Here is a 144,179-nt window from a genome sequence, read left to right as displayed (position 1 = left end):
CACGTCAGCGAGTCCTCCTCCAGTTCTCCCTTCCATGTCGTTTACGGACTTCAGCCTTCCGTTCCTTTACCTGTATCCCCTGCCTCAGATGTCCCTGCTGCTGATACCGTAGTCCGTGACTTCTCAACAATTTGGAACTCTGTCAAGACGTCCCTTGGACGCGCTTCCCTGCAGATGAAGAGACACGCGGACAAGAGGCGTCTGGATCCTCCGTGTTTCTCTCCAGGAGATCTTGTCTGGCTTGCTTCCAAATATGTCCGATTGAAGCTACCATCGTACAAGCTGGGTCCTCGCTACATCGGGCCGTTTAAAGTCATCGGCAAGATCAATGAGGTCGCCTACAAGCTGCAGCTCCCGGCCACGATGAGGATACCCAACTCCTTCCACGTCTCCCTGCTCAAGCCGGTTGTCCTTGGTCCCTTCTCCGCTGATGCCAGTTCTGCTCCTCCTCCTATTGCTGATGATGACATCTACGTGGTAAGGGATATCGTGGCCATGAAGACTGTGCGGGGCCGGCAGTTCTTCCTGGTGGACTGGGCAGGGTATGGTCCTGAGGATAGGTCCTGGGAACCCCAGGAGAATGTGGGTACTCCTCTGATACGTGCCTTCCTGTCCCGGTTGCGGGGAGGGGGGTGTGGGGGAGGGGGTTCCAAGTGGGCGGGGCCTGTTCTTCGCGTTTAGCAAGCTAGGAGTCAGGTCCCCCTGTGCCTTGTTCTGTATTGACTGTTCCTGTCTTGTAGAGCCGCCCTTGCCTCGCCAACTGGTCCTGACCACGACGGTTCTGGAATTCGCTTGGTGACTGCCCGCCATCTCTTCAGAGCCTCTAGTCCCCGATCCGTGTGGTGACCGATCCCCTCGCTCAGCCAGTTCCGGATTCTACCTAACATCATCCCGGCCTCCGAACCTGAGCCTCGCCACCCGGACTACCTTCAGAGACTCTGTGGTCCCAGTGGACTTCTTCCTTCCGAACGGACTGTCTTGCTACCCGTAGTGCTTCGGCTGCCGTTCATCAAGGCCCTCTGGCGGGGTGACCAGCCTGGTTGCCTCACTAGGAAGGTCCGGTGTACGGTTCAGTGCTTCCACCACCAGGACCCACAGTAACAGATGCCTGCTCCTCATCTGAAAAAAAATAGCAGCATATGCAGAGAGCAGCTCTCAAGCTGGCTTCCTCCACTGGGTGATACTGAAGTTACTGAAGGCACAGACTAGAAGTGATTGCGAACAGAAGGGATCCTGCTGGATGATTCATGGATCAATGAGGACCAGAATAGTGGGGTATGTATGATGACAGACGGACACGGCAGATCAAGAAACACCAGATAAACCAGGGGCAGGTGTGAGGATACATCTGGGAACAGTAGATTTTATAGGAATATGATATATTTCAAAGGGTTATGCAGTTAATCACAGGAAGAAATGAAAAGTATATGCAGTCTGGTATCTTCCAGCAGGGATGAAGTTAATAATAGCAATAATCGAGAAGCATATGAAGTCTAGTACAAATTGATATATGCAGTCTGACCATAAAGTCCATATAATATATACAAAAATGGTACACATTATTATAGTGCGAGATAGTATAAAAAAGCAAAAAAGAGGAATAAATATCATTACTTACAGCAAAGATGGAACTGCAGCTGTATATTGCCCAGGCCAAAAGACTACTACTCCAGCAGGATACAGCTAAATTCCCACTAAATGGAGGCATCACAGTTGCAAGAAGAGCAAATCACACACTTCCAAACATGGAGGAGGCGATTGCTGGATGGTAAAAAGTTTAGTGGGGGTTTAGCTGTATCCTGTTGGAGTAGTAGTCTTTTGACCTGGGCAATATACAGCTGCAGTTCCATCTTTGCTGTAAGTAGTGTAAGATAGAGATAAAAATGGATCAAAAAAGGAAAATAAATAGCAGAGTTGTCCAGTGTGTGGACTGGTAAAGACAATACCATGGGAGCTCATAAGATGGAGAGGATCACCTGGGAGAGTTACGCTTGTCAGGCACAACTATGAGGAACATTTTTTTTTAGTGGGTCTTGGCTGCTGCACCAATCACACGTCCCATGTTGAGGACTTGGGAAAATTCACAGAAGAGCTCACTGACGCGATTTGTCGGGCACCATCACAAGAACAGGAACGATGGTGATGATTTGAAATTTTAATAACAATTAAAACAAATGCAACGCGTTTCTCGGATGATCAGTCCTCTTCATCAGCCATAATAAAACAGGAAGATACATACAATTTAAGGCCAGATTAAAGCCAGCTTTACACCTTACAATTAGGTGTGCGATCTCGTATGCGATGTGACACGCCCAGGTCGCATATGCGATTGAATGAGATTGCACGTAGGTCGTTCATTTGCTGTCACACGTGCGTTAGTAATCTATGTTAAATTGATCAATTTTGTGTGCGATCCTTTAGATCATGTGTTCCGTGACGTATGCATTGGGCACCCTTTTTTTTTTTTTTTATTTATTGACTTGACAATCGTGTGTAATGTGTAGGGATGCGTTTTTACTATGTCATCTGCCATTCAGCTCTGCTACATGGCCGCTAACAGCAGACACAGACGGCCATGTAGCAGAGCTGAATGGCAGATGACAGCAGACACAGACAGAGCCGCACGATCAGAATGAACTCGGGTTAACTTCACCCGACTTCATTGTCATGCTGCGGCTCTGTCTGTGCCGCGTCCTGATTAGCGGTCACCTGTGAAGGACTCACCGGTGACCGCTAAACTCCTGAGTAACTGAATTGAGCAGCCCTCTCTCATATGCTTACCGATCCCCGATCCCCTGCGCGGCGCTGCACGGCATTCACACTGCTCCGGCGGCTTTTACTATTTTGAAAAAGCCGGCCGCTCATTAAACAATCTCGTATTCCCTGCTTTCCCCGCCCACCGGCGCCTATGATTGGTTGCAGTGAGACACGCCCCCACGCTGAGTGACAGGTGTCTCACTGCACCCAATCACAGCAGCCGGTGGGCGTGTCTATAAGGCATATTTAAATACCATTCACTGCTAGACAAACACCTATTCACATAGGAATTCAAGAATACATAATGAATGTGGTACCAGGATCAAATTAACCTATTCAAAAATTATAAAATTGCCACTCAAGTAGAAATTCAAACACACATAATAGATGTGATAAATGGGTGAAAGTAACTCTATAGGGGCATATAAAAAATATCGTTCATTACTGGACGCCTATTCACATAGGGCGTTAAATATATATAATGGGTGTGTTACAGGGATCAAATTAACCAATTCAGGGCATATGTAAACACCATTCATTACTAGACATCTGTTCAGATATGAATTCAAGCATACTAAAGGTTTTCTTTTTTACCCTAAAAATAAAAATTGCAATGGTTAAAATTTCTCACTAGATATTTTTATGATTCAATTGTTTTTATTGATATTACAAATAAAAATGGGGAGGTATGAGTTGGAATAGCATGGGGTAACAGTAAGGGCTGTGGAGTCGGTAAGCCAAACCTGCGACTCCGACTCTGACTCCGACTCCTCAATTTCCTTTGCACCGACTCCGACTCCACAACTCAGACTCCCACATATATTGCTTATATTTAAGTGCAAAATGTATTGTAGTACAATGTGAACATCAGACATTTAATCATTTTTATGATACAATAATTAAGATATTTAGATAGACCATAAAATATATTTATTGGAATGCAACCTTAGAACACAAAAAAACTGTAATAAATTGTAAATATGCAATACACTATGTAATATATATATATATATATATATATATACATATACATATATATATATATATACTTTATGTATATATATACTGTATGTATATATGTGTGTGTATATATACATATATATATATGTATACTGTATATATATATATATATATATATATATATATGTACAAGTAAAATATATCTTTGTACCGTGTTAGCCAGTAAGTAGAGATAAAAAAAAAATTGTTTAAAAGAGCTGAAGTCCTCAGTGGTTGATACCTTTTAATGGCTAACTGAAAAGATGGTAATAATTGCAAGCTTTCGAGACTACTCAGGTCTCTTCATCAGGCATGGTATAACACAAAATCTGAAGAGTCACATATTTATACACAACAGGACTTAGAAGAGTGCAGTAAAAAAAAACAACAAAAACAAGTTATATAAAACAGAACTATCTATGGCAGGGGGGCAAACTGTTGTGGCCATAAATTTTGCTGCAGTTCAGGGTCTGGTCCAGGGCTGTGATGCGCTCGGATGGTCAGAGGAGCACATCTTTTAACTGATGTAAAAGGACATGAATCCATGAGACACATTCATTCCTACTCTGAATGTGTCAAAGGTCAACATAAGTTTGTACTCCCAGACTCTCCTATCTCTCTGGGACTTGAAATTTCCTTTCAATACCAGCAATTTCATGTCCATGATGCTGTGGTCTGAGTTACAAAAATGTTTGGCCACAGGTAGATCCATCCTTTTTTCTCTAATTGTGTGGCGGTGAGAATTCATCCTTGTCCTGAGCTGTTGTCCGGTCTCTCCTACATACAGATCCCCAGTTGGACATTTGGTACATATAATTAAGTACACCACATTGGTTGTGGTGCAGCTGAAGGTACCTGGGATCTTGTAGTCCTGATGTGATCTGGGAATCTTTATCTTGTCCGTTGTCAATATTAATGGACAGGTCTTACATTTTTTCTGGTTGCAGGGAAATGTTCCTGTTGGTGTTGGAGAGGACAGGGAGCTTCTGACAATGATGGTTCTTAGATTCGGGGGCTGCCTAAAACACAGAAGTGGGGGGTCTGGAAAAATAGATTTTAACCGGGCATCTTTTTGCAGTAATGGTTGTAGTTTCCGTGCAGCTCCTCTAAACACCTCCAGATGTGGATTGTAGGTGACTACAAGAGGGACCCGGTTGTTTTCTTCTTTAGTTTTATAATGTAGGAGATGGTTTCTTGATATTCTGGTGGCTCTTGTAATCTGGTTTTCAATTGTTCTTGGGTGGTAGCCTTGATTCAGAAAGGTCTTTCTGAGGCCCTCAATGTGATTGTCTCTATCTGTACTGTTGGAACATATCCGATTGTACCTGATAGCCTGGCTGTATACAATAGAGTTTTTTATGTGTTTTGGATGAAAACTGTCCCATTTCAGGTATGTTGGACGGTCAACTGGCTTCTTGTACAGGGATGTCTCTATTTCATTGTTCCGTAGTTTAATGATGGTGTCCAAGAAGTTGATTTCCGTGCAGGAGTAGTTGAGTTTTAGGTTGATGGTGGGATGAAACTGATTAAAGTGTTCATGGAAGGTTTTCAGCTGCTGCTCAGACTCTGTCCAGATGATTAAAATATCGTCAATGTAACGGTAGTAGGCTAGAGGCCTGATAGGACAAGAGGATAAAAAGTCACTCTCAAGCTTGGCCATGAAAAGATTTGCATATTGTGGTGCCATTTTGCTTCCCATTGCAGTCCCAGTCTCCTGTAGATATATGTCATTGTCAAATGCAAAGTAATTATGGGTGAGGATGAATTTTGGAAGCTTCACCACAGAATTGGCATCAGTTCCTGTATTTTCCAGGAAAATTTTGCAAGCATTTAATCCATCCTGGTGTGGAATATTCGAGTACAAGGATTCCACATCCATGGTAGCAAGGATGGTTCCCTCTGGAAGAGGACCTATTGCTGATAGTTTTTTCAATAGGTCAGTAGTGTCCTGGATGTAGCTGGTTGTATCCCTTACCAAGGGTTTAAGGATACCCTCTACTCATCCAGAGACTTGTTCAGTGAGGGTGCCCACACATGAAATGATGGGTCTTCCTGGGTTTCCAGATTTGTGAATTTTGGGAAGCATGTAGAATGTGCCTATTCTTGGACTCACCGGTATCAGTTCATCACTTCTTATGGATATGTCAGGCAGACAAGAGGCCAACTTGTTAAGTTCCTTGTAATAGTCCTCTGTAGGGTCAGACTCCAATTTCTTATAGTAGCGTGTGTCCATCAGTTGTCTGTGTGCTTCCTTCATGTAGTCTGATTTGTTCATCATGACTATTGCACCCCCATATATCAACCACTGAGGACTTCAGTTCTTTTAAACAATTTTTTTTATTTATATATATATATATATATATATATATATATATATATATATATATATATGTAGTAATTCTGACCAACATCTTGTAGTAATGTCTACATCTTGCAGTTAAAGAGAAAAAGGAAGTCCAGGGAGCAGGCAAAAAATAAAAAAAAGTATTGAAAAATATAAAAAAAATTGAGAACACAGCAGTAGTTGAATAATAAACTGACAGTGTCAAAAATTATTAATTAAGACACAATCTTGTAGTTATGTCCCCCATTTTGGTCCCCATCTTGTATTAATGTCACCCATGCTGGTCCCCATCTGGTAGTTCTGCCCCTCATCCTGGTCTCCTTGTAGTAATGTCCTCATACTGGTACCCTTGTAGTGATGTGGCCACCCTGGTGCCAATTGTGACGACTCAGCATCTGACCACTTGTGTAGGGGGTAAACTGTTCTTAATTAGACCAGATGTATTGTTCCTTTGTTTAGTAAATCAAAAGAAGTTAGCAATTGTTTCATGTCAGACTGACCAAAGCCCTATTGTCTGTTAAATGGGGATTGACTCAGCCCCCTTTTTACTACATAGTTCAGGGAACTAGCAACCAATGAAAGAACAGCCAACTCCCACCAATCCTGTAAGACACAATAACCTAAAATAAGAACTGAGGGATAAAAAAGGGCCTTGGTCCTGTCACCAGATTCATTTTATAGGACTTCAGCCTAGCATCCACAGTTCCAGCTGAAGGATCACAGAACTGCTTCACTGCTCAACGCTGAGCTCACAAATTCACTTGGAAAACACAGGTTGGCACAATTCTGATGCCTGGCTACATATCTTGCTGTACTTGGTCAACTTCCTAAGCTTGCCACTGTCTCCTCTGAGTGGGTACCTGCCAAAAGCGGGGTGCTGCTGACAGTGATAGTTGGCCCTGGAAGTTCCAAAGATTCTAATCCCTGGCGAGCCGGCGGAGGGGTGAGACTCTCTCTTGTACCATCTTGTGTTCTTGCTGGGAATGTAGGATAGATTTTTTCCTGTTGGTAAACCAATAAAGTCTGACCAATGTGTGATTCCCTGACCCTGTGTTGTCTGAGGAGTAGTGTTCTGTTCATGGGGAAGGAGTGAGAGTGTTCAGTGGGATGAGCCCTAGTCCATGCAGTTTTTCTGAAGGCAGCCAGGCCAGAGGACAAGAGCACCCACTAACTCTCGTGTCTCTACACCTATTTTGTAAAAATGTCTTCCCAACCTAGTCAGTATCTTATAGAATTGTCCCCCATAATTGTTTCCATCTTGTAGCAATGTCCCCCATCTTGGTTCCCATTTTGTAGTATTGTCCTCATCCTGATCACTATGTTGCAGTAATGTCCCCATCCTAGTCCCCATTTTGTAGTAATGCATCCTTCCTGGTCCCCTTCTTGTAGTAATGCCCCCATCCTGGGCCCCAACTTGTATTAATGCCCTATCCAAGTGGTCATTTGTGTAGTAATGCTCCATGCTGGACCCATATTGAAGTAATGCCCCATCCTGGTCCTCATCTTGTAGTAATGTCCCCATACTGGTCCCCATCTTGTTGTAATGCCCTGTCCTGATCCCCATCTTGTAGTAAAGCACCATCCTGGTGACCATCGTGTAGTAATCCTCAATCCTGGTCCCCATATTGAAGTAATGCCCCATCCTGGTCCCCATCTTGTAGTAATGTCCCCATACTGGTCCCCATCTTGTTGTAATGTCCCATCCTAGTCCCCATCTTGTAGTAATGCCCAATCCTGGTGGCCATCGTGTAGTGATGCTCCATCCTGGTCCCCATCGTGAACTAATGTCCCCATCCTGGTCCCTTATCTTGTTATAATGCCCCCATCCTGATCCCCATACTGTAGTAATGTCCACAATTGTGCCATTCTTCACATACACATAAAAAAAAGAGTCTACTCACAAGTTCTCCATTCCCTTGGCGTCTTCTTTTATGTACAAGTGGCCTGGAGTCACCTCAGACCCCTTGACAATCGCTATCTAGTCCAGGACAGCCGCTGGCCAGTCAGATATCAGCAGCAAACGCCGGTGTAGAGTATGAAGTGACTGCCATGCACCACCATACCACCAAGGTGAGTTCAGTTTCTGGACTTTGATTGGCCGGCAGCTGGCATTAAGGTGCACATTAAGGTGCAGAAAGCTTGCCTATGAGCGGCAATACATATAAATTGAATGTGCATCTAAGGATGCAAATTTAACTGAAATAAAGGAGTGTCGTCAGTGGTCCTCTGGACAGGGCTGCGATCGTCAAGAAGTCTATGGTGCCTGGGGGCCGCATGAAGCAGCCCATAAAAGTCTATGCTTGAGTGCAAAACATTGGACTGCACTCGGATGACATCAGAGTGCAGTCCAATATACGCTGTCACAGATTTTGGAGAATATAGAGAAATTAAGTTCTCTGTCTTCTCCTCACTTGTGCTCCAATTCTCGTATGCAAAAATTACACTTGGCACAAGCCTGAATCAGAGTTTAACTCCTTCAACCCCCCAGTCTGTTTCCACCTTCATGACTCGGCCAATTTTTTCAATTCTGACCAGTGCCACTTTATGCGGTAATAACTCTTTAACGCTTCAATGAATCCTTATGATTCTGAGGTATTTTTTTCATGACATATTGTACTTCATGTTAGTGGTAAATTTAGGATGATATATGTTTTGAGATTATTTGTAAAATAATTGTAAATTTGACAAAAAATGTAGAACATTTTGCAATTTTCAAAATTTGAATTTTTATGCCCTTAAGCCAGAGAGTTATGTCAAATAAAATAGTTAATAAATAACTTTTCTCACATGTCTACTTTACACAATCACAATTTTTGAAACATCATTTTCTTTTGTTACGAAGTTAGAACAGTTAAAAGTTTATCAGCAATTTCTAAATTTTCCACTATTTTTTTAGGAACCACATCATATTTGAAGTGGCTTTGAGAGGCCTAGGTGACAGAAAACACAGACGCTTTTCACTGATGTGTTAACAATGCATGTCATTCCGTGTGCCATGATTCACGGCACACTTGTGTTCTCCATGTGCTATCCATGATCCGTGATAGCACATGAAGGTAAACTCACCTGTCCCTGCTCCTGCTGTCCATGGTGCTGAAGTCTCCCGCAATGCTGTGTCCGGCCTCAGTGTCTCTCACCGCTGCAGCTACTTCTGGGTCGGCTGTGCAGTGCATAACTGCATATTCATGAGAATAATTAGCTGGGCTGGAAGCAACAGGCAGCAGCAGCCGGAGACAGCGTCACTGGACACGGAGTGAGTTTAAAAAGCTTTTTATTTTTAATGTACGTATTTTTCTGGTACATGTTTCATGGATCACACCATAGCTTGGTCTGTGGGACATCAGTGATGCCAAAAAAACCAGACATGTTTCCGTGCGTGTACACCGCACAGAGACACAGTCACAGTCAGTGAAAAATCACTAATGTGTCCACAGACCCATTGATTTTAATGGGTCTGCCTATGTCCGTGACTCTGCTAAGTATAAAAACTGTCACATACAGAAATGCCTCATCATCCACTGCATTTAAACAAATGTGCCTTTATGATCCTTTTGCCAGAGAGAGTATCTCACTACTATATTCCATATTGAATCTTCCACCCGCTGGGGAGAAATGAAGGTATATGGAACAATGGGAAAATGATCTTGGATTCACTATATCCATTGACAAACAGAATAGATGCTGTGATATTTTATCTAAAGATAGTAATCAGACATCACTCACTTTGTGAAGATTAAACTTTGCGAAGGATGTATGAATCAAGCCGCATACAAGGATATCCTGGAAAAACAGTTGTTTCCTTCTGCTCAAGCAATGTTCCCCAACTTTGAGGACTGGTTTTTCCACCACCACAATGTACCATGCCACACAGCTAGGTCAATCAATGTGTGGATGAAGGACCACCTAATCAAAACCCTGTCATGGCCAGCCCAATCTCCAGACCTGAACCCCATTGACAACCTCTGGAATGTAATCAAGAGGAAGATGGATATTCACAAGCCATCAAACAAATAAGAACTGCTTACATTTTTGCACCAGAAGTGGCATAAGGTCACCCAAAAGCAGTGTGAAAGACTGGTCGAAAGCATGCTAAGATGCATGAAAGCTGTGATTAAAAATCATGGTTATTCTACGAAATATTGATTTCTGAACTCTTCCTGAGTTAAAACATTAGTATTGTTGTTTCTAAATGATTATGAACTTGTTTCTTTGCATTATTTGAGGTCTGAAAGCAATGTATTGTTTATTATTTTGACGATCTCATTTTCAGAAAATAAATACAAAATGTATTGCTTGGAAATTCTGAGACATGTTGTCAGTAGTTTATAGAATAAAAATACAATTTAGATTTTACTCAAAAATGTATGTCCGCTAAAGGAATCCGCACCGTCACATTTACAATCACAAAATTTTGCACAGACACCCCATGTGACTCAGGGTATGTCATAGGCTGAACAAAAGAGAAAGACACTGCACATAACATCAGATGCACACCCAGATGGAATAGTAATAACAAACACCTTTATTGTGTACCAGACAGAAAATATTGTAAAAACAATTAAAATTCATACAAAAGACAAAAAGATCAGGTCACCCTGAGCAAGCAAAACCCCTATAATATATGTATAATAATACAGAATCGAGATGCAATAAATATATGGATATACAAACTTATGCCAATGTACAATATTAAATTTAAAGTGCTGGAAGAATCAAGCTTGATTCAGGGTGATTACCAAGTAATCACCCTTCATTATGAAAGTTCCGGCATGTAAAGGTGATTCCACCCATCAATGAATTTAAACAGGCATTTTGAACACAATGACATGAATACGCATATGTATAAGTATAATACATTATGTCAAAACCTGGAGGCACAGATCTTAATACATGTATGAACCTCAGAGTGCGAAAAAAATTAGGCAGTTAATCGGTCAGATGTAATGATCTATATAGATAAATACAAAACTGTATATAGGAGATACTCCAATGAGTGAAGGGGTTTACCCATGATCAGACCAGTCAGAGGAAAATTGTCTGTTTAAAAGACACGCTGAAGGTTGTAACGTCCTGGATGTGGATTCACTGGGCCGTGCACTGGACTCCCCCAGAGAGGCAACCCGGAGCTAACCCCTATACAGGGACTGTCCGGTCACCCCGCCACAGGGCCTAGATACACGGTAGCCGGAACACGAGAGGTACGGAGTCCAAGTCCTTCTGAAGTCTGCTAGAGTCCAAAGGGAGCCGTAGGCAGGACGGATGACTGGAACCGGGTTCAGGTGCCGAGAAGGAACAGCAGACAGGATCCGGATCCAGACAAGACGTGCAGAGCGAGGTTACCAGGAACCGGTGACAGGATCAGACTGACTGATGATGGCGGGATCCACAGCAGACAGTCACGGGACACTTCCTGGGGGCTCCGCAATCGGGACAATGTCAGGGCGGTAGTCAGGCTCTGAGGAAGAGACAGAGTTAATCTGGAGACAAAGTACAAAGGGACCTAAACACCTAGCTATGGGAACACGTTGAACAGGCAACGCCCACCTGGAAGGGGAAGGCTTAAATACCCTGTACCTGTATCAGCCATATCCTGATCCTGGGACGCTGGCCCTTTAAGAGGAGATGAGCGAGCGTGCCCTAATGCGCATGCGCGAGGCCCGAGTACAGGAGGCCAGAGCAGGAAGCGGCGGGGAAGGTGAAGGAGATGCAGGGGAGCCAGGCACAAGATACGGAGACGCAGGGGGACGCCGAGACCGACAGACGGCACAGGAGACGCACAGGAGAGGGAGTGAGAGGGACCGCCGCAGGCAGGAGAACCGAAGACTGGAGCGGTGAGTCACAGGCAGCGACGGGAACCGGGGAGCGTGACAAAGGTGAATGATATTATAAGCACACTCATACCGCATAAATGTATATTGCTCAAATGCAAGCTATATAATTAAACCAGATGTGCTCTCCCAACAAGAGAATAAATGTGATCATATTAAAGAGATGCCACTGAAGAAAAAGAACAGTGGCACATGAATCACAATAACCAGCATAATACAATAATGGCCCCCATGCAGCTAATGCCACACACAGTACCCAGAGCTGTATGCACAGACCAAAAATCAAGATTATCAACGGGTAAATTCCCTGAGGAAGCCGCTTAGGCGGTGATACGTGTCGGTCTGCTCACCCTGAGCAGTTCTCTCTATACCCCACTTGTGCCTGGCTTTCAACCCCCGGGTTGTGCTCCGCTGACCCATTGATACTGCACCACTTGATTTCAATTCAGAGTAATGTGTTTACTGGTGGATGCCCACGGTTTGGTCGGCTCTGCTTCCACCTAGGCTGCAGGCTCTGCACGTTGTGTGGGGTTTCCTGCTCTCCAGCCTGGACGCTGGACGCGCACACTTCCTTATCTTTTTTAGGGAGATGTGCACACCTTGCTAAGGTGACCCCAGCCTATTGCTGGGAAGAACCAGTTATTTAAGGCTCCTCCCCCTGATAGGGGGGAGAGCATTTCGTATCATTTTGTTTGTGTTTTTGTATGTGTTCCTCCTGAAGGGCTGGTGTCTTCTGGTCCTGAGTCCAGTATGCTGGCAATCCCCCTGGACTCCAGCCTAGTCCTGTTTACTGTATTCCTGAAGGGCTGGGGTCTTTTGTTCCTGAGTCCAGTTAACTCCCTGAGTCTGGTCACCTGTCTGAAGCTGGTAGCCTGTTTGCAGTCTGGTTAACCATTGTCCCAGCGTGCTCAGGTATCTGCATATTCAGGGACTGGCGTATCTGGTTACTGACATTCCCCCTGGACTCCAGCCTAGTCCTGTGTCCTGTATTTGTGTTCCTGCCGTGTGATGTATCCTGATATCCTGCCGTGTGATGTATGCTGATATCCTGCCATGTGATGTACGCTGATATCCTGCCGTGTGATGTATCCTGATATCCTGCCGTGTGATGTACCCTGATATCCTGCTGTGTTTCTTGTCATCCTGCCGTGTGATGTATCCGAAGTCCTTCCGTGTCCTGTGAATAAAGTCGTGTTTTATATAACCTGAAGTCTGGATCTACCTGCTGCGCCGACATCACTCTGCTGTGGTCCATGGCTGTGCCTGCACTGCCCTGTTGCGGTCCATGCTTGGTGTACCTGATGTCCAGTGTCTGATGACCTCTGCTCAATGTCTGGAACCTTACCCGATGTCCGGTGTTTGATGATTTCTGCCCGATGTCTGCAGCCTGACCCGATGTCCAAGACCTATGCTTGTGGACCCATGCCTGACGTCCTACTCCTGGTGTCTCGTGCCTGATGTCTACTGGTGCTGACCTTGCTCGCTCCTATTCAGGTTCCTATTCTGTGTTCTGCTTCCCTAGTCCGGCTGTCACCCTGAACCGCTCAGCTGCCACAGTCCCAGTCTCTTGCCCTGGGAGTGGTGTAGCGCCCCTGAACCTCTCAGGGCACTACTAGGTAGTGCATCCTGACAAAGATGCAGGGCCTACCCCCAGGGACTTGGAAACCCAGTGTCAGTACCAACAAAACACATAACATCCCCAGTTTTCCACTCCCCATTAGGGATGACTGACTAGTCCCTATTGCTTATTTTAAATTTTTGTAAAAAATAAAAAAACGAAAATTGTGGCGTGCAATATTATTCGTCCCCTTTACTCTCAGTGCACCAAACTCACTCCAGAACTTCATTGAGGATCTCTGAATGATCCAATGTTGTCTTAAAGGACTGATGATAAATATATGCCACTGTGTGTAATCAAGTCTCCGTATAAATGCACCTGCTCTGTGATAGTCTCAGTGTTCTGTTTAAAGCACAGAGAGCATCATGAAGGCCAAGGAACACAACAGGCAGGTCCGTGATACTGTTGTGGAGAGGTTTAAAGCCGGATTTAGTTACAAAAAGATTTTCAAAACTTTAAACATTCCAAGAAGCACTGTGCAAGCAACCATATTGAAATGGAAAGAGTATCATACCACTACAAATCTACCAAGACCCGGCCGTCCCTCAAAATGTCATCTCAAACAAGGAGAAGACTGATCAGAGATGCAGCCAAGAGGCACATGATCACTCTGGATGAACTGCAGAGATCTAGAGCTGAGGTGGGAGAGTCTGTCCATAGGACAACAATCAGTCATACACTGCACAAATCTGGTCTTTATGGAAGAGTGGCAAGAAGAAAGCCATTTCTCAAAGATATCCATAAAAAGTGTTGTTTAAAGTTTGCCACAACACACCTGGGAGACCCACTAAACATGTGGAAGAAGGTGCTCTGGTCAGATGAAACCAAAATCGAACTTTTTGGGCACAATGCCAAACGATATGTTTGGCATAAAAGCAGCACAGCTTATCACCCTGGACAAATCATCCCCACTGTCAAACATGGTGGTCTCAATTTCAGTCTCTCGATGTGCAACACTGATAGAGACATACCCCAAGTGACTTGCAGCTGTAATCGCAGCAACGGGTGGTGATACAAAGTATTAACTTAAAGGGGATGAATAATATTGCATGCCCCAATTTTCAGTTTTTTATTTTTTACAAAAATTGAAAATAAGCAATAAATATCATTCACCTTCACAATTGTGTCCCACTTGTTGTTGATTCTTCACCATAACATTTAAAAATTTTATCTTTATGTTTGAAGCCTGAAATGTGGGAAAAGGTTGAAAAATTCAAAGGGGCTGAATACTTTTGCAAGGCACTGTATATATATATATATATATATATATATATATATATATAGATAGACAGACAGACAGACAGACAGACAGACAGACAGATAGATAGATAGACAGACAGACAGACAGACAGACAGACAGATAGACAGACAGACAGACAGACAGACAGATAGATAGATAGATAGATAGATAGATAGATAGATAGATAGATAGATAGATAGATAGATAGATAGATAGATAGATAGATATCCAGCTCTGGTAAAAATTAACAGACCACTGCAAAATTTTCAGTTTTTCTGATTTTTCTCTTAAAAGGTATATTTTTGAGTAAAATGTAAATTGTTCTTTTATTCTATGAACTACTGACAACATGTCTCCAAATTTCCAAGCAATACATTATGTATTTATTTTTTGAAAATGAGAAATGGTCAGAATAACAAAAAAATGCATTCCTGTCAAGGAGAGGGTGGAGGGGATCAAGAAAGATCAAGAGTGTTTCAGAGCTGCAAGTTCACAGGGAAATCCTCACCTTTCACGCCACTAGACTGGAAGAGCTAGAATACGGACTAGAGGATCAAGAAAACCGAAACTGGTGGAAGAACGTCCGCATACGTGGCCTGCCGGAGTCGGTTCCCTCAACTGCATTAAACATCACGGCACACAAAAATCTTCTGACAGTAACTGGGCGGGAACTCTCCAGGGACCGTCTAACTGGATCGTATACATCGGGCCCTGGGCCCCAAGCCAGGCCCTGGAACCCGCCGCACAGCTGTGGTCTGCAGGGTGCACTACTACAGGATCAAAGTGGAAATCATGGCAGCAGCCAGACAACAGGGCCCTCTCACTAAAGAGGGGGCACAGGTTTTCGTTCTCCTGGATCTGGCCCGATGCACCCTCCAGCTCTGTAGAGCCCTCCAGCCCTTGCTGTCTCACCTCAGGGACAGGAGTATCCAGTATCGGTGGGGCTTCCCATTTAGCTTGGTTGGCTTCAAAGAGGCATTTTGAAGGCTGGGAGACCTCCCCAAGTTCCTTGGAACTTTCAAACTGCCCATGACTGACTTACAGGACTGGCCGTCAGGGCCTCAGTTTCCACCAACACCCCTGAGATTGCAGGTGGTCGAGAAAGCCAGGAGGCTACAGAGGTCACCATCTGCTTTGGAGAGCCTCCATGAGGCCTGGTGACTGATGTGCCTTTTACCCCATTGGGAGTTGGGGTCTCCAGGTGGCCTGTGACCCTTGATTAGCAGCTGTCTGCTGGTTAGCTATATGGACTGCTTTGTTCATGGGCTAATTTAGGCCCTTTTGTTTCTTAGGTGAGCCGGGCCCTGGGGACAGAACACCGCAGACTGGTGTCTACTGGGTGTGGCGGGAGCCTTTCCCCGGGAAGTCCAGGCTCCGGAATGAGAAGAAATTGACCCCAATGTTTGATGCTTAATGTCCAATTATAGCCTTTACCTATGTTTTTAGGTGGAATTTCACAAAGGATACTCCCCCTGTACCAATGTTATATGGTATATAGCTTCTTCCTCACATGTTCTATATTTACATGGTCGGGGGCGGGGGGCTATGACTCGCTCTCAGCTCCCTCTCCCATGCTGCGATCACCCCAGAAGGCCTAAATGCGCAGCAGCCGGGACACGAAAGGGCAACAGGTTATAGTCCAAAAATGTCCGTACGGGATGTGGAACGCGGGTCCTAGGGTGGATATGTACTGGAAGGGACCGGGCACAAACACCAACCAGAGACAGCAGACAGAGTCCGGGACCAGCGAGGGCACAGCTCGATGAGACCAGGTGGAGTCCAGGGCCGGTGTCAGGTGATTCACCAGGATCCCAAATAACAACCAGGAAATGAGAGCAGCGGGGCAGGAGTAGACAGGAAGCAGTATACTCAAGCAACTAGACTAAGCTTAGGGGCGGGCATTTAAACAGATGAACAGGAAGTAGGGCAACAGAACAGAAAACTCCATGTTAACAAAGGGCAAGATCCTTCAGAAGCAAACTGGAAATCCCGGAACACTGACACTGTCTATATCCGGGGTCTGTGACGCGGCTCGCTTTGGGTAAGCTCAAATCTTCTCTCAATATTAAGGGGCTCAATATCCCGGAAAAAGGAGCCAAATTAGTTTCGATAATCACTAACTGCTTATCTCAATATTATCAAACATGGTACCATAGCATGAATCCTGACTCCAAGTCGAGGGGAGTGTCAGTGGCCTTCCACAAAACTTTTGTCCCGGAGGTCATAGACTCTGTCATCGATACTACGGGCAGATACATCTTTCTGAAAGTCTCCTGGGTCTCCTGTAAATTTATTATTGCTAACGTTTATTTCCCCAACAAGGACAAGCGACAGTTTGGTGCAGAGTGCAAGAGAATACTGGAGGATTTTGCTGTCCCCCTTACTGTGATACTAGGCGGCAACTTCAACCTACCAATGAGCCCATCTATGGACGTCTCGTCAGGTAGGTCCTCATACTCCCTTTTGTCCACCCAGTGGGTCAGGAGGCAGCTGAATGGGCTGAAACTAATGGATGTATGGCGTGTTCTCCACCCAGAAACCAGATATTATAGTTTCTATTCTGCAGTCCACTCTGTGTATACAGAATAGACTATTTCTTTGTTTCACACACCCTTTTGGACTCCCACATTTCTGCAGACATAGGCTCTATCCTCTGGTCAAATCAGGCACCCGTCTATTTCTCAATTCAGCTGGACAGTAATACACGACCATGGTTCACATGGCGGTTTAATGAAAACCTGTTACAAGACCCCATCTGTCTTGACGACTTGTCCCAAACAATTTGTAACTTCCTTTAGGATCATAAGCCGGATCAGTCCTCTCCCGCCATAAAATGGGAAACCCTTAAATGCATGCTGACAGGTACTCTTATCAAACATGGCTCACGACTCAAAAAAGAGAGGGCAGAAGAGATTAAAACATTTGCTAACCAAATCCACACCCTGGAACAGCGACATAAGGCCTCTTGGGACCCATCGGTCTTTACCTAGCTCTCAACAGTCAGGCAGAAACTGTTATCCATCCTAGATCAAAAATCCAGAAGTGCTAGGGAAAAAATGAGGAGTCGGTTCTACCATCTGGGAAATAGGAGAGGTAGGTTGCTGGCCAGGGCCTTACATCCACGACCACCAGTGTGCTACATCCCCTTCATCACAGATGCGAGTGGAATGAAAATACATAGCACCGGAGGCATCCTCCAGGGATTTAGGGCGTTCTACCAGTCACTGTACAATATCAAGGGACATTTCCACGATCTCCCCCGACGTTTGTTCCAAGAAAAGACAGGGCAATATTTAAACTCCAGAAAACTCCCTCGGCTAGACTCAGAGATCCTTGCAGACTTCACATTAGAGAAGATGACTGCCATCTTGAAGGAACTCCCAATGGGGAAGAGTCCAGGGCCAGACAGCTACACGGCAAGCTTTTTTAAAACGTTCACAGATCAGCTGAGCCCGATGCTCCTGGGAGTGTGCAATTTCATGTCCAGGAAAGGGTCTTTCCCTAAGCAAACATTGGCGGCACACATTACGGTGCTACCGAAGGCTGGAAAGGACCCTTCTGTCTGCGGCAGCTACCGCCCGATTTCACTCATTATAGACATTAATTTGTACGCCAAATTATTATCTAACAGGCTGCGGTCACTCCTTTCTCAGTTGATAAACCAGGACCAAGTGGGGTTTGTGGTGGGGCGCGAAGCCAGGGATAATACTATCCGGTCCGTCTCCTTGATAGACAGAGCAAGATGGGAGGGGATACACCTGTGCATCTGTGACGCCCTGGACTATCAGGTCGTCACAGGGTATTGTGCAATCTGCCCTTCTGTGCAATATCCACCTGCTCCTTGGTTATGAGTCCCCAACTACATGGTGTTGCCGACATCAGCTAATTAAAGTCCTAGGTACACTCTGCACCACACCCACCAGACACACCAGTGGACGGCCTGAGTGGAATAGGGTCGCCCACTTGGGGGGTTAGTAAGGGGAGGTCAGGAGTGTCAGAAGTAGGTCAGTGAAGTGTAGGAAGTGAAGTAGAGAGGAGGTCAGGAGCCGGGCTCCTTGGAAGCAACCAGGTAGCAGACGGTGGTCTGGGCCTAGTAGGAGCTGGACCCCCGGTCGCAGGGGATCATGACAAGCGGCACGGAACTGTCGAGGAGGACAGCCAGCGGCCTTGTACCATCACCGGGCTGGGACCAGGGCACGACGGGGTACGTGGACCCTAGGTCAGGGAGTAACTTCAGGCAACCTGACAATTTACCCGACAAGAACGGAGCCTTCAAGATCCGCTTCCACCCGCTCCAAAATCGGGGTACTAGCGCAACGAGGGGGATAGGACTTTCCACAAAAATTGTCCAGAAAATCCCAAGCGTGAACCCTGAGAGCAAGCTCCCACAGTTAGCCATACTGGGGAGCGGGATCCGACTAGTTCTATACTCCTGGGACCAACAAAGAAGTGAACTAAGTGCCAGGAGGAAGGTCACAGATCACCAGGCATCACCATCGGGGACGGGACCCAAACTAGCTCCCCTCAGCGGCAGTAGCGTCCAGAACTTTGGTTTATCCAGTTGTCGGTGTCAGCTTTTTGGACTGAGTGAGTATGCAAGTGACCCCTTCTCTCCCCACGGCACTCCCCGAACACCATCACCGAGTCCCGGGGCATTTCCCCTTCCCATGGAGGGTTCTAACATCCGGCTTCCCCACTCCATCGCCCCCGGGTACTCCCAACTGCAGCGGTGGTACTCCACATTACCACACACCACGGGTGGCGTCACAAACTCTAAACAGAATCCCCTGTAAATACCTCCTTTATTTGAGTGGGCTCACGACCCCCGGGTCCAGACACCCCTCGAGCAATCACGGACCCGGATCCAAGCAGCTCGGCTGCTGGCACGGGGGCGGCACACTTCCTGTCGATCGACGCCGAAAAAGCATTTGACAGGGTGCATTGGGAGTTTATGTTCCAGGCCCTTAGGGCATTGGGACTGGGGGAGACTATGCTCCACAGAATAGTAGCTCTTTCCTCATCCCCAACAGCACAGGTCAGGATGAATGGGAGCCTCTCGCAGCCGTTCGAGATAAATAATGGAACACGCCAAGGATGCCCCTTGTCGCTGTTGCTGTATGTTCTGTTTATGGAGCATCTGGCGATGGCGCTAAGGAAAAATTGTTCCATTAAAGAGGTTCCGACGGAGGGTGGAGAGAACAAACCGGCCATTTTTGCAGACGACTTGCTTCTATATGTAACGTCACCACTGATTAGTTTACCTAATATTATCCAGGAACTCCACAAATTCGGGACTCTGAGTAATTTTAAAATTAATTCCCATAAGTCAGAGGCCCTCAATATCATGCTCCCGCCAACCCTAGTCGACTAATTGCGTGGATCCCTCCCCTTCCACTGGTGCAGGAAGTGTACCGCCCCCGTGCCAGCGGCCGAGCCGCTCGGATCCGGAGCCGTGGTGGCTCGAGGGGTCTCCGGATCCGGGGGGTCCGTGCGATCACCTGAATTAAAAGAAGAGGGGGGGCTATGTACAAAGGGGGTTAGGAAGTTTGTGACGCCACACACAGTGTGTGGTAATGTGAGGGACCACCACTGCTGTTGGGGAGCCCGGTGACGGTGGTGTAGCAGCTGGATGTTTAACCCCTCCGTGGGTAGGGGGTTTGTGTCCCAGGGCCCGTTGGATGGTTAGTGCTTGGGGTGCCATTGGGGATAGGAAAAGGGTTTTTCAGTGTACTCACTCAGTCCAGGAATAACAACACCGACAGCTTGTAAACCAGAGTTCTGAGCACCACTGCAGCTTGGGGGGAGCACGCTTGGGTCCATGCCCTTGTTGTTGCTGTTAGCCTGTGGCCCTTTCCTTGGCACATTTGTCTCTATTTGGACCCTGAGGTATAAAACTCTTCAGGTCCCGCTCACCCGTATGGCTAACGGAGTGAGCTTGCTCTCAGGGTTCACGCGTAGGATTTCTTTGGACTGTATTGGGAAAGTCCTATCCGATTGGTGTGCTAGTACCCTGATTTTGGAGCGGGTTGGGGATGAATCTTGAAGTCTTCACCCCGGTCAGGTAAATTACTGGAACGCGTGAAGCTACTTTCCGGCCTAGGGTCCACATACCCCGTCGTGCCCTGGCCAATGCCCGGTGAAAGCTCAAGGCCGCCGGCTGCGCTCCTCAGCAGTTCGTGCCCCTTGACACAATCCCCTGCGACCGGGGTTCCAGCTCCTACCAGGCCCAGACCAACGTCTGCCACCTAGTAACTACAGGAGTCCTGCTCCAGGACAGTGACCTCGCCCTCTCAGAGAGTCACCACAGCCTCCTTTCTCTCCTAGTTCACTTCACTCTCCCTCTGCTCCACTGTCACTTTCTCACTTTCCCCTTACCAACCTACCATATGGGTGTCCCTATTCCCTTCAGGCCCCCCAATGGTGTGTCTGCTGGGTACAGTGTGAAGTGTTCCTAGGATTTTGATTGGCTAAGCTGTTAGCAACACCAAAGGACCAGGATCCGTAACCAAGGAGGAGTGGATACTGTGCAGAAGGGCAGATTGCACAATAAGCTGTGACGACCTGATAGGCCAGGGTGTCACAGAAGTCCATATTGTACCTGGGCATCTGATTAACAGACGACCCTGCAGACCTTTTCACCTTAAACTTCCTCCCAGCTCTACAGGCTGTGGAGGCTGATTTGGAAAAGGGAATTCCTTGCACCTCTCCTGATTTGGGCAGATCAACACAATCAAAATGAACATTCTTCTCAGCCTCTATTTCTTACAGACGATCCCAATTCTACTGCCGGCATCATACCTCTCCAGATTAAAATCGGCAATCACAAGGTTCGTCTGGTCACACAAACATCCCCGCCTGGCCTATAAATTGTTGAGTAGAAGCAGGAGGAGAGGAGGGGTGGGCCTCCCGGACTTTCAGCTCTACATTATGCATCCCTGGGAACCTGCCTCTTGGATCACTACCATCATAGGGGGACCAAGAAGTGGGTCACTATAGACATGTCACAAACAGATCTCAACCCTCTGATACGGATCTGGCACATGTCCCTTTCTGGTTGCAAACTTTATTTTGCACAGGTCTACGCGTTTCAGGAGGCCCAGCTCCCTTCCTCAGGACCGTCAGGCACAAGAAAACATCAAATCAGAGGAGATTTGATGTTTTCTTGTGCCTGACAGTCCTGAGGAAGGGATCTGGGCCTCCTGAAACGCGTAGACCTGTGCAAAATAAAGATACATTAATCATGTCAATTGAACAGTGATCATTGGCGCGGCATATGAAAACCCTTCTCTACCTCTCTCTGTTATCTGCCGCTTGGGTTGCTGCTGCCATGGTCAAGTTTTCCATGCGTTTACAGTAGTTGTGACTTTCACAACTCCATCTGGTGAGTATTATTGCTCCCTGACGTCACCCCCCATATATTGAGGTAAGACCCTATTTGTGCTTTCTTTCCACAGCTCTTCACATTTTGGTTGCAAACTTGAGAACCTGCCGTTTCTGACCAGGCATCTAGACTTGTTCGTCGGGAGGGTCAATCCTCGCCTGTCTCTGTCCACTTTCCTTGGCCCGCTTGTACGGCTGATCGATAACCCAGCCTTTGCAGCGAGGGTATCCAGACTCAACCTTCTTCACAAAAGACTATGCCCCGGTTATTCATGACTATATAGCTGGGTCGTCCATTAGGCCTCTACATTCTCTCTTCCCTGAGAAAAACGCCTCACCCGCCGCTTGTTTCCTATATGAACAGATAAAAAGTTTCATCAAATCTTTATCCCCTCAGGCAAACATCTTCAGACCACTAACCCTGTTCGAGAGCCTATGTCTGCAGAAAGAAGTCCCGCTAAACACAGTCTCACTACTATATAGCTTGTTTCAAGACCCCTCACTGTCTGGCCAGCTTTACCCTCCTTTCCTCTTGGCGTGGGAGAGGGACCTGGGTAGGACCTTCTCAGATATAGAACAAGAAAGAATTTCCTCCTCACTCAGAAGTCATAGCTGAATGCTCTGTCACAGGAGAGGAGTTACAAGATCGTCTCCAGGTGGTACAGGTGCCCCTCAAAAATTCATGCCATGTTCCCCACCGCTCCCGACACTTGCTGGAAGTGTGAGCGGGAAACTGAGTCGTACCTCCATGTTCTGTGGGAGTGTCCGATGCTGAAGAGCTTCTGGGACTTCAATTGTTTCAATTGATAAACTTTCCCCTGCGGAACTCTGACTCACACCGGAGCTGGCACTCCTTTCACTTGGGGGGGTTCACTTTCAAGATTTAAAAAGGGAATGGCATGACATGTTCTAATAGCGGCGAGAAGCCTAATCCATAGGTATTGGAAACGGAAGGGGATCCCCTTGCGAGCAAAGCTCGTATCAGAACTTAACATGATTTATAGAATGCAGGAGTTGATTGGTCATCATATTGGTACACGGGAGAGGGTTGTTGAGACCTGGGTGTAGTGGATTATGCTCAGGGAGACCCCAGAATTCCTTGCATGGCTCTGGGAATTGGGCTGATTGACCTGAGTTGCTGCGGAACACATTTTAGACACAATTTACTATCACCTAGCTGTGGCGAAATCCAGATGGGAATCTTCTGTTCCTACCCTCACTACCCCACCCCCCTGCATTTCTCCCTCCCCAGCCTTGTCTGTCATGTCTAGTATTATTGCCCCATAGTGATATTGTTACATGCTGAGCTTGACTGCCTTTGTGAGGCACCCCATCTTTCGTCGGCTGGTATGGACAAGGTAGAGGTCTCCCCCGGGAAAACATCAGGTTTTCGGGGCATATTGTAAACTGTATGCTTCAAGATTTTAACTTGAAAAACCAATAAAAATTTGCTTTACAAAAGGAGTGCTTCTGTAGTGCCTCTGAAACCATCAGGGTGCTACAAGGTTCTACATCCCCACATGGATGCAGGGCCTACCACCTAAGGGACCCAGAACCCCAGTGTCGGTAACACCAAAAACCCAGGTAATCCCAGCTTTCCCCAACAATCCCCCATACAATGGTACCCAGCTAGGGTGGGACCAATGGATGGCCGCCTAGAGGTGGAGCCACTCCAGTCCACTAGTTGACCAGGTGGAGGGGGCAGACTGTTGAGAGTAGTCGGGAAGACAGTAGTCAGAACTGCGGTGACTGTTAAAAGTATCAGACAGCAGGAGTGTGAAGGTGGAAGCGAAGTGACACCCTGACTCGGGTTAATGGTGACCTGGTACCCAGGAGAAGTGGTTGCCGGTGGAATACAGTGGAGTACTCCCGGAACTATGCACCGACAGGGTACAGGACCCTAGGACAGGAAAGAGCTACAAGCCGACCTGTTAACACCTGCACAGCAAAGGGGACCATCAAGGACCTTGTTGACCCTAAAGAATCTGAAGACTCAGTAGCAAAGGGAGAACCAGGGACAGGACCAGAGACTCCAACCTCACAGGGTTCACGCTACCGTCAGGCGGACAGAGGTGGACAAACCACAGAACGGGGACCCCCAGTGTTCTATACCACGGGGACCCACTTACCAGAGACAGGTGCAGGGGAAGAAGGTACCAGAGAAACCAGACTGGCACTGGGACGAAGGGAGCCTGGAGGCGAAACCAGCCGGCCTCGGGCAACCAGTTACCATCTCAAGAAAATGAGTACGAGGCCTCGTAAACCAGTTGCACTGAATACCTGTGTGGACTCCCTTCTTCCGATGACCACCGCACCATACACCCGCTGGGGCAAAACCCTACTTGCGGAGGGACTACCATATTAGCTGCCAATACCACTATCCCCAGTAGATCACTGAAAAAGGAAGAGGTAGCGCATATGAGAAGCACCCGTGGGCTGAAATTTTATTAATAGAAATATGGGTTTGCTCACCTGATGAGGTTGTGCGCCGTCGCACAACCCCGGTGGTAGATAGATAATTTCTCCGGAGTAAGGGGCTGTCTCCGCTGACGTTACCGTTGTTATGCTGAATGAATCCGGATTTGGTATCGCTGCTGGCTCCTGAGATTCACCGGCACCTTGGTTCCTGCAGCACCTGTGCGATTTTTTTTTTTCTCCAGATATACCTGAGGAAAGCAACATGACTAAAACCGTGTAATACGGTCGAAACGCGTCGCTAGTCATTTTTCCCCTGCTCAGGGGCCGTCTGTACCTACCTTCATACGTGTGCACATGGAATAAACCATATGGAAATTTATATTGAAGAGTGCCTTCCTTCCTGCGCTGGATCTCATCTCACATGCTTGCAGCTGCCCGGCCGATTGTCCGTGCTGCAGTGAGAGGGCCTGGAGACTTGGCGTGGGTGAGCTGAATTCCTTTGTCATTCATTAGTGACGTATGTGCTCCCAAATCTAAATGCCCCCTTCTTCTGAGCCCCCTGTGTGCGTCCACAATCTACGGGTGCGTGTCTCCAGAAGGACAGCTGGGCACTATGTATGGGCACTAAGCTGACATATCTGGACTTTTCATCCCCTTCATGTGTGGGGCAAAAATAGTCACTGCAGCCATAGAGGAGTTCATCAAGGGGTGTATTTTCAAAAAGTCATATGACACTCCTTTCTGCACCCCGCCACGTACCTGTCCAACGATATGGGTATCACTACGATGGAGAGAAATTACGTCACATACTGAGACTCACAGTCTCACCTATAGCCTCTTCCCAAATAGCACTTTAGCATGATTTGAGGGGTGTAGTATTATTTCTGGGGGTCTCCAGACATACAGGCCCAGCACTTCAGGGGGTCTCCAGACATACAGGCCCAGCACTTCTGGGGGTCTCCAGACATACAGGCCCAGCACTTTTGGGGGTCTCTAGACATACAGGCCCAGCACTTTTGGGGGTCTCCAGACATACAGGCCCAGCACTTCTGGGGACTCCAGACATACAGGCCCAGCACTTTTAGGGGTCACCAGACATACAGGCCCAGCACTTCTGGGGGTCTCCAGACATACAGACTCAGCACTTTTGGGGCTCTCCAGACATACAGGCCCAGCACTTCTGGGGGTCTCCAGACATAGACTCAGCACTTCTGGGAGCCTCCAGACATATAGGTCCAGTACTTTTGGGGGTCTCCAGACATACAGGCCCAGCACTTTTGGGGGTCTCCAGACATACAGGCCCAGCACTTCTGGGGGTCTCCAGACATACAGGCCCAGCACTTTTGGGGGTCTCCAAACATACAGGCCCAGAACTTCTGGGGTTTCCAGACATATAGGTCCAGCACTTCTGGGGGTCTCCATACAGGCCCAGCACTTCTGGGGGTCTCCAGACATACAGGCCCAGCACTTCTGGGGGTCTCCAGACATACAGGTCCAGCACTTCTGGGGTATCCACACATACAGGCCAAGCACTTCTGGGGTCTCCACACATACAGGTCCAGCACTTCTGGGGGTCTCCAGACATACAGGCCCAGCACTTTTGGGGTCTCCACACATACAGGCCCAGCACATTTGGGAGTCTCCAGACATACAGGCCCAGCACTTCTGGGGTCTCCAGACATACAGGCCCAGCACTTCTGGGGGTCTCCAGACATACAGGCCCAGCACTTCTGGGGGTCTCCAGACATACAGGCCCAGCACTTCTGGGGGTCTCCAGACATACAGACTCAGCACTTTTGGGGTCTCCAGACATACAGGTCCAGCACTTCTGGTGTCTCCACACATACAGGCCCAGCACTTCTGGGGGTCTCCAGACATACAGGCCCAGCACTTCTGGGGTCTCCACACATACAGGCCCAGCACATTTGGGAGTCTCCAGACATACAGGCCCAGCACTTCTGGGGGTTTCCAGACATACAAGCCCAGCACTTTTGGGGGTCTCCAAACATACAGGCCCAGAACCTCTGGGGTTTCCAGACATATAGGTCCAGCACTTCTGGGGGTCTCCATATAGGCCCACCACTTCTGGGGTCTCCAGACATACAGGACCAGCACTTCTGGGGGTCTCCAGACATACAGGCCCAGCACTTCTGGGGGTCTCCAGACATACAGGCCCAGCACTTCTGGGGGTCTCCAGACATACAGACTCAGCACTTTTGGGGTCTCCAGACATACAGGTCCAGCACTTCTGGTGTCTCCACACATACAGGCCCAGCACTTCTGGGGGTCTCCAGACATTACAGGCCCAGCACTTCTGGGGACTCCAGACATACAGGCCCAGCACTTCTGGGGTCTCCACACATACAGGCCAAGCACTTCTGGGGTCTCCACACATACAGGTCCAGCACTTCTGGGGGTCTCCAGACATACAGGCCCAGCACTTTTGGGGGTCTCCAGACATATAGGCCCACCACTTCTGGGGTCTCCAGACATACAGGCCCAGCACTTCTGGGGGTCTCCAGACATACAGGCCCAGCACTTCTGGGGGTCTCCAGACATACAGACTCAGCACTTTTGGGATCTCCAGACATACAGGTCCAGCACTTCTGGTGTCTCCACACATACAGGCCCAGCACTTCTGGGGGTCTCCAGACATACAGGCCCAGCACTTCTGGGGTCTCCACACATACAAGCCCAGCACATTTGGGAGTCTCCAGACATACAGGCCCAGAACTTCTGGGGTTTCCAGACATATAGGTCCAGCACTTCTGGGGGTCTCCATACAGGCCCACCACTTCTGGGGTCTCCAGACATACAGGACCAGCACTTCTGGGGGTCTCCAGACATACAGGCCCAGCACTTCTGGGGGTCTCCAGACATACAGGCCCAGCACTTCTGGGGGTCTCCAGACATACAGACTCAGCACTTTTGGGGTCTCCAGACATACAGGTCCAGCACTTCTGGTGTCTCCACACATACAGGCCCAGCACTTCTGGGGGTCTCCAGACATTACAGGCCCAGCACTTCTGGGGACTCCAGACATACAGGCCCAGCACTTTTGGGGGTCTCCAGACATACAGGCCCAGCACTTCTGGGGGTCTCCAGACATACAGACTCAGCACTTCTGGGGGCCTCCAGACATATAGGTCCAGTACTTTTGGGGGTCTCCAGACATACAGGCCCAGCACTTTTGGGGGTCTCCAGACATACAGGCCCAGCACTTCTGGGGGTCTCCAGAAATACAGGCCCAGCACTTTTGGGGGTCTCCAAACATACAGGCCCAGAACTTCCGGGGTTTCCAGACATATAGGTCCAGCATTTCTGGGGGTCTCCATACAGGCCCAGCACTTCTGGGGGTCTCCAGACATACAGGCCCAGCACTTCTGGGGGTCTCCAGACATACAGACTCAGCACTTTTGGGGGTCTCCACACATACAGGCGCAGCACTTCTGGGGTCTCCAGACATACAGGCCCAGAAAAGGGTCTTCAAAATTGATTATGGTTGTAAAAAACTGGATTGGTAAATTGCTTCTAACCCCCTCCCCCCAAAAAAATGGCTGCTAAATTTTAACCCTTCAAATGACAAAATAAATGAATGATAGGAAATCCATGCTGACAGGAAGAAGACATGTGGGTAATGTTATTATTGTGTCACTGAGGGGCTGAGCCTTCAGCATTGACTTTCCCAGCGCTCCCACTAAGCACTTATACTGGTCACCCTTTAATTGCCGGCCAGGTGACACAGGGCCATTGGTGAGGACAAGGTTTATTAGGCAGATTACAGGCGATTTCCGACTTTTCTCTCGTAAAAGCGGCGCCTCTGCAACACGTGACACGCCGCGCACATGCGCACTCTTGCACATTGAATTTGTGGCATGCGCAGTGAATGAAGCTAGGTGTTGAGCCGAACGAGGCGGTTTCTTTGCCTGCTTCCAGCTCCCGCCCAGCTCTGTCCGCCCCCTGACTGTGAAAGCGGCCGCTGGGCATTGTGGGAGCGGCTCAGGCGGTAAAATGGAGGATTTGGCAAACGAAGGTAAGTGTTGATAAACCCGGGCGTGTGATATCGGGGGGCGGGCAGTGCTGTGCGGCTGCTCGCCTTCTCAGAGGTGGCTGCGACACCGGCTCGCTGCTGGACGCATGCTGGGGCGCGGCTCAGGAGAGACCCAGGCTGTGTGCGGCCTACATTACCCCGAGCTCGGACTGCGCCGACCCTGTATGTACGTGCCCGGCAGGAGGCCACTGGTCCGCGGCTGTGGACGGAGGCCGGCCCGGGGATTCTTCATGGAGGACCATGTGTAGCGGCAGAGCGAGAGGATATGGAGCGGGGAGTGCGGGAATATTACACATGCTCTATGACCGGCCCGCCATTCATTGTACAGCCCACCAGGGGACGGGATTGTGTGGTGAGGGCACTGCCACCAGGGCTCCAGTGCCACCTCCTCCTGCATGTGTGGTGAGGACACTGCCACCAGGGCTCCAGTGCCACCTCCTCCTCCATGTGTGGTGAGGGCACTGCCACCAGGGCTCCAGTGCCACCTCCTCCTCCATGTGTGGTGAGGGCCCTGCCACCAGGGCTCCAGTGCCACCTCCTCCTGCATGTGTGGTGAGGACACTGCCACCAGGGCTCCAGTGCCACCTCCTCCTGCATGTGTGGTGAGGGCACTGCCACCAGGGCTCCAGTGCCACCTCCTCCTGCATGTGTGGTGAGGACACTGCCACCAGGGCTCCAGTGCTGCCTTCTCCTCCATGTGTGGTGAGGGCCCTGCCACCAGGGCTCCAGTGCCACCTCCTCCTCCATGTGTGGTGAGGGCCCTGCCACCAGGGCTCCAGTGCCACCTCCTCCTGCATGTGTGGTGAGGACACTGCCACCAGGGCTCCAGTGCCACCTCCTCCTGCATGTGTGGTGAGGGCACTGCCACCAGGGCTCCAGTGCCACCTCCTCCTGCATGTGTGGTGAGGACACTGCCACCAGGGCTCCAGTGCCGCCTCCTCCTCCATGTGTGGTGAGGGCACTGCCACCAGGGCTCCAGTGCCACCTCCTCCTGCATGTGTGGTGAGGACACTGCCACCAGGGCTCCAGTGCCACCTCCTCCTGCATGTGTGGTGAGGGCACTGCCACCAGGGCTCCAGTGCCACCTCCTCCTGCATGTGTGGTGAGGACACTGCCACCAGGGCTCCAGTGCCGCCTCCTCCTCCATGTGTGGTGAGGGCACTGCCACCAGGGCTCCAGTGCCGCCTCCTGCTGCATGTGTGGTGAGGGCACTGCCACCAGGGCTCCAGTGCCACCTCCTCCTGCATGTGTGGTGAGGGCCCTGCCACCAGGGCTCCAGTGCCACCTCCTCCTGCATGTGTGGTGAGGGCCCTGACACCAGGGCTCCAGTGCCACCTCCTCCTGCATGTGTGGTGAGGGCCCTGCCACCAGGGCTCCAGTGCCACCTCCTCCTCCATGTGTGGTGAGGGCCCTGCCACCAGGGCTCCAGTGCCACCTCCTCCTCCATGTGTGGTGAGGACACTGTCACCAGGGCTCCAGTGCCACCTCCTCCTCCATGTGTGGTGAGGGCACTGCCACCAGGGCTCCAGTGCCACCTCCTCCTCCATGTGTGGTGAGGGCACTGCCACCAGGGCTCCAGTGCCACCTCCTCCTGCATGTGTGGTGAGGACACTGCCACCAGGGCTCCAGTGCCACCTCCTCCTGCATGTGTGGTGAGGGCCCTGCCACCAGGGCTCCAGTGCTGCCTTCTGCATGTGTGGTGAGGACACTGCCACCAGGGCTCCAGTGCCACCTCCTCCTGCATGTGTGGTGAGGGCACTGCCACCAGGGCTCCAGTGCTGCCTTCTGCATGTGTGGTGAGGACACTGCCACCAGGGCTCCAGTGCCACCTCCTCCTGCATGTGTGGTGAGGGCACTGCCACCAGGGCTCCAGTGCCGCTGCCTCCTCCTGCATGTGTGGTGAGGGCACTGCCACCAGGGCTCCAGTGCCGCTGCCTCCTCCTGCATGTGTGGTGAGGGCACTGCCACCAGGGCTCCAGTGCCGCTGCCTCCTCCTGCATGTGTGGTGAGGGCACTGCCACCAGGGCTCCAGTGCCGCTGCCTCCTCCTGCATGTGTGGTGAGGGCACTGCCACCAGGGCTCCAGTGCCGCTGCCTCCTCCTGCATGTGTGGTGAGGGCACTGCCACCAGGGCTCCAGTGCCGCTGCCTCCTGCATGTGTGGTGAGGGCACTGCCACCAGGGCTCCAGTGCCGCTGCCTCCTGCATGTGTGGTGAGGGCACTGCCACCAGGGCTCCAGTGCCGCTGCCTCCTGCATGTGTGGTGAGGTCCCTGCCACCAGGGCTCCAGTGCCACCTCCTCCTGCATGTGTGGTGAGGACACTGCCACCAGGGCTCCAGTGCCACCTCCTCCTGCATGTGTGGTGAGGACACTGCCACCAGGGCTCCAGTGCCACCTCCTCCTGCATGTGTGGTGAGGGCCCTGCCACCAGGGCTCCAGTGCCGCTGCCTCCTGCATGTGTGGTGAGGTCCCTGCCACCAGGGCTCCAGTGCCACCTCCTCCTGCATGTGTGGTGAGGGCACTGCCACCAGGGCTCCAGTGCCACCTCCTCCTGCATGTGTGGTGAGGGCCCTCCTGTGCCATCTTTCACATGTGCTGTGCAGGAGAATGTTGTCCTCCATACAGCCTGTAGTGAGGTTCCTGAGGAGACTCATGATCTTGTGCTTACTTACTATAGCTTCACTTCTTCCTTCCCTTTTATATTTAGTAGGTAATCCAAGTTATAGGGCTTTTAAAGGGATTGTCCACTAATGGACTTAGTGGAGGGAAAAACCCTGCTCCCCACTGTGCCCTGTGTCCCCCACTGGTGTTATTTCATTCAGCTGCAGTGTTGGTTACCGAAGAGCACACTGCATATGCTACATTTGGTTAGTGGCTTTTGATTGCTGCGTTCACGTGATATTGTTCATCACAAGACAGGTGAGGTTCCAGGACTAGTGATGGGCAAGCGTGCGCGTTACTCAACCGAGCATCGGAGTGCTGGGGCACGACTCGAGTACCAGTATAATGCAAGTCAATGGGGAAACTGGAGCATCTTCAAACTGATGCTCCATGGAGTAGTGAGCTGTGGCACACACTCGCCCATCACTACATGGAATCCAAGGAAAGGTGCAAATCTGGGAGATGAGGTGAAGTTCCTTTAAATTTTTTTTTTTTTTTTGCAACTTACTCCAGCATCTTGTACCATTCATATGTGGGCTTTGTCCAGACGTGAACAACCCCTTTAACTTTTAATCAATCAACTAGGTATCTGGGACGTTCGGTTTCAGGTGACATAAGCCGTACTGGGCAAGCGCAGATAAATGAGGTGCTTGCTTCATGCAGGAAGACCGAGTCTTGTGCTTTACTCTTGGACTTGGAAACACCAGTGCTGTAATAAAACATCTTCTTTATTTATGATATCCATAAAAAGTAAACACAAGGCTCAGGAACAACAATGTATGGTTAGCAGGAGATATCGCAGATGGGACTATGCATTTCGGCGGCCTTGTCCGCCTTCCTCGCGGTCCTAACCGCACACTCCTGTCCATGTCCGTGCAAGGCTTTGTTTACTGGGTGCGCCTGAACACAGATGGCTTGTAAGCTGGAGCTGGACTTTCACTTACTTGTATGAATATATTCGTGTAAATTAGGCTACAGGTTCATTTTAAAGGGCCTGGAGTTGTTCTGCAGTACCTGGAAGCGGCTGCTACAGATTGAGTGGAACTGTGGCTCAGTGGTTAGCACTACAGTCTTGCAGCGCTGGGGTCCTGGGTTCAAATCCCACCAAGGGCAACATCTGCAAGGAGTTTGTATGTTCTCCCCGTGCTTGTGTGGGTTTCCTTTGGGTTCTTTGGTTTCCTCCCGCATTCCAAAAACATAGGATAGGGAATTTAGATTGTGAGCCCCAATGGGGACAGTGATGCCAATGTGTGTAAAGCGCTGTGGAATTAACCGCGCTATATAAATGAATAAATAATATTAACTACGCTTCTCAGCCACATACGAGATGTAAAACGTGAGACCACCAAACTGTTCATTGGAGGTGGTGCTGAGTGTTATGCCGGCATCACACGGTGCGATATATCGGGCGATATGTCAGCGGGGTCACGTCGTTAGTGACGCACATCCGGCATTGTTTGATATATTGTAGCGTGTGACAGCTACAAGCGACGGTGAACGAGCAAAAATACTCACCTTATCGTTGCTCATTGACACGTCGCTGATTTTCATAAAAAGTCGTTTCTTCTTTTCTGCGCCAGTTGTTCGTTGTTCCCGAGGCAGCACATATCGCTCCGCGTGACACCCTGGGAACGATGAACACCGCTTACCTGCGGCCGCCGGCAATGTGGAAGGAAGAAGGTGGGCGGGATGTGTACGTCCCGCTCATCTCCGCCCCTCCGCTTCTATTGGCCGGCCGCTGCGTGACGTCGCTGTGACGACGAACGTCCCACCCCCTTTAGGAAGTGGATGTTCGCTGCCCACAGCGACGTCGTCCGGGAGGTAAGTGCGTGTGGCGGGTTAACGGCTGTGTGACACGGGCAACTAATTGTCCGTGACGCACAAACGACGGGGGCGGGTACAATCGCACGATAGATCGTACCGTGTGACGCCGGCATTAGACCTACCCTGATTTCATTGATGTAGCCTAGGTCATATGTGCGGTGATTGGACACAGCTTATTCAGAGGGCCTCTGTCAGCACAGAATGATTGGTCCCACGTGCTTGCGGGGCCAAACATTTACATGTAAAGCACCACACCAGCGTTTGTGATATATATATATATATATATATATATATATATATATATATATATATATATATATATATATATATATATATAAATTTTTTTTTTTTTTTTAAGCACTGTAGTCATGCTTTAAATAGAACAAAAAAATGAATAGCACAGTCCATATTTTAAAGATGTATATGAAGAGTCACCAGTCTAAACGCATCAGCCTACAAAAGACCTCCATAATTCATTAATATATAGTTATATCTCAAATAGACACACATTTTATATAGAAATTTGAAATTTTATTATGTTCAATAATTCAATGGACACAATTAGGGAAGACTAAGTGCAACGTGCATATTAAAACACCATAAGAGCCAGGGTAGTGTGTTTGATAGGGTCAGAGCCTGGTAGTCAGATGATTAAACCCTCAGATATGGTCAAAAACTCCTGAGATCTTACACGTTATATGGCCAGGTCAGTGCATGCAAAAAGCGGATCAACAATCAAATCTATGAAGAGAGTCTAAAAAAATGCCTATAATGATAAACTGTCAGACATCATAATATGCAGCCACATTTCTGCTAGTGCCACCATTAGATTTAGAGCATAGTGCATGGATTTAACAATCAAATGTGATCCCTGTTTACGTATAAATAAAGAGACATCTTATTAACATAAAGTTGCAAGAGATCACACTACCCTATCAAACACACTACCCTGTCTCTAAGGCTGTGCGCAGTAGAAAGTGCCTTTTTCTTAAGAAAAAACTGGACCCTCTGAAAGAATCCTGCACCCGTGACAAAAACAACGGTAAAACCGCACCCGCGTTTTTGCCGCGGATTTACCGCAAGTTGGTCTCCGCGGATTTTTGCCATTATCTATGCAAAAAACGCAGGTACCTGCGGAACAGAAGTGACAGAAGAACTCCAGTCGGCCCCGTCTGATCATGAGGATGCTGATTCCGCCTCAGAGGGTCCCGACGAAGGTTCTTCCTCCAGGAGGTCTGACCAGTCCTTCCTTTTTCCCTCAGAAGATTTGGGGGATCTTATTGGGGCGGTTAGGAGCACTATGGGGTTAGAGGAGGTGCAGGTTCTTCCCTCGGTCCAGGATGAAGTGTTTGCTGGCCTGAAAACTGTCAAACAATTAGGGTTTCCGGTTCATGCCAATATTCTGGATATTGTCTCTCAGGAATGGGAATTTCCTGAGAAGCGTTTCCGGGGTGATCCCAGGCGCCGGTTTCCTCTGGAGACTTCTGGATTGCATTGGGAGGTCCCCAAAGTAGATGTACAGGTGGCCAGGGTAGCTAAACAAACGGCGCTCCCCTTTGAAGATACTTGCCAGCTTAGAGATCAGATGGATAGGAAGGTCGAGGGCCTCATGAAGCGATCCTGGGAGGCATCGTCTTCTACCGTTCAGGCCAACATTGCCTCCACTTGTGTCTCCCGGTCCCTACTTAGGTGGCTAGACCAGTTGGAGGCTCATATTTCCCAGGGTACCCCTCGGGATGAGTTGCTGGAATCCCTTCCCTTACTTAGGAAGGCTACCAGTTTTTTGGCGGATACCTTGGTGGAATCAGTCCGCCTGGCTGCCAGGACCTCGGTCTTATCTAACTCTGCCAGACGTGCCCTCTGGCTTAAGGCCTGGAGTGGAGACTCCACCTCCAAAATGAGACTTTGCTCCCTTCCGTTTAAAGGGGATTTGGTGTTTGGGCCTGCCCTGGATGATATTCTGGACAAGGCGAATGATCGTAAGGCCTTACCAGATCCTAGACCCCCTAGGAAGCGGTCCTTTCGTCCCTCGATGCCTCAGGCCTCCCAGCCCAAAGGGAAAGGGAAGTCGGGCCGGTGGAGCTATCCTAAGGGTAGAGGGAGAAACATCCTCATCCCTCCCCATCAACAACGTCCTCAGCAGGACAAACCGTGACTCGGGTGGGGGGACGACTCTCGGCGTTTCTTCCCCAGTGGTGGTCCATCACCTCCTGCCACTGGGTCCTGAAGATCGTCTCAGAGGGTCTCTTAATAGAATTCATCTCCTCCCCCCCCCCCCCCCCCCTCTTCCGGGCCTCCGAGTCACGGCTCTGGCGTCGCAGGAGGGTTCCCAGGCCCTACTGTACGCAAAGATTCAGGAGCTAATGCACTCGGGGGTCGTTTCCCCAGTCCCGAGTCAGGAAGGAGGGATAGGCCACTACTCCCGTCTCTTCCTTGTCAATAAGCCGTCTGGCGACGTCCGGATTATCAATCTAAGGCGTCTCAACCGGCAGGTCAGGTACCGGCGTTTCAAGATGGAGTCTGTGAAATCGGCTATCCCACTGATAGGTCTGCACCACCAGATGGCCTCAATAGACCTGAAGGACGCCTACTTCCATGTGCCCATCCATCCGTGTCACAGGCAATACCTCAAGTTTGCGGTTCTGCACGGGGAGGAAGTGCTTCATTTCCAATTCAATATACTTCCCTTCGGGATCTCCTCGGCTCCAAGGATCTTTTCAAAGATCATGGCAGAGGTGGTCGCCTTCATACGATTGCAGGGTATCTGTCTGGTTCCATATTTGGACGACTTTCTTCTCGTGGCTCCCTCCGCTCAGACCCTCCGGAGCCATGTGGAGAAGTCTTTAGGCATTCTTCGGGATGGATCCCCAATCTCAAGAAATCACAGTTGCACCCCTCCTCCACTCTGCGGTTTCTCTGAGTGCTGCTGGACTCCGACAGACAGGCATCCTTTCTCCCGGAGGGCCACAGGTTGGCCCTGCTAGCCAAAATCTCAAAGCTTCGCCGTCAGGCTCGCCCGACCCTTCGAGCGGCTATGTCGGCTCTCGGTTCTATGACGTCCTGCATTCCCTCAGTCAGGTGGGCTCAGGCCCACTCTCGGTGTCTACAGGATCATATCCTGGCGCATTGGGACAGACTCCCGTCCTCCCTGAACAGACGGTTTCGTCTCTCGGGGACCGTCTCCTCATCCCTTCTCTGGTGGCTGCGTCCCAACAACCTGAAGGTGGGGGTTGCCTGGACTCAGACTCCCCTGGTTACACTAACAACCGATGCCAGCCTGCGGGGATGGGGTGCTATGGTGGCAAACTCCCCATTTCAGGGGGTCTGGAGTCCTTATGTCAGCTCCCAATCCTCCAACTACCGGGAGCTCAGGGCAGTCAGGGAAGCCCTCCTTGCGGCTCAGGATCTCGTCCGGGACACTCACATCCTGGTCTACTCAGACAATGTCACCACAGTGGCACATCTCCGCCATCAGGGCAGTACACGATCGGGCGCCCTGAAGTCTGTGCCCTCCCGGATCTTCCACTGGGCAGAACGGTCCCTGCTATCCCTTTCTGCAGTCCATCTAAAGGGTTCCCTAAACCTTCAGGAGATTTCCTGAGTCGTTGGGATGTTCACCCAGGGGAATGGAGTCTGGATCAAGCGGTGTTCTCTCTGGTGGCAAGGTGGGGTACTCCAGAGGTGGACCTCTTTGCTTCGGCAGGAAATCGCAAGGTCGCAACATTTTTCTCCCTGAACCCTCGGGACAATGCGTTGGGGGTGGACGCCTTCTGCCACGATTGGTCCTTTTGCCTCGCCTACACCTTCTCCCCCCCCCCCCCCCCCCCAATTTTTCTTCTCGCACGAACCCTGAGGAAGATCAGAGACGACGGAGCCGCAACTATCCTGGTAGCTCCTCTGTAGCCTCGGAGGAGTTGGTACAGCCTGATCCTGACTCTCGGGATCGACGGACCGGTCCTCCTGGGTTCAGACCCCAGTTTACTGTCTCAGGGTCCGATTTTTCTTTTTTTTTTTTTTTCCCTCCAATCTGGACCCCCAGAAACTCAAATTGGCTGCCTGGCTTCTGAGGCCCGGGCCCTGAAGGCCCAGGGACTTTCTGACAAGGTCGTAGCTACTCTACAGAAGAACCGTAAACCGGTGACTAATAGTATTTACAATAAAATCTGGATGAGATTTTCCTCCTGGTGTGGTTCTCGGCCTCCTGACCCGCTCTGGCCTAACGTTGCGCAGATTCTAGACTTCCTCCAGAGTGGATTGGACCTAGGCCTTCGGCCCAGCATCCTGAAGGTACAGGTCTCTGCACTCAGTGCAGTCTTTGACACGGCTCTGGCAGATCATCGCTGGATCGGCCGTTTCTTTGTGTCCGCTAGTATCCTAGGGTCCTGACACCTTGCTGGGATCTCAATGTGGTCCTTACCGGACTATCTGTCGCCCTTTGAGCCACTGTCCTCCTGTAACATTCGTTCTTTCTCACAAGACTGACTTTCTCGTGGCTATTACGTCTGCTCGAAGAGTCAGAACTTCAAGCATTGTCTATTCAGGAGCCTTACCTGACTGTCAGAGATGACAGCATTGTCTTTCAGCTGGACCCTTCCTTCCTTCCCAAAGTGGTTTCGGATTTTCACCGTTCTCAGTCCATCGTCCTGCCTTCCTTCTGTCAGCATCCTAGGACTCCGGGGGAGGAAGTGTTCCATTCTTTGGACGTTCGTCGGACAGTGTTGCACTACCTGGATGTTACTGCACCTTGGCATCTTGATCATAACCTGTTTATCCAGCCCTTTGGTCGAAATAAGGGCAGGAAGGTGGCTAAGAGTACCGTCGCCAACTGGATTGTGCGGGCCATTAGAGACGCCTACCTCGCTCAGCATCTGTCTCCGCCTACCGGATTTACGGCGCACTCCACCAGGGCTACCTCTGTCTCCTGGGCTGAACGGGCAGGGGCTTCTGAGCAGATCTGCAAGGCGGCTACGTGGTCTTCCCTCCATACTTTCACGAAGCATTATCGTTTGGATCTGGATTCCAACAGGGATTTGGCTTTTGGCAGGAAGGTCCTGCAGGCTGTGGTCCCCCCCCCCCCTAGGTATCAATTCGTTGGTATTCCTCCTATGCTGTCGTGGAAGGGACTAGAGAAATAAGAATTATTCTTACCGTTAATTCGGTTTCTAGGACCTTCCACGACAGCACGTAATTCCCTCTCTTATCCTCGATATTCCTGGATGTTTGTACTTCTCATATGCTATGGGTTCTTTGTAAGACACTGGCTATGGGAGGTGGGAGGGTCCTTTTTAACCTCTTGTGCTTCCTGTCCCAATTAGGGCGTGGAGAGACAACCTCCTATGCTGTCGTGGAAGGTCCTAGAAACCGAATTAACGGTAAGAATAATTCTTATTTCAATTATTAAACACGAGCTGAGCATGCGCAGTGAGAAAAAAAAGTATTCCGCCTCTCAAACGCTACATACTGCATTCCTGCCGCCCGACGGTCAGTCGTTCCATGACTGATCCGTGACGCAGTAGATGCAAGGCCATCAGTCGCAATCCGTCATCCATACAAGTCTTTGGGGAAAAAAACTGAATTCTGCAAAATCTTTTGCAGGATACCATATTTCCTCAAGGCGACGGATTGCAACTGATGTAAAACAAGCTTGAAAGTAGCTTTAGGACCCCTTCACATGCACGTGTCTCCGGTACGTGCTAGGTACCGGAGACACAGGCACACGTAAACCCATTAAAATCAATGGGATTATGTGCACGCACGTGTGGAGCAGACATGAGCCCGTGTGCTCCACACGGATGCATGTTCCTGTTTCTCCGGCAGCAAGGGCCCGCACACGTACCACACGAATGTAGTGTGGATGTGGGCCCACGTGAGACATGCCGGAGAAACACACGTGTCATTTAAAAAATAAAAAAACATACTCCCCTCCGAGTCCTGCAGTCTGAGCCGCGGCTGTCACCTGCATCCGTCCCCCAGTGAATTTGAACAACGCATCTTCTTCACTGGGGGCTGGAAGCAGCGTCAGCGGGGCGTGGCCTGTGCCGGACACTGTCATTGAGCACCACAGACAGCTCCGGAAGAAGCAGGTAAGGCGGGACTATCCGTTCTCCATGTGTTATTACGTATAACGATGGCCCTTCCAACCCTAATATCAGCCCCCAGTTGTCTGCTGTACCTTGGATGGTTTTAGAAAAAGTGTGTGTGTGTGTGTGTGTGTGTGTGTGTGTGTGTGTTTCTTTTTTTTTTTTCTTTGTTTAATCTCTAGCAGTTAGCTTATACCTATAGACAAACTCATAAAATGCTTATTGTAAGGCTGGGGCCACACGGGCACTACTGCGATCCCCTTGCATGAGACTCGACTCGTGCTGGCAGTACAGCAGAGCCGAGTCTCATGCTTGTGTCCTTGCAACTGAGGTCCGTTCGTGCGAGCAGACCTCAGCTGCGGGGGGCGGGCCGGCACTCAGGAGGGGAGGGAGGGATTTATCTCCCTCTCTCCTGCGTAGTCAGCTATAGCCATTCTCGCATTGCACTGGCAGTACACCGGTGTACCGCGAGTGCAGTGCGATTTTTCTCTCGCCCCATTCACTTGAATGGGTGCGAGAGAAAGAGTCTCGGATTACAATCGCAGCATGCTGCGATTGTTTTCTCAGTCCGATTAGGGCTGAGAAAATAATCGCCCATGTGTGCTGACACACAGGCTAGAATTGGTCCGAGGGGAATGCGATGTTTTATCGCACTCCACTCGCACCGATTTTCTCGCCGTGTGGCTTAGGCCTAATGGCTGGTTTGCTAACTTTCAACAATCATTATACATCCATGACAGCTTTTTAACACATACACCACCCTTTTCAGGTCTGTGATCTATTTTAATGGCGTTTATGAGCACAAATGTCTGTTCAAACCAAGCACATCACTTCGTAGATGACATGTCTTGGTATAAATCATACCTATAGTATTGAAGTCCTTTTCTATGTTCTCTAAAAATTGATCTTTATAATAAAATATGCTGTTGAGGCTTGCGATGCAGCCCTTCTCTGAGCAGTTCAGTGCCCCTTCCCAGCTACTTGTTTTCCATACTTCTCCTCCATCTCTTCTTTGATCCTCTGATTTACAGGTGGAAATCTCGGGAGGAGATTGATGGAAAACAAGTAGTTGGGAAGGTGCAGAGAAATGTTCGGCCACGCCCAGATTCAGTGGCACCTCGTTATCATAGTTGAATAAAAACCATTTCTGGATGTGGACAATAATTGTACAACTTCTTTGTAGGTCTTTGTCCTCTATGTGCGGTGCTTGGTTTGGATGCTGAAGTGCTGATGCTCCCCATTCAAATTGTATGCATTTTTTTATTGTGAAATCTGGTGTCAGATCTGCTGTGATTCACAATGTGCCAGTAGGATTCTGGAAAGCTGACCATCTCTACAGTATGGCTAGCTTCACATTGTCATATTGGTAAACAAAACTGCGGCATCAAGTGCGTGTTTTACGTGGAACCTAAATGATGCCAGGTGGATCCCATTCGCTACAATGTGGTCTGTTTGGGTACTGTTTAGCAGGCTGTCATCAAACACAAATGAGAGCTTAGACAAACCTGGTCTGGGGTATGATCTGATACCCTGGCCATGGGTGATAAATGTTGGGGTAATTTGACAAGTTAGTAGAGAAAAATTGAGGCAGTTGCTAAATAATCCGATCTTGGCTCTCATTTTTCAGGGTGTTGTTGTTTTTTTTTTTTCTTTTTTTTTTTTTTTTTATCCTTCAGGACATGTTCTCAAAGATGCACATGGAGCTTGGCATTTATTGTTGCACTTATCAAAATAGAGGCCAGTTAGACCTGAAAGCGTGTTTACTAGTGTTGAGCAGACCCGGACTGTAAACGTCCGGATCCGCACGGTTTCAGTGCTATCTCCGGGGACGACCCAGGTGCGCGATCCGGATTCATAAAGTCATAAAACATGAAAAAAACAATAGATAAATGAGCGTTTCATATTTACCGACACTGTGTCATGGCGGCATACTTCTTCCGGGTCTTCACACTTCTTCTTTCCTTGTTTTCTCCGCCTAGCGTCCGTCCGTGCAGGCTGACACGCCCCCCAGCCTGTGACAGTCTGCTGTTGTGATTGCGTCATCGCCGCTCCCTGCCCACAGTCCGCCGTGCAGTTTGACACGCCCCCTAGCCTGTTAGTGTGCTGTGGTGATCGGTCCCCGCCCACCGGCCATAAGTGCATGCTGGCACGCCCCCTAGCTTGTGACAGTGTACCGGCCCCGGAGGCTGTGACAGTCTGCCGCGCTCATTGCGGCATCATTAATGCTACGCTCAGTGGGCAGTGTTATCGCTCTGAGATGTAGCAATGTAGCAGAGCTGTTTGTGTTGCCGCAGGTGGATCTGTCTCTTATTATGGGGGCACTGTGGCTGGCTTCATTGTGGGGGCACTGTGGCTGGCTTTCTCTTTCGCGCGCTCTTTCCATTTTTCAATATACCGTAATTTTCGGATTATAAGACGCACTTTTCCTCCAAAAAATTTGGGAGGAAAATAAGGGGTGCGTCTTAAAATCCGAATGTGGCTTACCAGGTGGTGATTGAGAGGGGTCACGGGAGGCAGGGGCTCTGTGCGGCTGCTGTGGTCGTCGGCGGAGCTGCAAGCCATTCTGACTGTCGGTGGTAAGGACTTCTTCAAATAATGGCGCCCAGAATCTCTGCGTGCACAGATAGCGCTCTTGGCTCAGAAGGCTCAAGAGCTCAATTTGTGCACGCGCTGCCTCCGGGCTCCATTTGTTTGAAGCACATCTTGAGAATAACCCTTGCCTTGCGGCCCTCCTCACAGAATAGTCAGCAAGGGGCAGAGCCTGCAGAAAGCAGCAGCACGGGGCACAACAGAACCAGCACTGAGCAGAGCCAGGACAGAACAGAGTAGCACAGAAAAGAGCCAGCGCGGAGCAGAGCCTGCAGCCCCAGCTCAGCGGTAAGTTACCACCGGATTGTGAAACATATATAATTTAGAAGGTGGCCCGATTCTTAACGTATCGGGTAGTCTAGAATGTGTATGTAGGTTAGCAGATTGAATAATAAGGTAATGAATGGACTGGATGGATTAGGTTTAATTTAGTATTCTTATAATTGTTTATTGGTTTTAAAATGACAAACAGAAGGAACAGTTTTAATAGATGAGTCTAATGTTTAATGATGTCCATGGCTTGTAATGAAAGGCCATGAACAGTGTAAAGTTAAGTAAAAATATGCTGATGCTGTGATGTGGCCCAATGCTGGTATGTGCCCCCATCGTGGTGCAGCCACCATCCTGACGTGCTACCATCCTGCGGGGTAAGGGCGCTTTCACACTTGCGTTCAGCGCAATCCGCCACTGTGGAGAATAGCGCAGTCTGTTAACGCACTGCGCTATTCTCCATAGACTTGTATTGATGATGTACTGTAATGCATGTGTTTGCGTTGCATCCGCTGGATGATGCTGAATTGTTATTTTGCAACAGGGTCGGTGTAGTGTTTTTTTTTGGTTAGTTAAATTAACGCACATTGACAGATTCCGTTGGAGTCCACCAGGTGTCTAATTGTCTATGGTGGCGGATTCCGCCGCTATGCGCTATCACGGGCGCAGCTCTGCACGGCTGTCACAAAGCTCCGGCGGCTTTTCCTTTTTTGAAAATGCTGGCCGCTCATTATTCAATCTTGTATTCCCTGCTTCCCCCGCCCACCGGCGCCTATGATTGGTTGCAGTCAGACCCGCCCCCACGCTGAGTGACAGCTGTCTCAGTGCAACCAATCACAGCCGCCGGTGGGGAAAAAAAGGTGGAAAAAAAAAAAATATGGGATCCGTTTTATAATCTGGTGGTGTCTTACCAGGGAGAAGGGACAGCAGCGGAGCGGAAGTCACAGAAGGCAAGGGCAGTACTGGAGTAGGGTGATGCTGGCAATGGTACAGAGGGAGGCCCAGATACTCACTGCGGTCTCTCCTCTGTGCGGGGCCGGCAACGCCGCTCTCCTCTGTGCGGGGGAGAGAAAGCGGTGAGTCAGAGCAGACCAGAGAGCAGCCGCGCACAGAGCCGAGGAGACCAGAGAGCAGCCGTGCAGAGTGGCGTCAGCTGATGCACACAACAGCGCTGTACTACCCAGCGCTGGCAGCACCCGGTAAGCTACATTCGGATTTTAAGACACACTCCTGATTTTCCAAGTGCGTCTTATAATCCGAAAAATACGGTAAGTATGCAGACATTCTTGTAATATACTGATGAACCTCTATCCCGGAGGGGGGCACTTGGAGAGAATCAGTCTACTTTTTGGACTTTCCACATAGGGGAAGTGTGTGTGTGTGTGTGTGTGTGTGTGTTTTTTTTTTTTTTTTTTTTTTTTCTCCTTTCCCGGTTGGTGGATTGGCGTTTCCCGTTTTTAGAGTTCACCACGACTAGTTGTGGCATGCAGGATACAGTTATACAATTCGATTTTGATGGGTGCCTTTCTTTAGGGAGAGTTGCCGGCGAGCGAAGGCGCCTAAACTTGAGTGCTTCTTGGCATGCCAACCTCCATGGTTAGGCAGACTCATCAGCGCTGCCTAGTGTTTCCCTGGTTCCTGCTATGGAAGTCTGATTCTTTCAACTGCTGCTGTTCATATATTTGCTATCACACAGAAGCATTTGTGTGTTGTCTGTCTTGTTTTTAATGCATATTCAATAAGATATATATTTATTTTTCTGTCAGCACTTAGTAATTTTTCCCTCCTATATTTGCAGACGTTGGATCCTCCACAAAGCCTCTACATACACTGAGCCACAACCAATCCTCTATATGCAGTATAAGGCCCCCCTTCATACTTCCGTGAAAAACACACACGTGTGTTACGGGCTGTTTTTCGGGTCCGTATCCCGATTTTGTGTCCGTTTTTATGGGCCGTGTGGCATCTGTGTGAATTGCGTATGCTAGCCATGTTTGTGTGTAGAACGTCCGTGTGTGCGTGTGGAATTAACGTGTATGTGTATGTGGAATGTCCGTGTGTGTGATGCACAATGTCGTTTATAAATGTCGGCTGACAGCCGACAGAGTTGCGCGATAAGAATGAACTCGGGTGAACTTCACCCGACTTCATCCTCATACCGCAGCTCTGTCTGTCGAGTACTGATTAGCGGTCACCTGTGACGGATTCACCGGTGACCGCTAATCCCCCCGAGTGACTGTAGTTTCCCCCCCTCTCTCATACTCACCGATCCCCGTTCCCCGGCGCGGCGCTGCACGGCATTCACTGCTGCGGCGGCTTTTACTATTTTGAAAAAGCCGGCCGCTCATTAAACAATCTCGTATTCCCTGCTTTCCCTGCCCACCAGCGCCTATGATTGGTTGCAGTGAGACACGCCCCCACGCTGGGTGCAGTGAGACAGCTGTCACTCAATCACAGCAGCCGGTGGGCGTGTCTATAACTGTGCAGTAAAATAAATAAATAATTTTAAAAAACGGCGTGCGGTCCCCCCCCAAATTTCAATACCAGCCAGGTAAAGCAATGTGAATGCCGTGCAGCGCTGCGCCGGGGATCGGTGAGTATGAGAGAGGAGGGGAAAATGACCGACAGACTGTGAGAGAGGGACAGACAGACAGACAGAGAGACCGACCGACGGACTCAGGGAGATTGACCAACATACACAGAAATAAAAAGAATGGCCGACATCACTAGAAATAAAAACACCAAACGGACACGGACTATAGGTAGATGCATACGTGTTTACTAACGTGTGTGTGCACATACCCATAGACTTTCATTGTGTCCACGTGTGCGTGCTCCGTGCAGATTAACGGACATGCATCCGTGCAAACGCATACGGATCACGGACACACGGACATAATGAAATAATGCACGTGTGACCACAATCATAGATTAACATTGGTGCATGTTTGTCCGTGTCTCCGGTATATACGTAAACGGAACAAACACGCACGTGTTTCACGGACGTGTGAAGGGGGGCCTTAGGCTACTTTCACACATCCGGTTTGAGCAGTGCGGCTCAATCCGGCTGTAAAACCTATGCAACGGATGCGGCAAAAAAACCGTATCCTTTGCATAAGTTTTTACATGCGGCCCGTCCGTTTTTTTTTTTTTTTCCGGTTGCGGCACGCTACTGAGCATGCGCAGTGAAAGAAATCGCATGCGGCGGCGCGATGCTTTTTTTTTTTTTTTTTTTTTTTTTTGCCGGACAAAAAAAACGTGCCAGGCAACGTTCGATCCGGCCACTGCATCGGCTAAATATGCCGCATACGGCAAAAAAACGGACCGAATGCAAGGCCTTGCGGCACAACCTGGCAGTACTGAAAGTCTGCAAAAAAAACGCAACCGACGGCAAAAAAAAAATGGTTGCGTTTTTTCTGCAAAGCGCCTGATTGTGCCGCACAGGAAAAACCGGATGTGTGAAAGCAGCCTAAGCCCCACATAGCCCCTCAGTATATGTGAGCCCTTACGTAGTCTCCTATATACTGTACCTTATGAGCGCCCACATAGCCTTCTACACTGACAACCAAAAGGGTAATGTTTTGACTTTCAGGCTCCCTATCTCGCCATACACTACAGCTTTGAGTGTGAGGCTACCTTCATGTTATAATCTTGGCTATCTCATACATAGATCTGACTTCCAAATACTTAGTGTATGACTAGTTATGCAGCTTCTTTTCAGGTCACTGCATTGTTACTGTTTTTACTCCTGATGGAAAAATCTTTCTTCATGAACACTATGAATTAGAAGCTGCAGCGGCCGTCGGATGTCTGTAGTTTCCGCCCGTCAGCTCTCTGTCCGTGGGTCGGATTGGAACAGTCTGAAGGCCAGATGTGGCCCTGCGGGCCACACTTTCACTGCCTGTGGTCTATAACATCACACAGAATGCTTTTTGTGGCAGTTCCATCAAACATTTCCTTGTGGGCTATGGTGCCATACAGATCAGATAACTGTGTGCCCTTATGAGGAGCACACATTTGACTGTTTTTCTTCAAGGGAGAATCGAATAAATGAGTCTATTAAATTCTAAACACATAGGGTACATGCACACGATCAGGACACATAGCCCACTGGCCCACAATCAGTGATCTGGCAGCTGCGGATTTTCTCTGTGGTGTGCCTGCAGAAAACACTGCTCCGCAGCATACATTGACAAGCTTCAGCTTGGAAAGCCACATCGCATGTCAGTAAATCTGTTTATACAGTGTGTCCACCCATATCCTGTCCACAGCCATTAACTTGAGAACGGTGGCAGGCAGCTATAGGAATAGAAATGGTGTCTAGGTATAGTTAAGTAGCCATGCGCTACGCAATGAAACCACCTATAGCGCCACCTGGTGGAAAACAACGGAGTTAGCATTTTTATCTCAAACGGAACCAGAGGGAAAAAAGTGAATTACAAAGTTGTAGGGCATCATCAATTCAGTACAAATCGACACCTTGCATACAGAAATGCTATGATTAGAACGTGTAAAACTCACAAGGCTGCGGACGTGAAGCGATACCTCATGGAGACCTTCCTACAAGTCATTGCGTATGGTGGCTGCGTGGATTGGCCTCCATACTCACCTGACCCCATTGGACTTCTTTCTGTGAGGTCACATCAAACAGCAGGTGTATGCGACCCCTCCACCAACATTGCAGGACCTACGACGACGTATCACAGATGCTTGTCACCTACCATATTGCACAACGTGCAGCAAGATACAGTATGCTGTCCAGAGTCCAGATGTGCATTGCAGCCGACGGTGGCCACTTTGAGCATCAGAGGTAAATAAGCGTCATATGTGTGACCAGCATTCAATGTTTGGGGGGGGGGGGGTCATGGGTTTCATATCATAGCATTTCTGTATGCAAGGTGTCGACTCGTATTGAATTGATGATGCCCTACAAATTTTTAATTCACTTTTTTTTTTCTCTTCAGTTTTGAGATAAAAATGCTAACTCCATTGTTTCCCACCAGGTGGCGCTATAGGTGGTTTCCTTGCGTAGTGCATGGCTACTTTACTATACCTAGACACCACTTCTATGCCTATATAGGTGCCGCCGTTCTCAAGTTAATGGCGGTGGACACATTGTATAGTGCCAACATCTTCCGCTGCACTTTACGTACATCAGCAACCCTGTAAACATTGGGGCTCACAATCTGTATGTCTTTACAATTTGGGAAGAAACCTGATATAAACATACAAACTCCTTGCAGATGTTGTCCATGGTGAGATTTCTACCCAGGAGCCCTGCACTGCAAGACTGCAGTGCTAACCACTGAGCCACCTTGCTGCCCTTACACTGCGTGGAAAAACACGTATATCAGATTTCTGTTAATCCCATCCTGTGTTTGTACTGTAGATTGCAGCATTTTGACACTGCATCCAAAACGCTGTGAAGACTGATCGTGGGCACAGTCTTCATCTCTCCCTTAAAGTGGCCAAGAGGCTGAATGCTGCTTGCATATCCCTGACTTGCATGGTGTGAGCGCTGTTTGGCAGTGCTGGCTTGCCAAGCTTCTTCTGCAATCAGTAGTGAGGCAGGGCACATGTATAACCAGTGGGTGAACGTCTTCTCACCACATCAAGGTTACAATCAGCAGGCTAACTTGCATGTTTAATTAAATTTCAATTCCTGCCGACTGGAGGATTCCATTAGAGCACTAAAGTTGCAAGATATAGGTGATAATATAAATTATATATATGGTGTATCCCATACAAGGCTACGTGCCTTTTTTTTTTTTTTTTTTTTTTTTTTTTTTTTTTTTTTTTTTACAGTCTGACAGAGGCCGTCCTCTAAAGTTTCACAGCGTTATTTTGTGGTCATGCCAAAAGTGTTACCTGGGTGATGATCTCGGCCTTCCCCCTTACTCAAATTGCTTTTGGGGGACATAGTCGTTATCATCTTTTACAGCAATAGCCCAGTAGGTTCATGGGACCCTTCACTGGCTACTGACCCCTCACATTAATTCTTATGGCTGATTTGTTTGTATTAGACAAGTTATTATAAATTAAGTGTAATTCTTCATTATAGGTTAAATTACGTTGAAGGGTAACACTTCTTTTAAAAAGCTGGGGGCAATTCATTGTGAAAGTGTACCCCATGACTTAGTGACCTACCATTTTCACTGGTCTAGAGCTTTTACCTTAGACACTCCCATAAGTGTTTTTAATTAATTTTGTGATTATTTTACTATGTCTGTATGGCTGATATATTTAAAGGGAATGTCAGCAGGTTTTTGCTATGTAATTTGAAGACCGCATGCTGTAGGGCTTAAAACACAGATTTCAGCAGTGCCTCCTCTTATCAAGGTCACTGGTGTTTTTAGTGTCAGATTAATTTCCAGACTATATAAGCCAGGTTACCGCACCCTCCTCTGTGATTAGCAGATCATGGTTTGTAGACATTGTACATGGAGCTTGGTTTGGACGGAACAGCTCTGATCTCTGCTGCAGTGTTAAATCTTAAGGGCACTTTACACAGTGACATCGCTAGCGAAATCACCTGCCCCTGTCGGTTGTGTGTCACGGGCAAATCGCTGCCCGTGGCTTACAACATCGTTAGTTCCCGTCACACATACTTACCTGCCTAGCAACATCGCTGTGGCCGGCGAACTGCCTCTTTTCTAAGGGTGAGGTTTGTGCGGCGTCACTAAGCGGCTGCCCAATAGAAGTGGAGGGGCGGAGATGAGCGGCCGGAACATCCCGCCCACCTCCTTCTTTCCTCATTGCTGGCGGCTTCAGGTACGATGTTGTTCCTTGTTCCTGCGGTGTCACACACAGCGATGTGTGCTGCCTCAAGAACGACTAACAACCTGCGTCCTACAACAGCAACAATATTTGAGATTAGAACGACGTATCAACGATTGAGTAATTTTTTTAGCTGATCGTTCACAAAAGCCGGCCGATCAGCTGATCGTTCACAAAAGCCTTGCGCTGGGCGATCAGCTAATCGTTCAGCAGTCGAGAAAGAGAAACATTGAAACCAATCATTAAACATAAGAGCTGAGCATGCACAGTGGGGGAAAAAAAGGGATTCCACCGCTCAAACGCTACATGCTGCGTTCCTGCTGCCCGACGGTCAGACGTTCCACGACTGATCCGTCATGCGGCAGATGCAATGCAGACACATTAGTCGCAATCTGTTGTCCATCCAAGTTTATGGGAAACAGCGCAAGCAGTTAACGGATTGCGCTGTTTTCCAAAGCGGCGGATTGCAACTAACGCAAGTGTGAATGTAGCCTAAAACTGCTGATTGTCCAAACGGCTGCACCCAATAATGTAAGTGATACATTGTTGGATTCAGGATCTCCTTGGCTACATCATGCTGCTCTTAGATGAGGTAGCAAAACCTGCTGACAGATTCCCTTTAAGAATATCATTAAACGCAAATCCGAAAAGCCTCTCTATCGTATACAGAAAGTGAAATACAGCTAATATACGGTTTTGAACAGTAATAACAGACTGGGGAGAAACTTATTTAGTACTACTGTATTAAATAGAAAAAAAATAAAATCTATTCACTTTTACGGCTTTGATATACAGTGCCTAAAAGTAGTATTCAACCCCCTGCAGATTTAGCAGGTTTGATAATATGCAAATAAGTTAGAGCCTGCAAACTTCAAACAAGAGCAGGATTTATTAACAGATGCATAAATCTTACAAACCAACAAGTTATGTTGCTCAGTTAAATTTTAATAAATTTTCCACATAAAAGTGTGGGTCAATTATTATTCAACCCCTAGGTTTAATATTTTGTGGAATAACCCTTGTTTGCAATTACAGCTAATAATCGTCTTTTATAAGACCTGATCAGGCCGCCACAGGTCTCTGGAGTTATCTTGGCCCACTCCTCCATGCAGATTTTCTCCAAGTTATCTAGGTTCTTTGGGTGTCTCATGTGGACTTTAATCTTGAGCTCCTTCCACAAGTTTTCAATTGGGTTAAGGTCAGGAGACTGACTAGGCCACTGCAACACCTTGATTTTTTCCCTCTTGAACCAGGCCTTGGTTTTCTTGGCTGTGTGCTTTGGGTCGTTGTCTTGTTGGAAGATGAAATGACGACCCATCTTAAGATCCTTGATGGAGGAGCGGAGGTTCTTGGCCAAAATCTCCAGGTAGGCCGTGCTATCCATCTTCCCATGGATGCGGACCAGATGGCCAGGCCCCTTGGCTGAGAAACAGCCCCACAGCATGATGCTGCCACCACCATGCTTGACTGTAGGGATGGTATTCTTGGGGTCGTATGCAGTGCCATCCAGTCTCCAAACGTCACGTGTGTGGTTGGCACCAAAGATCTCGATCTTGGTCTCATCAGACCAGAGAACCTTGAACCAGTCTGTCTCAGAGTCCTCCAAATGATCATGAGCAAACTGTAGACGAGCCTTAACATGACGCTTTGAAAGTAAAGGTACCTTATGGGCTCGTCTGGAACGGAGACCATTGTGGTGGAGTACGTTACTTATGGTATTGACTGAAACCAATGTCCCCACTGCCATGAGATCTTCCCGGAGCTCCTTCCTTGTTGTTCTTGGGTTAGCCTTGACTCTTCGGACAAGCCTGGCCTCGGCACGGGTGGAAACTTTCAAAGGCTGTCCAGGCCGTGGAAAGCTAACAGTAGTTCCATAAGCCTTCCACTTCCGGATGATGCTCCCAACAGTGGAGACAGGTAGGCCCAACTCCTTGGAAAGGGTTTTGTACCCCTTGCCAGCCTTGTGACCCTCCACGATCTTGTCTCTGATGGCCTTGGAATGCTCCTTTGTCTTTCCCATGTTGGCCAAGTATGAGTGCTGTTCACAAGTTTGGGGAGGGTTTTAATTAGTCAGAAAAGGCTGGAAAAAGAGATAATTAATCCAAACATGTGAAGCTCATTGTTCTTTGTGCCTGAAATACTTCTTAATACTTTAGGGGAACCAAACAGAATTCTGGTGGTTTGAGGGGTTGAATAATAAATGACCCTCTGAATAAACTTTTCACAATTTAAAAAAAAATAAAAAAAGAAAATCTTTTTTTCTGCAGTGCATTTCACACTTCCAGGCTGATCTACAGTCCAAATGTCACAATGCCAAGTTAATTCCGAATGTGTAAAGCTGGGTTTACACACTGCAACATCTCAAACGACATCGCTGTAACGTCACCGGTTTTGTGACGCAATAGCGATGTCGTTTGCGATGTTGCAGTGTGTGAAACCTATCAGCGACCCGGCCCCTGCTGTGAAGTTGTAATCGTTACAAATCGTTCAGGACCATTCCTAGGTCCTTTGTTTCCCGCTGTGCAGCATGAAGTTTCAGTGTGTGAAGACTTTGCAGAGACTTTGTTAGCAACTTCCCTTTCAAAAGGCTGCTTATCAACGTCCCCAACAACCAGCTAATTCGCTCTGCAGGTCCGGATCGCTGTTGAGTTGTTGGCCAGGTTTGCCTGTTTGACAGCTCACCAGCGACTTAGCAGAGACTTAGGGAGGTCGCTGTTACGTCACAAAACCGGTGACGTTACAGCGATGTCCTTTGCGATGTTGCAGTGTGTAAACCCAGCTTAAACCTGCTAAATCTGCAGGGGGTTGAATACTACTTGTAGGCACTGTATAATCTATAACTTAACATAATGTACTACTACTTTTGCATTTTAAGGGAACCTGTCATCAATTTGGTGACTAAGGCCAAGTGCCCACGCTGTGTACAGTCATGGCCAAAAGTTTTGAGAATGCTACAAATATTAATTTTTACAAAGTCTACTGCTTAAGTTTTTCTAATGGCAATTTGCATATACTCCAGAATGTCATAAAGAGTGATCAGCTTAACAGCAATTACTTGCAAAGTCAATATTGGCTAAGAAAAAGAACTTTACCCCCCAAAACACATTTCAACATCATTGCATTCCTGCCTTAAAAGGAGCAGCTAACATTGTTTTAGTGATTGTTCCATTAACACAGGTGTGGGTGTTGATGAGGACAGGGCTGGCGATCAATCAGTCATGATTAAGTAAGAATGACACCACTGGACACTTTAAAAGGAGGCTGGTGCTTGGTATCATTGTTTCTCTTCAGTTAACCATGGTTATCTCTAAAGAAACACGTGCAGCCATCATTGCTCTGCACAAAAATGGCCTAACAGGGAAGAGTATCGCAGCTACAAAGATTGCACCTCAGTCAACAATCTATCGCATCATCAAGAACTTCAAGGAGAGAGCTTCCATTGTTGCCAAAAAGGCTCCTGGGCGCCCAAGAAGGACCAGCAGACGCCAGGACCGTATCTTAAAACTGTTTCAGCTGCGGGATCGGACTACCAGCAGTGCCGAGCTAGCTCAGCAATGGCAGCAGGCTGGTGTGAGTGCTTCTGCACGCAATGTGAGGCGGAGACTGCTTGAGCAAGGCCTGGTTTCAAGGAGGGCAGCAAAGAAGCCACTTCTCTCCAGAAAAAACATCAGGGACCGACTGATATTCTGCAAAAGGTACAGGGAGTGGACTGCTGAGGACTGGGGTAAAGTCATTTTCTCAGATGAATCCCCTTTTCGATTGTTTGGGACATCTGGAAAACAGCTTATTCGGAGAAGAAGAGGTGAGCGCTACCACCAGTCTTGTCTCATGCCAACTGTTAAGCATCCTGAAACGATTCATGTGTGGGGTTGCTTCTCAGCCAAGGGAATCGGCTCACTCACAGTCTTGCCTAAAAACACAGCCATGAATAAAGAATGGTACCAGAATGTCCTCAAAGAGCAACTTCTCCCAACTGTCCAAGAGCAGTTTGGCACCAACAATGCCTTTTCCAGCATGATGGAGCACCTTGCCATAAAGCAAAGGTGATCACTAAATGGCTCATGGAACAAAACATAGAGATTTTGGGTCCATGGCCTGGAAACTCCCCAGATCTTAATCCCATTGAGAACTTGTGGGCAATCATCAAGAGACGGGTGGACAAACAAAAACCAACAAATTCTGGCAAAATGCAAGCATTGCTTATGCAAGAATGGACAGCTATCAGTCAGGATTTGCTCCAGAAGTTGATTGAGAGCATGCCATGGAGAATTGCAGAGGTCCTGAAGAAGGGTCAACACTGCAAATATTGACTTGCTGCATTAACTCATTCTAACTGTCAATATAACCTTTTGGTATTCATAATGATTGCAATTATATTTCTGTATGTGATGTAAACATCAGACAAACACAATTAAAAACCAGAGGGCAACAGATCATGTGAAAATATAATTTTGGTGTCATTCTCAAAACTTTTGGCCATGACTGTAGTTTTGACGCGTATTTTCAGATATCTGCAGCAAAATCTGCATGTCCATTGTGAAGCCAGCAAAGTCTGGGAGATCAGAAGTGCAGTGCCTACGTTGCTTATTTTTCCCTTGTGTATTTGGTGCAGAAAAAAATAAATCTGCACCAAATACACCATTGAAAAATACTGAACGTGGGCACAGCACTTCTGATCTCCCAGACTTTGCTGGCTTCACAATGGACATGCAGATTTTGCTGCAGATTTCTGAAAATACGCGTCAAAATGCGCAGCGTGGGCACTGGGCCTAAGCTGCGGCCACCACCACTGGGCTCTTAACATGCTGTATATAAGAGCCCAGGCCGCTGGGTAGAACGTATAAATGACTTTATAATACTCACCTAAACGATCGGTTTGGTGCAGACTGGTCAGATCGGTGTCTCCGGTCTCCGGGTGCGGCGCCTTTTTCGGCCATCTTTGTCCGCCTGCTTCTGAAGCCTGGGTGCATGACGTGTCCTACGTCGTCCACACAGGCCAGCATTCAGGTCCTGCGCTTGATTACACTTTGATCTGCCCTGCCTTTAGCAATGCCAGTCCTGGGCTGGATAGGACGGAGATCGCAGCAGAGAGGAGGCGCTGGACTAGAAACCAGCGACACCCATCAGACCAGAGCCATAGGTGAGGATTATAAAAGTGTTTTTTACGTTAGAGTAGACTGGGCTCTTATATACAGTACTAGAAGGTGGCCCGATTCTACGCATCGAGTATTCTAGAATTTACGTATTGTGTAGTTCATGTATGATTTTTGTTATTTATATATAGAGATAGAGATGTTGTTGTGTGTAGTTACCAAGTGTTTGTGTAGGGCGCTGTACATGTTCTGGGTGTTGTCTGGGTGTGATGGGGGGTGAGAGCAGTGTTGTTTGTGTGTTGCGTTTTGTGGAGCGCTGTGTGTGTGTAGCGCTGTGTGTGTGTAGCGTTGTGTGTGTGTGTGTGCTGCACACTCCCAAACGTGCTCCATCAGCCTCTCTGTCCCCAGCATCAGCCTCTCTGTCCCCAGCATCAGCCTCTCTGTCCCCAGCATCAGCCTCTCTGTCCCCAGCATCAGCCTCTCTGTCCCCAGCATCAGCCTCTCTGTCCCCAGCATCAGCCTCTCTGTCCCCAGCATCAGCCTCTCTGTCCCCAGCATCAGCCTCTCTGTCCCCAGCATCAGCCTCTCTGTCCCCAGCATCAGCCTCTCTGTCCCCAGCATCAGCCTCTCTGTCCCCAGCATCAGCCTCTCTGTCCCCAGCATCAGCCTCTCTGTCCCCAGCATCAGCCTCTCTCCTCCCAGCCTCCTCCAGCACGCCATGCTCCTCTGCCGACACTCACACACCCGATCGCATACACTCACATACACACACATTGACGATATTGCACATACGCGCTCATACTCACAACATCCGGAGATACCACATGCTTCTGGCCATGTGATCCTCCGGCAGGTCCTGGAAGGTCACAACAGCACAGTATTGAGGCCGAGAAGCAAGCGATATCGCCGGATGCTGTGAGTGTGTGGATGCGATGTGATGTATGTGTGAGGTGTGTGTGAGAGTGAGTGTGAGCCGGTGTACACTGGTAACTATGATACACATCGGGTAACCAAGGGACCTTAGTTACCCGATGTGTATAATGTTTACCAGCGTTCACGGCCTCCGTCAAGATCCCAGCATCGCAAGGTTATGTCTGGCGCTGCTGGGATCCTAACGGAGCCGGTGTAGAAGCAAGCGATATCCCAGGATGTTGTGAGTGTGTGGATGTGATGAGTGAGTGTGATCTGATGTGTGTGTGTGTGTGTACTCACCTGGGAATCGGAGCTCCGTGTCAGTTGGGCCAGAGCGAGCGTGCATTGCGTGAGGGGGCGGGGCCTGCAGAGAGCCAGGGCGAGAGGCCAATCCGTGTGGGGGGCGGGGCCATGGCGAGCCCAGCGGCCAATCAGCTTTGTGTCACCGTAAGGACACAATTTTCGAGCATGACAGACAGACAGAATAAGGCAATTATATATATATATAGATTCTAGAATGCTGTATATAAAGGACTCGCTGTTGGTGGTTGCCAAATCTAGTGACCGGTTCCCTTTTAAAAGGATTTTAAACACTTCGTGCTTAAAAATCATAAAAACAGATTAATGATGAAAATAAATGGCATTTTTTATTTTGCACGAAATGCATGAATGTCGCTTGCCGTCTTGAACAATGTGGTTCAAAAAACATCAGTGAATGCCACAAGACAGTTTCAGAGTAGCAGTAGTGACATCTGCTGTGAATCTATAGCAAAATCTGCTTGTAATATATGAAAATTTGCTGAATCATTAGTATATTGCCCCATATCTGTGGCGTTTCTGCACAGTGCAGAAAGTTTAGCTCTGATGGTCCGCCTGCACTTCTCGGCGGTCCACAAGTTAAAGGGGTGGTTCACCCATATTTTGTCTAGATCGATATTATATTGAGACAATGTTTCTCTCAAATACCTTGTGTTGGCAATAGTGCCTGTGAGAGGCGCTATTGCAGACCGCTGTTCCCCGCTCTGGTGACATCCCCGCACATGTCACATCTGTGCGGCCAGCTGCAGTTTTCCTGACTCACTGAGCTGTGAGCGGTGTTTCACCGCTTGTCACAGCCCATCTGCTCCCTCCTTCCTCACAGCAGAACGTGCTGTGCTGTGAGGGAGGAGAGAGCAGATGGGCTGTGACAAGCGGTGAAACACCGCTCACAGCTCAGTGAGTCAGGAAGAATACAGCCGGCCGCAGGGATGTGACGTGTGCGGCACTTGACGGTGGCGTCACTGGAGTGGGGAACAGCGGTCTGTAATAGCGCGTCTCACAGGCACTATTGCCAACACAAGGTATTTGAGAGAAACATTATTTCTCAATATAATATCAAACTAGATAATAAAAAATATGGGTGACCACCCTTTTAATATCTGACATGGTACTGCTCCTTAGTGTGTTAGGCCTTCACATACCACCTTCAGTAGAAACTGCTCTAATTCTACAGTCTTCTAGACCAGAGGTTCCCAACTCCAGTCCTCAAGGCACACCAACAGTGCATGTTTTCAGGATTTCCTTAGTATTGCACAGGTGATAATTTAATCACCTGCAAAGGTGCTGAATCCAACACCCATGCAATGCTAAAGAAATCCTGAAAACATGCACTGTTGGTGTGCCTTGAGGACTGGAGTTGGGAACCTCTGGTCTAGACCTCTCCCATGTGCCTTTTAGGGTATGTGCACAAGATCAGGACCTTCTGCGTCCTGGATCCAGACCTGAGTGGCTGTGAATCTCCTCCACAGGAGCAGCTGCTCGAGCCCACGATCTGGGCTTGGGCAGTTGCGGTCTCTCACTGTGTTCTCCTCACAGGGAACAGCTGTCTCTCTGCAGGAAATAATGGACATGCTGCGGCCCGGGAAGCCATACTGCAGGTCTGTTTTCACTGGGGAAAAAAACATGCACAGTGGGCAGGAGATTTCGAGAAATCCCATCCACTGTGCTTGGACTGTACAACGCAGCGTTTTGGACACAGTGAAAACACACTACATCCAAAACACTGTGAATCCTCATCGTGGACACGCAGCCTTACCCTACTGCACAAGAAGACAAGCTATTACACAAGATATTCATTGCCTGTCGCCCCATATATCAGGGTTTTTCTGGCTCGCCTTACAGCATATCCTAACTCGTATGCTATATATATATATATATATATATATATATATATGAGTTAGGATATGCTGTAAGGCGAGCCAGAAAAACCCTGATATATGGGGCGATATATATATATATATATATATATATATATATATATATATATATATATATATATATATATATATATATATATATATATATATATATATATATATATATATATATATATATATATATATATATATATATATATATATATATATATATATATATATATATATAATAATATGGCTTGAAGCTTGTTTGGTTTTTTTTTTTCTCTCCCTGTTCATTAATTTCTATATTATCCAGCCGTTCATCACTTTTCTGTAGTTTTTAAGGGTTTGTGTTTTTACTTTTTTTGCTGGAAAAACTAAGATTTGTATTTTTTCCCTCCTGCAGAAAAACCAGCCATAGCACCTCCTGTTTTCGTGTTTCAAAAGGACAAAGGCCAGAAGGTAAGTTAAAGTAAAAGTTGTTAACATATTTGGTGTCATAGATAATAGCTTTAACTGGCTTGACTTAGCCGTAACTATTTTAGGTTAATCTCCTCATGTAGCTGTCATACAGAATGTCTTTAAGCTGTGAACCTGCCTGTACATCTTGTACACATGACCCTGCTACTAAGCTCTTGTAAAAGGCAAGATCAGAAACTAGGGAAAAAAAAATACCTCTTGAAGATGTTCTCTGAAACTTATTGAGGCTGTCACAAAATAGGTGCTATGTATCTGATCTCTGGGAAATACAGGGTCATGTGCTCCCTGTTGCTTAGAGGAAAACCTGGAGATCAAGAAAAATATCTTATTCTCTTTATTCTGCTGGTCAGTGTGGCCACGACATTGACGTTTATGTAGTTTTTCGGGTGTTTAACAATGTTTGCAAAATAAAAATATTAAACACTATTTTTTATATTAAAAAAAAAGTTTTGAGTTTGGCTCCAATCACTTTTTACTTTTTTTGTCTGTGGGACAAACTATAAGTAATGGTGCAATCTAAAAGCTTTTTGAATGCTTTATCGTTTACAGTTGTGGTCAACATTATCAGCCCCTTAAATGAGTACATATTATTAGGCTAGGTTAAAGGGAACCTGTCACCATTTTTTTTTTTTTTTTTGGTTATAAGCTGCGGCCACCACCACCAGGCTCTTATATACAGCATTCTAACATGCTGTATATTGGAACCCAGGCTGCTGTGAGAACATAAAAAAAACACTTTATAATACTTACTTAACGGTCGTGCAGTGGGCCTTTATGGGCGTCTCCGTTGTCCGGCGCCGCCTTTTTTTGGCCATCATTTGTGCTCCTTGTCTAGCCGCGGTGCATGACTGGTCCGACGTCATCCACACTCGCCGGCATTCAGGTCCTGAGCAGGGCAGATCAAAGTATTGTAGTGTGCCTGCACGAGACCGGCAAGTGTGTGTGACGTAGGACGGGTCATGCACCCAGGCTTCAGAAAGAGGACGAAGATGGCCGAAACAGGAGGCGCCGGACAACGGAGACGCCCATATGGCCAACCGCGCGACCGTTAGGTAAGTATTATAAAGTGTTTTTTATATTATACTCCCGGCCTGGGCTCTTATATACAGCATGTTAGAATGGTGTATATAAGAGCCTGGTGGTGGTGGCCGCAGCTTATAGGCCAAAAAAGTGGTGCCAAGTTCCCTTGAACACTATTGTTTTGTTTTCCTGTTCCGTTATAGGAGCATAAAAACAGAAGTTCAGTAAAAACACATCCCTCCTATGACACTAGTCCATCAACTTCAACCTATAACCTAACATTGATCCAAAGGAAGGTTAAATGCACTGTCAAAGGAAAACTTCTTTCGTGACTCCAAAATGTTCTAACCGTGCACAGTAGATTCATCTGTACTTCTTTCTGAAGATATTACCGTATTTTCCGGCGTATAAGACTGGGCGTATAGGGCGACCCCCAACTATTCCAGTTAAAATAGTTTGGGATCTACTGTATATACTGGAGTATAAGCCGAGGACCCTATATTGCCACAAACTGGGAACCCTTATTGACTCTAGTATAAGCCTAGGGTGAGAAATGCAGCAGCTACTGAAAATTTCAAAAATAAAAAGATCCCAATAAAATGTAATGTGCCCATCCTTGTGCCCTCTAGTAATGTGCCCATTGTTTAGTAATATCCCCTGCAGTAATGTGCCCATTGTTCAGTATTACCATCCTACACTGGTCTCCTTCTTGTCCCCTATTTTGCCATTGTTTACACACAATAAAAATTATCACCTATCCTCTGTTCCTGCAGTGTCCTCAGCTGCTTCTTGCAGACCACAGGCACCTAGATCTCTCGGTGATCTCTTCCGGTGCATGGAGCCGCTGCTGCAGGCTGCCATTATGGTTTTGCTGCAGTTGAATGCTTTCAGGCGGTGGTGTTACAAAGCTTTCAACTACTGTAAAGTGCTGACAGCAGTGGCGGCTCCGTGCACCGGACGTGATCATCAAGGGGTGCTTCTTGTGGACCACAGGCATATAGGCCCCTCTGAGATCGTGTCCAATACATAGGGCTGCCGCTGCTGTCAGCGCTTTACTGCAGTTGAATACTTTGCGCCGTCACCGTAAAGCATTCAAGTGCAGTAAAGCCATGATGGCAAACTGCACCCCTGTACATCGGACGCAATCACGTAGGGGTCTATGTGCCTGAGAGGAAGAGAAGGAGGTAATGGGATACAAGGGCGGGCCAGAGGGAAGCGCTACCGCTCTGATAGTCTTGGCGACAGGGAGGGCTAATTATACGCCCTCTCCCTAAAAGATGACACTCTGCATATAAGACGACCTCCGACTTTTGAGAAGATTTACAGGGGTTAAAAAAGTCGTCTTATACGCTGGAAAGTACGGTAGATTATTTATTTTTTGTTCCCATGGAGGACATGAACATGCAATTGCTTAAATGTTTGTATTGGGATATGTGCACAGTCTTTTTCAGACTGATTTAACCTACAATCCACCTGAAAAAGCGCAGCAAAAGCACCCCATAAAATAAACCATGAGGCACCGCAATGTCCAAACGATTTGCGCCAATGTTACATCATATGTCATGTCTTTGCTTCACGGTTCGGAACCCTGAAGAGTCAAAGACGTTAGTGAAGCCGGTTTAGGAAAACTACCCACAGTGCTTTACTGAAATGGCTTTGCCTGGAAAAAAACCCCCACTGCAGGGGCAACTGCGTCTAAAATATGTTGTGCACATATAACCTTATACTAGATTGGTCTGGCCACGTTTTCATAGTAATGGGAATCTGTCACTACCCTGTCTGAGAGCAGTGAAATGTAGAGATAAAGACCCTAGTTTCATCACTTATTTGCTACAGTTTTGATTTAAATCACTGTTTTATCTGCTGCCGGTCTACCGGTACTCTGCATCCTGAGCTCTGCAAAGCCCCACCTACACTACTGATTGGCAGCTCTGTACACTGTGCATAGGCAGAAAGCTGCCAGCTAGTGGTAGGAGCATAGTTAACTACTTGGCAACAGTAGTCCTCTAGTGATATAATCGGCTGATTAAAAGTTTGATGCACATCATGACTGCACTAAAATTGCAGCTTTTCTATATCTCTGAATGTGGTCCTGGAGACCACTGCTTGACAAACTTCTAACTAGTGCCTGCATTTGCTACAGCGCAAATCTTCAGCAGGGAATGGAGTAGGTGTTGTGGTGAGGCGCACAGGTGTACCCCACTTATCTGGCTCTCCTGATGCAGGAGTACGCCTCTCCATGAATCGGCAGCATTTCACTCCAGCCCATCTCCTTATCGAGAGCACTGTTCACGTACCTGGCCCAACATTTTCACTTTGGGGAAACGAGACCCTGCTGCATTCTGTTCTTGAGCATATTGCATGCTGCCCATTGGAGCAAGTAATGACATGTTCTTTATCAAACAGCTGCATCATTTGTCTTTGAGGAGTGAAGCTGCTTAGATTGCCTTATAGCCTTTTAACTGTTTAAGTAGCAGATCTGGTTTGGTGCAAATTTGTGACAAATGTCCACTACACATGAACGGGCCATATAAACCTTGTGTAGCTTGTACAACCCATAATAAGTGTTAACAACCCCCCCCCCCCCCCCCCCAAAAAAAAAACAAAAAACTAATATACATCCTGTTTTATAGAGGTCTGCTGACGGGTCAAGTCCAGAACAAGGTGAAGGTAAAAAGAGCGTTTCTTCCTATTATTATCAATACTGTAATGTTTTATAAACCGTATAATGCTAACACTTCTGTTTGTTCAGATTCCGACAAAGAGGATGGAGGTTACTTTCCACCTCCAAAACGAGAGCGTGCGTCATCCTTTTCTCAGTTTCCCCCTTCTCAGTCCGGTAAGTCTTAACTACAAGACTTCTTATTTCTCAATTATTTTTGTTTGCTGATGCAGTTTTTTCTGTATGTGATTGGAGCTAGCTGTTTTGCTTGAACTGCCACTAAAGGCAATATGGATCATAGAAAGCTATGCACGCAAGACCTTTTTAAGGCCTTGTTCACACACTGCGTTTTTACCTGCGTTTTTTTCTGCGTTTTTGCTGCAGAAATTTCTTGACAGGCTATGTGCGCACGTTGCGTAAATACATGCAGTTACGCTGCACTTTGTAGCGCAGCGTAACTGCATGCGTCCTGCGTCCCCTGCACAGTCTATGGAGATTGTGCAGGGGCCGTGCGCACGTGGCGTTTTAGAGCGCAGCGCTTCGGCTTCTGCCGAAGCGCTGCGTTCTAAGAAGTGACATGTCACTTCTTCCGTGCGCTTTGCCGGCAGCCCCTGCTCTGTCTATGGCAGGAGCTGCAGGCAGAGCGCATGGAATCGGCGCTTTTTTTTTTTTTTTTTTTTTCACTACGGACATTTCTGCAGCGATTTAAAGCGCACATGTGCTCTTCAGATCGCTGCAGAAATTTCTGCAGTGACTGTACGCAACGTGCGCACATAGCCAAAATGGTTGTAACCGTTCTGCAGACATTCCCCAGCAAAACTTATGGAAAAAAAGAAATAGCTGTGCGTATACTGTTTTTTGTTTTTTTTTTCTCAAAGTTTTTTTTCTGCAGAATTTTTGAGAAAGAATGAGCATGTCACTTCTTCTTTTATGCAGGTCCCTGCAATTTGTTGCTGTAGATAATGGTGAAAAAACCGCAGGGACCAAACTGCGGGGAAAACGCGGTAAAAACACATGAAGTTATTGGTGCGTTTTTGACCGCAAGTGTAGTAATCTTTCAGACTCAAGAAATTTCGTCAGAAAAATTTTTCTAGTGTGAACAGAGCCTTATAGCTTTTAGCATTTTTTTTCTTTGCAAAAAAAATGCAGTTTTTTTTTTTTTACTAGCATTTTGCTTTGCTGTTTAAATGACCTCTTTTTTACTTTTTTGCACATTATTGTAACCATGGTACAGTGGAACCTTGGATTACGAGTATACTTCGTTCCGGGAGTCTGCTCATAAACCAAGGTACTCTTATATCAAAGCAAATTTTCCCATAGGAAATAATTGAAACGCAGACAATTCGTTCCAAAACCCAAAAATATTTACTGCATTTATATATTTATTACAGTAATGCAAAATGTCCTGTGTTCATATAAAAGTATTACAGCACACTAATACAAAATACTGTACAGTAAAAACATATAAAACAAACTGCACGGTAGCTTATAATAGAATTGTTGGTATGCAGAAGGTGCACTATAGAGATAAAAAATGTATAAATAGGACAACCTTAATTCTAGTAGAATACACAAAAAACACCCCCCCAAATCTATTTTCCGCAAAATAACAGCAGAACTAAGCCAAATGTGGGGTAGGAATACTGCCCAGGCAATAGCAGAACAATACTGTATCCACAAATGCAAATTGATAAACGTGCTATATAGTATATATACTGTACAAAGGTATAATGTATACAGTACTTATGTGCAGAACGTTAACTACAGAGCGTGGTGAAAGGACAGAACCGGAAGTGTGCACGGGTGAGTATTTGCGCTTATTGCAAATCATTGCTCTTAAACCAAGTTACAAATTTTGCTCGTCTTACAAAACATCCAAGGTTCCACTGTATGTTTTTTTTTTTTTGTGTGCTTTTTTTTTTTTGTTTTGAGCAATCGTTGTGACCAAAAATCAAAGTTAAAAAGGACCATTCTCCAGGCCACTATACTAGTCATATCATGTAATACTGGGTGCAGAGTTGTATAAAAAGTAGTTTTGTTCTGTTTCTTTTTTTTTTTTATTTTTTTTTTTGTTGGAGGTGTTGTCATGTAAAGTTTAGGTTATAATTTAACTGGCATTCCCATAGATTTGTCTTTTGGAGCATGTATTTAGACTTGCATGAAGTTTACTCATCATAAACAGACCGTGTCATGCAGTGAAGAAACACACACCCTCCTCTCCATACGGATGTCTTCAGCTATGGTGTTAGAGATACAGCAGATCTAAATTATGTATGATTAAAAACACTTCTAGATCTCAGAACATGGCAGTCAGTGTGAGGGAATGGTTAGACCTCACAGGTTTGGGAAGATTGGGAAGATTATTCTTACAAAAAAGTCACACTTTCAAAATTTAAATTACAATATTTCTATTTAATTTTTATTATAAATGGCATGTAATCAAAACAGGGAAACAAAAAAACCCTTTAAAATGGGAATTTAAAGGTGAGGGGTATATACAGTAATTTATAGCCTAAATCTGTCAGTAATTCAATATACATTGCTCACAAAAAGTTAGATATTTGGTTTTTGGGTGAAATGTTATGTAAAATGTGACAAGTTCATGCTACAGTGATAGCTCATCGTGAAAGTAGGGCAATTGAGTAAAGCATGCAATGGTGGTTTCATCTCAATTTATTGAAACAAAAGCCAACAGTGGTGGGCATAGCTCAAAAGTAAATGTTTAACTTGTCATGTGGCCAGCACAGTGGCTCAGTGGCCAGCACAGTGGCTCAGTGGTTAGCACTGTTGCTTTGCAGCGATGTGATCCTGGGTTCAAATCCCACCAAGTGCAACATCTACAAGAAGTTAGTATATTATTCTCCCCATGTTTTCCTGGGTTTCCTCTGGGTACTACGGTTTCCACCCACACTCCAGACATGATGGAGAAAGTAGATTTTGGGTACTCACCGTAAAATCTCTTTCTTGGAGCCTTCATTGGGGGACACAGGAAACCATGGGTGTATGCTGCTGGGACTAGGAGGTGACACTATGCGAATAAGAAAGTTGACTCCTCCCACGTAGTATACACCCACTGACTGGAGCTGAGGAGATCAGTTTGTGTAAAAGCAGTACGAGGAGAAGCTTGAAAACTAGCACATTCCGGATTCATTGAAGTCTTAGAAAAGGGCAGGTGCTGTGTCCCCCAATGAAGGCTCCAAGAAAGAGATTTTACGGTGAGTACCCAAAATCTACTTTTCTTTATCGCTTCATTGGGGGACACAGGAAACCATGGGACGTCCTAAAGCAGTCCCCAAGGGTGGGAAGAGAAAAAACCCGAAAACAGGGTTAGGAGAGACCAGATTACTTGACCGGAACCTGGACCTAGACCCCGAAAGGAACTCCTACCCGGCCAGGGGCCGAAGTACAGGAGAGGAGTTAGAGTACTTAGGGAGCACTAAGAACTAGTGTAAAATGCATGGGTAATAGGATGATCAGGGAGAAACTGCATCCTCTGAGGCCTGTACGTAAGAAGCTAAGGAACTAAGGCGACTGACAGGGATAGGTCAGGCTAAGAAGAAAAGGCCCGACAGGCCCTGGTACTACGTTTGAGAGAGGAAGCATGAGCGAAGGACTGGGGCACCTGGTAGAGGTAGGTGCCAGGTAAGCGGAGGCCAAAGGAACCTTGGCCCATTATTGCCGCAGGATGACTAAACAGAAAACCGACCACCTGAGAGGGAGCAAGGGATTCGAGACATTTGAGAAAAGTGGAAGGGGATTCCGCCATAGGGGGACCTGACCTGTTGATTCCACAGCACCTGAGAGAAGTGATCTTACTCTAGTGGAAGAAACAGCCTGCAGGCGGGGAAAAAAATATGGGAAATAGTTGCCCTGTGTATGTAAGTGGTCAAGAGAACCTGTGAGGTTCGGAGAAAAATGACAAGGTTAAGGAACCAAGGAATTCAAAGAACCAAATCTCACTACGACGTGAAGGGAGTCCTAGCATCTATAATGATGTGACTGGGAAACTCGAACCCTGGAATCGGGTACTGGGTGACCATTGAGATGAATTATGGGAAGGAGAACCTCCATGGGAGAGGGCTCCTGTGAATGACAAAAGGCACAAGACCTGTGGAAGAAGGAAGAACCCTTTAGAGGGGGACTCCGAGAAAGGGGTCGGACTATGTTGTCGGCTGAAGCGCTAGCCGACCAGGGGAGTGACGCCTATCCCTGGAAGGTGGCAAGAAAGAATGAATGAAAAAATTTTTAATATTATTATAGAATGCGTCATCACGTCACAACAAGGAGTGACGACGAATGGAAGGAAATGTGTGAGAATATGAGAGTATAAATGGTCTGGCAGGAACTTGCAGGAATGGACAAGCGTCTGAGACCAAGCGGTGGCGAGTGTTCGCGGAATTTGGTATGTCAGGTGCATCGGAGAGAACTAGCATATCCCCAAGAGCCAACCCGAATGACTACGATAGGGGGGAAAACAGAGGGAGACTCGGGGCAGGGGAAAAGAAGACCCCTCTTGGCCTGAAAAGGAAGCAGGTCATGTCTAGGTGTTAACCGAGATTGGCAGATCAGGCGTGGACCAGTCGCTGTAGTGTTGAGTATTCGGCTGGAAACACCCAATGGTCTGAGCATTCAGGGCTCCCTGAAGAATTCTGCTGTGGAAAGTAGACAGACAGTTATATGAAACCTTACAGCTTGTCCGTAAGAGTGGGCCCAAGGGCTGGGCAGTCAGGATACTAGAAGTCCCTTGGTGAAGCTGGTCCTCCGTGGAATCAATACTGGTTAGACGATCCTGTGTCTGGTTCTTAACTTCCACCTGTTGACCGAGAAGGGAATAAGAAAATCTGATCTCTATCTGAAAGAGAGAAAATGTAAGTAACGATATATGGTTTTAAACCTTTACAGTGCCTGGTCGGAACCCTAGTGGGGGGTGCGGCCAAGGCAGTTCTAGACCAAGGAATAGGCAGATACCAGAGTTACCACGAACCATCCGGGGACGGTGGTAGGAAGTAGAACGGACAATCTACTGGTTAGTGGACAGAGCTGCACCTTGCTTACCTCATTTGAAGATCCAAATGACTGCTGCTTCAAGAAGCGATGCAGCCAGTGTACGGTCAAGAGAGGAAAAAACCTTACCATGTGGCTACCTAAGAGGAATGGTGCGAGGTTAGAGGGGGTCCCAGGCCACTGGGAGGCGACCAAATGAGAGCTGCTGCTGTTGTGCTGCATCAAAGGGTCCGTGGTTGCTGCAGGGAGTGAATCACACGACCCTCCAGTTAGAAGGTCGCGTGTTGCCTTACCTCAATATCACGTTACCCGTATGGTGCGAGGTAGGAAAAAGTCTGCAGATCGCTTGAAGAGAGAACTGGCCAGGGTATCCTGGCTTTCTTTCAGGTTACCTGAATGAGTAGTCTGAAGGAGATACCTGAGCCGCCAGGTGAGGTAGCACGTTTGACTCGCTGGGTCGTAAGCGGGCAACTCCTACCTGTTACGGTATCCAGCATCTGGTCTGGAGAACGCTGGCCTCTTGGATAGCGGACCGGATCATCGACTTTGAATACTGGCACTGAATGTGACAGTTGCTGCCGTACCTGAGACCACAGTCCTCGTCTCCGTCAAAGATGAAGGAGATACCTGACCCGCCAGGTGAGGTATTATGTTTGACTTGCTGGGTAGTGAGCAGGGCAACACATACCTGTTATGGTACCCAGCTTCTGGTCAGGAGAAACGCTAGTTCCCTGGATAGTGGGCAGGATCAGTGATCTTGAATCCTGGCACTGAATGCGACAGCTGCTGGCGGGCCGCCTCATGGGGCAGTGGTGGATGGAGCTCTCGCCTAAGTCGAAGATGAGCGGAAGGCTGAACAGGGCACTCAAGCCTGTTGCAGTATCCGGCTTCTGGTGCTGATAAGTGCTGGCCCATAGGTAAGAGGGCAGGTTCCCCAAATCACTCACGCTGTAGTAGACAGGGGGATATAGAAACGCTGCACACAACCTATATAGAGGGTACGTCTTAGAAATACTAGCACACCGGATGGTGGGTAGGTGGATAGAGCAAACACTGGATAGTGGATACTGGCACCCTGGGAGATGGGCCGACATATAGAGACACTGGTACACAGGCAAGTGGACAGGTCTATGGAACCCTCAATCAGAATGGCGGACGGGTTGATAGAAAAAAAACCCTTTAGCACACTGAAACTGACAGGTGCACATAGAGACCTAAGCCCCTGAACAGTGGGAAGGTTCACACAACGCTGTTACAGTGGAGTAGACAGGAGCGTATAGAAACCCTGTTACACTGAGTAATGTAAGGGCTTGTGAAAACCCTGATACGCCAAAGCAAAACAATGTATGTGGAAACGCTGGCCCACGGAACAGCGGGCAGGTTCCCCAAAGCACCTGGGTAATGGAACATCAGGATTGACGCAGACAGTGGCACACTGGGAAGTGAACAGGTACAGGGGGACGTTGGCACACAGTAGCAGGTCAGTGCCAAGAGGCACGCTGGTCCGCTGGATAGTGGACAGTAGGAGACTAGTACGCCGATGAAGACTAGTACAGAAAGAAACACCGGCACACTGGTGTCACTTGTGCACAGGTGGCAACTGCGCACTATAACCGTCAGGTGGCACGCAGAGACACTGACACATGGGACAGAGGACAGATACATGAACACACAGGGCGTAAGCATGGGACACACTGGAAGAAACTGACCGGTTCACGGAGACACTGGAACGATCACGGAAGGCCAAGTCATGGACCGCCATGTAACAACGTGTGTAGCGAGATGTGAACTTCTGATTGCTGGGTAGAGCGCTATAATCTATCCGTAACCTGACGGATAACCGGGAGTAAGGACAATAGCCTGGGGAAGATTTAGAATGCTGTAGAGACGTCCGTAATTCGTGCCACAGGCGCATAATACCGCTGGACACCTAGGATTAGTAATTAGTGCTATAGGCGGTAAATATCTGGGAAACAGAATGGCAAAATAACAATGAACACCCAGAAATCAGGAGCACATCTGGGCTAGGAGGATGTGTGTACAACACAGACAGAAGACAATAAAATTGTACGACATACGGCTGCTTCACAAGGCGGTATCCTAGTGAAAAGGCCTGTTCCCTCACCAACAGGACTGTAGTTCAGGTAGAACAGTACCCTGGAGAATGAGCCCTGAGGGGGGTTAGGGACCTGTTGGGGGGGCTCAGATGTAGCGCACTGAATGCTGCGAGAACGCTGACAGACCCCGGGGTCAGGGGAGCAGTGGCCTAATCGCTGCTAGTGGGGAGCGCAGGGTCCAGCACTGCCTGCGGGGAGGACTTGCGGCGGTGGCGGTACAGACGGCCTGGAGGGGCGCAGCGGTGCTAGGAACGCTTACCCGGCCGGTGAAGCGGGCCTGGCGGCGGCGCGAGCAGCGCTCACCCGGGCGGAAGCACGGGTGCTGCGGCTGCAGAGTCAAGGTACCCGGGCGGAGGATGTCAGATTTCGCGGCGGCGGCAACGCAGTTTACCCGGTGGGGGGAGCAGGCGCAGGGATGACGTGCGCCGAGGGTTGGCGCCCGGAAATGACGTCAGACGCCGGAGGACGACTGAGGCCGCGCGAAGAGAAAAGAGGCGGGAGATTTGAAAAACCCCGCGCGCGCGGACAAAATACCGGCTGGGGACACGGGCTGGAGGGCGCGCAGATACTGAGGGGACCGCAGAGCCAGGGGCTAAATTTTGAAGGTAGTCCGCCGGAGAGGGACGCCGTGCTTCTATGGAGCCGCGGGCCGCAATGGGGCCGGGGGTTAAAGTTTAACGACAGGCCGCCGGGGGGGGGGGGGAACGCCGGGTAGTGGACGCCACGGCAGGGGGGCCGATCGGAGGGACGCAGAGAGGCCGCACTACAGGAGCTACGGGTGGCCTGGGGTGGGGCGCTAAGGGAGATATGGGACCCCCTGACCCAAATGGCGAGGGGGCTGCGGGGATTATATAGACGGGATCCCTCCCCCTCATAACCCGGGACGGGGGAGTGCAGAGTACTTACCCTGAGGTCCCGGCTTGTCCTGATCCTGGATGCGTCCTGGAAGGCAAGGGAAGACATCTCGACGGTCGTCCCGGGGATAGGGAAGACCGGAAGGGTACCTCTCCATCCTAGGTACTGTCTTCGTCTTCCTACCCCACAATCAGGCTCGGGAGCGAGAGAGTCTTTGGGGAGAGGGGCAAGGACCATCCGCCTGTCCCTCTGTGCGGATGCCCCCCAAACCGCTTGGAAGTGTTAGGGGGGTAGGGTCCTGCCAGACAGACACGGAAGACAACGGAAGTGGCGGACGGACCCCACTTCTGTGCGACCGGTCTCTATGTGGGAGAACAGGGTGAGCGATTACACCCTGTCGCCCGATGAGCTGTGTCTGAAAAACAAAGGGAAAATATTAATAAAACACAACAATACAAACCTGAGGGGCTGAGAGCAGCCCCTGCGTGTCCAACCTCCTCGGACACTAAGCAAAAACTGATCTCCTCAGCTCCAGTCAGTGGGTGTATACTACGTGGGAGGAGTCAACTTTCTTATTCGCATAGTGTCACCTCCTAGTCCCAGCAGCATACACCCATGGTTTCCTGTGTCCCCCAATGAAGCGATAAAGAAATCTAGATTGTGAGCCCCAATGGGGACAGTGATGATGGCTGTAAAGTGCTATGGAATGTGATGGCACTATGTAAGCAAGCATAATAACGTTGCCTTCACTATCAATTACAGCTTTACAATGATGTCTACTGCTGTTCACAAGTAGTTCTTTTCTGCTGAGACATGGCATCCCACAGGGCGGCGCTCAGGTCATAGAGCTTCTGGGGTACAGAGTTATGAGCCTCTACAAAGCTGCTCAGCTAATCCCATAGGTTTTCCTTGAGATCCAGGTCTGAAGAAAGGGTAGACCTCCATTTGAGGTACCCCAGTCTCCAGCAGTAATTCCCTAATGATGTGACCTTGATGAGCTGGAGCATTGTCGTCCATGAAGATAAAATTAGGCCAGAGTTGTTCATCCAGAGGCACAATGGCTGGATTAATGATGTTACAAGTGCATCTCAATAAAATAGAATATCATCAAAAAGTTAATTTATGTCAGTAATTCAATACAAAAAGGGAATCACATATATTAGTCATTACAGAGGGATCTATTTCAAATGTTTATTTCTGTTAATGTTGAGGATTATGGCTTACAGCCAATGAAAACCCAAAAGTCATTATCTCAGAAAATTAGAATATTGTATAAGACCAACTGAAAAATTATTTTAAACTCAGAAATGTTGGTCAACTGAAATGTATGTACAGTAAATGCACTCAATACTGGGTCATGGCTCCTTTTGCATGAATTACTGCACCAATGCGGCGTGGCATGGAGGCGCTCAGCCTGTGGCACTGCTGAGGTGTTATGGAAGCCCAGCTTACTTTGATAGCAGCCTTCAGCTCGTCTGCATGGTTGGGTCTGGTATCTATCATCTTCGTCTTGACAATACCCCATTGATTATGGGGTTATGGTCAGGCGTGTTTGCTGGCCAATCAAGCACATTGATACTGTGCTTGTTAAACCAGGTATTGGTACTTTTGGCAGTGTGCACAGGTGCCAAGTCCTGCTGGAAAATGAAGTTTCCATCTGCAAAAAGCTTGTCGGCAGAGGGAAGCATGAAGTGCTCTAAAATGTCCTGGTAGACGGCTGCACTGACTTTGGTCTTGATAAAACACAGTGGACCTACACCAGCAGATGACATGGCTCCTCAAACCATTACTGATCGTGGAAACTTCCCACTAGACCTCAAGCAGCTTGGATTGTGGTCTCTTCACTCTTCCTCCAGACTCTGGGACCTTGATTTCCAAATGAAATGCAAAAGTTACTTTTCATCTGAAAACACCTTGGACCACTGAGCAACAGTCCAGTTCTTTTTCTCCTTCGCTGAGGTAAGACACTTCTGGATTTGTCTATTGGTCCTGAGTGGCTTGACACAAGGAATGTGACACTTGTAGCCCATGTCCTGGATACGTCTGTGTGTGGTGACTCTTGAAGCACTGACTCCAGCAGCAGTCCACTCTTTAAATCTTCACCAAACTTTTGAATGGACTTTTATTAACAATCCTATCAAGGCTGCGGTTATCCCTGTTGCTTGTGCACCTTTTTCTACCACATTTTTCCCTTCCACTCAACTTTCCATTAATATGCTTGGATACAGTACTCTGTGAGCAGTCAGCTTCTTTAGCAATGACCTTTTGTGGCTTTCTCTCCTTGTGGAATGTGTCAATGACTGCCTTCTGGACATCTGTCAAGTCAGCAGTCTTCATGATTGTGTAGCCTACTGAACCAGACTAAGGGACCATTTTAAACACTTAGAAAGCTTTTGCAGGGGTTTTGTGGTAATTGTTCTTGGTTTCTGAGATAATGACTTTTGGGTTTCATTGGCTGTAAGCCATGGTCATCAACCCTAAACAGAAACACTTGAAATAGATCACTGTTTGTAATGACGCTATATAATACATTTCCCTTTTTGTGTTGAATTACTGAAATTAACTTTTTGATCTAATTTATTTAGATGCACCTGTACATATCCCTATGCTAATTTGTTAATTGCATTAAGGCCCAGTGCCCACGCTGTGTAGTTTTGATGCGTATTTTCAGAAATCTGCAGCAAAATCTGCATGTCCATTGTGAAGCCAGCAAAGTCTGTAAGAATTCAGAAGTGCTGTGCCCACGTTGCTTATTTTTCCCTTGCATATTCGGTGCAGATTGGGTGCAGATTTCTGAAAATATGCGTCAAAATCCATGTAAAAATACGCAGCGTGGGCACAGGGCCTAAGGGGATATTCATAAAGAACTGCTCACTGTTTTTTTGGCACTACATTTGGTTAAATATATAGAAGTGTAATAGTTATGTAAAGTTCGAAGAATGGTATCATCCTCCTGTATCCACCATACAATTATCAGAAACTAATTAATTGTCTGGCACTCGCCCTTCGCAAAAAGTGCCTTTTTCGTAACAAAAAAAACTTTTTTGCATAGCTAAATCAAGTAGATGATGGTCTTCAAGGTTTTCTGAGCTTCCGTTCATTATCAGTGGAGGTACTTGAAATACATGACAGCTGAGATTTTGCCCATTCCTGTAATTTTTGTGTAATCTCCCTTGATTTGGACTTCCTCTCACTGATTTCACCTATATATAAACTTCTGACATATGCTGTCATAGCATCCCAGACAGTGTGAATAGAGCTTGGACCTATGTGTACTGTTAAATGTTCCAAGGATACGTTCACACAGTGAGCCTCCAGTGATCGGATTAAACTGCAACAGTCCACTTATTTATCCCATCTATACTTAATCTGTAACTGTACCTGCAGAGGGGAATGATGTGAGATACTTCTAGGCATGCATTCAACATTCTCTACATAGGACTATTTATGCAAAGTCTCTATTCTAGAGGACAAATGGTATGTTGAGTAACAAGAATACTGCTTTGTTGTATGTTCACTCACCAAATATCCACCAAACCCATTTCTGAAGGCATTCTTGATAATGTCTGTGTTGCTGTGTGGAACTTATCCCAATGTGCGTGTAAATACATGGTAAAATCCCCTATTTAGAGTTTTAATACCTGGGAATGTACATATAAAGGGGAGAATCCCTTTTAACACCTCACCAGAGTATGGAGGAGGCATGTATAGAGCCATTATGATTACTGAGATGTTCTATATAAAGCCATGTATAGAAACTGATTGGCCCTCCAAGTCCAACGCCACTCTTAGACATGAAAGTTATTGCCTTGAACCATGAGGCTCACACCGCTTGAATGGGTGGACTGGACTGAGTGGTATTCACATGACCTCCATCGGCAATGTAGCAGGTGTGTTCCTCTTTACCATGAGTGTCTGATAAACATTATCGCTGGGTGATATTTACTCAGCCACAAATACACTGCAGACACCTATGGATTTACCAACGCCTAATATTCCATGCTATGCCATATATGTTTTGCTACTTTGGACGATATTTTACGTAATTGACAGGATATATCTTATGTGACCATATCGGTCTTGATCTTTTGGGCATTATGTGGAGAGAAATAAAACCATGAAGAACAGAACAATTTAACAGACAGTACTTAGATATTCTGCCCACACTAAGAGAATTGGGACCACTTGTTACTCTGTGCACGTGTGACACAACCGCGTCAGTAACAAGCTTTACAAGAATACACTGTGCAGAATTATTAGGCAAATGAGTATTTTGATTACATAACTTTTATACATGTTGTCCTTCTCCAAGCTGTATAGGCTGAGAGCCAACTACCAATTAAGTAAATCACGTGATGTGCATCTCTGTAATGAGGAAGCGTGTGGTGTAATGAAATCAACACCCTATATAAGGGGGGGCTTAATTATTTGGCAACTTCCTTTCCTTTGGCAAAATGGGTCAGAAGAGAGATTTGACGGGCTCTGAAAGTCCAAAATTGTGAGCTGTCTTGCAGAGGGATGCAGTAGTCTTGAAATTGCCAAACTTTTGAAGCGTGATCACCAAACAATCCAGCGTTTCATGGCAAATAGCCAACAGGGTCACAAGAAGTGTGTTGGGCACAAGGTGCAAAATAACTGCCCATGAATTGAGGAAAGTCAAGCGTGAAGCTGCCAAGATGCCATTTGCCACCAGTGTGGCCATATTTCAGAGCTGCAATGTTACTGGAGTATCAAAAAGCACAAGGTGTGCCATACTCAAGGACATGGCCAAGGTAAGGAAGGCTGAAAAACCACCACCTCCGAACAAGAAACATAAGATAAAACGTCAAGACTGGGCCAAGAAATATCTTAAGAATATTTCAAAGGTTTTATGAACTGATGAAATGAGGGACTCTTGATGGGCGAGAGACTGGATCAGTAAAGGGCAGAGAGCTCCTCTTTGACTCAGACGCCAGCAAGGTGGAGGTGGGGTACTGGTATGGGATGGTATCATCAAAGATAGGTCCTCCAAAAAAAATGTTTTTAAGCTGTTCTCAGGATTGCTCACGGTGAGAAGCAGGAGCAAAGTGTAGTGCATCTGCCTCACATACCTACCAATAATAATACAATGGTCTGCACTCAGACTAAAGCAGATGATGGTGCATGTGAAAAGACGGCAATGCCCTAAAGTCAGATAATAATGAATTCAATGCACTCAAATTTGTGAATTTGCAAAGAGTAAAACAATAATTTATTGGAGCAAAGTGGTAAAGCAAACCTCCGATGACGTTTCGACCCACCGGGTCTTAGTCAAGTCTCTTTATAATGGGTGACTGTAGGGTGAAGGATGACGTGCACTGAGGCACTGAAGTATATGGAAAAGGTGCCTTGAGGATATGTGATTTACCACTTTGCTCCAATAAATGTATTGTTTCACTCTTTGCAAACTCACAAATTTGAGTGCAGTGAATTCATTATTATATCACATACCTGCCAGGCCACGCGCCCTGTAAAGTAAGCTTCTAGCTTAATGGGAGCTCCAATCTAATTCCCCTTTTAGCATTGCTTTTTTAAATGTATTGGTAGCAAGAACTTTGTCTTAAGTAATTTGTCTGAATTTATTTGGTGAATTGTGACCTTTTATATTTTAGTGACGAAGAACAATGTCTTCATGCCATCCAGCTTTTGTCAACCTTCCACAGGGAACTCTGATTCTGAACCAGGTAAGCAGTACGCTACATATCCTCCTGTAGTCCTAACTGTGACTAGTGGGCATATCATTTTGGCTGGACTGTAAGAATCAGTCACCTTGCGGCTGCTTCCATTGGAGGACATTTGGGAAGATGTAGAATCTTTCTCTTGGTCAGCAACCCAACCATCCTTGTCCTTGTTTTGTCCTGGTTCTAGAAGTCCTGTTTTGATCTCCATAGTTTTCCTTTTTTGTTCTCCATAAACCACACCTGCATTAGTAAATAAGTATGTGAATTTGTTTAGTGCTTCCTACTCTAACTTTGTCTGTAGATGTAGTTTTTTGTTTCGTGTGACTGTCAAATTTGATTTAAAGCAAAATTTAAACAGAATGTGCTATAAATGTTTGTTTGATAGGAGGTCCTATTTATGGGCGCTACACACTTCTTGAAAACAGGTTGTCTTTGCTGTACTAGGAACAAAGACATGGGTGTGCCTCTTTTCAACCATTTCCATGAGAGGTTAAACAAATTAGAGAAACCCATGCTACTTGGTGGTTTTTCAAAACTCCAATAGAAATGAACGTATAATCATTGCATGTTCAACCCTCTTCCTTCCAACAGAAGATTGGGGCCCTGTTTGTTTTTTGCATAGATGTGGGACCTGCAGGTATCAGGCATGGATATTTTGAGAATATCTGAGATCGTCATACACACTAGGGTTCATGTTTTTGGAAGAAACCAGAGTAAATGAACGCATAGGAGAGCATACTTCCACAGAATGTTTTTCAGGACATCTAAGGGGGAGGGTGGCATTTCTCCTGGTGGAGAGTGACCTACTGCTGTAAGGAGTCTTGTAGGCCATGCAGTGCTCCTCTGAGAAATTAAAATGTGCAAATAAAGTTGTCAGAAGGAAGAGTATTTGATCTCTGGAGCAAAATCGGAGCTCCTGCTTTGGAGGAGCAACACCCCCAAATAAGAGTGCAAATGAGGTTTCTGGTTTAGCTTCTTGTCCTAAGTTATGTGGCATGGCTCATTAAAGAGAAACTCTCAGCAGCATTTTGCTATCTAAAGCACAGACTGGGCCCAATTATCGCTGTTACACTAATTATAATGATACTTGTGAAGAAACCCATTTTGTAGATATTGTGTAAAGAGTGTTTTTGAAGTTTTCTTGCTATCAGAGCTTTGTCCATTGGGGAGGGCCTGTTAGACAGGCCTGTTGGTAGGGTATTCTGCACTGCCTCAACCCCTCTGCTGCCTCTGATGTCTTTATTATCTAACTGGGTTTAACTTTTGTGCCAGAGGCTGGCCTAGCCACGGGCAGCAGTTGTGAACATTAATCTCCTGAAAGTCTTCTTCAGGAAAATGGAGCTGGTGGCAGCACATGCACTGATTTCCATCTTTGCTCAGTGATGAACGAAGATCATGCTCCGCCACTAGCAACATTTTACTGAAGATCAATGAGGTCTATCTGCGCAAATGCTGCCCGTGGCTAGGATGATGCCAATGCGAAACTTAAGCAAAGAAGACTATAGACGAGCCTGCATTGCCGAATACCCTACCCACAGGCCGGCCCCAATGCACGATGCTATGATTCCAAGAAAACTTCAAGCATGCATTACACAATCTACAAAATGAAATTTCTTCAAGTATCATTTTAATCACACCAACAGCGCCAATATAGCCCTGTCTGTAATTTAGAGAACCTTTTCAGCAGGATTTTGCTAAGACCTTTTCAACATTGCACATACCAGTACATCCTATTTTGCAGTGCGTTCCCGTTACAATCATATGGGCACAGGAGCTGTGCACGTGCGATCGCTGCCGGGAGCTCAGCATAAGTGATAGCCGAGCTCCTGCTTTCACAGCCAGGGACATTAAACATGAAAAACCTCTAAAATTTCTGAATGGCTGGTTTTTGCTCATTCTGCCTCCCAAAAAAAACCAGAATAAAAAGCGATCAAAAAAGGTTGTGCCCGAAAATTGTACCAATAGAAATGTCAACTCATACCGCAAAAAAAGCATGACTGTCGGCAGAAAGATGAAGAAAATCTAGCTCCAATAATATGGTGATATGAAAACTTTTTTAAAGCGTATTTTTAGTGTATGATAGTAGTCACAGTGGCGAGATAACATGCTAAATGGGCAGACTAGTTGGAGAATGAACACCCCTGCAGCTAGTCACAGCCCTAATTAGCATCTCAAAAACTGTCTTAAATACTTTTTTTCTAAAGATCTATTTGTGTGCTACGACAGTGAAGGAAAGAAGTATTTGATCCCTTGCTGTTTTTTTGTTTTTTTTTTGTTTTTTTTTTGTACGTTTGCCCACTGACATAGACATGAACAGTCTATAATTTTAAGGGTAGGTTAATTTAAACAGTGAGAAAATATCCAAAATAAAATCCAGAAAATCACATTGTATAAATCATATAAATATATTTGCATTGAGAAATAAGTGTTTGATCCCTTTGGCAAACAAGACTTACTACATGGTGGCAAAACCCTTGTTGGCAAGCACAGCAGCCAATGGTTTTTGTAGTTGATTAGGTTTGTGCACAGGTCTGGAGGAATCTTGGTTTACTCCTCTTTGTAGATCATCTCTAAATCATGAAGATTTTGAGGCTGTCTCTTGGCAATTCTGAGCTTCAGCTCCCTCCATAAAAGTTCTATAACTAGGCCACTCCATGACCTTAATGTGCTTCTTTTTGAGGCATTCCTTTGTTGCCTTGGCTGTATGTTTTGGGTCATTGTTTTGCTAGTAGACCCAGCTACGACCCATTTTTAATGTCCTGACGGAGGGAAGGAAGTTATCCCTCAGGATTTATGGTACATGACTCCATCCATTGTCCCATTTGATGCGGTGAAGTTGTCCTGTGCCCTTAGCAGAGAAACATTTCCATGGTTTCCACCTCCATGCTTGACAGTGGGGACGGTGTTCTTTGGGTCATAGGCAGCATTTCTCTTGCCCCAAACACGGCGAGTTGAGTTAATGCCAAAGAGCTCAATTTTTGTCTCCTCTGACCACAGCACCTTCTCCCAATCACTCTCAGAATAATCCAGGTGTTCATTGGCAAACTTTTAGACGGGCCAGCACATGTGCCTTCTTGAGCAGTGGGACTTTGCAGGCACTGCAAGATTTTAAGCCATTACGGCGTAATGTGTTACCAATGGTTTTCTTGGTGACAGTGGTCCCAGCTGCCTTGAGATCATTAACAATTACCCCCCCCCATGTACTTTTAGGCTGATCTCTCACCTTCCTCATGATCCTGGATACCTCATGAGGTGAGATTTTGAATGGTGCACAAGATCGATGTTGATTGACACTCATTTTATATTTCTTCCATTTTCTTACTATTGCACCAACAGTTGTCTCCTTCTCATCCAATGTCTTACTTATGGTTTGTAGCCCATTCCAGCCGTGTGCAGGTCTATGATCTTGTCTCTGACTTCTTAGAAAGCTCTTTTGGTCTTGCCCTTGTGATAGAGGTTAGTCTGACTGAGTCTGTGGAAAGGAGTCTTTTATACAGGTGACAATTTGACAGCTGCCTTTAATGCAGGTAACAAGTTGATTAGGAGCCAGAACTCTTAATGGTTGGTAGGGGATTAAATACTTGTTTCTCTGAAAAATCCAAATAAATGTATAAGTTATACAATGTCCCACAAAATATTTAAAGCATTAAAATTAAGTTTAAAAAATGCAAAATTTTCAACAAAATTCCAATATTTTTCACAAGTTAAAATTTAAAAAGTGTGAACCTAAATTTACCGCTAACATGAAGTATAATGTCAAGAAAAAAAGTCTCAGAATTGCTGGGATCCGTTGAGTGAGTTATTACCTCATAAAGTGACACTGGTCACAATTGTAAAATTTGGCCTGGTCAGGAAGGAGAAAACAGCCTGGGGGTGAAGGGGTTAGGCCTTGTGCGCACTAGGCGTTTTTAGCGGCGTTTTTTACCGCGTTTTTGTGCTGAAAACGCAGTGACATTGCTTCCCCAGCAATGTCTATGGGTTTTCATAAGTGCTGTCCGCACACATATATTTCATGAAATAATTAAAAAAAAGGGCTTCTCTATATTTTTGGTTCCCAGCCGGGTACAAATAGGCAGCTGGGGGTTGGGGGCAGCCCGTACCTGCCTGCTGTACCCGGCTAGCATACAAAAATATGGCGAAGCCCATGTCATTTTTTTTTTCTTTTTGGGCAAAAAACTGCATACAGTCCTGGATGGAGGATGCTGAGCTTTGTGGTTCTGCAGCTGCTGTCTGCTCTCCTGCATACACTAGTGAATGGAGGATGCTGAGACTTGTAGTTCTGCAGCTGCTGTGTGCTCTCCTGCATACACTAGTGAATGGAGGATGCTGAGCCTTGTAGTTCTGCAGCTGCTGTCTGCTCTCCTGCATACACTAGTGAATGGAGGATGCTGAGACTTGTAGTTCTGCAGCTGCTGTCTGCTCTCCTGCATACACTAGTGAATGGAGGATGCTGAGCCTTGTAGTTCTGCAGCTGCTGTCTGCTCTCCTGCATACACTAGTGAATGGAGGATGCTGAGACTTGTAGTTCTGCAGCTGCTGTCTGCTCTCCTGCATACACTAGTGAATGGAGGATGCTGAGACTTGTAGTTCTGCAGCTGCTGTCTGCTCTCCTGCATACACTAGTGAATGGAGGATGCTGAGACTTGTAGTTCTGCAGCTGCTGTCTGCTCTCCTGCATACACTAGTGAATGGAGGATGCTGAGACTTGTAGTTCTGCAGCTGCTGTCTGCTCTCCTGCATACACTAGTGAATGGAGGATGCTGAGACTTGTAGTTCTGCAGCTGCTGTCTGCTCTCCTGCATACACTAGTTCTGCAGCTGTCTGCTCTCCTGCATACAATGAACATTTTGAAGAAGGAAATGACATCAGACCTTTTTTTTTTTTTTTTTTTTTTTCATCAACAATCTTTAATGGCATTGTGCACTGATTAAAAACGCAGTGAGTAAAAACGCAGCAAAAAACGCACCAAATCGCGGCAAAAACGCATGCGTTTTTGCCACGTTTTTTAGCCGCGGGTGCGTTTTTTTTAGACAAAAACGCACATAGAAACGCAGCGTGAAAAAAACGTCTAGTGCGCACATACCCTTAGAGTCAATTTTGGCTTTTAGGATTGTTACATCCAATAGATGGTGCCAGAGATCAAATCCTCTTCAGTCTTTAGAGGCAATTAGCATATGTCAGGACAGGCATTTTTTTCAACTTGGTAAATAACCTTTGTTGGGAGCAGTCTCACTCGTATTACCGACATAGAGCAATGTGTGTCCTGTCCAGACCCCGAAAACCGCAGCCATTCCATCCGAAGACCCTACAAGAATTGTATAGCTCCAGTTTAATGAGTGGAGCCGTCTGTGTGATCTCTACTGATGACCTGTACCCTGCTCAATGTACGTGATGATGTTACATTCACTTTATGGCTGCAGATCGTCCGTTTTTATTTTTCTTTATTGTTCTTTAGCCAGATTTTAAATAAGAAAATACTGATTTGCTAACTGCTCGTAATTTGTCTTTTTAGAGGAAAAAAACAGTGTCTTCAGACTTAAACCCCCCACACTTATTCACGGACAGGCCCCCAGTGCAGGTATGGATGTTTTTGGGTTTTTTTCATTTGTAGATTGGTGTATTTGTTTCTTTTGGAAGGGTCCCCTTTTGATGTAGTGTGTTTGGTCAAAACACAAAGCTTTGCACACAATATGTATCTTATGTGACCAGCCATGCATTGATTTCTACTGAGGGCTGGGTAAACTTGGCCTGTATACGCCATCGTACTGAACTTGACACACACACACACACACACACACACACACACACACACACACACACACACACACACACACACACACACACTAAAAGGTCCCATACAAATTAGACGAAAAGGCACTCAAACATCTAGATTGGATGACTGGCTAAGCCTGTATCTTATATTGGGGACCTCCTTCCCTCCCCTGGCATTTGATAGGGAATTTGCATTTCCCATCATTGTCTTCTGCATTGAAGACCTATGTTTATATGGGAGTCTAGAGAAACTGCTTTTGGCCAACAGCTGTCTAGTGTGTGTCTGTGTGTGTTAAAGCTGCTGATCAGACAGTATGATTGCACAGGTGTGCCTTAGGCTGCCAACAATTATAGGTCCTCTTAAATGTGCAGTTTTGCGCTATTGGGGAGAACTGGGGGATGGGGATGTGGTGTAAAAAAAAAAAAAAAGTCAGTCTGGTGTGACCACCATTTGTATCACGCAGTACAGCACATCTCCTTCGCATGATCAGGTTGTTGATAGTGATTTGTGAAATTTGGGTCCGCTCCCCTACAATGGCTGTGCGAAGTGCCTGGATATTGTCAGGAGCCTGAAAATGCTATTGCAGACGCTGATCCAGAGCATATCAAACCTGCTCAGTTGGTGACATGTCCGGGGCGTATGCTGGTCATGCAAGAACTGGGATGGTGCAACAATGGACCTCGTCACGATAGCGCTGTGCATTCAAAATGGCATCAATAAAATTCCCGTATTTGTTGTCTATAACATACGCCTGCCCATACCATAACACCACTGACACTATAGGCAACGCAATTCACAACATTGTCATCAGCAAACTGCACAACCACACAACACCACACACTGTCTGCCCTGTACAGTGAAAACCAGGATTCATCCATGAAGAGCACACCTCTCCAACATGCCAGACGCCATCAAATGTGAGAGTTTGCCCACTCCAGTCGGTTAAAGGGCACCTTTCAGTCAGGTGAAGACCTCAGTGAGGACGACGCACATGCAGATGAGCTTCCCTGAGACCGTTTCTAACAGGTTGTGCAGACATTTCTTTATTCTAACATTGTTGCAGCATCTGTTTAGCTGGCTGGTCTTTGGATGATCTTTGAGGTGAAGATGCTGGAGGTACTGGGCTGGTGTAGTTACACGTGTTCTACAGAGGCCGGTTGGAAGAATTGCCAAATACTCTGAAATGCCTTTGGAGATTGTTTATGGTAGAGAAAAAAAAAAACATTAAATTCATGGACAACCGCTCTAGTGGACATTCCTGCGGTCAGCATGTCAATTGGGCGCTCACTCAAAACTTGCAACATCTGTGGCATTGAGCTGTGTGATAAGCTGCACATTTTAGATTGGCCTTTTACTGTGGCCAGCCTAAGGCACACCTGTGTAACAGTCATGCTGTCTAATCAGCATTTTGATATGCCACAGTTGTGAGGTGGATGGATTATCTCAGCAATGGAGAAGAGCTCACTAACACAGATTTAGACTAATTTTTGAACAATATTTGAGAGCAAATGGCTTTTGTGTACATAGAAAGTCTTAGATCTTAGTGTTCAGCTTGTGAAAAAAGTGTTTTTATATTTTTGGTGTGTAAGTGGGTTTCATGGAACTTATATTTTTTTTTTTTTTTTTTTTTTTTTTTTTTTTTAACCCCCAAACATGAAAGTAAGGTTAATATAACTTTCTTCATCGTTCCTTATGGGAGACCCAGACCATGGGTGTATAGCTTCTGCTTCCGGAGGACACACAAAGTACTACACTAAAAAGTGTAGCTCCTCCCTCCGAGCATATACACCCCCTGGATGACCACATCTAACCAGTTCAATGCTTTGTGTTCAGGAGGCACACATCCACACATGCATTCTCATCTGATTTTCATTTTTGGAAAGCGTTTGAAGAAAAGCGGGTCCAATCCTGGACTCCCGGCATGTCCCTTCTCACCCCACTGTGTCGGCGGTGCTGTTAAGGTTGATTTTACAAGGCTGGAGCCTTCACATGCCACGCTCCTTCACCATCCCCTGAGGCTCTGGCTTGAAGTGGGAGCCATCACGGTTCTCACTGCTTTGCAGGAGACCGGTCTCCATCCGCAGCCCTTTCAGGATTCTGCCGGACGGAGCGCTCACCCCCCCCCCCCCCCCCCCCATGGACCTGGCCCTGCGTCTCACAAGCTAAGTACTGAGACGTTATTACCACAGAAAGTGGTCTTTCCAGGGGTCCCTTGTACTTTATATATTGGGGAGTGTGTGTTATGTGACTGTGTTAACATTTCCGGTCGGTTCTCCAGTTTTCACTGGAGAACCGCGCCGATGGTGCCTGCACGCTGGCCGCATGTTTAAATCTAGGCCCCGGCTTCGCCTGAGGCCTAGTTTCGATTTCACTGCCCCTGCATGTCAGTCATGCAGAGGGACAGTGCGGCTCCGCCCAGCGGCTGTTCAGCACAGGGAAGGGACACTCCTCACTGAGGAAAGTTTCCCTCCCCTGTATACCTCATTTGCCCTCCGGACCCCGCTCTCAGAGTAGGCCCCGCCCCCTCTCCTCACTCCGGCGCCATTTTATCAGCGTTCTCAATGTCTGCATAACCACATTGTGACAAATGGGGGCCTGGGCTGGGGGATCTGGAGGGCACAGAGATGTCTCTGTTAAACGGTCTGGCAAGCCACAACCTCCGGTTGTGGAGCTGCCTATATACTCTGTTTATATACTCTGCTGGGGGTCATTCTGGCCAGAGCCCCCACTTCTGCAGCATGTCTCACATCAGAGCAAGGCTGCAAGGCTGTTCTTAGTATGCACTGCATGTAGGCTCGTACTGCCTGTACCGAGCACATAACCACATTGTGATGCTTGCTCTAACATAGTGGTTCCTCAGCCTGGAAGCTCATCAGTGGTCCCTCCGGCTGCTCCGGCTCCGGTGGCTGAACCCCCGGTTTGGGTAGAATCCCTCTCTCCAGGGGGCAGCTGTCCCGGACACTGCTGAGCATGCATCAGCCCCCTTCTCAGGGCGCTTCTGCTGCTACGGCTTGCTCAGCAAAGCTCACACGGGATTCTTCTTCTGGTCTCAGACCCCGTCCTCCTAAAATGGAGACGCAGGGTCCCCATTCCTTCCTCGTCCCGCGGCTCTGATTCACGAGCTGACTCGCAGGACGAGGAGGATGCCTTTTACTAGGGGCTCGGACGCTACTTCATGTACCCCATTGATCTGTCCGAAGGTGACGCAGATGCTAATGATTTGATTGCGTCCATTATATTTGTACTGGACCTCAATCCGCCTGTATCAGGGGAGCATCCCCCTCTGGCAGAAAGGCATCAGTATACCTTAAGAGAACAAGGAGCGTGTTCCTTAACCACTCCAGTTTTTCAGGCCACTGTGACCAAGCCCAGAGCCTGTCCTGACAGACGCTTCCCAAAGCGTGGTTCTGATGACTGTTTTCCCCTTCCACCAGAGGTGGTCAAGGAGTGGGCTCATTCACCAAAGGTGGACCCTCCGGTGTCTAGTCTTTCAGCCCGGACAGTTGTATCAGTGGCTGATGGCACCTCTCTAAGGATTCCATTGTCCGCCAGGTTGACCTTCTGGCCAAATCTATATATGAGGTGGCAGGGGCCTCGTTTCCCCATCTTTTGCAGCAGTGCGAGCTCTCAAAGCCATCTCTGCTTCTCTGGAGGAGATGTATTCCCTCACAGGGACTCTATGCCCGAAATGGTTGCCTTAACTTCCATGCTTCAGTCTTTTCATCCTATGCCATGTCTGCCATGCTGGAGACTGTCACCGCACTGCGGTGGCCTCGGCTATTTCCCTCGCTATCCGCAGGCTCCTGTGGCTTCGAGAGTGGAAGGCAGATGCTTCTTAAGAAGTTCCTTGCTGGGCTCCCTTTTGCTGGGACCAGACTATTCGGTGAACAACTGGATGAAATTATTAAGGAAGCTTTTGGGCAGGAAGAGTACTTCCATGCCACAAACCCAGGAAACCTGTCCAGGGCAGGAACCAGTCGAGGTTTCGTTCCTTTCGTTCCTCTACTGGTCGTCCTCTAAGCCCCCGGCCTCGTCCACTAACTCTGTCAAGGACCGTAAACCAACTGGCGCATGAAGCCGCGTCCTCAGAAATCCGCAGGAGCTGCTGCCACCAAGGCAGCCTCCTCTTGATTATCTGGCCGCGCTAGCAACGTCCTTTGGTCGGTGGCAGGCTCTCCCACTTGGGCGACGTGTGGTTTCAACACGTCTCCGATCAGTGGGTGTGGGATACCATCTCCCACGGCTACAGGATAGAATTCTATCCAGCCCGCCAAACAGATTTTTTTCTGTCAACTCCCCCCTGCTCCAAGGCCGCCGCCTTCTCACAGGCCGTGGCATTCTTGCAGGCCAATGGAGTAATTGTACCAGTTCCCGACTGGGAACGGTTCTGAGATTTCTACTCAAATCTCTTCCTAGTCCCCGAAAAGGACGGTGCCTTCCGACCTGGATCTCAAGCTTCTCAACAAGCATGTTCAGGTGCGGCATTTTCGCATAGAGTCTCTGCGATCAGTCAATGACCCAAGGAGATTTCTTAGCATCCATCGACATCAGAGATGTCTATCTGCATGTGCCAATTGCAGTTTTCACACCAGCGTTGGCTACGTTTTGCAATCGGAGAGGAACATTTCCAATTCGTGGCTCTCCCCTTCGGGTTAGCCACGGCCCCTCGTGTATTCACCAAGGTCATGGCAGCAGTGGTTGCGGTTCTGCACCTCCAGGGGTTGGCAGTGATTCCTTACCTGGACGACCTTCTATTCAAGGCTTCATCCATTGCAGACTGTCAGCGGAGTGTCTCGCTCACTCTCGCCAAGCTTGTTCAATTCGGGTGGCTTGTCAATCTGCCCAAGTCCACTCTGACCCCGACCCAGGAACTTACGTACCTAGGGATGCAATTCGAGACTCTGCCGGCACTCGTGAAGCTGCCCTTAGTCAAACAGCAGTCCCTTCTTCTGGCGGTGCGCTCTCTGCTGAGGCCCCGCCGTCATTCCATCAGGCACCTCATGCAGGTGCTGGGTCAGATGGTGGCGTCAATGGAAGCGGTTCCCTTTGCCCAGTTCCTTCTGCGTCCCCTGCAGCTGGACATTCTCCGCTGTTGGGACAAGCGGACCTCTTCCTTGCACAGGCTGGTGGCTCTGTCGCCACAGACCAGGAGCTCTCTTCAGTGGTGGCTTCGGCCCCTCTCTCTCTGTCCCAGGGACGCTCCTTTTCTGGCCCCGTCCTGGGTGATTCTCACCACGGATGCCAGTCTATCCGGCTGGGGAGCAGTGTTTCTCCACCACCGAGCACAGGGCACTTGGACTCCGTCCGAATCAGCCCTCTCGATCAATGTGCTGGAAATCAGAGCTGTGCTCCTAGCTCTCGTAGCCTTTCACCACCTGTCGGCGGGCAAGCACATTCGAGTCCAGTCAGGCGGGACTCGCAGCCGCCTAGCCTTGTTGGAAGTTCAACGTATCCTTCAGTGGACGGAGGACTCCAAGTCCACCATATCCGCGGTCCACATCCCAGGCGTAGAAAACTGGGAGGCAGATTATCTCAGCCGTCAAACCGTGGACAGCGGCGAGTGAGTGGGCCCTGCATCCGGCAGTGTTCCAGTCAATCTGCCGCAAGTGGGGCACTCCGGAAGTGGATCTAATGGCATCCCGGCACAACAACAAGGTCCCAGTTTACGTGGCTCGCTCCCACGATCCTCTGGCCTTGGCGGCGGACGCGCTGGTTCAGGATTGGTCCCAGTTCCGTCTGGCCTACGTGTTTTCCCCCTCTAGCTCTCTTGCCCAGAGTCCTGCGCAAGATCAGAATGGAGGGCCGTCGGGTCATAATCATTGCTCCAGACTGGCCCAGGCGAGCTTGGTGCCCAGACCTGCTCCGTCTGTCCGTAGAAATGCCGTGGCATCTCCCGGATCGCCCAGACCTTCTCTCTCAAGGTCTGTTTTTCCACCAGAATTCTGCGGCTCTCAGATTGACGGCGGGGCTCTTGAGTCCTGGATCCTGACGGCTTCAGGCATTCCTTCCGAGGTCATCTCCACTATGACTCGGGCTCGGAAGTCTTCCTCGGCCAGGATTTACCACAGGACTTGGAGAATTTTCCTGTCCTGGTGTCGCTCTTCCGGCCATGCTCCTTGGCCGTTTTCCTTGCCGACCATCCTGTCCTTTCTACAGTCCGGTCTGCAGCTAGGACTATCCCTCAATTCCCTCAAGGGACAGGTCTCGGCTCTGTCAGTGTTGTTCCAGCGGCGTATCGCCCGACTGACCCAGGTACGCACCTTCATTCTGGGCGCATCTCACATCATTCTGCCTTACCAGCGGCCTCTGGATCCCTGGGACCTTAATCTGGTCCTCACGGCCTTACAGAAACCCCCCTTTGAGCCTCTTAGGGAGGTTTCATTGTTTCATCTTTCACAGAAAGTGGGCTTTCTGGTGGCCATAACTTCTCTCAGAAGAGTCTCTGATTTGGCTGCGCTCTCTTCGGAGTCACCCTTTTTGTTTTTTTTCACCAAGACAAGGTGGTTCTCCGTCCGACTCCGGGCTTTCTCCCCTAAGGTGGTGTCTCCTTTCCACCTTAACCAGGACATTTCATTGCCTTCCCTTTGTCCGGCCCCTGTGCATCGCTTTGAGAAAGCGTTGCATGCTTTAGATTTGGTGCGGGCGCTCCGGATCTATGTGTCACGCACCGCTGTTCTTAGGCGGTGCACCTCTCTTTTTTTGTGCTGACCACAGGTCAGCGCAAGGGTCTCTCGGCTTCTAAACCGACCCTAGCTCGTTGAATTAGGTCGGCCATATCCGATGCCTACCAATGTTATCAGGTGCCTCCCCCGCCGGGGATTAAGGCGCACTCGACCAGAGCTGTCGGTGCCTCTTGGGCTTTCAGGCACCAGGCTACGGCTCAGCAGGTCTGTCAGGCTGCCACTTGGTCTAGTCTGCACACCTTTTCGAAGCACTACCAAGTGCATGCTCATGCTTCGGCAGATGCGAGCTTGGGCAGACGCATCCTTCAGGCGGCTGTCGCCCATTTGTGAAGTTAGGTTTTGCCTACTTCTCAGTTTCTGTTTTATTTCCCACCCATGGACTGCTTTGAGACGTCCCATGGTCTGGGTCTCCCATAAGGAACGATGAAGAAAAAGAGAATTTTGTTTACCGCAAATTCTTTTTCTTATAGTTCCGACATGGGAGACCCAGCACCCTCCCTGTTGCCTGTTGGCAGTTCTTGTTCTGTGTGTTTTCACCGGCTGTTGTTGTAGACAGAGGCTCCGGTTATTCCGGGTTTTACTCTCTACTTGTGGGTGGATGTCCTCCTTCAGCTTTTGCACTAAACTGGTTAGATGTGGTCATCCAGGGGGTGTATATGCTCGGAGGGAGGAGCTACACTTTTTAGTGTAGTACTTTGTGTGTCCTCCGGAGGCAGAAGCTATACACCCATGGTCTGGGTCTCCCATGTCGGAACTATAAGAAAAAGAATTTACGGTAAGTAAACAAAATTCTTTTTTTTGTGACAATCTTCAGTTTTACATGAATGAGTTGATGCAAAAATGAATACATCCCACATCAAAAAATTACTAGATTTTGTGTGACAGCCATGATTTTTAAAGACCTAGTCTTCTGGGCATGGAGTGAAGAAGTTGGCGACCTACTGTAACAGCTATCTTTTTCCATTCTTTAGGAATGACCTTTTAGAGGCTGGATGAAGAATGATGCTTGTCTTGTCTCTTCAGAATTCCCCATAGCTGTTTTGATTGGGTTCAGATCAGGGGACATGCTTGGCTTCTGAATCACTTTCACCCTGTTCTTCAGAAACGCAACAGACTTTTGTTTTGGGATCATTATGTTGGAAAAGCGCACGTCATGAAGCTCTTCATAGACACTGCCACCACAATGTTTCACTGTAGGCAATACAATTACAACAATGAAATTAGAAAAATGTATCCTGTTAAGGCAGAGTCCTTATGTGAGGCTACATGAGAGCACCTGGTGTTTGGGTGCTGCACTTAATTTATGGTTTGAATTCAGATGTACTGTTGCGTATTGAGCGAGAAGATGCTACAGTCACTCCGTGCTGTTAGTAGATGTGAATTTTTCCCACATGACAATGATCCAAAATACATCCTAAGGCCACTGGCATTTCTGAAGAACAGGGTGAAAGTAATTCAGGAGACATACTTGACCACCGATCTGAACACAACCAAAAAGCTATGGAGTACAGTGGAACCTTGGTTAACGAGAACAATCCGTTCTGGGAGTGTGCTTGTTAACCAAGTTACTCGTTCAGCAAAGCAAGATTTCCCTTAGGAAATCATTGCAATACAGACAATTTGTTCCACAACTTCTTAAATGTCCCATCCTGGTCCCCTATTGTGCCATTTTACACATGCACAAACACGTACAAACACACACGCACATTATTATGCTCACCTTCCGTTCCATTCCATTGACTGTCTCCTGGGACTTGCTGTTCGCTAGTACGGGCTGTGTATCGGGTTACCATCACAACGAGGGAGGAACTTCTGCTGCCAGAGCGCTGACGTCAAAGGCAGGAGCCGCTTGCCTCTGATTGGTCAGCGCGCTGCCTTTGAGTAGCGGTGACAGGAAGTTCCTGCTTCATCGCGATGCTTGCCGATACACTGCCTATACCGGCGAACTACAGGACCCAGGAGGCCAACGATGGAACGAAAGGTACACATAATATGCTCACCTTACCTTCTGTTCCATCGCCGGCCTCCTGGGTCTTGTAGTCCGCCGGTATATCTAGATGAGGGAGGAATCCTCGAGGCGAACTACAAGAACCATGAGGCCGGCGATGGAACGGAAGGTAAGGTAAGCATAATACTGTATGTGTGTGCTTGCGTGTTTGTGTGGACTGTAAGAGCAGGTCAGAGCGCGGTGGATGTACGGAAAAAGAAGTTTGTGCGGTGAGTATTTCGCTTGTACAGCAAAGCTTTCTTGTAAACGGAGTTACAAATTTACAGAAAGCTTTGCTTGTTAAGCGAAATTCTCGTTAACTGGGTTACTCGTTAAGCGAGGTTCCACTGTATTCTGAAGACACAAGTTGTCATAACTCTCCATCCAGCAACCAAACTCTAAAGTCGTTCTTGAAGAATGGAAACCTATAAATGTTGTAAAATGCCGCCAACTTGTTCACTCCATGCCTAGAAGACTTGGTGCTGTCCTGAAAAATCATGGAGGTCACACAAAATACTAGATGTAGTAGTTTTGCATGTGAGATGTATTCATTTTTTCCATCAACTAATTTGAGTGAAACTGAATTTTTTTTTTTTTTGTTTTACACAGTAAAAAGTCCCATTTCCACCACTATATAATATGTAGATCAGACTGTATTTAATCATTGCTGGTGTAGATCTAAATAAGACCGCGTGTTACGTCCTATCCTGTCATAACACATAAGCCCCAACCAATCGCATCTTTCAGATACTGTTTGTAAATTGTTTAACACTAGAAGTCCCAGAGAGGGGTTATTTAACATTTCTACCATTTGAACCCTATGGAGCTCGAAATTCCTGGGACTTCTAGTGTTAAATGTTCGGGAGCTTCCAGACACTTTGCCGAGAAACACACCGGTATAGAGATGGTTAACCAACCCATTAGGGTGGAGATTAAAAACAAAAACTTCTGGACCGGGAAACCTGGTGGATTTATGTTGTAATCAAGCTCTTCACTGGGTATTAATATTTTACTCATATAGGGCTATTAAAGGGGTTTCCCCACAAACGTTCATTTTAAAGTTTTATTTTAATCAATAGATCTTAGAATAATAATAATAATAATAATTTTATACAATTGGATGTATTTTTATTTATTTTTTTTTAAAAAAAAAAAATCCTGTGCTGAGATCTTTTCTATGTGTCTCTGCTATGTACAGTGTAATGGCCGTGTCTGACCATGCAAATTATTCTTTCTAGGAGTTAAATTACTTTTTAAAATACATAGGGAAATGCTTTATATGATCCCATGCTGTGCTGTCTGTATACTCTTACTGTTTCCCCTGCCCAGGAGCTGTGCTATGATCAGACAATGTCCCTGTACGATCAGACACAGCCATTACACAGAACATAGCAGGGACACATATATGTAAGATTATCTCAGCACAAGAACATTTTTTTTATTTTAATTTTTAACCCCTTCACGACCTTTGACGGATACTTCCGTCATGGTGCCGTGGTACTTAAAGACCCATGATGGATGTATCCGTCATGGCCAAATCGCGGCACCGGAGCCCCGGTGACTGCGATCTGTTCACACAAACCGCAGATTCGGGAAGGAGGGGACCTGTACCTGACCTCAGGAGGGGTGGTGGCTCCTCCCCGGACCTAAGGAGGCTGTGATTGGCTGAGCGGCGTTCGTCAGCCAATCACGGCCACTGTAATGTTTTAGCCATTGAAAATGGCTGAAACATTTGAAATCCAGCCATGATCAGTGCAACTGTAGCACTGATCATTGGCTGGAGCTGGGTGACCTCATTTGGCTCACCCTCCCCCCAGCTCCAGCAGCTCTGATTGGAGAGACCGGCCTTGTGACTGATCTCTTTAATCACCGTGGACCTGGGGCCGGTGACCGCCCCCCTCAGCTTCACTTGTTGGTCCTGGAGCACGCCAGTGCAGTGTATACAGTACAATGGCAGTGTGACATGGATCCATCCTGTAAGGTAACCATCTCCAATCTCACCTCTACTGAGCATGCCCAGAAACCAGCCTGGCGTGATCAGAGTCTCTCGCCCCTCTGCGTTTTTTGACGTCTGTAAAATAAAAAAAGCATGTTAAAAAAAAAAAATAACCTCTTGTGAAAGTACCCTAATTTCGTAAAGGCTCTCTGCTTAATGACAACCTCTTCTTCCATATGGCGCCCATGCATCTCCTGAATACACTTCTAAGCCTTTATGTTGCCTAGACCTTTTTTAGAATTTATTTTTTTTTCTCTGTGAAATTATGGGTTTTCTAGACTAGGTACATTTTTCGTTATTACCAGATGTTTGTATGGTTCGCCTAATACTATACATTAACCAGAATAATTTTCACTCACAAGTAACCATAAATTGTGTTTGGGCATTTCAGGGCTCCCGAGCCAGAAACCCAAGGAACAGCAACGCAGCGTGCTACGTCCAGCAGTGTTACAGGCACCGCAACCCAAGTCTTTTTCCCCACCATGTAAGCAACAAGTAATGTCACCAAAAATGTTTAGTTACTGCTTTATATGACATATTTTGAGTTAATCTTGTTTATTCTTTCCCAGTTCTCAGCAGTGGAACTAATGGCATTAGCGTGTCCTCCGAAGCTTGTGGTTCATCTAACAACATTTCTACAAGTCCAACTGCCCCACCACATAGCTTTGATAAGGTAGTCTTTTTAAAGTCAATCTGTAAAGACGTTGTCCGATTAGGCGAGGGCGACATGTCATTCGTCACTCAAATCAGTGGCACGGTGCAATATAGAAAGTAATCTGGTGTCGTGTTGCGACCTGCGACATACTGCAACACAAAGTTGCATATTTCCAAATGTGTTGGATTTATTTTCTGCTGGTCACAAGTCGCAATGCGAGCCATATGAGCCTTGCATACAACTTTTCTGCATCTTGGGTATTTTATTTACAGCAAAATTAGAGCTGTAAATAGTCTCAACGGCCAGTCACACAATGGTTTTGTCATTGTAATGTATAAGGAGAATCTTAGTAATAGATGGTAAAAATTGACATTTCTTTGTCGCTCCATTGGGAGACCCAGACAATTGGGGTGTATAGCTTCTGCCTCCGGAGGCCACACAAAGTATTACACTTTAAAAAGTGTAACCCCTCCCCTCTGCCTATACACCCTCCGGTGCATCACGGGCTTTTCAGTTTTATGCTTTGTGGGGACAGGAGGTCGACTTCACTCGACAGGAACGTCTCTCTTTCCCTTGCAACCAAGACGTCACTTCAGTGGTGTGGCTCCTTCCCAACTCTCTGTCGCAGGGAAAAGCCTTCCTACCCCCCACCTGGGCTGTGGTCATGACGGACGCGAGCCTGTCAGGGTGGGGGGCGGTTTTTCTCCACCACAGGGCTCAGGGAACCTGGACTCCGATAGTCATCCCTTCAGATCAATATTCTGGAGATAAGGGCAGTGTATCTAGCCCTATTGGCCTTTCATCGGTGGCTGGAGGGCAGGCAGATCCGGATCCAGTCGGACAACGCCACGGCCGTCGCATACATCAACCACCAAGGCGGCACTCGCAGTCGTCAAGCCTTCCAGGAAGTCCGACGAATTCTGCAGTGGGTGGAAGCCACAGCTTCCACCATCTCCGCAGTTCACATTTTGTGAGAGCACTCCGGCTCTACGTGTCTCGCACGGCGCCCCTGCGCCGTTCAGATGCGCTCTTTGTCCTTGTCGCTGGCCAGCGTAAGGGTTCGCAGGCTTCCAAGTCAACCTTGGCTCGATGGATCAAGGAACCGATTCTTGAAGCCTACCGTTCTTCTGGGCTTCCGCTTCCCTTGGGGCTGAAAGCCCATTCTACCAGAGCCGTGGGTGCGTCCTGGGCATTGCGGCACCGGGCTACGGCTCAGCAGGTGTGTCAGGCAGCTACCTGGTCTAGTCTGCACACTTTCACGAAACACTATCAGGTGCATACCTATGCTTCGGCAGACGCCAGTCTAGGTAGGCGAGTCCTTCAGGCGGCGGTTGCCCACCTGTAAGAGGGGGTCGTTTTCGGCTCCTTTTATCGAGGTATTCTTTTACCCACCCAGGGACTGCTTTTGGACGTCCCAATTGTCTGGGTCTCCCAATGGAGCGACAAAGAAGGGAATTTTGTTTACTTACCGTAAATTCCTTTTCTTCTAGCTCCTATTGGGAGACCCAGCACCCGCCCCTGTTCCCTTCGGGCTGTTGTTCTTTTGTGTACACATGTTGTTCATGTTGAATTGTTCTTTTGGTTCATGGTTTCAGTTCTCCGAACATCCTTCGGATGGAATTTACCTTAGACCAATTTATAAGTTTCCTCCTTCCTGCTTTTGCACCAAAACTGAGGAGCCCGTGATGCACGGGGGGTGTATAGGCAGAGGGGAGGGGTTACACTTTTTAAAGTGTAATACTTTGTGTGGCCTCCGGAGGCAGAAGCTGTTGTCTGGGTCTCCCAATAGGAGCTAGAAGAAAAGGAATTTACGGTAAGTAAACAAAATTCCCTTCTTTGACCTCACTATGCAAAACACTGATGAGATTTGTTTGCGCACGTGAAAACCGCAGACCTCTGATTGAAGCCTCGTGGTGACTGTTGGCTGACTTTTACCTCCACCATCCCTGTAAGCTCTGTTGGAGCGTGCGTGTGTTCTAGTAAATGTAGCCTAAAGCCACTGCTGAACATCTTTTGGTGTTCAGTCCCTTTCTGTGGAGCACCCATGTTTCCCAAGAAATGATGGCTGTGTTAGGCACATAACAGCTGACTAAGACTGCTTTCACACTTGCGTTGTTTTGCATCAGTTGCAATCCGTCACCTTGAGGAAATACGGTATCCTGCAAAATGTTTAGCAGGAGTCCGGTTTTTTTTTCCCCCATAGACTTGTATGGACGACTGATTGCGACTGATGGCCTTGCGTTGCATCCGCCGCATGACTGATCAGTCGTGGAACAACTTACAGTTGGGCAGTAGGGATGCAGCATATAGCATTTTTTTAGAGCGGCGTAATATTTTTTTTTTTTTTTTTTTTTTTTTTTTACTGCGCATGCTCAGCTCTTGTTTAATCATTGAAAGCAATTTCATTCTCTCGGCGGCTGAACGATCAGCTGATACCCCAGAGGCCGGCTATTGTGAACGATCAGCTGATGGCCCGGAGGCCGGCTACTGTGAACGATCAGCTGATGGCCCGGAGGCCGGCTACTGTGAACGATCAGCTGATGGCCCGGAGGCCGGCTACTGTGAACGATCAGCTGATGGCCCGGAGGCCGGCTACTGTGAACGATCAGCTGATGGCCCGGAGGCCGGCTACTGTGAACGATCAGCTGATGGCCCGGCGGCCGGGTGATCAGCGGATCGTTTACAATAGTCTGCCTCCAGTAAAACGGTAAAACAACTGAAAACAACACTCTCTGCAACGCATCTGTTGCATCAGCCACACGACTGATTGTGACGGATGCAAAACAACGGAAGTGTGAAAGCAGCCTAGAAATGAGTGGAGCTCTGCTCTGCCCAAGGTTATCAATCTGTGAAATTTGCGGTCAATCTCTGACTGCATCATAAGCAGCGTGCGGCAATGTGGTTGCCATGATAGCCAAGGGTCTGCTGAAGTTGCCAGTGCCTGTGGCTTTGCTTCGTAGGAGAGCGTGACATTGGCTTTATTCAATAATACTGCGGTATTGCTGTGTAGTACAAGTGATCGGCTAAATGGGACTAATAAACACCGTAAATATTTAATAAATAAATTCAGACCTAGCAAAATATAAAACTAATTGGGTCCATAATTGCGGTAATGAGAAATCAAAATACTGGAATTCCATTTATTTATATTTGGGCCACTGCAACAAGAATACAATAAGTGGCACTTTCAAACCTCTTCCTGCAAAACAAGAGCCAACAGACCGCTCCAATGACCGAAAAATTTGTTTTTCTGTAATTTCGCCACACTTGGACACTTCAAAACAACTATCCCTCTGACGGAGAATGACAAAAAGCTATAGGGGGTCGTAATAAAAGAAGCAAAGACCAAAAATTTCATAGTCGAGATGGGACTAAAAAGGAGGATGGATATTTTTTTTTTTTTTTAAACAACAAGGATTATATATCTGCTATTAAGACACAGTGGGAAACCTCCATAAACATCAGATCGTTGACTGGTCCTGCCAAATGATGTGTGTCTGTCTATGACCACCTTAGACTTTCTATAAGATATGATTTAATATTATGTAATTCCTAGACTTTCTTGTATTATTATAATATGATTTATTATGTAATTCTTGTACTTTCTTGTATTATTATAATAATATATATTATAATAATATTATTATAATAAATATATATATATTATTATAATGATGGCCCGGAGGCCGGCTACTGTGAACGATCAGCTGATGGCCCGGAGGCCGGCTACTGTGAACGATCAGCTGATGGCCCGGCGGCCGGGTGATCAGCGGATCGTTTACAATAGTCTGCCTCCAGTAAAACGGTAAAACAACTGAAAACAACACTCTCTGCAACGCATCTGTTGCATCAGCCACACGACTGATTGTGACGGATGCAAAACAACGGAAGTGTGAAAGCAGCCTAGAAATGAGTGGAGCTCTGCTCTGCCCAAGGTTATCAATCTGTGAAATTTGCGGTCAATCTCTGACTGCATCATAAGCAGCGTGCGGCAATGTGGTTGCCATGATAGCCAAGGGTCTGCTGAAGTTGCCAGTGCCTGTGGCTTTGCTTCGTAGGAGAGCGTGACATTGGCTTTATTCAATAATACTGCGGTATTGCTGTGTAGTACAAGTGATCGGCTAAATGGGACTAATAAACACCGTAAATATTTAATAAATAAATTCAGACCTAGCAAAATATAAAACTAATTGGGTCCATAATTGCGGTAATGAGAAATCAAAATACTGGAATTCCATTTATTTATATTTGGGCCACTGCAACAAGAATACAATAAGTGGCACTTTCAAACCTCTTCCTGCAAAACAAGAGCCAACAGACCGCTCCAATGACCGAAAAATTTGTTTTTCTGTAATTTCGCCACACTTGGACACTTCAAAACAACTATCCCTCTGACGGAGAATGACAAAAAGCTATAGGGGGTCGTAATAAAAGAAGCAAAGACCAAAAATTTCATAGTCGAGATGGGACTAAAAAGGAGGATGGATATTTTTTTTTTTTTTTAAACAACAAGGATTATATATCTGCTATTAAGACACAGTGGGAAACCTCCATAAACATCAGATCGTTGACTGGTCCTGCCAAATGATGTGTGTCTGTCTATGACCACCTTAGACTTTCTATAAGATATGATTTAATATTATGTAATTCCTAGACTTTCTTGTATTATTATAATATGATTTATTATGTAATTCTTGTACTTTCTTGTATTATTATAATAATATATATTATAATAATATTATTATAATAAATATATATATATTATTATAATAATATATATATATATATATATATATATATATATATATATATATATATATATATATATATATATATATATATATATATATATATATATATATATATATATATATATATATATATATATATATATATATATATATATTAATATAATTTTTTTAATTCCCAACCTTTCAAGAATAACTCCTCTGCTCCCTCTGTTTATCGAGTTTTATGAAGGCTCATTGATCAGGGCTGGTTGCATCCTGGACGGTCGGTGTGCTGCGGTCTCTTACTTGTGTTTTTTCCTACGAAGGACACTTGCGACTCCGTGGGTGCAGCCTTAGGGGACTTATCTGTGATTGTTATAGTATTGCAATGCATTGTAAAATTACTAGTCTGGGAAGACAATGGCATCTATAAACTGTCACCATTGCAGTGCTTGCTGTATAAAACTGCACGTGTAGGGGGCAGCCTCGGCTCTTGAGCCCACTGCATGTTATAAATTATATGCTATGGGGTTAACTGACTAGAAAGATGTGTATCCAAAACAAACATTCTAATTTATATTTTTTTTATTTATTTATTTATTTTTTTTTTTTAAGTCCGTCGATGCTCAGCCAGAGTCAATGACTAGTAATATTGGTGCTTCTGAGGGTTCGGAGAGGGGTGAACAGAATTCTCAGTCCTTTGTATTCGGTCAGAATCTTCGTGACAGAGTAAAGGTAAAGTCTTCGTTTAAGATGCTACTACTATCCTCTCCCAATCCCCCTACCTCCCCAAGATTCATTTTTCCAATCTTCCATTTCCCCCCCCCTTTTTTTTTTTTTTTTTTTTTTTTTTTTTTTTAAAACTCCTTTTTTACTTTATTTCATGACGTTTCATTGCTTTTAACTTTTTTTTTAATGTATGTTCTTAATTTTCCAGCTTGGAGTAGAAAGTAAAGATTCCCTTGATATGGAAAACTTTGGGCCACAAAGTGCAGATGCTCCAGCACAGACCAATTACTTTCTGCAATACATTAGCTCCAGGTGAGTTCATTGGAGTTTTGCTACAGGCAAGCCACAGCAGAACTACCACTGTAAAGTCTGCAGTGTGATTTTACTCAACAGGTATTGTTGCAAAAATGTTACTGGTTAGCTGCACATTTCAGTTATTGCTTTGCAAGGGGTGAAACATGCACTGACACCTGCCCCTTTAACACATCAGTTTTTTGCCTTCAGTCACAATCTGTTTTTTCGACGGATTGTGGCTTAACTGATGCAATGGATCCGTTTTTCGACGGATCCGACTACCTGGGGCTACATAATTAAAGCATGCTCAGTTAAAAAAAAAAAAAAAAAAAAACAGAATCAGTCGCCTGATTCTCTCATTTGACGAATGACTGATCCTGCGCCCATAGGCTTCCACTCTACTAAACGACGGACGGCGACTCATCCGTCGCTGTCCATTTTTTCGACGTACACAAAAACATTGCCGTGGATGTTGTCTCCGTCCAACGGACAAACCTTTTTCGACGGATCCGTCGAACGGATGAAATGTGATGCCATCTGTCGCTAATTCAAGTCGATGAGAAAAAAAAATGGATCCTGCGGCATCAGTCGCCGGGTCAGCTTTTTTTTTTTTCTTTGTCGCTCCATTGGGAGACCCAGACAATTGGGTGTATAGCTATTGCCTCTGGAGGCCACACAAAGTATTACACTTAAAAGTGTAAGGCCCCTCCCCTTCTGGCTATACACCCCCAGTGGGATCACTGGCTCACCAGTTTTGTGCTTTGTGCGAAGGAGGCAACACATCCACGCATAGCTCCACTTTTTAGTCAGCAGCAGCTGCTGACTATGTCGGATGGAAGAAAAGAGGACACATATAGTGTCCCCAGCATGCTCCCTTCTCACCCCACTGTATGTCGGAGGTGTTTGTAAGGTTGAGGTACCCATTGCGGGTACGGCGGCAGGAGCCCACATGCTGATTCCTTCCCCATCCCTTTTTACAGGGCTCTGGGTGAAGTGGGATTTACCGGTCTCCAGGCACTGAGACCGTGCTCCATCTACAGCCCCTGGAGAAGATGCTGGATGGAGCGGAGTACATCAGGGACATGGCCCTGCTTCCTCAAGGTACTCTGTGTCCCCGTGCATTTGGCGCTCACACCGCAGCATGCTGGGTGTTGTAGTGCGCCGGGGGACATCAGCGCTGCGGCGCCTGTGCCATGGCCTCATTCAGCTTTGCTGAAGCAGGCTCACTTATGGGAATTGGTCGCGCCGGCCGCTGGGACTGCGGCGCGGCTGGCACTTGTAGTGCGCCGGGGACTTCAGCGCGGCCTGCGCTTTTACGGCGGCCGCGCTGATAACTCGAGTCCCCGGCTTCTGGGCCTAGTCTCCCTTCGTTACCGCCCACAGCCCTGACAGTCAGGGTAGGGGCGTGACGCTGCATAGAGCAGAGCTGAGAGCTGGAGTATGTTTTGCATACTCCACCCCTCTCACTGTGTGCACTGTGAATCCGGATTCCCGCACTTTCTCAGGCACGCCCACGGCTTCCTTCTCTACAAGGACACCGGCAGCCATTAGTGTCAGTTTCTGTACGATACAGAGACAAGTGTGGAAGACCCTGGCATTCTGATAGTCACACAATCGCTGTAACAGGCGTTAAGCAGCACCTGTGGTGCTAACCCCACTAGTGCAGAAGTGCACTTATAGATATGCTTGTACTATATACATTGCACTGTTTGGTCGCACGTTGTATATACCCTCCTGGATTATGCGGAGGAGTTATCAGCATATTCTCTGTGTAAAACAAAGGTGCAGAACCACATGTTTTTCTATACAGCTGGTACAGCATGTACGGCTATACGGCCCCCATTGTATGCACTAATGGCCAGGGGATGAGGACGGTGTCTGCAGTATTTACTGACAGTTTTTCTGAGACTATGGCTATGATACTAGAAGCCTAGCAGTCCGGACATGTCTCTCACAATATGGGCACTGTTGAATCATTGATCCATGGCCCCCCTCAGTGTGAATAACTAACAGCTCCGGGAATGTCACACGCATCCCAGAGTCACGGCTCTGCACGGACGTCAGTCCCAGACAGCCTAAGTGGGCTCGCTATGAGCGGCCTCGGTTTCATCAGGGTCCTAACAGAAGGACTCGCTGTGTAATGAGGCGGAAGTAGCGGCTCAGGATTCTGATCCTGAGACCGCTCTCAATCTGGATACACCTGATTGTGACGCCATAGTAAATAATCTTATAGCGTCCATCTATAGAATGTGGGTTATTTCTCACAGCTCCTCCAGTGGAGGAGTCAGCTTCACGTATTTTTCTGGACCACTCTGCCTTCAGAGAGGCAGTCCAGGAACACCACGCTTATCCAGATATGCGCTTCTCCAAACGGCTTAGGATACACGTTATCCCTGTCCCCTGACTTGGTCAAGGACTGGACCCAATGTCCCGAGCGGCATCCTCCAATCTCCAGGCTTGTAGCTAGATCCATAGTTGCAGTGGGAGATGGAACTGCAAACTCAAAGATGCCACTGACAGACAGATGGATCTCTGGTCGAAAGCCATCTATGAGGCTGTCGGCGCACCGTTGGCTCCGGCATTCTCTCCCTTGGGGCACTCCAAGCTATTTCAGCTTGTCTTACACAGATTGACACGGTTACACGTACATCTGTGCCGCAGGTGGCATCCTTAACCTCTCAAATGTCTGCATTTGTTTCTTACGCGATTCAGGTTGTCCTGGACTCTGCGAACCGTGCGGCGGTAGCCTCCGCTACTCCGTGTTTTTAAGCAGAGCCGGGTCTGCTCGTTAAGTGAATGGAAGGCAGATTCTGCTTCCAAAAAAGGTTGCCTAACCAGTTGCCTTTTTCTGCTGACCGACTGTTTGGTGAGCGTTGGATGTAACCATCAAACAGTCCAGGGGTAAGGATTCATCCTTTCCTCAGCCCGGACACAACAAACCCCAACAGAGCAAGAGGCAGTCGGGGTTTTCGGCCTTTTCGAGGCTCGGGCAGGTCCCATTTTTCCTCGTCCAATGTGGACTCAAAAGGATCAGAGGAGCTAAGATTCTTAGCGGGCTCAGTCTCGCCCAAAAAAGCGACAGTCTGAAAACCCGCTTCCAAGGCGGCTTCCTCATGACTTGCGGCCTCGGTCGGTAGCAGGCTCTCCCGCCTTGGCGATATTTAGCTGCCATAGGTCAATGACCATTGAGTGTGAGACATTCTGTCTCACGGGTACAGGATAGAGCTCACTTCTCGTCCTCCAACTCGATTCTTCAGAATTTCTCCACCTCCCGGCCGGGCCGCTGCTCTTCTGCAAACAGGGTGCACTCTATAGGCAGAAAGAGTGATGACCCCCGTTCCTCTTCAGGAACAAGGTCACGGTTTTTACCCCAAATTCTTTGCGGTACCTATAACAACGGGCCGTTCCGTCCCGTTCTGGATCTAAAAATGCTCAGCAAGCTCGTGGACACCAGGCGGTTCCGGATGGAATCCCTCCGCCATGTCATCGCCTCAAGGTCCCAAGGATATTTCCTAGCATCATTAGGCATCAAGGATGCTTATCCACACGTGCCGATTGATCCAGAGCACTAGCGTTTCTACGCTTCGTTATAGGAGACGAACACCCTCTGTTCGTAGCTCTACCTTCCGGCTAGCGACAGTCCAACTGGTCTTCGCCAAGGTCAGGGCAGCAGTAGTCACAGTCCTGCACTCTCAGGGCCAGGTCCCGTATTTAGACGATCTACTTGTCAAGGCACTCTCTTAGGAAACATGCCAACACTGCCCGAACGTTGCGCTGGAGACTCTCTAGAGTTTTGGGTGGATCATCAACTTTTTAAAGTCAGATCCGACCCCGACCCTATCGATAACATATCTAGGCATAGAGTTTCTTACTCTTTCAGCGATAGTGAAGCTGCCGCTAGACAAACAGCATTCACTACGGGCTGCAAGCTCTTCTTTAAGAACCAGTCGCACACATTGAGACGCCTCATGCACTTCCTACGTAAGATGGTAGCAATGGAGGCAGTTCCTTTCGCGCAGTTTTACTGCGTCCACTACAATGGGACATTCTCCGCCAATGGGACGAGGAGTCGACGTCCCTCAACAGAGTCGTCGTTCTTTCTTAGGCGGCCAAGGAATCTCTACGGTGGTGGCTTCTTCTCACCTCTTGGTCAAAAAGAAGGTCCTTCCTATCCCCGTCCTGGGCGATAGTTACGACAGACGCGAGTCTATCAGGGTGGGGAGCAGTTTTTCTCCACTACAGCGCTCAGGGTACGTGGACTCAGCAAGAGTCCACTCTTCAGATCAATGTTCTTGAACACAGAACAGTGTATCTTGCCCTACAATCCTTCCAACAGCGGCTGGAAAGCAAGCATATCCGACTTCAGTCGGACAGCTCCACAGCGGTGGCATACATCAACCACCAAGGAAGAACGCGCAACCGGCAAGCCTTCCAGGAAGTCCGGCAGGTTCTGATGTGGGTGGAAGACACGGCATCCACCATATCCACAATTCACATCCCAAGTGTGGAATCTAGGAAGCTGACTTCCTAAGTCGCTGAGGTGTGGCCGAAAGAGTATGGTCTCCTCACCCGGACGGGTTTCAGGAGATCTGGCGCCGCTGACAGAGGCCGGACGTCGATCTAATGGCGTCACGGCACAACAACAATGTGCCAGCTTCATGGCACGGTTTCACAATCATCGAGCTCTGGCGGCAAACGCCTTAGTTCAGCATTGGTCGCAGTTCCAGCTACCTTAGGTGCCACCTCTGGCATTGTTGCCCAGAGTACTGCGCTAGATCAAGACCGACTGCGGCCGCGCCATCCTCGTCGCTACAAATTGGCCGAGGATGTTGTGGTACTCGGTTCTGTGGTGCCTCACGGTAGGCTAACCGGGGGCACTACCAGACCAATCAGACTGGCTGTCTCAAGGGCCATTCTTCCATTTGAATTCTACGGCCCTCAACCGGATGGTGTGGCATTGAGTCCTGGAACCTAGTGTCGTCAGGATTACCTCAGGACGTGGTTGCCACCATGAGACAGGCTAGCATACCAACGTCCGCCAAGATTGACCACAGGACGTGGAAGATGTTCTTATCTCGGTGCTCGGCGCAGGGTGTTTCTCCCTGGCCGGTTGCATCGTCTATGTTTCCTTCCTTCCTGCAATCTAGGTAGGAAAATGGGTTGTCGCTCAGTTCCCTTTAGGGACAAGTCTCAGCGCTATCTGTATTTTTTCAGAAACGACGACTTCCTCAGGTACGCACGTTCCTACGGGGAGTTTGTCTTCTCAGCACTCCGTACAAGCGGCCGTTAGAGCCCTGAGATCTGAACAAGGTTCTAATTGCTCTCCAGATGCCGCCTTTCGAGCCTTTGAAGGATGTCTCCCTTCCCGTTTTTCACGGGAAGTGGCCTTCTAGTAACGGTCTCGTCTCTTAGGAGAGTTTCCGAGCTAGCAACGCTCTCATACAAACTCCCTTCCTGGTCCTTCACCAGGACAGGGTAGTTCTGCGTCCGGTTCCGGAATTTCTCCCTAAGGTGGTATCCCATTTTCATATCAATCAGGATATCACCTCACCTTCTTTGTGTCCTCGTCCAGTCCATCAATTTCAGAAAGATTTGCATCTGTTGGTTCTGGTGAGAGCACTCAGGTTCTACTTCCCGCATGGCGCTCCTGCGCCACCCGGATGCACTCTTTGTCCTTGTCGCTGGTCGGCGTAAACAGTCGCAAGCTTCCAGATCCACCCTTGCTCGGGGGCTCGAGGAACCAATTCTTGAAACCTACAGTTCTACTGGGCTTCTGGTTCTCTCAAGGCCGAAGGCCCATTCTACCAGAGCCGTGGGTGCATCCTGGGCATTACGGCACCAGGCTACGGCTCAGCAGGTGTGTCAGGCACCCACCTGGTCGAGTCTACTTACTTTTACCAAGCATTATCAGATGCATACCTACGCTTCGGCAGACGCCAGCCTAGGTAGATAAGTCATTCAGGCGGCGGTTGGCCACCTGTAGGAGAGGGCCGTTTGACGGCCCTATCATGAGGTATTCTTTTACCCACCCAGGGATTGCTTTTGGACATCCCAATTGTCTGGGTCTCCCAATGGAGCGACAAAGAAGAAGGGAATTTTGTTTACTTACCGTAAATTCCTTTTCTTCTAGCTCCAATTGGGAGACCCAGCACCCGCCCTGTTTTCTCGGGGTTTTTCTGTTTTTTCGGGTACACATGTTGTTCATGTGGTATGGTTCAGTTCTCCGATGTTTCCTCGGATTGAATTGGTCTTTAAACCAGTTATTGGCTTTCCTCCTTCTTGCTTTGGCACTAAAACTGGTGAGCCAGTGATCCCACTGGGGGTGTATAGCCAGAAGGGGAGGGGCCTTACACTTTTAAGTGTAATACTTTGTGTGGCCTCCAGAGGCAATAGCTATACACCCAATTGTCTGGGTCTCCCAATTGGAGCTAGAAGAAAAGGAATTTACGGTAAGTAAACAAAATTCCCTTCTTTTTTCTTTTTTCAAAATTCGACGGATTGTGACTAATGGCAAAAAACTGATGCGTGAAAGGGGCCTAAATTGGCATTCTGTGGAGATCAAATTCACAGCACTGCTTGATCATTCCTGCAGTCTGTGAGATTCTTTAAAATCTCATGTACAATGTTAGTATTGTTAAATGCATCAATATTTCTCCTGGAGAATCTGGAAGGAAAATCTGATGAATTCAATATAAATGTGTGCATAATCTTTGATGCCCCTGCTGCTAGCAAACAACTTTGCTGTATTTAGGCTTTAATGTGTAATACAACCCCGCCCCTGCAGCTAATTTGACAGGTGTAATAACTGTAAGCATGCAATCAATCCCCTGCACAAAGAAATTAGGCAATTGGGTCATTAACCCCTTTACGATATTTGATGTACCTATACATTAGGGTCTGGAAGAGGTTCCCAACCTATGACTTATTTGTAAGACATGATTATAGCGTGTGGCACAGGAGCTGTGCCAGCACGATCACCGCCGGGGCTTAAGTGATTGCTGAGCTCAAGCTGTCACAGCCAGGGATAGTGCCCACACTGCCTCTGGCTGTTTAACCCCCTAACTTCTATGATCATTAGTAATCACAGCATTTAGGAGGCTGAGGGAGGGAGTACGGTGTTGGATGTGGATGACAAAGAAAAAGTGATGGAAGATTGCAATGCAGGATACTCTGGTAGATAAGCAGCCCCAATCAAGTTCCTTCTGGAAAAGCATCTAGTGGACAGATGAGACCAAGATAGAGCTTTTTGGTAAAGCACATTATTCTACCGTTTACCAAAAAACGGAATGAGGCCTACAAAGAAAACAGTACCTACAGTTAAAAATAGTGGAGGCTCAAAGGTGTTTTGGGGTTATTTTGCTGTCTCTGGCACTGGATGCCTTGTCTGTGTGCAAGGCATCATAAAATCTAAAGATTACCAAAGGATTTTGTGTTACAATGTAGTGCGTTAGTGGTTGTGTGAAGCCATTTATTGTCAAACTACTGTTTCTTTGTCGCTCCATTGGGAGACCCAGACAATTGGGTGTATAGCTTCTGCCTCCGGAGGCCACACAAAGTATTACACTTTAAAAAGTGTAACCCCTCCCCTCTGCCTATACACCCTCCCGTGCATCACGGGCTCCTCAGTTTTTTGCTTTGTGTGGAAGGAGGCACACATCCACTCAGCTTCTCATTTTAGTCATATCGGTTGGAAGAAAAGTGGGCTCCCACGGGGCCCCCGGCATGTTCCCTTCTCACCCCACTAAGTCGGCGGTGCTGTTAAGGTTGAGGTACCCATTGCGGGTACAAAGGCAGCAGCCTCATGCCGTCTCCTTCACCATCCCTTTGCGGCTCTGGGAGAAGTGGGATCCTGAGCCGTCATCCAGTCACTGGGACCGTGCTCCCTCCGCAGCCCCTGGGGGAATCTGTCGGACAGGAGTTGGTTAATCCTCAGGGATCGGGCCCTGCATCACTAAGGTACTCTGTACCCCCATGGGGGATGTGCATGGAGTGCCTGCATCCCAGACGCTGCAGCAGCTGCTTATTTGTGACGGCCGGCGGACTTCCGCGCCGACCGCGCCTGTTTGTCGGCCGCGGTGTTAAATTTAGGCCCCGGCTTCAATTGCGGCCTAGTAGCAAAACTCCCGCCCCCGGACCTGTCTATCAGGGATAAGGGCGGGACTGCCGACCTGACGTCGGCTGTGAGGGCCAGGGCATCCTGTATGTTCCTCCCCCCCTCACTGATCACTGTGGGGACTCCAGATTCCCGCACTTTTCTAACGCCGCCCACGGCTTCTCTCCTCCCCTGAGAGCTCCGGCAGCCATTTTTTTGGCACTCTGCCTGTGGAAGTTTTCCTGGAAAGAGCTCTGCAACGCTGGGAGACCTAAGGCAGGGAATCTGGAGGACACACACTCCGCTTTTTAGCGGTCGGTAAGCCACACCGGTCACCCGGTGCTGGTCCCCTTAGGGTGCCGGAATAGATACTATATATATTTATATATTTCTGTTCGGTCGGGCTGTATACCCTTCCCATATACCCTCAGTGATCACTCTCCTAGGAGACAACAGCATATCGTCCACAAGGAGCAAGGGGGCCAAAACACAGGGTTATTTTGCGACCTGTACCTCTTGTGCGGCTAAGTTACCTGCGGGTTCCACCTACCCTCACTGTGAGCAATGCTCAACCCCTGTTTTACTTCCACAACCGGAGCCTCGGTCACTAGTGGGCCCCTCGGCTCAGGAAGAATCCGTTGCTCCACCTGTCCAGGCGGCAGGGACAGAGTTTGCAGTCTTTGCTGAAAAACTCTGAGTCACTCTCACAATCCATGGCTCAGTCCATGGACAAATGGTCTGCCAAGCTGCTGGAAGCTTTGCAGTCCAGACCGGTCCCTACACAGGCCCCGGGCCCTGTTGGATCTTCACCCCCAGGCCCCTCTCTGCCCGCGCCGCAGCACGCTCCCAGGGGGGGCCCTAGGTCTCATGGGGAGGACTCCGGCCCGGACCACAGTCCCAGACTGGCTAAGCGGGCACGCTGGGAATCTTCCCCGACTTCTTCACGCTGCTCGGGTTCCCAGCGTGAGGACTCTCTGGAGGACGAGGCGGACGTCGCAGCTCAGGGCTCTGACCCTGACGTTGCCCTCAATCTTGATACACCTGACGGGGACGCCATAGTAAATGATCTTATCTCGTCCATCAACCAGGTGTTAGATATCTCTCCTCCACCGCCACCTGTAGAGGAGTCGACTTCTCAGCAGGAGAAACACCAGTTTCGGTTCCCTAAACGTACACGGAGTGCGTTTTTCGATCACTCTAACTTCAGAGATGCTGTCCAGAAGCCCAGAGCGGTTCCGGACAAGCGCTTTACTAAGCGCCTTACTGACACACGTTACCCCTTCCCTTCTGACATTGTCAAGGGTTGGGCTCAATGTCCCAATGTGGATCCCCCAGTCTCTAGATTGGCAGCTAGATCTGTAGTATCGGTTGCAGATGGATCATCGCTAAAGGATGCCACTGACAGGCAGATAGAGCTCCTGATGAAATCCATCTATGAAGCCACGGGCGCGTCTTTTGCCCCGGCCTTTGCAGCCGTGTGGGCACTCCAAGCTATCTCAGCCTGTCTGGCTGAGATTAATGCCGTTACACGTAATTCTGCTCCGCAGGTTACGTCTTTGACTTCCCAGGCGTCAGTTTTTTTTCTTCCTACGCCATGAACGCAGTTTTGGACTCTGCTAGCCGTACAGCGGTGGCATCCGCTAACTCTGTGGCAGTCCGCAGGGCCATGTGGCTGCGCGAATGGAAGGCAGACTCGGCTTCCAAGGGTTCTTAACCGGTTTGCCGTTTGCTGGCGACCGATTGTTTGGCGAACGATTGGATGAGATTATTAAGGAATCTAAGGGAAAGGACTCCTCCTTGCCCCAGTCCAAGCCAAAGAGACCTCAGCAACGACAGATACATTCGAGGTTTCGGTCCTTTCGTCCCTCCGCCAAGCCCCAATCCTCTTCGTCCAGCAGGCCGGAGAAAGGCCAGAGGAACTCCTATGCGTGGCGGGCTAAGTCACGCCCTCAAAAGGCCGCAGGAGGCACTGCTTCCAAGGCGGCCTCCTCATGACTCTCGGCATCCCCGAACCGCATCCTCGGTCGGTGGCAGGCTCTCCCGCTTTTGCGACGCCTGGTGGCCACATGTTCAAGACCGATGGGTGAGAGACATTCTGTCTCACGGTTACAGGATAGAGTTCAGCTCTCGTCCTCCGACTCGTTTCTTCAGAACATCCCCGCCCCCCCGAGCGAGCCGATGCACTTTTTCAGGCGGTGAACGCTCTGAAAACAGAAGTTGTGGTCCCTGTTCCCCCCCAGGAACATGGTCGCGGCTTTTACTCCAACTTGTTTGTGGTGCCAAAGAAGGACGGCTCATTCCGTCCCGTTCTGGACCTCAAACTACTCAACAGACATGTGAGCACCAGAAGGTTTCGGATGGAATCTCTCCGCTCTGTCATCGCTTCAATGTCACAAGGAGACTTCCTAGCATCGATCGACATCAAGGATGCTTATCTCCATGTGCCGATCGCACCCGAACATCAACGCTTTTTGCGCTTCGCCATCAGGGACGAACACCTTCAGTTCGTGGCACTGCCTTTCGGCCTGGCGACAGCCCCACGGGTGTTCACCAAGGTCATGGCATCTGTTGTGGCGGTCCTTCACTCTCAGGGCCACTCGGTGATTCCCTACTTAGACGATCTCCTAGTCAGGGCACCCTCTCAGTTGGCGTGTCAAAACAGCCTTTCCGTCGCTCTGGCGACTCTCCAGCAGTTCGGGTGGATAATCAACTTCCCAAAATCCAAGTTGACACCGACCCAATCACTGACGTACCTTGGGATGGAGTTTCATACTCAGTCAGCAGTAGTCATGCTACCGCGGGACAAACAGCTTTCTCTGCAGGCAGGGGTGCAATCTCTTCTTCGGGGTCAGTCACACCCCTTGAGGCGCCTCATGCACTTCCTGGGGAAGATGGTGGCAGCGATGGAGGCAGTGCCCTTCGCGCAATTCCATCTGCGGCCACTCCAGTGGGACATTCTCCGAAAATGGGACAGGAGGTCGACTTCACTCGACAGGAACGTCTCTCTGTCCCTTGCAACCAAGACGTCACTTCAGTGGTGGCTCCTTCCCAACTCTGTCGCAGGGGAAATCCTTCCTACCCCCCACCTGGGCTGTGGTCACGACGGACGCGAGCCTGTCAGGGTGGGGGGCGGTTTTTCTCCACCACAGGGCTCATGGAACCTGGACTCCGATAGTCATCCCTTCAGATCAATATTCTGGAGATAAGGGCAGTGTATCTAGCCCTATTGGCCTTTCATCGGTGGCTGGAGGGCAGGCAGATCCGAATCCAGTCGGACAACGCCACGGCCGTCGCTTACATCAACCACCAAGGCGGCACTCGCAGTCGTCAAGCCTTCCAGGAGGTCCGGCGAATTCTGCAGTGGGTGGAAGCCACAGCCTCCACCATCTCCGCAGTTCACATCCTGGGCGTAGAAAACTGGGAAGCAGATTTTCTCAGCCGACAGGGCATGGACACGGGGGAATGGTCTCTTCACCCAGACGTGTTTCGAGAGATCTGTTGCCGCTGGGGAACGCCAGACGTCGATCTCATGGCGTCACGGCACAACAACAAAGTCCCGGCATTCATGGCCCGGTCTCAAGATCAGAGCTCTGGCGGCGGACGCATTAGTTCAGGATTGGTCGCAGTTTCGACTGCCCTATGTATTTCCTACTCTGGCGATGCTGCCCAGAGTGCTGCGCAAAATCAGGTCCGACTGTCGTCGCGCCATTCTCGTCGCTCCAGATTGGCCGAGGCGGTCGTGGTACCCGGATCTGTGGCATCTCACGGTGGGTCAACTGTGGGTGCTCCCAGACCGCCCAGACTTGCTATCTCAAGGGCCGTTTTTCCATCTGAATTCTGCGGCCCTCAACCTGACTGTGTGGCCATTGAGTCCTGGCTCCTAGCGTCCTCAGGGTTATCTCAAGATGTCATTGCCACTATGAGACAGGCCAGGAAACCAACGTCCGCCAAGATCTATCACAGGTCTTGGAGGATCTTCTTATCCTGGTGCTCTGATAAGGGTTTTACTCCCTGGCCCTTTGCCTTACCCACTTTTCTTTCATTCCTTCAATCCGGAATGGACAAGGGTTTGTCTCTCGGCTCTCTCAAGGGACAAGTATCGGCGCTTTCCGTATTTTTTTTCAAAAGCGTCTAGCCAGGCTTCCGCAGGTCCGCACGTTCCTGCAGGGAGTTTGCCACATAGTCCCACCTTACAAGCGTCCGCTGGGACCTCAATAGGGTGCTAACGGCTCTTCAGAAACCACCTTTCGAGCCGCTGCGGGAGGTCTCTTTATCACGTCTTTCGCAAAAGGTGGCATTTCTAGTGGCAGTTACGTCGCTCCGTAGAGTGTCGGAACTGGCAGCGCTGTCATGCAAAGCCCCCTTCCTGGTTTTTCACCAGGATAAGGTGGTTCTACGTCCGGTCCCGGAATTTCTCCCTAAAGTGGTATCCCCTTTTCATCTCAATCAGGATATCTCCTTACCTTCATTTTGCCCTCATCCAGTTCACCAGTGTGAAAAGGATTTGCACTCATTAGATTTAGTGAGAGCACTCCGACTCTACGTGTCTCGCACGGCGCCCCTGCGCCGTTCAGATGCCCTCTTTGTCCTTGTCGCTGGCCAGCGTAAGGGTTCGCAGGCTTCCAAGTCAACCTTGGCTCGATGGATCAAGGAACCAATTCTTGAATCCTACCGTTCTTCTGGGCTTCCACTTCCTTCAGGATTGAAAGCCCATTCTACCAGAGCCGTGGGTGCATCCTGGGCACTGCGGCACCGGGCTACGGCTCAGCAGGTGTCAGGCAGCTACCTGGTCTAGTCTGCACACTTTCACGAAACACTATCAGGTGCATACCTATGCTTCGGCAGATGCCAGTCTAGGTAGGTGAGTCCTTCAGGCGGCGGTTGCCCACCTGTAAGAGGGGGTCGTTTTCGGCTCTTTTTATCGAGGTATTCTTTTACCCACCCAGGGACTGCTTTTGGACGTCCCAATTGTCTGGGTCTCCCAATGGAGCGACAAAGAAGAAGGGAATTTTGTTTACTTACCGTAAATTCCTTTTCTTCTAGCTCCTATTGGGAGACCCAGCACCCGCCCCTGTTCCCTTCGGGCTGTTGTTCTTTTGTGTACACATGTTGTTGCATGTTGAATTGTTCTTTTGGTTCATGGTTTTCTGTTCTCCGAACATCCTTCGGATGGAATTTACCTTAGACCAATTTATAAGTTTCCTCCTTCCTGCTTTTGCACCAAAACTGAGGAGCCCGTGATGCACGGGAGGGTGTATAGGCAGAGGGGAGGGGTTACAGTTTTTAAAGTGTAATACTTTGTGTGGCCTCCGGAGGCAGAAGCTATACACCCAATTGTCTGGGTCTCCCAATAGGAGCTAGAAGAAAAGGAATTTACGGTAAGTAAACAAAATTCCCTTCTTTTCTCTCTTTAAATCATAATGACAACCCAAAACATCCAAATGACCCTGATCAAAAGTTTACATACCCTGGTGATTTTGGCCTGATAACGTGCACAAAAGTTGACACAAATGGGTTTGAATGGCTAATAAAGGTAACCTCCTCTCCTGTGACCTTTTTGCTTGTAATCAGTGTGTGTGCATAAAAGCTGAGTGAGATTCTGGGATCCAGACAGACTTTCATCCAGCCACTGACGTTTCTGGATTATGAGTCATGGGGAAAGCAAAAGAATTGTTAATGGATCTATGGGAAAAGATAGCTTAACTGTATAAAACTAGAAAGGGATACAAAAAGATATCCAGGGAATTGATAATGCCAGTCAGCAGTATTCAAACTGATTAACAAATGGGAAAATCAGGGGCACTGTAAAAACCAAACCATAATCAGGTACAACTGCCAGGAAAATTGTTCAAGATGCAAAGAAAAACCCACAATTAACATCAGCTGAAATACAGGACTCACTGAAAATTAGCGTTGTGGTTGTTTCAAGATGCACAATAAGGAGGCATTTGAAATAAAATTGGCTGCATGGTAGTCGTCAGAAGAAAGCCATTACTGTGCAAATGCCACAAAATATCTTGCCTACAATATGCCAAACAGCACAGAGACAAGCCTCGAAACTTCTGGAACTAGGTAATTTGGATCGATAAGACCAAAATTGAACTTTTTGGCCACAACCATAAACGTTACATTTGGAGAGGTGTCAACAAGGCCTATGATGAAAGGAACACCATTCCTACTATAAAGCATGGAGGTGGATCACTGATAATGTGGGGATGTGTGAGCTACAAAGGCACAGGAAACTTGGTCAAAGTTGAAGATAAGATGAATGCAGCACATTAGCAGCAAATACTGGAGGGAAATTTGCACTCATCAGCCCGGAAGCTGTGCATGGGACGTACTTAGACTTTCCAACATGACAATCCAAAACACAAGGACAAGTCGACCTGTCATTGGCTGCAGCAGAACAAAGTGATGGTTATTGAGTGGCCATCTCAGTCTCCTGACCTCAATATAATTGAGCCACTCTGAGGAGAACTCAAGCACGCAGATCATGCAAGAAAGACCAGGAATTTACCGGAACTGGAGGCTTTTTGCCAAGAAGAATGGGCAGCATTACCATCTGAGAAAAAGAGCCTCATCTACCTCTACCACAAAAGACTTCAAGCTGTCATTGATGTTAGTGGGGGCAATACACGGTATTAAGAACTGGGGTATGTGAACTTTTGATCAGGGTCATTTGGATGTTTTTGGTTGTCCGTATGATTTAAAAAGAGAACACAGAAGTTTGACAATAAATGGCTTCAGCCAACCACTAACCATGAGTGGAAAAAAAGGTTGTGTTATCATTCATATACTCCAAAAAAAAAAAAAAAAAAAAAAAAGGTCAAGAAAGCAAAAAATCTGCCGGGGTATGTAAACTTTTCAGCACAACTGTAAGCGATTTGATTGCAGTTATTTATTCCAAAGGGTGTGCCACCAAATATTAATTTGAGGTTCAGAACAATTTTGTCTGGCCCGTTTTGCAGTTTGTAGAGAAATTATATCCAGTTTGCCTTTGTTTTTTGTTTTGTTTGTTTTGTTTTTTTTGTTAATACACACAAAGGAAATAAATGTGTAATTGGAGTTGCAAATAATTTTCATGAAGCATTTCAAGGATTCCAACATTCTTGGCCATGACTGTAGCTAGCTTCGTTGCTGAGTGTGACATACCCGTGTTTTTCCAAAAATAAGACCGTCTTATATATTTTTTTTGCTCCGAAAAAATCGCTAGGGCTTATTTTTGGTTAGGTCTTATTTTTGGAAAAACACAGCAGTTGTTACACATGGCAAGTGGCCGACATAACCCGAGTCTTCTGAAATTCAAGGTAACCACTACATGCCAGGCTTTATTATGTGTTGATTATTCACTTTGGCTCTTCTTCCAGGCGCCAATGGCCCTCATGTGGATATGGATGCCAGTGCGCCCTCTGTTGGTGGGCAATAGTCTGACCACCACAACTACATTGCTGGATTTTAGTTGCTAGCTTGATCCTTGAGGAGACTGGATGTTGGGGTTATACAGTGATCTAAAATGTGTGACTGAAGGCATCGCTGGATGTGTATTATGTAGTTTATTTTCCTCCGCTTATATAAAGATTTCATGCATTGCACATATATACACTTTGATTTTGCAGCCTTGAAAATTCAGCGCACAAAGCAGAAGCCGCCTGTAACAAATTTGTATTTGGGCAAAACATGATTGAGCGAGTTTTGGTAAGTGTTATACCCTAGATTAAAATTGCATAAAATAAAGGCTTAGGTTTATATATAAACCTCTGTAGTTTACATGCCTCCGTTTTATGTGAAAGTGGATTCCAAATTGAGAAATGTGCTGGCTTTGGCTTACCCTAAGCAATACTAGGGGGAGGTTCTGATTGAGACTAGAAATAAATGATTTCTTCCTAAAACCGAATGTGGTTTGCTCATTTTCAGAGTCCACCCAAAACTGAAACAAGTTCTGACAGCAATAAAGAAAATGCTGGAGAATCTGGCGCTGAAGGATCTTCATTGGAAAACACTCCAGAGAAATGTGGGTTTGTATGGTGATTCTTATACAGAAAAATGTAATTACCAGTTTTTTAGTATTGGACAAGCAAACAGCAATGTTTCTAATTAAAAGTAACTATATGGAGATAAGGTATGCACACCAGTGACTATGCAAGGGGAATACATGTAATAGCAGAAACTGCTGTGTGAATACTGACATGAAAAATTCAATCGCTATATGTAAGAATGAAATGTGAAAAATGGAACCTGCATTACTGCCATGAATATATGAATAAAGAGAAATTTAGCTACTGAATTGATCAATGCAATAGAGCCCCAACACTACGCCAAAGTATTTCTCTACGTTGGGGTCCCTAGCTTGTGTGTGTCCTCTCATGCAGTTAAAAAAACTTACCGTGTACGGGAAGCTGAGACCCAGGCTATATATACGTATCATGTGGATTGGAAATAGGTGTGAGTGGGGTGGGTTCACTAATTAAAAGTAAGACTTATTTGCCATGACTTCCATTCTAATGACTGTGAGCATTACATTTTTGAGAATTGTGGCTGACCATAAAAATGCAGTAAAGCTTTGCATGCTAGTCTTCTAGGTATCTTTTTTTTTTTTTTTTTTTTTTTTTTTTTTTTTTATTTCTTTTTAACATATTCTGTGTCACTTTCAGCTAACAATATCTCTGAATCGCTGGCGGAATCTGCAGCAGCTTATACAAAAGCCACAGCAAAGCGATGTCTACTGGAGAAAGTGGAGGTAATCACTGGAGAAGAAGCCGAGAGCAATGTGCTGCAGGTAAGAGAACCTAATAAAATGGCATGAATTAGAAGGGTAACTCTGACTTAGTAGATTGGATTTTGTTTTCTTTTCTGCCCTGTGCAGTATACATCCAGCGCAGGTTATGAAGTCAGATTGCTTTTTCCTCACTTCTTTGAGCACAAGCATTATAACCACTGATTTTTAGCAATGCAGGGGGCAGAAATACTAAACTGAGCTTAAAGGTAGGGTGTCGCGTTTATTTTTGTATTAATAGTGATTATGAAATCAGGAATTTTTAATACAAAGAAGGGAATTTTGTTTACTTACCGTAAATTCCTTTTCTTCTAGCTCCAATTGGGAGACCCAGACAATTGGGTGTATAGCTATTGCCTCTGGAGGCCACACAAAGTATTACACTTAAAAGTGTAAGGCCCCTCCCCTTCTGGCTATACACCCCCAGTGGGATCACTGGCTCACCAGTTTTAGTGCCAAAGCAAGAAGGAGGAAAGCCAATAACTGGTTTAAAGACCAATTCAATCCGAGGAAACATCGGAGAACTGAACCATACCACATGAACAACATGTGTACCCGAAAAAACAGAAAAACCCCGAGAAAACAGGGCGGGTGCTGGGTCTCCCAATTGGAGCTAGAAGAAAAGGAATTTACGGTAAGTAAACAAAATTCCCTTCTTCTTTGTCGCTCCATTGGGAGACCCAGACAATTGGGATGTCCAAAAGCAATCCCTGGGTGGGTAAAAGAATACCTCATGATAGGGCCGTCAAACGGCCCTCTCCTACAGGTGGCCAACCGCCGCCTGAATGACTTATCTACCTAGGCTGGCGTCTGCCGAAGCGTAGGTATGCATCTGATAATGCTTGGTAAAAGTAAGTAGACTCGACCAGGTGGGTGCCTGACACACCTGCTGAGCCGTAGCCTGGTGCCGTAATGCCCAGGATGCACCCACGGCTCTGGTAGAATGGGCCTTCGGCCTTGAGAGAACCAGAAGCCCAGTAGAACTGTAGGTTTCAAGAATTGGTTCCTCGAGCCCCCGAGCAAGGGTGGATCTGGAAGCTTGCGACTGTTTACGCCGACCAGCGACAAGGACAAAGAGTGCATCCGGGTGGCGCAGGAGCGCCATGCGGGAAGTAGAACCTGAGTGCTCTCACCAGAACCAACAGATGCAAATCTTTCTGAAATTGATGGACTGGACGAGGACACAAAGAAGGTGAGGTGATATCCTGATTGATATGAAAATGGGATACCACCTTAGGGAGAAATTCCGGAACCGGACGCAGAACTACCCTGTCCTGGTGAAGGACCAGGAAGGGAGTTTGTATGAGAGCGTTGCTAGCTCGGAAACTCTCCTAAGAGACGAGACCGTTACTAGAAGGCCACTTCCCGTGAAAAACGGGAAGGGAGACATCCTTCAAAGGCTCGAAAGGCGGCATCTGGAGAGCAATTAGAACCTTGTTCAGATCTCAGGGCTCTAACGGCCGCTTGTACGGAGTGCTGAGAAGACAAACTCCCCGTAGGAACGTGCGTACCTGAGGAAGTCGTCGTTTCTGAAAAAATACAGATAGCGCTGAGACTTGTCCCTAAAGGGAACTGAGCGACAACCCATTTTCCTACCTAGATTGCAGGAAGGAAGGAAACATAGACGATGCAACCGGCCAGGGAGAAACACCCTGCGCCGAGCACCGAGATAAGAACATCTTCCACGTCCTGTGGTCAATCTTGGCGGACGTTGGTATGTTAGCCTGTCTCATGGTGGCAACCACGTCCTGAGGTAATCCTGACGACACTAGGTTCCAGGACTCAATGCCACACCATCCGGTTGAGGGCCGTAGAATTCAAATGGAAGAATGGCCCTTGAGACAGCCAGTCTGATTGGTCTGGTAGTGCCCCCGGTTAGCCTACCGTGAGGCACCACAGAACCGAGTACCACAACATCCTCGGCCAATTTGTAGCGACGAGGATGGCGCGGCCGCAGTCGGTCTTGATCTAGCGCAGTACTCTGGGCAACAATGCCAGAGGTGGCACCTAAGGTAGCTGGAACTGCGACCAATGCTGAACTAAGGCGTTTGCCGCCAGAGCTCGATGATTGTGAAACCGTGCCATGAAGCTGGCACATTGTTGTTGTGCCGTGACGCCATTAGATCGACGTCCGGCCTCTGTCAGCGGCGCCAGATCTCCTGAAACCCGTCCGGGTGAGGAGACCATACTCTTTCGGCCACACCTCAGCGACTTAGGAAGTCAGCTTCCTAGTTTCCACACTTGGGATGTGAATTGTGGATATGGTGGATGCCGTGTCTTCCACCCACATCAGAACCTGCCGGACTTCCTGGAAGGCTTGCCGGTTGCGCGTTCTTCCTTGGTGGTTGATGTATGCCACCGCTGTGGAGCTGTCCGACTGAAGTCGGATATGCTTGCTTTCCAGCCGCTGTTGGAAGGATTGTAGGGCAAGATACACTGCTCTGTGTTCAAGAACATTGATCTGAAGAGTGGACTCTTGCTGAGTCCACGTACCCTGAGCGCTGTAGTGGAGAAAAACTGCTCCCCACCCTGATAGACTCGCGTCTGGACCTTCTTTTTGACCAAGAGGTGAGAAGAAGCCACCACCGTAGAGATTCCTTGGCCGCCTGAGAAAGAACGACGACTCTGTTGAGGGACGTCGACTCCTCGTCCCATTGGCGGAGAATGTCCCATTGTAGTGGACGCAGTAAAACTGCGCGAAAGGAACTGCCTCCATTGCTACCATCTTACGTAGGAAGTGCATGAGGCGTCTCAATGTGTGCGACTGGTTCTTAAAGAAGAGCTTGCAGCCCGTAGTGAATGCTGTTTGTCTAGCGGCAGCTTCACTATCACTGAAAGAGTAAGAAACTCTATGCCTAGATATGTTATCGATAGGGTCGGGGTCGGATCTGACTTTAAAAAGTTGATGATCCACCCAAAACTCTAGAGAGTCTCCAGCGCAACGTTCGGGCAGTGTTGGCATGTTTCCTAAGAGAGTGCCTTGACAAGTAGATCGTCTAAATACGGGACCACAGAGTGACCCTGAGAGTGCAGGACTGTGACTACTGCTGCCCTGACCTTGGCGAAGACCAGTTGGACTGTCGCTAGCCGGAAGGTAGAGCTACGAACAGAGGGTGTTCGTCTCCTATAACGAAGCGTAGAAACGCTAGTGCTCTGGATCAATCGGCACGTGTGGATAAGCATCCTTGATGCCTAATGATGCTAGGAAATATCCTTGGGACCTTGAGGCGATGACATGGCGGAGGGATTCCATCCGGAACCGCCTGGTGTCCACGAGCTTGCTGAGCATTTTTAGATCCAGAACGGGACGGAACGGCCCGTTGTTATAGGTACCGCAAAGAATTTGGGATAAAAACCGTGACCTTGTTCCTGAAGAGGAACGGGGGTCATCACTCTTTCTGCCTATAGAGTGCACCCTGTTTGCAGAAGAGCAGCGGCCCGGCCGGGAGGTGGAGAAATTCTGAAGAATCGAGTTGGAGGACGAGAAGTGAGCTCTATCCTGTACCCGTGAGACAGAATGTCTCACACTCAATGGTCATTGACCTATGGCAGCTAAATATCGCCAAGGCGGGAGAGCCTGCTACCGACCGAGGCTGCAAGTCATGAGGAAGCCGCCTTGGAAGCGGGTTTTCAGACTGTCGCTTTTTTGGGCGAGACTGAGCCCGCTAAGAATCTTAGCTCCTCTGATCCTTTTGAGTCCACATTGGACGAGGAAAAATGGGACCTGCCCGAGCCTCGAAAAGGCCGAAAACCCCAACTGCCTCTTGCTCTATTGGGGTTTGTTGTGTCCGGGCTGAGGAAAGGATGAATCCTTACCCCTGGACTGTTTGATGGTTACATCCAACGCTCACCAAACAGTCGGTCAGCAGAAAAAGGCAACTGGTTAGGCAACCTTTTTTGGAAGCAGAATCTGCCTTCCATTCACTTAACGAGCAGACCAGGCTCTGCTTAAAAACACGGAGTAGCGGAGGCTACCGCCGCACGGTTCGCAGAGTCCAGGACAACCTGAATCGCGTAAGAAACAAATGCAGACATTTGAGAGGTTAAGGATGCCACCTGCGGCACAGATGTACGTGTAACCGTGTCAATCTGTGTAAGACAAGCTGAAATAGCTTGGAGTGCCCCAAGGGAGAGAATGCCGGAGCCAACGGTGCGCCGACAGCCTCATAGATGGCTTTCGACCAGAGATCCATCTGTCTGTCAGTGGCATCTTTGAATTTGCAGTTCCATCTCCCACTGCAACTATGGATCTAGCTACAAGCCTGGAGATTGGAGGATGCCGCTCGGGACATTGGGTCCAGTCCTTGACCAAGTCAGGGGACAGGGATAACGTGTATCCTAAGCCGTTTGGAGAAGCGCATATCTGGATAAGCTGACTCCTCCACTGGAGGAGCTGTGAGAAATAACCCACATTCTATAGATGGACGCTATAAGATTATTTACTATGGCGTCACAATCAGGTGTATCCAGATTGAGAGCGGTCTCAGGATCAGAATCCTGAGCCGCTACTTCCGCCTCATTACACAGCGAGTCCTTCTGTTAGGACCCTGATGAAACCGAGGCCGCTCATAGCGAGCCCACTTAGGCTGTCTGGGACTGACGTCCGTGCAGAGCCGTGACTCTGGGATGCGTGTGACATTCCCGGAGCTGTTAGTTATTCACACTGAGGGGGGCCATGGATCAATGATTCAACAGTGCCCATATTGTGAGAGACATGTCCGGACTGCTAGGCTTCTAGTATCATAGCCATAGTCTCAGAAAAACTGTCAGTAAATACTGCAGACACCGTCCTCATCCCCTGGCCATTAGTGCATAGAATGGGAGTCTATGTACCTGCCGGCCGTATAGCCGTACATGCTGTACCAGCTGTATAGAAAAACATGTGGTTCTGCACCTTTGTTTTAAACAGAGAATATGCTGATAACTCCTCCGCATAATCCAGGAGGGTATATACAACGTGCGACTAAACAGTGCAATGTATATAGTACAAGCATATCTATAAGTGCACTTCTGCACTAGTGGGGTTAGCACCACAGGTGCTGCTTAACGCCTGTTACAGCGATTGTGTGACTATCAGAATGCCAGGGTCTTCCACACTTGTCTCTGTATCGTACAGAAACTGACACTAATGGCTGCCAGTGTCCTTGTAGAGAAGGAAGCCGTGGGCGTGCCTGAGAAAGTGCGGGAATCCGGATTCACAGTGCACACAGTGAGAGGGGTGGAGTATGCAAAACATACTCCAGCTCTCAGCTCTGCTCTATGCAGCGTCACGCCCCTACCCTGACTGTCAGGGCTGTGGGCGGTAACGAAGGGAGACTAGGCCCAGAAGCCGGGGACTCGAGTTAACAGCGCGGCCGCCGTAAAAGCGCGGGCCGCGCTGAAGTCCCCGGCGCACCACAAGTGCCAGCCGCGCCGCAGTTCCAGCGGCCGGCGCAACCGATTCATAGAAGTGGCCAGCGTCCCGCCCCTCTCCTGACTGGCAGGTCTGGGGGCGGGAACGAACGGAAGCAGGCCGCAAAAGCCGGGGACTCTAGTTATCAGCGCGGCCGCCGTAAAAGCGCGGGCCGCGCTGAAGTCCCCGGCGCACCACAAGTGCCAGCCGCGCCGCTGCCAGCGGCCGGCGCGACCGATTCCTGGAAGTGGCCAGCGTCCCGCCCCTCTCCTGACTGGCAGGTCTGGGGGCGGGAACGAACGGAAGCAGGCCGCAAAAGCCGGGGACTCTAGTTATCAGCGCGGCCGCCGTAAAAGCGCAGGCCGCGCTGAAGTCCCCGGCGCACTACAAGTGCCAGCCGCGCCGCAGTCCCAGCGGCCGGCGCGACCAATTCCCATAAGTGAGCCTGCTTCAGCAAAGCTGAATGAGGCCATGGCACAGGCGCCGCAGCGCTGATGTCCCCCGGCGCACTACAACACCCAGCATGCTGCGGTGTGAGCGCCAAATGCACGGGGACACAGAGTACCTTGAGGAAGCAGGGCCATGTCCCTGATGTACTCCGCTCCATCCAGCATCTTCTCCAGGGGCTGTAGATGGAGCACGGTCTCAGTGCCTGGAGACCGGTAAATCCCACTTCACCCAGAGCCCTGTAAAAAGGGATGGGGAAGGAATCAGCATGTGGGCTCCTGCCGCCGTACCCGCAATGGGTACCTCAACCTTACAAACACCTCCGACATACAGTGGGGTGAGAAGGGAGCATGCTGGGGACACTATATGTGTCCTCTTTTCTTCCATCCGACATAGTCAGCAGCTGCTGCTGACTAAAAAGTGGAGCTATGCGTGGATGTGTTGCCTCCTTCGCACAAAGCACAAAACTGGTGAGCCAGTGATCCCACTGGGGGTGTATAGCCAGAAGGGGAGGGGCCTTACACTTTTAAGTGTAATACTTTGTGTGGCCTCCAGAGGCAATAGCTATACACCCAATTGTCTGGGTCTCCCAATGGAGCGACAAAGAAATTAAATTCACTGTTTAGTTTTTAATTCTACTTTTACTGAAACCCTGGGGGCTGCCATTTTAGATTTGCTGTGTGTAACGACAGTCACCTCAAATATGGCAGTCCCTGTGCAGAAGTCAGTTGTTGGGCTGCGACCCTATTATATAACACTGACACTGCTTCTGCTGTGCGCTGGATGCGCCCCCTGGGATGTCAATATCACCGCAGAGGGAGGAGATCTCCGCCATCTTTGTGGAGGTCACAGTGTATGCTGCACACTCCCCCCTGTCATGCACTCGGAATGTGTGAGTACCAGCGCCGGGCCGCCAGTCTTCACTCTGATGTCATCTGATTGCAATCTAGTGTACGTCAACACAGATCATGGAGAAGATGGTGACCTTAATCTCTCCATCTACTCCTCAGCTCAGATTCTCGCAGCGAGAGAATTGGATCACAATAAACTGGCACTCGGCTTGCAGCACTGCACTGTAGGTCTATAATGGGAACATGTACTATCCGTGATGAACATTTGTTTTAACAACTTCAGTTTTTCTTCCTAAGTGTTACTTTTTTTTATTTAAAATAAAGTTTAGAAATATTTTGTGGTATAATAATGTTTGACATTCCTTACCGTTGAATGCAGAGTTTCCTTTTTCAGAATATTTTGCATGTCTTTTGTTTCTGGGAGCCTCTCCCTTAGATCTTTCTTTTCAATTTAATTTTTATTTGGGTTTTCTCAAATTAAAACATTTGTAACCTTTTTATAAAAAAAAAGACTCAATAGTATATAGTAAAATAGAGGCTAGGCTGCATAGGGACATTATTACTGCAAAACAAATAATAGAAGAATGCAGTAGCCCCCCTTGATAAAGAGGCAGGCAACACAAGTGCTAAAATACTGATGAGTCTACTACTCATAGCCTACCCATTCATGGAGGAGGTGATTACTTAGTGTTAGAATTGCACATGGGATAGGCTTGTAAAGGGTGCTGGTCCAACACATGTAGTGTAAAATATCTGGCTTACAGTGCTCTGGAAGTGCACTGCATTGGGACAGACTCCCTATATTACAAGACCAACATAGATGTTCATGGCTACATTTTGCATTATCTTGCAAAACAATGAGGACCCTTGACGTGAGTTGCAAGTTTGTATATTGGCCAAAATATCAACCAATTCTTCATGTACCCTGATGAGCAAAATAGCAATGTTTTGAGCTTTTGACTTTCAGGCTCCACATCTCACCATCCACTACAGCTTTGAGGATGAGACTACCTTCATTTTATAGACAATCATCTTGGCTATCTCATACATAAATATGACTTGCAAAAATTTAGCATATGATTAGTTGTGTCACTGCATTGTTACCGTTTTTGCTCATAGTGGTGGGATAAATTGTTTTCTTCTTACATACTATAATTTACAACCTCTTCTCATGAAGATTTTCCAAAAAAATAGAAACCACATCATTGGCCGAGAAACCGCTATCCATCTCATGAATAGCGGTCTCTCGGCCAAGAAAATTGGCAAAGTACATCATGCAAGTGCCTTGACCGTTGTAAGAATATGAAATTAAGTCCATCAATTCATTCAAAAGCCAAGAGATGGATGTCCAACAAAATATTGTCATCAATAAGTCGGCTCATTGCAAGGTCTGTTAGTTAAAATGCCACAAACACGGCGGTGGAGGTGGCTTGTCTGCTTCATAATAGTGAGATCACAGACGTCCATACAAGCACCGTGCAGTGCACTTTACACAAGTCTGGCATGGTGGCCTTAAATAAGATGAAATGGCCTCAACTTCATGATTCGTTCTTTTTGACAAACTTGATCTCAAGAATTATGACAATGTTGGACTTGTAAACGTGATTTGGAGCAATGAGACAAAAGTCAATAGATTAGGCTCTGATGGGTGCAAATGGGTCCGTCAGCAACAATTGAAAAAGGGGCTCACTGAATGAAAAATTTAAGAAACTGTTAAGTTTGGTGGCGGAAGCCTGATATGGGAATGTTTCACAGCCAAAGGTGTTGGATACTTCACCAGGATCTCTGCTGAGCTATATGTGAGCATCCTACAAGGCTAGTAGCTTCGTACATACGAGTAATATGGGTATGGAAAGGAGGAAATGGTGGTCCAGCAGGAAAAGGACCCAAAGCATAGGTCGAGAGCAGAGATGCAGAGAGCAGAAATAGTTCAATAACATGGTAGGAGTGCTGGATTGGCCCCTACAGTCCCCAGATTCGAATCCAATCATACACTTGTGGGTACAAGTGAAGAAAAAGCTGTATATGTAACCAAATAAGCAAACCAATACGCACCAACATTGGGAACGTGTAGAAGAAAACTGGGAGCAGATTTCGATCGAGACATACTTGCTTGACAACATTGTTGAAAGCCAAAAGGAGGATTTACAAGATACTAAAAAAAAAATTAATTTTTTTGATTTTTTTAGGAGCAAAACAGTGACCGGACTATAATCTGTATAACTAATCATATGAAAAATAGTTGCAAGTCAAATCTATGTATGAGATGGGCAAGATGATTGTCTATAACATGAAGATAGCCTCAAGCTTAAAGCTGTAGAGGATGGTGGGCGACCTGGTCAGTTTGCCAATCCATGTTTTACTGCAGAAGGGAAAGCTGCTGCAACCAGATGTTCCATGGCCAGACATAATGGGAAGGAGGGAGTGAGGAATGCCCTGGATCATGCACAAATGAGAGAGAGATTTGTGTATATATGTCTCAAATTCTATTAATTTTCCTTCTCAAATTTAATCGCAATATAAGGCAAAAAAATAAAGTGCCAGGAAACAAATGTTAGTGGGTGTCCTGTATACAGCGATATTTAACCCCTTCACGACCATGGACGGAAAGATCCGTCATGGTGCCCTGGGCCTTAACGACCAAGGACGGATCTTTCCGTCATGGCGTAATCGCGGCACCGGAGCCTCCGGTGACTGCGATCGGTTAACATAAACCGCAGATTCGGGGAGGAGGGGACCTGTACCTGACCTCAGGAGGGGTGGTGCCTCCTCCCCGGACCTACAGAGGCTGTGATTGGCTGACGAACGCCGCTCAACCAATCACAGCCAGTGTAATGTTCCAGCCACTTAAAGTGACTGAAACATTGAAATCCAGCCCTGGCCAGTGCAGCTATAGCACTGGCCATTGGCTGGAGCTGGGTGACCTCACTGGATCACCCTCCCCCAGCTCCAGTAGCTCCGATTGGAGAGATCGGCCTTGTGACCGCTGTCTCCAATCACAGTGGACCTGTTGCCGGTGACCGCCACCGTCATCGTCCCTGCAGCACGCCAGCACAGTGAGTGTACACAGTGCAATGGCAGGGCGACAAGCTCCGGTCCCATGCTGTTATGAGACCGGAGCATGGGACCCGGATGTTGCCGCGCTGCCATTGCACTGTATGAAACCGGCCTCCCGATCCGCCGCTGCCCTCCGCGATCTGCCACCCGCACCCCCACCACTCGTATCTGCTGCCCGCACCCTCACCCCCACACCTCCCGATCCGCCTCTGCCCTCCGATCTGCCACCGGATCTGCTGCCCGCACCCTCACCCCCACACCTCCCGATCCGCTGCCTGGCCCCTTTCCCTCGTGATCGGCTGCTCGTCCCCTCACCTCCGTGATGTGCTGCCAGCCCCCTCCACCTCTCACCCCCGTGATCGGCTACTCGCCCCCTACTTGTCACCCCCGTGATGTGCGCTCCCTCCCCTGTCACCCCCGTGATGTGCGCTACCTCCCCTGTCACCCCCGTGATGTGCGCTCCCTCCCCTGTCACCCCCGTGATGTGCGCTCCCTCCCCTGTCACCCCCGGGAGGTGTGCGCTCCCTCCCCTGTCACCCCCGGGAGGTGTGCGCTCCCTCCCCTGTCACCCCCGGGAGGTGTGCGCTCCCTCCCCTGTCACCCCCGGGAGGTGTGCGCTCCCTCCCCTGTCACCCCCGGGAGGTGTGCGCTCCCTCCCCTGTCACCCCCGGGAGGTGTGCGCTCCCTCCCCTGTCACCCCCGGGAGGTGTGCGCTCCCTCCCCTGTCACCCCCGGGAGGTGTGCGCTCCCTCCCCTGTCACCCCCGGGAGGTGTGCGCTCCCTCCCCTGTCACCCCCGGGAGGTGTGCGCTCCCTCCCCTGTCACCCCCGGGAGGTGTGCGCTCCCTCCCCTGTCACCCCCGGGAGGTGTGCGCTCCCTCCCCTGTCACCCCCGGGAGGTGTGCGCTCCCTCCCCTGTCACCCCCGGGAGGTGTGCGCTCCCTCCCCTGTCACCCCCGGGAGGTGTGCGCTCCCTCCCCTGTCACCCCCGGGAGGTGTGCGCTCCCTCCCCTGTCACCCCCGGGAGGTGTGCGCTCCCTCACCTGTCACCCCCGGGAGGTGTGCGCTCCCTCACCTGTCACCCCCGGGAGGTGTGCGCTCCCTCACCTGTCACCCCCGGGAGGTGTGCGCTCCCTCACCTGTCACCCCCGGGAGGTGTGCGCTCCCTCACCTGTCACCCCCGGGAGGTGTGCGCTCCCTCACCTGTCACCCCCGGGAGGTGTGCGCTCCCTCACCTGTCACCCCCGGGAGGTGTGCGCTCCCTCACCTGTCACCCCCGGGAGGTGTGCGCTCCCTCACCTGTCACCCCCGGGAGGTGTGCGCTCCCTCACCTGTCACCCCCGGGAGGTGTGCGCTCCCTCACCTGTCACCCCCGGGAGGTGTGCGCTCCCTCACCTGTCACCCCCGGGAGGTGTGCGCTCCCTCACCTGTCACCCCCGGGAGGTGTGCGCTCCCTCACCTGTCACCCCCGGGAGGTGTGCGCTCCCTCACCTGTCACCCCCGGGAGGTGTGCGCTCCCTCACCTGTCACCCCCGGGAGGTGTGCGCTCCCTCACCTGTCACCCCCGGGAGGTGTGCGCTCCCTCACCTGTCACCCCCGGGAGGTGTGCGCTCCCTCACCTGTCACCCCCGGGAGGTGTGCGCTCCCTCACCTGTCACCCCCGGGAGGTGTGCGCTCCCTCACCTGTCACCCCCGGGAGGTGTGCGCTCCCTCACCTGTCACCCCCGGGAGGTGTGCGCTCCCTCACCTGTCACCCCCGGGAGGTGTGCGCTCCCTCACCTGTCACCCCCGGGAGGTGTGCGCTCCCTCACCTGTCACCCCCGGGAGGTGTGCGCTCCCTCACCTGTCACCCCCGGGAGGTGTGCGCTCCCTCACCTGTCACCCCCGGGAGGTGTGCGCTCCCTCACCTGTCACCCCCGGGAGGTGTGCGCTCCCTCACCTGTCACCCCCGGGAGGTGTGCGCTCCCTCACCTGTCACCCCCGGGAGGTGTGCGCTCCCTCACCTGTCACCCCCGGGAGGTGTGCGCTCCCTCACCTGTCACCCCCCCGGGAGGTGTGCGCTCCCTCACCTGTCACCCCCCCGGGAGGTGTGCGCTCCCTCACCTGTCACCCCCCCGGGAGGTGTGCGCTCCCTCACCTGTCACCCCCCCGGGAGGTGTGCGCTCCCTCACCTGTCACCCTCCCCGGGATGTGCGCTGCGCTTCCTTCCCCCAGCTCTCGCCCTCCCCGGGATGTGCGCTGCGCTTCCTTCCCCCAGCTCTCGCCCTCCCCGGGATGTGCGCTGCGCTTCCTTCCCCCAGCTCTCGCCCTCCCCGGGATGTGCGCTGCGCTTCCTTCCCCCAGCTCTCGCCCTCCCCGATCTGCGCTGCGCTTCCTTCCCCCAGCTCTCGCCCTCCCCGGGATGTGCGCTGCGCTTCCTTCCCCCAGCTCTCGCCCTCCCCGATCTGCGCTGCGCTTCCTTCCCCCAGCTCTCGCCCTCCCCGGGATGTGCGCTGCGCTTCCTTCCCCCAGCTCTCGCCCTCCCCGGGATGTGCGCTGCGCTTCCTTCCCCCAGCTCTCGCCCTCCCCGATCTGTGCGCTGCGCTTCCTTCCCCCAGCTCTCGCCCTCCCCGATCTGTGCGCTGCGCTTCCTTCCCCCAGCTCTCGCCCTCCCCGATCTGTGCGCTGCGCTTCCTTCCCCCAGCTCTCGCCCTCCCCGATCTGTGCGCTGCGCTTCCTTCCCCCAGCTCTCGCCCTCCCCGATCTGTGCGCTGCGCTTCCTTCCCCCAGCTCTCGCCCTCCCCGATCTGTGCGCTGCGCTTCCTTCCCCCAGCTCTCGCCCTCCCCGATCTGCGCTGCGCTTCCTTCCCCCAGCTCTCGCCCTCCCCGATCTGCGCTGCGCTTCCTTCCCCCAGCTCTCGCCCTCCCCGATCTGCGCTGCGCTTCCTTCCCCCAGCTCTCGCCCTCCCCGATCTGCGCTGCGCTTCCTTCCCCCAGCTCTCGCCCTCCCCGATCTGCGCTGCGCTTCCTTCCCCCAGCTCTCGCCCTCCCCGATCTGCGCTGCGCTTCCTTCCCCCAGCTCTCGCCCTCCCCGATCTGCGCTGCGCTTTCTTCCCCCAGCTCTCGCCCTCCCCGATCTGCGCTGCGCTTCCTTCCCCCAGCTCTCGCCCTCCCCGATCTGCGCTGCGCTTCCTTCCCCCAGCTCTCGCCCTCCCCGATCTGCGCTGCGCTTCCTTCCCCCAGCTCTCGCCCTCCCCGATCTGCGCTGCGCTTCCTTCCCCCAGCTCTCGCCCTCCCCGATCTGCGCTGCGCTTCCTTCCCCCAGCTCTCGCCCTCCCCGATCTGCGCTGCGCTTCCTTCCCCCAGCTCTCGCCCTCCCCGATCTGCGCTGCGCTTCCTTCCCCCAGCTCTCGCCCTCCCCGATCTGCGCTGCGCTTCCTTCCCCCAGCTCTCGCCCTCCCCGATCTGCGCTGCGCTTCCTTCCCCCAGCTCTCGCCCTCCCCGATCTGCGCTGCGCTTCCTTCCCCCAGCTCTCGCCCTCCCCGATCTGCGCTGCGCTTCCTTCCCCCAGCTCTCGCCCTCCCCGATCTGCGCTGCGCTTCCTTCCCCCAGCTCTCGCCCTCCCCGATCTGCGCTGCGCTTCCTTCCCCCAGCTCTCGCCCTCCCCGATCTGCGCTGCGCTTCCTTCCCCCAGCTCTCGCCCTCCCCGATCTGCGCTGCGCTTCCTTCCCCCAGCTCTCGCCCTCCCCGATCTGCGCTGCGCTTCCTTCCCCCAGCTCTCGCCCTCCCCGATCTGCGCTGCGCTTCCTTCCCCCAGCTCTCGCCCTCCCCGATCTGCGCTGCGCTTCCTTCCCCCAGCTCTCGCCCTCCCCGATCTGCGCTGCGCTTCCTTCCCCCAGCTCTCGCCCTCCCCGATCTGCGCTGCGCTTCCTTCCCCCAGCTCTCGCCCTCCCCGATCTGCGCTGCGCTTCCTTCCCCCAGCTCTCGCCCTCCCCGATCTGCGCTGCGCTTCCTTCCCCCAGCTCTCGCCCTCCCCGATCTGCGCTGCGCTTCCTTCCCCCAGCTCTCGCCCTCCCCGATCTGCGCTGCGCTTCCTTCCCCCAGCTCTCGCCCTCCCCGATCTGCGCTGCGCTTCCTTCCCCCAGCTCTCGCCCTCCCCGATCTGCGCTGCGCTTCCTTCCCCCAGCTCTCGCCCTCCCCGATCTGCGCTGCGCTTCCTTCCCCCAGCTCTCGCCCTCCCCGATCTGCGCTGCGCTTCCTTCCCCCAGCTCTCGCCCTCCCCGATCTGCGCTGCGCTTCCTTCCCCCAGCTCTCGCCCTCCCCGATCTGCGCTGCGCTTCCTTCCCCCAGCTCTCGCCCTCCCCGATCTGCGCTGCGCTTCCTTCCCCCAGCTCTCGCCCTCCCCGATCTGCGCTGCGCTTCCTTCCCCCAGCTCTCGCCCTCCCCGATCTGCGCTGCGCTTCCTTCCCCCAGCTCTCGCCCTCCCCGATCTGCGCTGCGCTTCCTTCCCCCAGCTCTCGCCCTCCCCGATCTGCGCTGCGCTTCCTTCCCCCAGCTCTCGCCCTCCCCGATCTGCGCTGCGCTTCCTTCCCCCAGCTCTCGCCCTCCCCGATCTGCGCTGCGCTTCCTTCCCCCAGCTCTCGCCCTCCCCGATCTGCGCTGCGCTTCCTTCCCCCAGCTCTCGCCCTCCCCGATCTGCGCTGCGCTTCCTTCCCCCAGCTCTCGCCCTCCCCGATCTGCGCTGCGCTTCCTTCCCCCAGCTCTCGCCCTCCCCGATCTGCGCTGCGCTTCCTTCCCCCAGCTCTCGCCCTCCCCGATCTGCGCTGCGCTTCCTTCCCCCAGCTCTCGCCCTCCCCGATCTGCGCTGCGCTTCCTTCCCCCAGCTCTCGCCCTCCCCGATCTGCGCTGCGCTTCCTTCATCTCCTGTGATCCAGCTGCCTAGATCCATCCTGTAGGGTAACTATCCCCAATCTCACCTCCCACTCCCCTTCCCACCCATCCCCCCCTCCCCCATCACCCCCTCCCCCCATCCCAGCCGCCATCTCACAATCACAGATGCTCCCTTTATATGCCGCCCTCCCCCCACCCCCCCCAATCTGCCGCTGTTTTTTTTTTCTATGCCATGGGGGTGTAGTTTCCAAAATGGGGTCACATGTGGGGGAGCTTCACTGTTTCGGCACCTCAGGGGGTCTCCAAACGCAACATGGAATACGCTAATTATCCCAGACAATTTTGCGTTTGAAACGTTAAATGACGCTCCTTGCCTTCCGAGCAGTGCTGTGCGCCCAAACATTTTATTTCCACCACATATGAGGTGATTGTGTACTCAGGAACTCAGGAGAAATTGCACAATACATTTTATGGTGCAATTTTTCCTGATACCCTTGTGAAAAAAAAAGCTACCTTGTTGAAGTAACAATTTTGTGGTAAAAAATTTTTTTATTTTCATAGCTCAACTCTATTAACTTTTGTGAAGCCCCCAGAGGCTCAAAGTGCTCAATAAACATCTAGATAAATTCCATGAGGGGTCTAGTTTCCAAAATGGGGTCACATGTGGGGGAGCTCCACTGTTTCGGCACCTAAGGGGCTCTGCAAACGCAACATGGTGCGGCTAACGATTCCAGCTAATTTTCTGTTCAAAAAAGTCAAATGGCGCTCCTTCCCTTCCGAGTCCTGCCGTGCGCTCAAACAGTGGTTTTTCGCCACATATGAGGTATCTGCGTGTTCAGTAGAAATTGCCCAACAAATTTTGGGGGTTCATTTAATCCTGCTACCCTTGTGAATATGCAATATTTGAGGCTAAATTAACATTTTTGTTGCAAAAAGTAAAATGTTCATTTTTTCCTTCCACATTGCTTTAGTTACTGTGAAGCACCTGAAGGGTTAATAACCTTCTTTAATGTGGTTTTGAGTAGCCTGAGGGGTGCCGTTTTTGGAATGGTGTCACTTTTGGGTGTTTTGTGTCATGTAGACCTTTATAAAATCGCTTCAAATGTGATGTGGTCCCTAAAAAAAAGTGGCTTTGTAAATTTTGTTGTAAAAATGAGAAATTGCTCATAAACTTTGAACCCCTATAACTTCCTTTAAATTTTTTTTTTTTTTTCCCAAAATTGTTCTGATGTAAAGTAGACATGTGGGAAATGTTATTTATTAATTATTTTGTGTCATATGTCTCGTTGGTTTTAGAGCATAAAAATTCAAAGTTTGAAAATTACAAAATTCTCAAAATTTTCGCGAAATTTCCGTTTTTTTTTCACAAAGAAACGCAAAAAATATCGGCCTAAATTTACCACTAACATGAAGCCCAATATGTCGCGAAAAAACAATCTCAGAATCACCGGGATCCGCTGAAGCGTTCCAGAGTTATACCTCATAAAGTGACACTGGTCAAAATTGCAAAAAATGGCCTGGTATTTAGGGTCAAAATAGGCTTGGGGCTGAAGGGGTTAATTGCTATATAAATGTAAGATTATGGTAACTCTGAGAGCACATTTTTATTTCCATGTTGTCTGTCTTATCCTTAGATTCAGTGCAAGCTGTTTGTATTTGATAAAACGTCTCAATCTTGGGTGGAGAGAGGCCGAGGTCTTTTACGACTCAATGACATGGCCTCTACAGAAGATGGCACTTTGCATTCTAGACTTGGTGAGTTATTTAATAGTTAATACTTATACTGGGGCAACAATATATGGTAAAAACTCTGTATCTGAAACGTCTGGTAACTTTGCTGCATTTAGCTTTACTGGTTTCTATTCTAACCACTTTAAAAGGGTTGTCCATGCTTTATACAAAAGTCTGCAGTCACTGTATGTGACTGCAGACTGGCAATTCCTCATGTCATGTGCACTGAAGATTCTCCGGTGACACAGAGCAGCCATATTCTCACTAGACTGTGCTGCATTTTAGTCATTTTGGGGGTGGGGGTTCTTTATTTTCCCCCTTTTGTTGTTTAACATGTTAAAAAGAAAATTAAATTAATCTGTTTCACTTTCATTTAAGGCTAGGTTCACATTTTCGTTTGTTATGATCAGTCACAATCCGCCGCTCTGATAAACAACGCAAACCGTTTGGCGGATTCCGTTGTGTTCCATAGACTTATATGAGCGGCGGATTGTGACTGATGCTCTTGCGTTGCATCCTCCGCCCGACTGATCAGTCGTGGAACAACTGACCGTCGGGTGGCAGGAACGCAGAGTGTAACGTTTTTTGAGCAGCGGAACCCTTAAAATTTCACTGCGCATGCTTTCTCTTGGCGGCCGAACGATCAGCTGATCACCCGGTGGCCGGCTGCTGTGAGCGATCAGCTGATCGGCCGGCTGCTGTGAGCGATCAGCTGATCACCAGGCGGCCGGCTGCTGTGAGCGATCAGCTGATCGCTCTCATTAGCCGGCCGCCTGGAGATAATCTGTTTGCTCTCAAAAGCCGGCGGCCGGCTAATGAGAGCGATCAGCTGACCGTTCTCTCTTTCACGTTTTACAACAGAGCCCGACAATGAATTCTAATTCTTGTCATCCGTTGTACAACGCATCAGTCACAAGCGTCAAGTAACGCATGTGACTGATGGAAAACAACGGAAATGTGAACCTAGCCTAAGTCCCCTTGGCGGACTTGAACCTGTGATTATTTGATCATTTAATCTGTATATAATACAATATTGCAATATATATATATATATATGTATGTATGTATATGTATATAATATGACAATCTGTTAAGGGAGGAGTCCTCTACTTGGACAACCTTTTTCATTCCCCATGTTTGCCTCCATTAAAATAAAGAAAACTTGTGCTCCCCTCCGATGCCAGTGGTGTCGGCACTCACTCTTCCAGGACTCGCATAAGGTTAGCCCCCCCCCAGCCCCCAGAGCCCCATGTGCACCTGTTTCACTGTCCTGCCTTCAGATGCATGAGTAATCAAGAGAAAGTGAGAGCTGCTGCTACTTCCACTTGATTACTTATTCGTACAGGAAAAACAAAAACGTATTCCCCCTGGGTTAGGGGATAACTTTCTGATCACTGGTGGTATGACCACTGGAACCTCTTGTGATATCAAGATCAGTGCTTTAGAACCCTAAGAAAAGCACTTTGCAGCCGTGTCTTGAACGAGCAGAGATGTGTATGTATTTTTGAGAATAACCCCATAAATGTCATAAATTGACAGCAGTATTTAAAAACAAAACAAAAAACAAAAGTGGTTAAACAGCAGGGAACTGAGCTAGCTAGCTCTGATCACTGCTGTTAGAGGTAGGTGCTGGCTCTGGGACTTCATGTAGCCACCCTAGCTCTTAAGCCATACATCCACACCCAAAGTCACATATTGATGTCATGGCAGTTCTGTTTACTCTTGAATAGTACTAATTTACTGAGATTCTGTTTGTCTATAACAGACAACATTATATTAGTAATCCAAGGTAATTTCGAATATGTTGGAAGCGTATTTGGCTATATTTGCATTATTTCTGCAACACAACTGCTATACTGCCAAAGTCTCCTATATCCAGACTTTTACTGTATAGATTTCTTCGGCGCTCCATTGGGAGACCCAGACGATTGGGTGTATAGCTACTGCCTCCGGAGGCCACACAAAGCATTACACTAAAAAGTGTAAGGCCCCTCCCCTTCTGGCTATACACCCCCCGTGGGATCACGGGCTGCTCAGTTTTCAAGCTTTGTGCGAAGGAGGTCAGACATCCACGCATAGCTCCACTGTTTAGTCAGCAGTAGCTGCTGACTATATCGGATGGAAGAAAAGAGGGCCCATGCAAAGGGCCCCCAGCATGCTCCCTTCTCACCCCACTCTTGTTGGCGGTGTTTGTTAAGGTTGAGGTACCCATTGCGGGTACGGAGGCTGGAGCCCACATGCTGTTTTTCCTTCCCCATCCCCCTGAGGGCTCTGGTGAAGTGGGATCTTACCGGCCTCCAGACTCTGAGGCCGGGCTCCATCCACAGACCCGGAGATCCTGCTGGATACGGAGCTGGGTACCGTCAGGGACAAGGCCCTGCAACATTCAGGTACTCTGTGTCCCCGTACAGACAGGCACAGACACACTCCAGCGTTGCTGGGTGTTCTAGTGCGCCGGGGACAGTAGCGCTGCGCGCTTGGGTTATACTCACTGCAGCTTAGCTGAGTGAGTTTATGTGTGGGGAACTACCGCGCCGGCCGCCACGGAGACTGCGGCGCGGCTGCGACTTGTGGTGCGCCGGGGACTTCGCGCCGACCGTGCTTTTACGACGGCAGCGCTTATAAATCTAGTCCCCGGCTTCTGCGGCCTAGTTACGTTTCGTTCCCGCCCCCAGCCCTGTCAGTCAGGGAAGGGGAGAGACGCTGTACAATAGTCAGCGCCGAGGGCTGGAGTCTTATTTACATACTCCAGCCCTCTCACTGGGCACAGTGGGACGCCAGTTTCTCGCTCTTTGTCTGCAGCACGCCCACGGCCCGCCCCTCTTCACAGGACGCCGGCAGCCATTCCTGCACGCAGTCTGAGCTGGAGAACGGACATAGCCCTGGGAGACCCAGACAGGGGATTCTGGCGACCACACACCCGCTGTTAAGCGGGCGGTAAGCAGCACCTAGGTGCTGACCCCACTAGTGCCACAGTGTTGTTTTGTGTACTTTTGTCTGTACCTATATATTGCACTGTACGGTCGCTTCTTGGCTTATACCCCTATATTGCTCTGAGGAGACAACAGCATGTCATCCGCAAAAAGCAAGGGTGCCAAGGCACAGGCTTTATATGCTGCCTGTACCGCATGTGGGGCTGATCTACCGGCAGGTTCCACTGACCCCCATTGTGTGCAATGTTCGGTCCCTGTGCCACTTCGTCAGCCGGAGTCTATGCTAGTAGTGGCCCAGGCAGAGACGCCTGTGAACCCTGCCCCGGTGACGGGGACAGAGTTTGCAGTTTTTGTTGATAAGATGTCTGTGACTATGACAAAAATTCTAGAAACTTTGCAGTCCAGGCCGGTCACTCAGACCATGGGCACTGCTGATTCAATGTTCCCCGGTCCCCCTCAGTTGGAACTAATCCGTGCTCCAAGGGGGTCCCAGGCATCACAGGCTGAAGGCTCTGACTCGGACGACAGTCTCAGGCAGCCTAAGCGAGCTCGCTGGGAGAGACCCTCGGCGTCATCACGCTGGTCAGGGTCTCAGCGAGAGGATTCTCTGTATGATGACACAGAGCTAGGTGATCAGGAGTCTAATCCTGAGACTGCTCTCAACCTGGATACCCCTGATGGTGACGCCATGGTGAATGATCTTATAGCGGCCATCAATAGACTGCTGGATATTTCTCCTCCAGCGGAGGAGGCAGCAGCACAGCAGGAGAAATTCCATTTCAGGTATCCCAAACGTAAATTGAGCTCTTTTCTGGACCACGCTGACTTCAGAGAAGCAGTCCAGAAACACCATGCTTATCCAGATAAGCGTTTCTCCAAACGTCTTAAGGATACACGTTATCCCTTTCCCCCTGACGTGGTCAAACGCTGGACCCAGTGTCCAAAGGTGGACCCCCCAATCTCCAGGCTTGCGGCTAGATCCATAGTTGCAGTGGAAGATGGGGCTTCACTTAAAGATGCCAATGACAGACAGATGGACCTTTGGTTGAAATCTGTCTATGAAGCTATCGGCGCGTCGTTTGCTCCAGCATTCGCAGCCGTGTGGGCACTCCAAGCTATTTCAGCTGGTCTGGCGCAGGTGGACTCTGTCATACGTCCATCAGTGCCGCAAGTGGCGTCCTTGACCTCGCAAATGTCTGCGTTTGCGACTTAAGCTATCAATGCGGTCTTGGACTCTACCAGCCGTACGTCAATGGCGTCCGCCAACTCTGTGGTTTTACGCAGAGCCTTATGGTTAAAGGAATGGAAAGCAGATTCTGCTTCCAAAAAATGCTTAACCAGTTTGCCATTATCTCAAGACAGACTGTTTGGTGAGCAATTGGCGGAAATCATTAAACAGTCCAAGGGTAAGGACTCTTCCTTACCCCAGCCCAGATCAAGCAAACCTCAACAGTGGAGGGGACAGTCGAGGTTTCGGTCCTTTCGAGGTTCGGGCAGGGCCCAATTCTCCTCGTCCAAAAGGACTCAGAAGGAGCAGAGGAGCTCAGATTCCTGGCGGACTCACGCACGCCCAAAGAAAGCAGCCGGAGGAACCGCTTCCAAGCCGGCTGCCTCATGACTTTCGGCCTCCTCTCTCCGCATCCTCGGTCGGTGGCAGGCTCTCCCGCTTTTGCGGCATTTGGCTGCCACAGGTCAAAGACCGGTGGGTAACAGACATTTTTGTCTCACGGGTACCGGATAGAGTTCAGTTCTCGTCCTCCGCCTCGGTTCTTCAGAACTTCCCCACATCCCGACCGAGCCGATGCTCTTCTGCAGGCGGTGTGTTCTCTAAGGGCAGAAGGAGTGGTGATCCCTGTTCCTCTTCAGGAACGAGGTCAAGGTTTTTACTCCAATCTGTTTGTGGTGCCAAAAAAGGACGGCTCTTTCCGTCCTGTTCTGGACCTAAAACTGCTCAACAAGCACGTGAAAACCAGGCGGTTCCGGATGGAATCTCTCCGCTCCGTCATTGCCTCGATGTCTCAAGGAGATTTCCTAGCATCAATAGACATCAAGGATGCTTATCTCCACGTGCCGATTGCTCCAGAGCACCAGCGTTTTCTACGCTTCGTTATAGGAGACGAACACCTTCAGTTCGTAGCCCTGCCATTTGGTCTGGCGACAGCCACACGGGTTTTCACCAAGGTCATGGCAGCAGTGGTAGCAGTCATGCATTCTCAGGGACACTCGGTGATCCCTTACTTGGGCGATCTACTTGTCAAGGCACCCTCTCAAGAGGCATGCCAACACAGCCTGAGCGTTGCGCTGGAGACTCTCCAGACTTTCGGGTGGATCATCAACTTTTCAAAGTCAAATCTGTCACCGACCCAATCACTAACATATCTTGGCATGGAGTTTCATACTCTCTCAGCGATAGTGAAGCTTCCGATGGACAAGCAGCGTTCACTACAGACAGGGGTGCACTCTCTCCTTCAAGGCCAGTCGCACCCCTTAAGACGCCTCATGCACTTCCTGGGGAAGATGGTGGCAGCAATGGAGGCGGTCCCGTTTGCGCAGTTTCATCTGCGCCCACTTCAATGGGACATTCTCCGCCAATGGGACGGGAAGTCGACGTCCTTAGACAGGAAAGTCTCCCTTTCCCAGACGGCCAAGGACTCTCTTCAATGGTGGCTTCTTCCCACCTCATTATCACAAGGAAGGTCCTTCCTACCCCCATCCTGGGCGGTGGTCACGACAGACGCGAGTCTGTCAGGGTGGGGAGCAGTTTTTCTCCACCACAGGGCTCAGGGTACGTGGACTCAGCAGGAGTCCACCCTTCAGATCAATGTTCTGGAAATCAGGGCAGTGTATCTTGCCCTACAAGCCTTCCAGCAGTGGCTGGAAGGAAAGCAGATCCGAATTCAGTCGGACAACTCCACAGCGGTGGCATACATCAACCACCAAGGCGGGACACGCAGTCGGCAAGCCTTCCAGGAAGTCCGGCGGATTCTGATGTGGGTGGAAGCCACGGCCTCCACCATATCCGCAGTTCACATCCCCGGCGTAGAAAACTGGGAAGCGGACTTCCTCAGTCGCCAGGGTATGGACGCAGGGGAATGGTCCCTTCACCCGGACGTGTTTCAGGAAATCTGTCGCCGCTGGGGAAGGCCGGACGTCGACCTAATGGCGTCCCGGCACAACAACAAGGTCCCAACTTTCATGGCACGGTCTCGCGATCACAGAGCTCTGGCGGCAGACGCCTTAGTGCAAGATTGGTCGCAGTTCCAGCTGCCCTATGTGTTTCCCCCTCTGGCACTCTTGCCCAGAGTGCTACGCAAGATCAGGTCCGATTGCCGCCGCGTCCTGCTCGTCGCCCCAGACTGGCCGAGGAGGTCGTGGTATCCGGATCTGTGGCATCTCACGGTCGGCCAACCGTGGGCGCTACCAGACCGGCCAGACTTACTGTCACAAGGGCCGTTTTTCCATCTGAATTCTACGGCCCTGAACCTGACTGTGTGGCCATTGAGTCCTGGATACTAGCATCTTCAGGATTATCTCAAGGGGTCGTGGCCACCATGAGACAGGCTAGAAAGCCCACGTCTGCTAAGATCTACCACAGAACGTGGAAGATTTTCTTATCCTGGTGCTCGGCACAGGGAGTGTCCCCCTGGCCATTTGCATTGCCTACTTTTCTTTCCTTCCTGCAATCTGGTTTGGAAAAAGGCTTATCGCTCGGCTCCCTTAAAGGGCAAGTCTCAGCGCTATCTGTATTTTTTCAAAAGCGTCTAGCACGACTTCCTCAGGTACGCACGTTCCTGCAGGGGGGTTGTCACATCGTCCCTCCGTACAAACGGCCGTTAGATCCATGGGATCTGAACAGGGTACTAGTTGCTCTCCAGAAGCCGCCCTTCGAGCCTCTGAGGGATGTTTCATTTTCTCGACTCTCACAGAAAGTGGCCTTTCTGGTAGCGGTCACGTCTCTTCGGAGGGTATCCGAGCTGGCAGCGCTGTCATCCAAAGCTCCCTTCCTGGTTTTTCACCAGGACAAGGTAGTGCTGCGCCCGATTCAGGAGTTTCTCCCTAAGGTGGTATCCTCTTTTCATCTCAATCAGGATATCTCCTTACCTTCCTTTTGTCCTCATCCAGTTCATCGGTATGAAAAGGATTTGCATTTGTTGGATCTCGTGAGAGCACTCAGAATCTACATTTCCCGCACGGCGCCCCTGCGCCGCTCGGATGCACTCTTTGTCCTTGTCGCTGGTAAGCGCAAAGGATCGCAGGCTTCCAAATCCACCCTGGCTCGATGGATCAAGGAACCAATTCTTGAAGCCTACCGTTCTGCTGGGCTTCCGGTTCCATCAGGGCTGAAGGCCCATTCTACCAGAGCCGTGGGTGCGTCCTGGGCATTACGACACCAGGCTACGGCTCAACAGGTGTGCCAGGCAGCTACCTGGTCGAGTCTGCACACTTTCACCAAACATTATCAGGTGCATACCTACGCTTCGGCGGACGCCAGCCTAGGTAGAAGAGTCCTGCAGGCGGCGGTTGCCTCCTCGTAGGGGAGGGCTGTTTTGCAGCTCTAACTTGAGGTATTAATTTACCCACCCAGGGACTGCTTTTGGACGTCCCAATCGTCTGGGTCTCCCAATGGAGCGCCGAAGAAGAAGGGAATTTTGTTACTTACCGTAAATTCCTTTTCTTCTAGCTCCAATTGGGAGACCCAGCACCCGCCCTGTTTCCTTCGGGATTTTTGGTTTTTTCGGGTACACATGTTGTTCATGTTGAACGGTTTCAGTTCTCCGATGTTACTTCGGATTGAATTTGTTTAAACCAGTTATTGGCTTTCCTCCTTCTTGCTTTAGCACTAAAACTGAGCAGCCCGTGATCCCACGGGGGGTGTATAGCCAGAAGGGGAGGGGCCTTACACTTTTTAGTGTAATGCTTTGTGTGGCCTCCGGAGGCAGTAGCTATACACCCAATCGTCTGGGTCTCCCAATTGGAGCTAGAAGAAAAGGAATTTACGGTAAGTAACAAAATTCCCTTCTTTGTTGTTTTTGTTGTTTTTTTTACAATAGAAATCAACAGGCTCAATCTCCATTCATTCTGTTATCTGTATACTTTTGGTTTAGCAGTAAAAATGGTATATCAATGATAATGGCAACATCCAATAGTGTTTTATACAGTGTATCTAGGACTACACCAACTTTTGGCTCTGCAACACCAAACCTGAAAATCCGAATGACCCAATGAAATTATTGGCACAAACGCAGTTGACAGGCAGATAAAGGACAGTATTTCTCTAGGCACTGTCATCTGGCCACCAGCGTCCCTCAAGCAGTCTGTTGTGACTTCACATGCTCAGGGTTCGTGTTGCCTACTGCATGCGGACCGCGCAACAAGATTTCTCCAAACTACACCAGCTCTGCTAGCAAAATGAAGGTGGAGACCAGCCCTTCAATTTAATCATTCGGTCGTACACAAGCTTATTGTATAGCTATGTCTATACAAACCTAAACCGATCTTTCACAGTGGAATATATATATATTTTCAGTTGATTTGTTCTTCTGCTCTAAAATTCCCATGTTGATGTACTGTCAAGTGTGGATCTGGAGACCCGCGGCTAGTTTGTGCGTCAGTGTGTACTCTGATGTCTGAATTTAGCCTTAAATGTGGTAGCAAAAACCTGGTGACAGACTCCCGTTTGAGAGCAGAATGATGTAGGGGCAGAGACCTATGTATCCTTTTACTACACTGAGTGAAGCCAGCTCTGATTGGCTGCAGGGATTATGTTACATAACAATGTCACGCAAGCCCCAGGAGATCCAGTGTTTGCACTGCTGGAAAGGCAACTGCATCAGAGGGGAGTATGTGTTATTTTACTGGGAGCAAACATAGGGCTAGAGAAGGGGTTGTCCAAATAGTGGCCACCCCCTTTAATATGAATAGATTCTGTGGGTGTGATTATTTGTTCTAGGGTTTTTTGTATTGTGGGTACAGTATGGGTCCTACATTCTAAGTGGAAAATGTACCTTCTGTCCTCAGTTATGCGCACACAGGGAAGTCTGCGACTAATCCTCAACACTAAGCTCTGGGCCCAAATGCAGATAGACAAAGCCAGTGAGAAGAGTATTCGAATTACAGCAATGGACACAGAGGACCAGGGTGTTAAAGTGTTTCTCATATCGGTAAGTGTCTGGTGAGCTGATAAACTGTTGTGTTGGCTTGTTATTTAGTTAAAATGTGTAGCGCAACGTCAGAGTACTCTTTATCTACATTAGAGCAAAATTACTTTTCACCTTTTTGACATTTTGTTAATTTTGTAAGAAAACTTTGAGTTACTCAGTAAATATATGGCTAATATCCACTTGTTTCGAAAGCCATTTTGCACTAGTATTTTTAAAGAGGCTATCTTACAAAGACAACCCATTTTAATTTTTTTAACATGCAAAAAGGGAGCTAGTAAACAAGTATAAGGCTGTGTGCCCATGATCAGTGTTTGCAGCGGTTTGGACGCAGCATACGTCAGCTGCGTCTAAAATGCTGCGTTGCACAGTATAGGCATAGTAGATGGGATTTCTAGAAATCCTGTGCCCACTGTGCTTGTTTTTTCCGCAGCAAACACTGACTTGTGGTGTGTGTTTCCAGACCGCAGCATATCAATTGTTTGCTATGGATTCGCATGCGTCCACTGTAGGGAGAGCACAAGCGCGAGACCGCAGCGCACTGAACCGTGATCGTGGACACAAGTAGCTGCGATTTCCTGCGGAGGAGACGCACAGCCCCACTGTGTTCTGAACGCAGAGAGTCCTGATTGTTGGCACATACCCTAAAGGGTTTAGTAGCCCAGGGACATAAGTCAGCATGGCATCTATATTTAAAAGCTGAGAATTTAGCTCTGCTCACGCTAATAGCCATTGAAAATTACATGCACTTTGACTGCTTTTCTGCATATTATTAAAGTGAGTAAAAAAAGCAAAGGCATTTTAACGGTCAGGAAAATTGACATTCAAAAATGCTCTGCAGGCCGGTTTCTCAGGCATTAAAGAAAGGCACAATTGGCATGATTTATATAAATATCTACTTTGCTAGCACTGTAATACACATTGTCTTTTGTGTATAAAAATACCCTGCGGAAAAAAATAAATTTGCCAGGCGGTTTTCACCGCCCCTCATCTCACTCAAATGCTGCTTTTGTATCCTCATAAAGGTGCAATTGTGACTTTGGCAAAGCTTTGCCCACTTTCGGTATTTTTATGCCAATTCCTCAGAGCATGGTTGCAAGCCTCTTTTTATACCGGGTTTTTATGATTCTAGCATTTTATTCTGGGTAGTTTCTCTGTGGGGGAGAGCAAAGGTTAGACCTCTATGCTAGGCAATACTCACAGGGGCGAAAAAAGTATGGAAAATTAGCCTGATTCCAAAAGATAGAAAACAGTCTCTATTCCACCTATTGGAGGGTAGCCACACTTTAAGTCCATGTTGAGCCTGTAATGAACTTTGACCAAAGTTATTTTCTCCAAAATTGAAAGACCACCTTCTGCAGACAAGTGTTCTGTCAGCGTTGAGCCTTCTATTGCTTGATCACTTTACAATACAATACACTGTACAATACACTTTATTACTTCAGTATTTCAGGGTGCTGCCAGTTTGCTGCTCTACTTTGAAGCTCTCCCTCTAGGCCTTTATAGGTTCATGACCATGACCAACAAATGCTTTTAATAGAAACCCCAGCTTCTGCGACAATACCATTGATACAATCATGACAGGGAGGGCCCCAAGCTCTATCAAACCACTTAGATGCTGCAGGAACTTGACCACAGCATCTAAGGGGTTCAACTTTAGCTCCAATCACATGATAATCACAGAAGCTGATGTTTATGGAGTAGGTTCAGATACTAGGCTCGCTCCAATCCATCTCATGTGGGCATTTGCCGTAGAAGAACATGGGCTAAAACGCTTTGTACAAATGGTTATCGGGTAGGTGTATGCTTCAACTAGCACTTTTTTTTTTTTCTGTAAAAATGTAATTTCATTGGCAACCTTCCTAGAAATCCACATATTTAATATATATTTGTTTACAGGCAAGTTCTAAAGACACAGGGCAACTCTTTGCTGCAATCCATCACCGCATCCTCGCTCTTCGGAGTCGTGTAGAGCAGGAAGCTGAGGTGAAGTGTCCTGAGCCGGCCAGTGAGGTCACCCAGTCTAATGAGGAAGACAGTGATGATGATGTCCTTACCCCTGCAGTTGCAGCTACAAGTGGTTAGTAAAATCTAGCAAGCATATTGCTTTTTAAAATGTGGCATTTAGATCGTGCCTTTAATCTATATTTTACTTCTTTCTTTAGCACCTAGTGACGATGGAGACAAGCCACCTGTATCCAGTACATAGCAGTCGCTTACCCCGTTCCTAGAAAGATGGTTGTCCTCACCTGGCAGGGTGACAATCCACAGATGCCCCCTCTTTGTACGCCTCATGGAATATTTAAGACCGGCTACCCATAACAAAGCTGGACTGAGGACACAGACTTTTACTACTCCCTTACCAATGAACAGTTCTATCTTTTTGTTCACTTTAAGTAAACCGGAAAATACATCGGGTCCCCAAATATATATATATATATATTTTTTTTTATAGTGTTTTTGGAGGGGATCAGGGAGGTATCCAACCTATACAGTGTAGAATGCTTGAGAATTAGCAGCTCATCATATTGATGAGCTGTGTGAAATCCTTTTTTTTTCTCCCCCTTCCTATTAACAGCTGTGCAATGTGCATTGCTTTTCCGAAATGTTAATTTTGTTTTATATGCATCAGTTTTACTTTCTATCCTGTTGCCAACCCTGTTAATGTACATATTAAGTTTTCTGATCATTGGTTGCTTTTACATTGGGATTCCAGTCCTGGACAGGAACAAAGCAATTAATGAAGATGTACAGGAACTCTTTGCCTGAATCCATTAATGTCTAAATACCATGGAATGGACGACTTTCACATTGGAATTTAACTTCAATAACACTGACTTTTACTAAGCTCTTAAAATAAGAGTCTTCTTCAGGACTTCATCAGTCAAATGAAAAAAGTCTCATACTCTGTTTTCAGTTCCCTTCTCATTTTGGTAAATTTTCTGGGTTTTTTGTTTTTTTTTTTTTTTTTTAATTAGTTTGACATATAAAAGGGGTTGTTCACTTGGAAAAATAATTGATCAGATGTGTTTTTAATACAAATATACCCACCTTTTTATATGCTTGAATTAAAGTTGTCAGAGGCTCAAGATATTGGCACTGATCCTCATCCCTTGTTAGGTTCCTCCCCTTCCTTCTGTTACGTGACCAGTTCTGAGTGTAAAGGGGGCTTGCTGACTACTCGTTCTTTAGCTTAGCTGGTAGCTGGACCCCCTACTTTGTACAAGCATTGATGGCTGTTGAAAGATCTCCTGTTTCAAAGCCAACTTGGAAGTTGAGCACAAATGTTGATTGTATTAAGTGTTAAGTTCCGGGCACCTTTTTTTAACTCAAGCACATTGGTAATATTTATATTTTAAACACATCTAAAAAATTTTTACGTGAACAACCCCTTAATATGCTTTTTTTTGTGTGCTGAAAAGGTGAAATGTTGTTTTTTTTTTGTATCCATATTTAAGGGAAAGAGTTAAATACTGTACACTAAGCTGTGTCTGGATTTTTTTTCTCTCTGAAGTGTTTAACCTATAACATGCATAATCGAACTGTATATTGAACAATCTGTATTTAGTGCTTATTAAAGGGACGGTTCACCCATATTTTTTATTTTCTAGATTGATATTATATTGAGAAACAATGTTTATCTCATATACCTTGTGTTGGCAATAGTGCCTGTGAGAGGCGCTATTGCAGACCGCTGTTCCCCTCTCCATGACCTCGGGGATCCGGTGATAACACGTCAAGTTCCAGATCACGTGACATCACCGTGGCCGGCCGCAGTCTTCCTGACTCACTGGGCTGTGGGCGGTGTTTCACCGCTCATCACAGCTCAGCGTGTCTCCTGCTTGCAGCGCTCTGCTGTGAGGGAGGAGGGCTGTGACGAGAGGTGAAACACCACCCACAGGCCATAACTCACGGACACTGCGGCTGGCCGCGGTGTAACGGGAAGTTGACGTGACGTCACCGGATCCCCGAGGTCACGGAGCCCGGGGGTTACGGAGCAGGAAACAGCGGTCTGCAATAGCGCCTCTCACAGGCACTATTGCCAACATAAGGTATTTGAGAGAATCATTGTTTCTCAATATAATATCGATCTAGAAAATAAAAAAATATGGGTGAACCACTTTAACACGGCAGATTTTTTGCAAAAAGTCTGACAATGACAATCCATGGCGCTGT

At 48.4% G+C, this 144,179-nt stretch overlaps 1 protein-coding gene across 2 annotated transcripts; it reads left to right on the top strand.

Moving 5' to 3' along the window:
• Positions 1–28,488: 28,488 nt before the first annotated feature.
• On the top strand, positions 28,489–143,487 carry RANBP3 (RAN binding protein 3). 2 transcript variants are annotated; one of them, XM_075352519.1, is made up of 17 exons: positions 28,490–28,617; positions 57,424–57,479; positions 61,151–61,187; positions 61,270–61,356; positions 74,786–74,857; positions 80,367–80,432; positions 91,685–91,777; positions 91,863–91,966; positions 97,294–97,413; positions 97,616–97,719; positions 113,410–113,488; positions 113,708–113,804; positions 114,445–114,569; positions 130,816–130,936; positions 139,864–140,006; positions 141,903–142,083; positions 142,169–143,487. In XM_075352519.1, exons 1-17 carry the CDS (start codon positions 28,596–28,598, stop codon positions 142,210–142,212), a joined length of 1,551 nt encoding a protein of 516 aa, XP_075208634.1. In that variant the 5' UTR covers positions 28,490–28,595; the 3' UTR covers positions 142,213–143,487. The 2 variants fall into 2 exon arrangements, with proteins under 2 accessions (XP_075208635.1, XP_075208634.1); XM_075352520.1 differs by lacking the exon at positions 80,367–80,432 and having other exon boundaries at positions 28,489–28,617.
• Positions 143,488–144,179: the final 692 nt, after the last annotated feature.

The sequence above is a fragment of the Anomaloglossus baeobatrachus genome, chromosome 1, assembly GCF_048569485.1.
Source record: "Anomaloglossus baeobatrachus isolate aAnoBae1 chromosome 1, aAnoBae1.hap1, whole genome shotgun sequence".
Lineage (NCBI taxonomy): Eukaryota > Metazoa > Chordata > Amphibia > Anura > Aromobatidae > Anomaloglossus > Anomaloglossus baeobatrachus.
The sequence above is the reverse complement of the archived record's forward strand: the minus strand, read 5'-3'. Positions and strand labels throughout refer to the sequence as shown.

What these genes read in the sequence shown, in the direction of transcription:
- RANBP3 (XM_075352519.1), top strand. Translation starts at nt 28,596, where the DNA reads ATGGAGGATTTGGCAAACGAAG. An exon ending in CACCACATAGCTTTGATAAG is followed by an intron (nt 91,967 to 97,293) that starts GTAGTCTTTTTA and finishes TTTTTTTTTAAG; the next exon opens with TCCGTCGATGCTCAGCCAGA. An exon ending in CTGCAATACATTAGCTCCAG is followed by an intron (nt 97,720 to 113,409) that starts GTGAGTTCATTG and finishes TTGATTTTGCAG; the next exon opens with CCTTGAAAATTCAGCGCACA.